Source organism: Dysidea avara, chromosome 15 (assembly GCF_963678975.1).
Source record: "Dysidea avara chromosome 15, odDysAvar1.4, whole genome shotgun sequence".
Taxonomy (NCBI): domain Eukaryota; kingdom Metazoa; phylum Porifera; class Demospongiae; order Dictyoceratida; family Dysideidae; genus Dysidea; species Dysidea avara.
Genome location: NC_089286.1, coordinates 169,496 through 306,265, shown reverse-complemented (window position 1 = coordinate 306,265; position 136,770 = coordinate 169,496). Strand labels below are relative to the sequence as shown.

Below are 136,770 nucleotides of genomic sequence, written 5' to 3'. Positions count from 1 at the left end.
AATCGCGATATTTCGGTGCTGAGTTAGACCGATTCAATGTTACACCGAATTGTTGACAAGTCTGCGTCTGAATCCAGGTGTATCTTCAGGATAGAATCTCTCTGAATATCCAGTAATGTTTTCCTGTGCCCATGCCGACAGACGTATTCTGCTTACACTTGAGTCAGAGTTACTTCTCTGGTCTCACTGTTGTATTCTTGCTCTCTAACCCTAAGGCGAAACCTGCGTCGGTTGTGGTGACGTCCATACTGGTGAACCCAACACTCATTGGTAACCAGGTTCTCCCCATATTACTTCTCACCAGTCCAGATGCAGCAGATTCCACACACAATGCCCATCGTGGTGAAGTGGAATTCTCTCATCGTCATGCCGGATTGCACATCAGATCAAGAGGGATAACCCAGAGGGTGAGCTTAACAATTTGACCACCCTGCCAACTGTCACCACTGGGACATTGGCTATCCCGCCGATCAGATGGGTAGATGGCAACAGGCATTACATTATCCACTTAACAAATAATAATGATCAAATACTGAGATCAGAAATCAATAAATTGTGTACACAATTATCAATTGTCATCAATGTTACAGTCAAACACTACCGTACAGTCTGTAACAACATCATCAACCACTCTTGGTCTGACTATCTCCGGCCCTTGTGGCACCTCAGGGTAGACACACAGGGGTGATTCTTGAACCAATAATCCATCACTTGATCATGTTCATTCACAATCACAAACAACAAATTAACCACATTCAATCACAACAATTGAATCAACACTTCACAACATAACATCACCAACAAATAATGACAGTACAGCCAAACAAGAGAGACTGCTCGCAGCCTCTCTCGACACATTCATTAGTTACACAAGGAACAGATTTCAATCAGAAATCTCACCCATAGTTTTAAATTCCGAGAATGAATTGCCAACCAGTCCCAGGCCCGACTATTACACTACAGTGACATCTCAGAAGCTCCAGTCTCTGACAGTAGCTCTTGGCACACTGGTGCTGACAGCAAGGGCAGTACCATAACTAGAAGGAATAGTAAATCGAAAAAAGGCAGATCCGAACATGCACATGATAAACAGAAATGTGCCAGACCTGATTGCTTCTCTTGTGTCCAGGAGAATGTGTTTAATCTGATTGGCAAACCTCTAAGCAGAGAGCAAATTCTGCTACTGTCCAAGGGACTCTCCTTCATCCTGAGGGCCCCGGAGATCAGTGCTAGAGAATGATCGATCTCGGTAAATTCATACAGAAAGTGAAAATGAAATGTGGCAAATTAACAGTTAAAACGCAGAGGAACATTGAAGGAAGAAAGGTCACAAAACATGTACAGGGTACCCACCAGTTGACTCAGTGTCACTCATGGATTCCACACAATGATACAAGAATTGGCTGACTTAACTGACACACAATTTAACAATAATAAGGGACACCATATTCGCCACAACCTCACAAGAAGGAGAACAATGCCTTCCAAAAGTTCACCAGGGATCACTCGCTTGATTTCAAGAAGGGTGACAAGACCACCTGCATAGTAGTGAAGAACAGAAGAGACTATGTCAGAGAAGGAATGGTCCATCTGTCTGACAATACAACCTACAAGAGATTAGACAGAGATTAAACTCCCAACGTAGATCAGTACGTCAGATACACTTTAGAACAATACAGGAAGGGTGGTCTTGTCGGACCGCATGGTCAGACAGTACCTGCCAAAAACTGAATGTAGAACAGCACTACTGTACTTTCTCACATAGACTCACAAGTCACCGATGACACTGAGACCCATAGTGTCACAGGTGGGCTCTGCTACCAAGAATCTAGCAGCCTTCCTGGATCACTATTTCCAACCGACAGTACAGAATCTACTATCAGATATCTAAGAACCAACACTGATAAGAGACAATTCCACAAAATGCTATTCTTGCACAAGAGAAACTTACTCAAGAGAGGCTACCCCAGGAGTCTCATCAATGAGACTATTAGAAAAGTAAAATTTTCCATGAGAGAGGAGAAGATGAAACCCAAAATTATCAAGAGCAGTAATAATGACAGCACCGTAGACAGACCAACCTTTGTCACTAAGTATTGCTCTAGAGCTGGCAAAGTGTTTCCAGGTGGAGAAAAGCCACTCTCGAAGGCGAGCAAAAGCTCATAGATACCCTAATAGAGCACTTGGAGTGGTCACAAACTGAAATCTACAACAGGTCCAGGAATGATGAGAATGTGGCTACCAAACAATTGATGACTAATGGTCTCACAAAAGATGATGCTCTAGCAAGAGTTAAACAAGATGAACATGATGCAGTGCAAGTGTGGCCGACAATATGTCGGCCAGACTGGCCAATCGCTGAGACAGAGAATAACCGGTCATCTCAAAAAGATCAGAGACCACAGAGAAGTGAACATCATGCACGAACACTTCCGCAAGGGAGCGTGCAGAGGTGAGCAGAACTTGTGCGTGCAGGTACTGCCTGTGCTGAACATTGACGACAATCCCCTGACTGCTGTGGATCAACAGACTGATGTCTGAATATCCACTAGGGCTCAACAGCATTAAGCAGATCCCATCAAGAGACATAACCACTACAGGTGATTTACTAATTACGCATGCACATTATGCGCAGCCGCCATTTAATGCTCAAACACGTGTTTTGACAACAGTGTTGCATTGTTTTCTTGGCTGTCGCGTGTCTGTTGCACCTGTTCTTGGACGATTGTTTCCTTGCATTGGTTTGTGTCGGGGATAAAGGAGGACAACAGTAAGAACAACAACAAGAAGAAACCTGTTAAGAAGAATAATGATACGGAATGGGGTAGTGAAGGGGATGAAGTGAGAAATATTGTCTAGGGCTTTCAGAGCCAGGACATTTTCAGTCAGTCCAGCAGTACCCCTGTCAGCAATAAGAAGAGTAAAGAAAAAGAAAACAGTGGCAGAAGAAAGAGTAGTAAGGTTAGCTCCACCAATCCTTGCACCTTGGTTGAGACCAAATCCTTTGTGGATAAGGTTTGGTCTGCACTTGTACAATGCTACACATGCGGACCTATGTAAAAAGCATGACAAAAGTAACAACTATTAAATATTTAATTACCATATAGCATTTTAAGGGAGACTACTTTGGTATAAAAATACTGCTATTCGGCAGTGCCCACAACATACAGAAAGCTATTCCAGAATAATTGCACTTGGTATGCATACAGCGAGGCTCCTAGCCCTAAAACAATGGATCTAATAATTCTGTGGCTATATCGTTTTCAGTTCTTAATACCCTTCTTAGGTACTAGACTATCTCAAAATAGACACAGACGAAGTAAGCAGCTATAACCTAAACATCTATCTAAGTATTATCCCACTAGGGACTCAGTCGTGGCCTGTCCTGTACCTGGTTAGTCTCGCTCGCCTTTGTCTAAGGTAGCGCGAAACACGCTTCTTCCTGGCTAGCTTCTTTTGTTTCAAACTTCTAGACTTTGCCGCTTTCCAATGCATTCTTAACCAGAAAAAACATCGCCAAAATTAACAACTCCATTTCGCTAAATTAAGTCGCTTAACTATTAGAATAAATAATTATTATAAGTGCTTTCTGTTTGAAAGTAGTTATATTTTTGCTGGTGTGAACGCGTGAAGAATGCAAAGCGGTTTGAAAACAGTTTGGATCGAACCGACTTGATGAAAGCAGTTCAAGTGCGAACACCACTATTGACTTTAGACACTTACAGTGACTTTCCTACACTCATTATTTGTACATTCACAAGCATTTCTTTTAAGGACTTCAGTTGGGTTCTTGGATTAAACTGACAGCAAGCACTTGCATCGTTTAGAGGCACTAGACAGTATTCACCATCTTTTCTTTGCAAAGGTATATTTTGTACGGAGTGTACATTTAGCTGGTCACGGTCAAACAGTGCTTAGCCAGTCGTTAGTTGTGAAGTGTCACCAATAACTCTGGTATCAAATGTGACCAGATTTGAAAAAGGGGGTCTAGCTTCCACACACATACAATTTACCGACTTCAACAATTTATAACTGTAGAAGCTATGGACTTGCAAATTACACAGTTGAGAGTCTACCCAGCTGTAAAATGGGGACTTGATGTTAACTATGAAAGCAGCCCCTTTATCCATGGGTGCCTGGTACAGTAGAATCTCGATTATCCAACCCTCATAAGGCTCATTATCCATACCGTATTATATAATTGTTCTAATACAGTATTTTGTGTATATCTGTATGTTCTATCAGGGTATTTCAACAGAACTCTGTGTATAGATGTATGGGCTTCACTTATCTGAACACTTTTAAGAACAAAGGGGTAACTGGGGAAGCAAATGCCAACTGTCTAAATTTCACACAGTGGGTAAAGGGACTTCAGTGCCTACACCTTCGCCTCTGATGTGGACAGCCTCTACTGGTTACTAGTCCTGCACCAGGAGGATTTGCCTATGCTGACTCCTAGCACCTGAGCAGTGCACAGGTGATCCAGTGTTTCATTGGGTAGGTATGACCACATAAGTGGGAACTAAAGGCTTTGCTTTGCCCTTAAATGTATTGTGTCTATTGAAGCTTTCTTTTCCTCATTGTAGATGGTCACAACTTGCTGCAATGATTGACATAGAACTTTTTCTAGTCCATTGACGAGCCCATTTTCCAGTCCGTTCCATGCTTTAGTTATTGTATTTGTATTGTTTGTTATTGTTGTAATCACTATCTAATCCAAAATAGCCAAGCTGTAAATAAAGTGTGCAGCCCTCAAAAAGGCTATGGTGAAAAAAGATGTGAAATCCAAGGTGGCGGCGAAGAAATGGCTGTGATGGTAGGTTAATGGTAAAAATTTTAACAACGACAATTCAGGTGAATTTTGTGCCAAGACCAAGCGGCACCAAATTCACCTGAATTGTCGTTATTAAAATTTTTACCATTAACCTACCATCACAGCCATTTCTTGGCCGCCACCTTGGATTTCACATCTTTTTTCACCATAGCCTTTTTGAGGGCCGCACACTTTTTTTTACAGCTTGGCTGTTTTGAATTGGATTTCACTTCTTTTTGTATTTGTATACCCCAAAGCTGGCCTATGGCCAGCTTTGGGGCTTTTTTAACCTATCTTTTTCTTTACCATAGAAAGAATAAAAGATGAAGCGGATGCTAAATACTTTAAATATTTCTGTATTTATCAGTAAATGTACAAAGTGTATATATAATACATATATTTATTACAGAACTCTCTGCATGGTGGTTTCTTTGTAACTTAACACTCTACAAGGTGACTTCTTCTAGCTGATCTCTCTACAGGGTGAATTTTTGCAGCAGAACTATCTACAAGGTAACTCTTCTTCTAGCTGATCTCTCTACAGGGTGATTTGTAGCTGAACTATCTACAAGGTAACTTCTCCTAGCTGATCTCTCTACAGGGTGATTTGTTTGTAGCTGAATTCTGTACAGGTGATTTGTTTGCAGCTGAGCTCTTTACAGAATGATTTCTTTGTAGCTGAACTCTCTACAAGGTAACTTCTTCTAGCTGATCTTTCTACAGGGCGATTTGTTTGTAGCTGAATTTTCTACAGGGTGACTTGTTCGCAGCTGAACTCTCTACATGGTGGTTTCTTTGTAGCTGAAATGTCTACAAGGTGAATTCTTCTAGCTGATCATTCTACAGGGTGATTTGTTTGTAGCTGAACTTTCTGCAAGGAAACTTCTTCTAACTGATCTCTGTACAGGGTAAATTGTTTGTAGCTGAACTGTCTACAAGATAACTTCTTCTAGTTGATCTCTCTACAGGGTGATTTGTTTGCAGCTGAATTCTTTACAGGTGATTTGTTTGCAGCTGAGCTCTTTACAGAATGGTTTCTTTGTAGCTGAACTCTCTACAAGATAACTTCTTCTAGCTGATCTTTCTACAGGGTGATTTGCTTGTAGCTGAATTTTCTACAGGGTGACTTGTTTGCAGCTGAACTTTCTACTAGAAAATGATTCCTTAAAAATGTTTTCAATTTCTGATTTATTACAGTTAGTGATTGTGTATGATCAATTATTGGCAAAGAGTTCCATAGTCTAGGTAGGCGAAAAACAATAGTAGTTCATAGCTGCATTGGTATGGGCTGTCTTGTGGTGTAGTTTGATTCTAGAAGATCTAGTAGAACCAGTATTGAAGCTGACATAGTTCAGGATATTGAAAAAAAAGATGTTAGATATTTCATAAATATACATCAATGGCAACAGGTTGGGTTTTGTGTCATATCTCCGTGTTCTTTATCTCGATTCCTTTCAAACCACTAAAAGGCACTCCTACGATGGTTACTCCATCTACATAGCAATTTTCAACTCATTCCATGAAGCGGTTTACCCTGTAGGCGTGACAACAAATCGATCTTGTTTTACTCGAATAATCGGTCATAACTCCTCAACCATTCATCGGATTTGCACCAAATTTGATGCTAGAATTCGCCGTTGGACTCCCTTTCTGTGTGCCAAAGTTCAAAGTAATCGGAGTACATGTTTGCATTTTATAGCAATTTTTGCAAGTGTGCAAAAACACAGAAAAAAATCAAAATTTTGGCAGCTCGTATCTCGGAAATGGCTGGAGCGATTTCCTTCAAATTTGGAATGTAGACTCCCCTGGCTGGCGGGCAACTCTGTAGCAAATTTGGTTCCAATCGGATAAGGGATCACCAAGATACAAAGGTGTGAAAATGACATTTTCTTTCTTCCTGTCAATATACTCACTGTGTGGCACGCCGGCTTCTTGGGCCGTACGACACACTACTGTGTGTCTTGATTGTTATCACTATCATTGCTATCACTATTGTTACTACTTTTCTTGTCACATTATTGTTACCATCACTGCACATACATGAGCGAAGAAGACAGATAAGAGAAAGACCAAAAAGAGAATTGCCAGTAGAAACAGATGATGAAGATGAGTCAAGGAAGAAATCTAGACCGGAAGAAAGGACAGATGACAACCACCCCCAGTTAAATAACCCTAACCCTAAAGAAACACTCAAGAAAGCTGTCACTCGTACCCCAGTGCTGCTTTACTACAATCTGAAAGAAGACATAACTCTACAGTGTGATACGTCTCAATGAGGTCTTGGGGCAGCTCTGATGCAGAAAGTCAGCCAGTAGCTTATGCTTCCCGAGCCCTAACATCAGCTCAGACTCGATATGCCCAGATCAAAAAAGAACTGTTGGCCATTGTATTTGGTTGTGATCATTTCGAGGCATATATCTATGGAAGAGACCGAGTACAGGTGGAGACAGATCATAAGCCACTTGTATCCATTGTTCTAACCCAGCAGGCTCCAGAGGATGTTGCTCAGGATACAAAAGTATAATTTGGATGTGAAATACGAAGAAGGGAAGAAAATGTTTGCAGATACTCTCAATCATGCCTATCTGCCAGCAGTCGATGTATGTGACTTTGCACACAGCTTGGAAGAAGTTGACCATACAGTTTCACTTTCACTCAGTACAGAGCGCCTACAGCAAATTAAACATGCATCACAGGATGCTTCAGCACTACAAAGACTACGTGACACCATTCAGTACGGCTGGCCACAAAGTAAGTCAGGTCTCAGAGTGTTTACATCCCTATTATGACTTCTGTGATGAATTGATTGTACAAGATTAGCTTGTGGTCAAAGGAGACCTAGTAATTATCCCTGCTATTATGTGAAAAGAGATGATGGCTTCAGTACATGCAACCTACATTGGCACAGGATGCATTAGAAGAGCACGAGACAGTATGTTTTGGCCACACATGACCACTGAGCTGAAGGAGTACATTTCCAAGTGTGATGTTTGCTTGACCTACCATGCTTCACCTGGAAAAGAACCCTTGTTGCAGCATGATGTCACGGAGTGGCCATGGTCCAAGGTTGGTGCTGCCTTATGTGAACTGCGTGGTCGCACATAAGTTGTTGTATGTGATTGCTACAGCAATTTTGTTGAGGTTGAAAGCCTCACCAAAACTACAACAGTGGGAGTGATGAGGCCTTGAAAATCATCTCAGGATATGGGGTCCAGATGTTGTGGTATTGGACAACGGGCCGCAGCTTTCCTCAAAGGAGTTTGCCACATTTTGAAGAAACCACTAGAGGCGTACCGATATACTGATATATATCGTATCGGTGACCGATATAGAATTATTTGCTATATCGGTGGAAGCCGATATTGCTGCTAAAAACCGATGCGATACACCGTTATACAACTGAACTATCTTGAGGATACTGTCCAGTGATCAAGCCACATTATAAACCCTAATATTTAGCTAACAAGGGTGGGAAACAGTAGTTATCTTTCTTGTCTAAAAGCAGTACACTACGTGAAGCCATCTAGTGCATGCATTATCGCTGTTTTGTTGTCACAAAGCTTACCAATCATACAACAAACACTTGTAGTGGTGAGCCTTAGGAAACAGCAATAAGATGAATCAAGAGCACAGCATAAAACAACTAGCCATCTCTGAAAGCCATGAAAATGCGGGACTAATCTTGGCAGGGGCATGCTTTAAAAATATTTGTGGGTGCCTTATAGTCTGAGCTGTCAAGAGAGGCCACACCACCATGGGTAACGAAGCATAGCCAATAATCTTAAGACTGTCTTCAGTAGTTAAAATAAAGTTGAACATGGCATATGTGGTTCCTCAAATATAAATAGCTACACTTAGTCATATCGGTATATCGGATCGGTATCGTATCAGTTTTAAAATGTTTCGGATTGGTTTAGTTTTCTTATATCGGTACACCTCTATTGACCACACCACCTATCCTTAATCCAACGGCAATGCTGAGAATGCTGTCAAGATGATCAAAAGATTATTTACAAAGTGCCACAAATCAGGCCAGTCAGAGTATCTAGCACTCTTATACTGGCGCAACACACCAACTGAGGGAATGGGAACCAGCCCAGCTCAGCGGTTTTTTGGGTTGTCGCTGCAAGACACTAATACCAATGTCACAGTCACTTCTCCAACTTTGTTTCCCAACAGATGCAGGTGTACAGGAACACCAACAGCATCAACAAGTGTATTACAATTGTCATGCCAAGACACTAAAGCCTATTGTACCAGGGGAGACAGTGTGAATGTGCTTACCAGGACAAACAACTTGAAGTGCTGGAGTTTATACAGGACTTGTTGGCCTAAGAAGTTATGAAGTTAAGGTTGGAGAGAGTGGCTAAGGCACAATCGTCGCCAACGAATTCATACAAATGTGGACTCTGCCCATAGTGGAATCGCTACCTACGCAGCTATCAACAGACATTGACACCCCAGAAGATAACCCAACACCAAGTGCTTAAGTAGCAACACCTCTACCAGCAGTTGAGTCTATAGTAAGGAGTAGGCTTGGCCCACGAGATAACATCACCCAAAAAACAGCCTCAATTTTCCCTGACGATGATGAGGCAGTATAGTATAGTCAGGCAGATTGGTGTACAATTGCTCATTTAGTGATAAAAGCATGAAATTTGGTTAAGGAACATTTTCAGCTATAGGGCCATAACAGATTTTTCCTTTGATCTCCTAGGCAGCCATTTTTCAAAATGGCCGACAGTATATATTTTAATATCTTAGCATCCAGTCCTCTGATAAACATATTATAGTGTGCATGATGTCACTATGTGGAGTGTGTTTTAATAAGAGTCAGCATGTGGAGCCTGCTGTAACTCTTATTAGTATTGTTGTGGTGATAGCAGACAGTGGACAAAGTGTGAATAGTAAATCCTCAGCAGCCTAGCACAGCCATGCACAGAGGACACAGACTGGAACAAATGTGTAATTTGTGTGCATAAGAGTGAGTGCATTTTAATAAGGGTCACCATGTGGAACTTGCTTTAACTCCTATTAGTTTTGTTGTGGTGATAGCAAAGACAATGAACAAAGTGTATAGAATAGCAAATCCTCAGCAGCCTAGCACAGCCACAGAGAAGGACACAGACTGGAACAAATGTGTAATTTGCCGACAAATAACTGGTGAAATGCTTAAATGCTCAGCAGATTCAAAATGCACCATGGATGGAGTAGAGTATAAGAGCCTTACAGACAACTTATTGGCCTTCAAGAAGATAGAGTGCTTGCCAACAAGTATGTTTCCCTGGCTGAAGGAAGGTCAAGATGTTGAAGAAGCCATAAAGCTAAATGGCATGACACCTGCCAACTGAAGTATAATAAAACCACACTCCAATGAGCTACAAAAAGAAAGGCATCCCCAACAGAACATACCGATGTTCCTCCCAATAAGTACATGCGTCAAAGGTCAATCCCGGATGTAGCAGAACAATGCTTCTGTGGGAAACCGGCAAAATCTTCTGAGTCATTGCATCATGCTTCAACACTTGATCTTGATGCCAATGTGCCTTACAGTCACAAGATGAAAATCTGCTGGCTAAACTGAGTGCAGGTGATCTCATTGCTCTGGTGGTCAAATACTATATTCAGTGCCTTGTTTCTCTGTACAACACAGTCAGGCAAATGCAAACAAAAGGGTCTGTTGAGCAAGGCAGGTGTACCATTGATCACCAGGGCATAGCACTTGCTGAGTTGGTTGCATGTATCGAAGATGCCCGAGCAGACAGTAAAACTGTTCCAATATTCAAGCTGGCAGACCTCATTAGAATGTACTCCACCAGAGTGGAGCAACTGGGAACATGCTTGAGTGACTGTGTGAACTCTGAAAAAACAGGATCCTTGCACACTTCCCAGACTTGCAGGCTCACAAGGAAGGTCGAGATGTCCTTATCTTCAATGAATACGTTGGACCAGATATGAGGAAAGCATGTGAGCATGATGCTGATACTGATGCTATCTACCTTGCACGTGCTGCAAACATTGTTCGTAAAGAGATCTTCAACATGAAAACCAGTTTCACAGGTACCTTTGACAGTCAGTGCCAAATTTATTGATGGCATTGGTATCTATGATTTTGTATGCTCCCAACACCACACCAATTATGCCAGATGGATAGCAGTCTAACTTCGTGACATGGTTGTAGGAACGTGATAATCAATTAAATCACACACACACACACGTGATCCTACTTACAAACATTGCTATGAATACACTATGATTATAATTAGCCTATAATACAATACTAAGATTATCCTACATCTCCCCCCCAACAAGTGTTTGTGGGAGGGTACTGTCACAAACGCTATAAGAAGTTAGTTCCAATCAGGGTCTTCAATAAGTCTTCTGGTAGGATTTTTAGTGCGGGAGGATCTGCGCAGAGGTGGCTGTGATGGCTCAGGTTCTCCTTGCGTTGTAAGTAGTGTTTTGTCTGGGATTGACATTGGAACACGGCGACGAAGAAAGCGGCGATTGCGAACTAACACTCTGCCCCCTTTAGTCTTAATGTAGTAGCGACGTCGTGGGTTGATCTCAGTGACGATACCATAGATGTCCCAAGCTTTACTTTGGGGATTTTGGACAGCAACATGTGATCCAACGATGATGTCAGGCAGTGTGTGGGCATGTTGATTGTAGAATTTAGCAGATGATGCCAGATTATCTTGATGCTGTTGTTCTGCCATTGCAAGAAGACATTGCCACTCTGGGGAAAAGGCACGATGGTGAGCTGGTAGAATGTCTTGCACTGGATGCCCAAATAGTTTTTGTGCAGGAGATAGCCCATCTTTTCTGCTGGGAGTGTTTCTGTACTGCAACAGAGCTCTGCAGTATTTTTCATAATCCAGTGATCTCCCTGTCCAGCAAGTGCATAGTAGCTTCTTCATAGATTTGACTGTAGCTTCAACTTTCCCATTGCTCTGGGGGTAGCGGGGTGAAGAGACAACGTGACGAAAGCCCCATCGACTAGCAAAGTCATTGAATTGTTTCGAGGTAAACTGGGGACCACCATCTGACCATACAACATCTGGGATGGCTGTGCGGCAGAAGGATTGACGGATAGCTACGATTACTTGTTGAGATGTAGTACCATGGTCTAGAGATATCACAGCTGGCCAGTCTGTGAGACAGTCCACAATAACTAAGTATGTGCGCCCTGCATGTGAGCAGAGGTCTACAGCAATTTCTTGGAATGGTCTTGCTGGTTGTGGCTTTTGGATAATAGGCTCTTTAGGGTAGCTTGGAAGATGGTCTTGACATTGTTTACAGGAGAGGATTACATTGTCAATATCGTTGTCTATTCCAGGCCAGTAAACTGAGAGGCGTGCTCTCTGCTTGGTTCTAATTGATCCTTGATGGGACTCATGAAGTTGAGTGAGAATTTCTGAGCACAATTTGGTGGGTATGAGTAAGCGACACCCATATACTATTAAGTTATCATCAATGGTAAGGTGATCCCGGACTGACCAGTACCTCTTACACGAGTCAGGCAATTGTGAACGGTGTGAGGGGAATCCCTCAAGGATAAACTTTCGTAGTTGTTGATATTCGGGATCTTCCTTGGCAGCCTTAAGCAACGTCTCAAGGTGAGGATTGGTTTGAGTAGAGGTGGTGAAGGCCCTAATCTCTGAGATTGACGGTTCTGGTTGATTGAAAGTGTCCACTTCAGCCAACATGTCACAGGGTGATGGTTCTGACACTGGGTGTCTGGACAATGCGTCAGGTGCATTGTTGTTGCTGCCTTTGAGCCATATAGCAGTGAAGTTGTAACCCATTACTCGAGTGCGTAGGCGTTGTAAACGGGGATTTTCGATTTCATCCAGCCTGTGGTTGTTCAAGATAGGAATCAGTGGGTTGTGGTCTGTAACAACTTGGAAGTGCTGCAGTCCAGCTAAGAATAGGTGACATCTCTGAATAGCCCAGCAGACTGCCAGCATTTCTAATTCTATGACAGTGTATCGAGACTCGGTGTCAGAGAGGAAGCGTGAACCGGCTTGTATGAGATTCCATTTACCATCAGGGTTTTGCTGCTGTAATATGAAGCCTAAGCCATGGCGGCTGGCATCTGTGCACAGCTTAGTGGGTTTGTGCAAGTCAAAGAAAGATAGAATTGGTGCAACTGTGAGGTGTTTTTTTGCTGCTTGAAATGCTTGGTCATGAGTGGATGACCAAAGGAAGTCATTTTTTGTGCTCAGGAGGGGTCGGAGTGGAGTAAGCAACGGAGAGATAGTGTTAGTGGAAGCAGACAATTGGTTAGCTAGTCCGAAGAAGGATCAGAGATCAGTGCGGTTGTTTGGTGTGGGAAAACTGGATATAGCTTCAGTGATGGCCTTGTCAATCTGGTAGCCATCACTGGAGATGCGAAAGCCCGCAAAGGTAACAGTGCTCTGGGAGAAGTGGCACTTGTCTGAGTTGAGAGCAATCTGTTTGTCGACACATCTTTGAAGAAATGCTCTGACATGGGCAGCATGTTGTGTGGCATCGCTATCATATATAACAATATCATCAACAATTCTTCGAAATCCACTAAGTCCTGTGAACGCTTCTGCCATGCATCGATCATAATGTTCAGAGATTGATGATATACCGTAAGGGGCCCGAAGGTATTTGAACCTACCAAACAGAGTTATGAAGGTTGTCAAAAGTTGGCTTTGTGCATCTAATGGACACTGATGGTATCCCTTTCTAGCATCTAAGACTGTAAAGAATTTCGCATTGCTTGCGGACATGTCTGCTACAGCCTCTGCTGGGGAGCATGACTGGTATCTTTCTCGTCTTACAAAGCGGTTCAAGTGGGACAAGTCCACACACATACAGATAGAGTCACTGTTTTTTTTGGGTGTTACTACAATGGGGGCACACCAATCTGTTGGTTCAGTAACAGGGGTAATGATGTGCTGTTCCTGTAACAATTCTAGTTCTGCAGCTAACTTATCACGATATGCGAAGGGTATAGATCGGGGAGATGTCACACAAAATGGTTTGGCACCACTTGTCAAGTGGATGTGGAATTGCTCACCATCCATAGCTCTAATAATGCTTTCGAATACTCTGGGGAATTCATTAATTATGGAGTCTTTGGTGAGCATGGAAGTGCCTGCATCAGTGGAGATGATGTTGATAGGTGATTCATCAAGGGTTGTGGTACAGATAGCTTTAGTGGCAGCCGGTGGGTGTGGATAACAGTCTGGTAGTATGCCGAGGTTCTTGCAGGCTTTCCATGATATAAGGATTCCGCAAACATCTGGATAAATGTGTAGGTCATCGGAGAATTCTGTGTTGCCGAGTTTAAGGCAGATGGGCAGTTTTCCTACAGGGTGCATTTCCGTACCATTAGCAGCTTTGGGGACCGTGGTGGATGGCAGGAGGTTATCAATGTGTTCATTCAGATGAGCTAGTATTTCTTCACCAGCTGCAGAGATGTCTGCCCCTGAGTCTGGCAAAACGGTAGCAGCTGTAGTTCCGTTAAGCGAAGAGATATTGAGAGTAATCTTGGGGGCAGGATCAGTGGCAGTCAAGTGACGGATGGTGGAAAGGAGTGACAGGGCATTGGTACCAACTGGTGTTGGTGTGGTATCTGGCTGTGGCAGTTTGCTACGGCAAACCTTAGCAAAATGACCCAATTTGCCACAAATGTTACAAGACAGGCCAAAGGCAGGGCACCGTGAACGACCTCCGAAGTGAGGTTTGTTACCACATCCTGAACAGGTTGGTGGGTGACTGGAGGTTGCCTGGCTGAGTGGCTTCCTGTGGGATGGCGGTGGGTTTTTTAACGCTGCAACTGAGTCATGGTATCCGCTAGACATGCTTGCCCGCTGTCTCTTAGCTGCTTCTTGGGCTTGGCATACCTGCATGGCCCTGTCAAGGGTCAGGTCTTTCTCCTGCAAGAGATCTTCAACTGTGTCCTCGTCGAGGATACCTTCAATGATTTGATCGCGTATGTTTTTGCGTGTACAATCGTTCGAACAAAAGTTACATGTCTTGACCAGTTCGCGAAGCGCTAATACGAAGTCATAGAAGGTCTCTCCAGGCTGTTGACTACGTCTACGAAAGTTTCTACGCTCCACTGACTCATTAATGTGGCAATCTATATATTTTTGATGGCGCTTATGATTGCTGCAACGTCTGCTTTCTCAGTATCAGAAAGGCCAAGATTTTGAACAATGGAGAGAGTTTCTCTGGAAAAACACAGGTTTAGCGCTTGGACTTTCTTATCTGCACTTTCTTCTGACAGTCCCGAAAGACTCATGTACGATTCCCACTGAGCTTGCCATGCAGCAAAGTCTGAACCGCGGTCTATTTGTATGTCTAACTTAGGTAAATCACCTTGTCTGAACACATAGGGCATTCTTGATGGTTGGGTGAACTTGGCAGATCGGTGCTAAGTGGAGAGAGAAAAATGGCGGAAGGAACAGTCACAATGTACGACAAAGTATCACCTTCTGTGGTGCCTCTAACCGGCACCAGGGAACCAGTGGAGTGGTTACAATAACCCGGTAGTGAGTTTGAAGGGCGATGACGACGGTTGCGTTGATGGCTACACGGGTCTGAAAACTGCTCGCAGCGCCATGTAGGAACGTGATAATCAATTAAATCACACACACACGTGATCCTACTTACAAACATTGCTATGAATACACTATGATTATAATTAGCCTATAATACAATACTAAGATTATCCTACAATGGTCACTCTAGCAGAGAAGCATCCTGCTGGGTACCAGGAGTTTTTGAGTGGCAACTTCACAGTAAATAAAACAGGCTGTTGTTTTCCAACGTTGCCATAGACCAAGTCCATGAGCAAAACAATGCTTGTGTTAAGGGTGACGGTGGTGCTGTAGGCCTCACACAAAACCCGCAAGCTTTACGACGATGGATGGTGTCTGGGCCAGAGATGGCTCGTCTAATCATTGAGTTTCAGGCATCAATGGAGAAACCAGAGAAGAAATCAAATCACAAACATCATGAGCAAACACAAAGCATACAGATGGCATTCTTCAATGAGGTGAAGGCTCTCAACAATGTGATTAAAGAAATGGAAAACCATTCATTGATGAAAGCAATGACCTTCTTGTCCTTGATACCAGAGATATTGCTGATCCATCAGTGGCCAACACAATGTGCAACTCCACATGTCACAAATTCAATATCACCCAACCCTAATCCACAGCAAATAGTTGTTGTAGCAGTCATCATCAAAAACATCTAGAACAGGGAGAAAGGGGGGCGTCTTCAACATCCACAACAAGAAGGAAGAATAGACCATCATTCAACGTATGTGAAATTACAACATACTGTTACACTTGCCATGTAATGGGTATTAAATAGAACTTCAAGAGAATAATGATTTAACACTGTTACTGTTGGTATGCATATTCACTTGCACTCTTAATTGGTGCATATACCCCAATTGGTTCTGTTTCATTCCATCTGGGTACAGTATAAGCATGCACATATTGCCTGCTTGCGTTTTGCTAGCAAGGTATGTCAAGTCTCAACACATTAAAGTTCTGTGTTAGCTAGGAGATGCAGCATTTATCTCTTTTTGAACACAATACCTAGCTTTGGAATTACTCTGCTACACTTTAAATTTTTTCCACAAAGGACTGTATGCTGTACTGAATTTAAAAATGAGTTTTTTAGCAGAATACTTCAAAGCTTAAATTACAGTGCTTGTTCCAATTATGTTGGGGAGACTGATCATAGTGTTGTCTAACCACCAAAATGCTTAATATTAATTTGCACATGTATACATTACATTACAAATCCTTCTTATAATTGATTGGGGAACGAATGAGTTGTGCTGATGCTCACTGATTGTTTTATGCTGTAAGGACCTCTTGTGTTGCTCAAACTGTTTAGGATTAACTTTTTGTCATCCGGGCTTATCAAATATCAAGTGCACTTCATCAACATTAGCCTTATAGTGGAGCAAAACAAATTGATTAGAGCAGTTTGGTATATTGTAAAATAGTCTTTGTTTGACGTAGTGGCCAGGTGTTAATTATAAACAAGGCATCAATTATAACAACCATGTCTGTGATGCACTACGACCACTAGACACTATGTCTTCTTGGTTTTCTTGTCCATCGCATGCTAGCTGATCAGTCAAAACATTGGTGGAAGTAAGCTTAGATGCTGCCTTGACTTGAGCTACACATAAATTGACACCGAGATGCATGGCACACTTGTTATTATTTTTTCCAGTTTCTTTCTCCAAAAGATCCAATTTTGTTTGAGTAGATGCCGAATCTGATGTCAGCAACTATTTTGTTAATCTTAAAATCATGATTACTACTATCAGAATAAGCTGTGGCAGTAACACTATCAGTTTTAGCTAACTCAGCCTTAAGAGCAGCTAGTGTAGTCATCTTGGACCAAGTTCAAATAACTTGTGGCATATTCAACCATATCATCCCACTCTTCTTCCATCAATGACAAATCAATCTGCGCATTTTCAAGGGGTGCTAAGAAATATTGGATGGACTCCTTCGCATCAACGTTGAAGCACCAGTTTTCTATCAGTGGAATCCAGAGACAGCCATTAGATTATGGTCCAATGACAAAGTCAGAAGGGTCACCCAAAAAGAAAGGAGGAGACCAAGATGTAGGACAGACCCCCACTCATCAGCCAGCACCACAATGTCTGGTGAAGAATCAGAAGCAGAAGTCTTCTCCCTAGATGAATGGCTACAGTGGGTTTCAGGAGATGTTGAGGAAAATGTATCAGAGGCAGAAGCTGATTTACATGACTCTGAGTCTGATGTGGTTTGTTTATAACATTTATACATGATTACATTGATTGTAGACTCTTTTGTATTTTGTTACTTGTTGTACAATGGTGACGTGTAGCTGCATGGTGGTTTTATAGTAAACTGTTTTTATGTACCCTGTATACATAAATTTGAATCATCATTAAAGAAAAATATGATTGGACTTCACATATTCTTTGCCAGCTTCATATTGTAAAACCTTAACTCCTTGGTACTTCCTGTCTTCAGTAATTCTGGCTAGAACCTTTCTTGCAGTAGGCAGACTTTCAAACTCCATCCCTTTCAACTTGTCAATGTTCTTCTTGGTTTTCATTATTTGTTCAATAGCCCGAACAATGCAAATTCATCTTCCTGAAGTACTTTGCACAAAATGCTTGCTGGTTTAAGAAGATCAGCAAAACAGGCACATCCAAGTAGGACCTTAAAATTCTTCCACTTCTTTACATGGCCACACAACTTTGCTTTGTCAGTGCTTTTAACTTTGGATTTTCAATAAGTGACAAAAGGTGGCTAATGTATGCTCCAAAACAATCAATAATCCGATTCAGTGCGGCTACTTTGTGAGTTATAAATCTCGTGCCACTTGCACGAAGGGGACGTGTACCACCCTCTTTGGGCATTTCTGTAGAATCTAAGCACCCTTTCAATTCAGAAACTATTTCCTCTAATTCTCTACATTTCTTTGGTGATCTTTCGTAGACGTAATAAACTTGCAACAAAAATTCATCGATAAAGCCAAAGAAAGTGCCACTAAGCGCATCCTTTATTGAAAGCTCCAAACGGTGAGCAAGGCACCAAAAACATATTACCCATGGAATTTCCCTCTTTAAAAGTGCTGCCAAGCCATTCTTTTTGCCTAAAGTAACACTTGTGCCATCACAACCTACACCTATTGTTTTAGCTTTCCAGCTGTCTTCAATACCCATGTACTTCATAGCCTTTTCAAAGCACTGATACAAACCTTCTGCAGTGCTAAGAGTTGGTTGCTGCACACAAAAAAAACTTATTAACAACTTGCACCTTACCATCAGCTGTAGCAGCGCTGGACTCCAGATACATTACTAAAAACAGCTCTTCCTCTACATTAGCGACATCTGTGCTCGAGTCAACTTGAAAACTGTAAAATCGGCTTCTGGAAAGTGCTTGCACAAGCTTTTCTTTTTCTTCAAGGACAATAAATTCTACAAAACTACTACACGTATGATCATTTCTGTATGTAGTCCCAACATCCACACCGTGCCGCTCTTGTAGGTCACACAGTGCTTTCATTTTTGTGAATGCTAAGCCCTCCTTAGCAATAAAATACGCAATGTCAAATTTTTCTTTGTTCGTTCGAGTGTTGCTTTGTCCATTGAACAACTTGCAAAGGATTGAACGATAGGAGTACTGCTAATGGCCACTGTTCCCAATGACTTCTTATGGAGCCGCATGGCATGCTTGTGCATTTCACTCTCTGCATGTTCTTTAAAGCTAGAAGTTTTTACATTGACTGAGCCTTCGATATATGCCAAGCGAAAGTTTCTCATCGGTTCCAATCTTTCTTTATACTTACAGCACACGTTACACTTGAGCAGTGAAACAGACTCACCATCGGCATTTGTTTCGAAGTCCAACCATGTAATAGTTTCGAGTGATTTATCATTATCCCGTATCCACTTTTGGACTGTTTTCTTTAGCACTAGACTTATTAGTCGCGGGAGCTAGTGACGAAGAAGGACGCTTACGACTGCCTTGGCTACCCGAGGAGCTGCTCGCCATAGCATATCACGTGCACTATTAATTTAGAACCAGTATAACTGGTTAGTATATTTAGCGCCCTAAGAATTATTTACCTCGACTGCAGCTGAGAATGCAGGAGAAGGATGGGGGGAAGACGCACGATCACGTTGATAGCTGATAAAGGTAAATGTCATAAGTATAAATGTGAATATTCATGCAAAAAGATTGTCCGGATACTTTTTTCCGGATACTTAGTGCTTTACCTGGAAACGTCACAAATTACCCAGAAATCCGCCGATTGCCGAACGTTATTTCGAGCACTACTCTTGTAAACCATCCTTGATGTATAGAGCTCCAGTGAAGTCAACACCTGTATACGTAAACGGGTGAACATCTTGCATTCTTGATTGGGGAAGTGGAGCTGGATCAGGTGCAGGGAAGGGTTTTCCAGTAACCTTCAGAGAAACAACACATTTCCGCAGAAGTGATTTGACATACTGTCTTACAGAAGGTATCCAATATGTTTGTCATAGAGCTGTTATGGTAGCACCAGTACCAGAGTGATACAATGACACATGAATGTCGAGGACGATCAGTTGTGACAGTGGATGCTTACTAGGAAGTAGGTATGGAAATCTTGTTGTCTCATTCAATGGTGCTTTATGAATTCGTCCACCACAACGCAGAAAACCTCTTTTATCAAGGAAGAGACGAAGCTGTTGCACAAGGAGAACCCATGAAGTCTTAGGGTTAATTGAAATTAATTGTAAATTGGTGATCTCCTTCCGGTATGTCACTTGTTGAGTGTTCTTTATCCAGTTCAGCCTTGCCTTGTTCAACTCCTCAGCTTCAAGTGGTCCAACTTGTCTCTGCTCTGAGGAATGTTTCCTCAGGTTGCCTATAAAACGAAAGACAAGTGCAGTTACAGCAAGTACTTTGTGTAGCGTACTGTAATTATTAATAGACATGATGCAGTGTAGTCCAAGGGCTGGTGGAGATGGCTCCTGTGAAACAAATTCAGTTGCTATGGCTGCTGCAATAAACAATGGTGATAAAGGGGATAGCTGAAACACTGGCCATTGGTCTGGTGTGGTGAGCCATGATGTGCCATGCTGCCACAGGGAAGACGACTTCAGCAATTGCAATGTAATTCCTCTTGTCAAAAGATCGGCTGGGTTTCCGAGTGTAGGACAGTATTGCCAGCTAGCAGTGGGAAGTTGTGATTTCATTTCACTAACACGATGGTGTACAAATGCTGGAAGCTGCTTCTCACTTTGATCCCAGTGCAGGACAATTTGGTTATCTGACCAAATGTAAACAGGTGGATCCTGAAGAGACAAGGTATCTAGCACAAAGCGGATCAATCTAGTAGCAATGAGTGTTGCCATGAGCTCTAACTGAGGTAGGGTAAGAAGTTTCAACGGTGCTACTCGTGTCTTTGCCATTATGAATGATACTTGGTCTTGCTAAACAATGAAAACTACAGCTCCGTAGGCTCTTAGATTAACATATCTGCAAAGCAGTGTATGGACGGCTGTGTAATTGAGGATTGAAAATAGCATCTCATCACAGAGAGTTCTGAAGCTGCCTTAAGATCATTTGCAATAATCTTCCACTCAGCATGGAGTTCTTCATTAAGTGACTCATTCCAAGCAATCTTGGACTTCCATAGAGTTTGCATCAGCATCTTCGCCCTAATAACTACTGGAGAGACGAATCCTAATGAGTCAAAAATCTTAGATACATCCTGCAGTACTTCTCTCTTCGTTATCAAATCGTCGTGAGTCAAAATAGAATGTTTCGCTGCTAATGAGATCTTATCTGTGTTTGGATTCCAACGGAGGCCTAGGGTATTGACAGTTGTGCTGTCATCAGAGGTGCCTTCTTGAGAAGCAATAGCTTTGAGCTCAGCACTATTGTAAGCCCAGCTGCATAGATTGAATTTCGCACTTGACATGATGGCTCTAGATTCCTTGTAGTAATGTACAACTTCCTACTTTGTCACACCCCGAGATAACATTGTCTACATAAAGGTTGGTTAGCATATCAAGTGACACAGCAGAGATGTACTGGTTAAGATGGTGTTGCAGGACAGCATTAAGAATAAATGGAGAACTAGTTGCACCAAAGGGTATGACTTTAAATCGGTACACTTAAAACTGACATGAAGGATCTGTTGAGTCTTTCATCCAATAGAAATGAGTGAAATCTCTGTCATCAGGGTGCAGCTGAATGTGTAAAAACGTATTTTCTATATCAGTAGAGATCCCAAAACGGTGAGACCTGAAGCGAAGAAGTATAGCACACAAGTCATTACAACATGGCAGGCCAATCATGAGGCAGTCATTGAGACTGGGGTGGTTGGATGACTGTCAGCAACTGCAGTTAAAGACACTACGAATTGGAGTTGTGGGTGAGTCTTTTTCAACTGAGTGGTGGGGCATGTAGTGGGTCCCAAAGGTATCATCAACTGCATCCACACGTTCAATAAATCCTCTGCTTTCTTGTTCAGCAAGTATCTGATTATACGCCTTGAGTAATGTGGGTGACAGTGTAAGTCGTTTCACTAACTGTTGTGTTCGGTGTTTAACTATGGTTTCATTTGATGGAAGGGTCGGGTGATTTGGCTTCCATGGGAATCTGGCAATGTAAGCACCATCTTCAGCACATGTCACACATGATGAAATATATTGATTCAGAGTATTGTTCATACTGTGTTCCTCAGTCATAAACACCCCAACTGCCTCTAAATTCCAGAAACGCTCTAGATTAGGGACCCGCCGATTATGCTCATAATTTTACCTATTATGCTATGCTGCACTGCTCAAAAATTCACCTATTATGCTTAAATTAATGCTCAATATTTGCCTATTATGCTCGATTATGCTCAATGTTCATGCTTTAGTTCATATGCTTTGCTACTGTATAGAAAGAAAAAATGAGTGGCTGGAACACAAATAATAAATTCTTGCTGCATGTACTACTGAAGAGAAAAGATCGATATACTCTAATAGAACAGTCAGTTTGATGATTGTTCTATTAGAGTTACTGACTGCTCTATTAGAGTATATCGATCTTATTTTGCAATTGTCATTTTTCCAGCAAGAATTTATACTATCGTACAAATATTTAACCTATTATGCTGGCATTATGCTCAATGCTTTTAGGTACCTATTACGCTCAAAATTATGCCAGCATAATCGGCGGGTCCCTACTCTAGATCAAAGTCACTGTAGCTAGAGCCGGCAACCATCAAGACATTGGCAGCAGGTGAGTGAGTAGATACTGGTTGCATTGGACCAGAAAGAAGCATTCCTTCTGCTATTGGAGACTGGCTACAGCTGTCTTAAGAAGACAAACATTGTTTTGGTGAGGAGGAAGAGTCACTGATAATGAGCTAGTGTTGGCTTGATTTGTGGTTGTAGGAGTGATAGGTTGTGGAGGGACAGGTTGTTAGGTGGCTGGTCCTGAATTTGTACTTCCATATTCGGTTTGTTGTGTGACATTTGTTGTTGCAGCATGTTGCGGATTGGTAGGGATTGGTGATTGCTGACCATAAGTACACAAGCTAGTACGGTGTTTTCTTCTACAGTGGTGGCATCTGTGTTTAGAGTTACATGATGATACTTTGTGGTGCCCCAAACAATTAAAGCATAGTCTTTCTTTGCGTACAACGTCAGAACGCTGTTTGGGGTCCTTGATCGTTTCACACAGTGAAGTAGAATGTGGTCCCTTACAAAATGGACATTGCGTTCTCCCTTTGGCTTGGTGTGTTGGCTTGCTTGTACTTGAAAAAAAGGATGCTGTAGGTTGTGATGAGGTGTGGAATTCTGTCTGTCGTGATCCAATCTCTAGAATGTAGAGCTCGTCATGAATGGCAATACGTAGTTCATTGATAGTCCACTCTCTCTTGCCATGGGACCTCTGCTTAATCTTCCCTGGAAGCTTGCCTAGGATTATGGGGACCAATAAACTGCCATAAGTATCTTCTGTCTTGCCTAGTGCTGAAAGGCTTCGGATATGGCTCTCAGTAGCATCATAGAATTCACAAGTACTAGAAAGTGAATTGGTCGGGCCAGGAAGATCAATGAGTGCCTGCATGTGGGCATCTATTTGCTTATAGGGTTGGCCAAAACGGTCCTTTAACAGTTGAACAGAGTCAGCATAACTGGCATTGGTAAGCTGAAATCCAGCTACAACTCTTGATGCTTCTCCCCAAAAGTTGAGCATGTAGGTAGCTCAGTTTCTGTACTCCTACTGTGGATGGTCCAGCTTGGGGACGCGGGTGATACTCTCACGTGTATGTTCAACATGGTGCTCTATGATGGGTGGAGGTGATGTAGCTTGGCTAGAAGTAGTGGTCACTTCTGTTGAAGTTGTAGGGTTCAAACGACTGATTATCCTTTCCTTAGCACTTGATATGGAAGAGGTTGTTTCTTCGGCTTGTAACACTTCAGCTACGATTTCACCATCACCTTTAGTGGCTTCTAGAATCTTTACATCTAACGCTGTAATAAGGTCTTGCTTACGCTGGAGTTGTTCATGTATCTCTCAGAGCAACCACGTTGTCATTGCTGAGGGGTCTGGACTGGATAATAGTTCTTCGGCAGACTGCAAAAGTTTCTTAAAGTGTGTTAGGTAGCCTCGGCTTGAGCATTGCGCTCACTTGAGCTCCACCATGGTGTGTCTTCTGGATCACAGCACCAAAATGTAGCATGTTTATGACAGTATTGGCACATACCTGGTCACAGCACCAAAATTTAGAGTGGTTATGACAGTATTGGCACGTACCTGGTCATAGCCCCAAAATGTAGTCGGCTCATTAGTGGAACTGTAAGAACATAAACTATAAGCTATTCTATAGCACTGCACATGTACTAACACACTCACAATTGTAACACTAGGACACAGTATATATGTATGATTGTGTCTTATTGCACACTATCACGTGAGAGATAAGTGAGTACCTCGTGGCAGATCCATTCCCTACATGGCGCTGCGAGCAGTTACGTTCTAGCGTGGCTAATTGAACCAGTACAACAAGGGGAACAGTCACTGCCTGTCTTTTAACCTCTGGAGTTAATCCCTGGTGCCGGCGAGAGGCACACGTGAAGGTGACGTCATAGCAGCCTTAGTGTTAATTCTCTTTCCGTTACTCCCCTCTAACGGCAGCGAAGATGCCCTACGTGTTCCGGCTAAGTGACCTACCCAAGCTGGACCTCCAAGTAGACCTGGCACAGGCGTGGAAAGCCCAGTGGATGTCCTACTCAACCCTGTCAGGTCTCAGTGGTGAGTCAGCTGCTACCCAGGTACAAGCATTAACTCTATGTTTTTCACGTGAAACACTCACAGTAGTTAATAACCTCGGTCTTAGTGAGGAAGACAGGAATAATGCTGAAGCAGTTATTGCAGCAATCAAACGCCATGTTGATGGGCACATTAATGAGTCTATGGAGCGTCGTCGGCTCCGGCGCAGAGTGCAGCAACCTGGCGAGAGCTTTGATAACTATCTAGTGTCACTGAGAGTGCTTGCTAAAACTTGCAACTTCTGTTCCACTGCATGCTCCCAAAAGAGTATCCGTGACCAGATCATCGAAGGGCTTGTGGATGGTGACACTATTGAACAACTGCTGAGGCAACAAAACCTAACCCTTGACACAACCATTACAATGTGCTGTGCACAAGAAGCAGCGAAAACCCAACGTAAAGACATAACTGACCACTCTGTCCTAGCCATCAGGCAATCTGCAAAATCACAAGTATGGCAGGTTCCACCGCACACTAGCCAGATAATTCCAAAACCTTTCCCAGGATGTGGGTTACAAGAACATCAAGGGGGTAGAGCACAGTGCCGAGCTTTCAAGCAGACATGCCGCTATTGCCTCAAAGTTGGCCATTTTGCTGGGGTTTGCCATGGTCGTCAACAGCACAAGAAACCACCAGCTGCTAGAGCCATCGCAACTGTAGAAGACCCAGACCAGGAGTCTAATGAGATATCACCAGGGCTATCCTGACCACAATCCATTGATCCCCATCCTTAACAATCGGAGATTAGATGAAATCGAAAATCCCAGGCTTCAACGACTCAAGTCTCGCCTAATGGCATACAACTTTACCGCTCAGTGGATCAAGGGAATAGGCAATAACGCACCTGATGCCCTGTCACGCAACCCAGTTTTGGATCCTCAATGGGATGACTCCCTTTGTGAATATGACTGCCAACACCACCCAGAGCCCACAATTCCAGAGATTAGAATCCTTCAATGTGATAAACACGACAGCAATCGGCTGCATAACCTACGTGAAGAAGCCACCAAGGACCCAGAGTACCAACAGTTGCACCACACAATAACCCGGGGCTTCCCAGACCATCGTAATCAGCTGCCAGAGGCTTGTAGACGCTATTGGAACATTAGAGAGCATCTAACCATAGATGATGGGTTCATTGTATATGGATGTCGCTTGTTGATACCAGCATCTATGCGACAAAAGGTGCTAGCCAACCTCCACAAGTCACACCAGGGAGCCGTGCGAACAAAAGAAAGAGCCAGATTATCACTGTATTGGCCTGGAATCGACAACGATATTGACAATGTAGTCTTGTCGTGTAAGAAATGTCAGGATCGCCTCCCATCCAACTGCAAAGAGCCCATCCTGTCTAAACCAAAACCATCCCGACCATTTCAAGAGATTGCTGTAGACTTCGGCAGCTATGGTGGACAGCAATCCCTCATCATGGTTGACTGCCTCACAGACTGGCCAGACATTATCCCCATGTGAAACAACACCTCCACACAGCACTTGGTCCAATCATTGACCCAGTCATTCTGCCACACCGCCGTTCCAGACATAGTGTGGTCAGATGGTGGGCCACATTTAATGATTTTGCCAGTCAGTGGGGATTTGAGCACAAGGCATCGTCACCACATTACCCTCAGAGTAATGGTAAGATTGAGGCCACTGTAAAGTCCATGAAAAAGATCATTGCATCGTCCTGGGGTAACAGATCAGTGAAACTAAATGTTATGTGTCGGGCACTGCTGCAATACCGAAACACACCCATCACGCAAAGATGGACAGTCTCCTGCACAGAAGCTGTACGGTAGACCTATACAGGATACACTACCAGCACACCGACACTCATTTTCACCGTAGTGGCAACGCAGCACCCTTGAAACTGAACAGTTAGCAGAACATACCTTAGCACAGGCAGAGTTATATTACAACAGCCATGTCCAAGAACTCCAAGATATTCAACTGGGTTCCACTGTGGCTCTACAGAACCCTCGGACAAAGCTCTGGGACATTTATGGCACAGTGGTCAATGTTAGTCCTCACCGCAGATACTCAGTGAAGACTCAGAGTGGACGAGTCCTGGTACGTAATAGAAGATTTTTACGACATCGTACACCAGCCTCACTGTGCACATCTGGTAGAAATAACCCGCATCCAGATACTCCACCCTGTCCAGAAGAGATAACAAGATATCCGATTGACAACCAAGACCTCCAAGCTCTACCACCACTGTCACAAGATCCTCAGACACCAACACAGCACCCACAGACCTCACCACAAGAACTTCGTAGATCAGAGCGTACCTGTAAACCACCACAACGCCTGATAGAGGATCCCCAATGGCCATGATATCAGCATGGTTATCCTGTGGACTAAACCATGATTGGTGGGGGGATGTAAGAACATAAACTATGAGCTATTCTATAGCACTGCACATGTACTATATATATGATTGTATCTTGATTATTGCACACCATCACGTGAGAGATAACTGAGTACCTCGTGGCAGATCCGTTCCCTACAGGAATGACCAAATTCTACTCGACAAATGGCGGAGGAGCGATTGGTTTGAGCGCTCTCGATACACGTGTTATAGCCACAATCACAAACTTCAACATACACGTGATACAACAATTACCTAATGACTCCAACTATTTAGTACAACAGTATATATTACCTAAACCTATAGTTCGTTCTCTGTGACAATTTTGAGTTGGATTATGGAGTGCAGTGGTGTCACATTGCAGCAATTTGAATGCTTTGTAGACAATGTACTTCCCCACGACCATGCAATTGATTTGAAAAACTAATTTAATTTCCTTCTAAACAGTTTAATCAAATCGCTGTTCCATACTCTGATACGATTTAAGCTTTAATTACCAATGCACTATTTCTGCTAATTCTCTTTTCCATTGGTGTGTGTGCATATGTGTATGTATATGAACTGAGTGCTTAATTTTTGTGTATTTCAATGTATATTTGTAAAAATTTAGTGCTAATTAAAGTCTATATGACAGAAGCAGCCATCAAGCTGCTTAGGGAACCTGAGATTATGACATCGTAAATTTTGATATAGGCATCTAAGGAGAGGGAACATATGAATTATGAACTACTGGTGAGAGTTAACAAGGGGAAAATTCCTGGGGGATTTTAGTGATGTGGAGACTCCTGAAATTGATAATCAGGGCACTGGTCCATGACCCCTTTTCAAATAAAACTTTAAAACTAGCACACATGGATCCACCTTGATAATTCATGGTCCTATATGTATTAGTGTAGACCTCTTAAATCAGAACACAAACACCTTGACAACACTACAGTATTGTTTAATCTCAAGGCACGCTTTTAGTGCCTCTGGTGGTGACAAGCTGCACACACCATCCACAGAAGTGGAATGGCCATCTAGACAAGTTACAGCAGGGAGACTGCCCCGCGACAGTGGGGGATATATCCACACATAGTCAGTTCCGGATTTACTAAGTCTTTATACTGTCACCCAGCCTGTAGGTCTATGTGGATGGATTCATCAAGTCGGTGAACGATCTGCAGACATTGGTTATTATTTCTATGTGTGGTGATGTTAAGATGTCTAGACAGGCAGTCATTTGTGGAGTTCAGCGGGGTCCCATTACTTGTCCAGAGTTAGTATCCTGGGGATCAATTATTGCAACATCAATATGTTGGACCTGTTTGTCCAGGAGCAAGTCATCTCCACCTAGGTTTCTCTCTCCACTTGTCTGAGAGAGACGAATTACAGCTGGTGAATGATGACGCCGTTGCGTGCTATCTACTGGCAGCTGAGGAGAGCTTGAATGCAAGCTTGAACGAGTCGAGAAGCAAAGGGGTAGAGTGTGAAAGGTTAGTGGGCAGTTAGTTCACGCATATACTGTATTATACTTGGCATGTTAGTGGTATAGGCAAATTTCAGCCATCCCCACCAGTCTTATCATCAACACCGATTGTTGTAAGCCAGAATAATCGTAGACATGAAGATTCCTATACTTTCAGCCAAGCAAGGTTTGCTATTATGCACTTGTTCTTTTTGTATATTAATTGTACTTTAGTTCATTGAACATTAATGAGCATCCAATTGATAATTCTGATGATGAGACGATAAGTGTTTGTCATGAAGATAGACAAAGGTTTGTATATGATGCTTGTGCTCAGCTAAAGCTCTTATAACAGGCTACTCAATATTACGAGCATATTATGCGGAGAATCTTCAGGAAGTGAAACATCTGACAGGTTCTAGTGATATGCATGTTAAGTAACTTACATTTTCATTTCAACAACCTGGTATTAATGATAGTTGTAACAGTGATACGCCTGACAGCACTGATGCCCCTTTCATATGATCACTTTAAACCAGGTTGAACCCACATTCAACCCGGGTTAACGCATTCATATGACCACCATAACCAGTTGAACCCGGGTTGAACCCACAAGTCATAACCGAGTTCAACCCTACAAAGGAGTAGGGTTGAACTCGGGTTAAGCTCAGTTTATGGCTTCAAAAGTGGGTTGCGGTTGAAGTTAACAACTGGTATGTTGAGGTTATTACAGAAGCTATACATGTACACAGATCACTTTTTTTGTAATCTGGTAAGCTGAGTCATTGTACATATTCAAGTAGCTACTGGTAATAAGTACACAGAACAATATTTCATGTTTGGTGGTGTAGATAGTGAACAAAACATGCATAAAAACCATAATCTGGTAATCAGCAGAATTCCATGTTTGGTAGTTTTCATACTGAACAAAACAGATGTAAAATTATATGGTAGCTAGCTAATCAGCACATTGACTAAGAGTTCATGTTTGCTAATGTGTAGATAGTGAACATAAAATTGACCACCACAATTTGGTAATCAGCACATAGTTCATGTTTGATAGTTTAATTTTAAATGGTTTATGGATATGTATCATGTAATGAGACGCAGGGCTATAGTCAACCCTCCATCACTACTAGATACTAGTATGCAACAACCAGCAGGCAGCCCTTCCATATTAGCAGAGGATTCAAGATTTGCGAATATCCCTGACAATCAAATAGGACTTGAGACTGATGATGCAACACAAGTACCAGATGAAGGGCAAACTACACAGAGCCAATCGACACAAGAGGGACTAGACACACAACTGAGCACACAAGAAGGACTAAGCCACAAGAGGGGCTTAGCCAACTAGGCACACAAGAGTGGCTAGGTACACAAGAGGGACTAAGCCAAGCGGCCACACAAGAGTGACTAAGCCAAGTGAACACACAAGAGGGACTAAGCCAAGTGGCCACACAAGAGGGACTAAGCCAAGTGAACACACAAGAGGGAACAAGGGATAATCGCCAAGACACTGAACAAGGTACAAGTCAACCAGTTACTTCTGATAAACAACAGACCAGCAAGGATCAAGACTCAAAGAAACGTAAGCCATCTAAATTAGATAAAGTTGAAAGATCTAACAAAATAATGATGGATAAGTTTTTAGAATCACAGGAGGCAAGCACGAAAAGTTTTATGGAGATGGAGGAGAAAAGGATGAAATGGGAAGAAGAGAGATACAACAGAGAGGAACGGACAGATGAGCGCTTTTTAAATTTTATGAAAGACATGTTTACTATGATGATCCCTCCACAACCAGTACCACCAATGCCTTATAATTACTATTCACCCCCTGCTGATCCATCAGCAATGTATGGAATGATGCCACCACATCAACCCAGTGAAGATGAACATTACAGTGACAATTAATTTTTATTGTATGTACATCTATCAAATGCTACATTAATTGTACGTACAATTAACAATATTATAGTATGTTTAATGAACACAAGGTGTTAAAGAGAACTTATATAGGATTCCTTTCAAAATAATTACATAATGCTTCTCTTATAGAAGTGGCTGATGCAGATGGCCTAGGTCCAGGAGGGACATCTGCCAAGGAAATCTGAGGTAGTATATTCACTGAACTGTCTTCAGTATCTAGCCATTCTTGGTCACAATGATCTCCATTTACTTCACAGAAATTATGCAAAATGCAACAAGCTGTAACTAAGGTAGGTATCTTTCTGATATCACAGTCATTGCGCTTCATCAATGAACGCCATCTACCTTTCAGTCTACCAAAAGCATTTTCTACAACGACACGTGCACGACTTAAACGATAATTGAAAGTTTTCTGCTTCCTTGATAGCCCAGTGTCTGAGAATGGTTTTAAAAGCCAATTTTTTAGTGGGTAAGCAGGATCGCCAAGCATAACCAAAGGAATACTAACACCATTTATTTTTAGTCCAACTTGAGCAGAGTGTGATTTTCAGATTTTCCATATAATCCTGAATTGGCTAGCACTCTAGCATCATGGACACTGCCTGGCCAACCAACACAGAAATCAAGAAACTTGTACACATGATCAACCAAGGCCTGTAGAATTACTGAGTGATATCCTTTTCTATTATAGTAGTCCAGGACGTTTTCTTTAGGGGAAATAATAGGCAAATGTGCTGCATCTATTGCTCCTATGCATTGTGGAAAATTCCACTTTAATTCAAAGCCATCCACATTTGTCCTTAAATCTTGTCCGGATGGAATAGTTATATATTGGGATGAAAGCTGTTCTACTATAACTTGAGTGAATTCATGTAATATTACACATACTGTAGACATTCCAACTCCAAACAAGTGGCTAATTGTCCGATATTCCACATTTGTTCCAAGTCTCCACAGAGCAATGCCTATCTTTATATCAACTGGTAATGATTTCCTCACCACATTGCTTTTCTCAAGGTGAGTGTGCAATATTCGGCATAGGAAATTAAAGGTATGTCTAGTAACTCAAAAGTTTTGCTTCCATTCATGATCAGTCCAGTTCTTAGCTATATCTGGAAAAAATGAATGGATCCTAGGTTTAATCCAAATCTTCCTTTGGTTTAAACATGCTCTTTCCATGTGACTTGATAAAAATGACATAAATCCTGCTTGCTCATCCTGTTGCATAAGCAACAACTGCCTAACCCGTGCTCTTCTTGTGATTCCTCTCGCTAAAATTGCTTTAGCTCGTGCAGAGCGCCTTCTTCGCAGCCAGAGTAAAGCCAAGTACAGTAGCAAAGTAAATTTCAAAAGCATGCTTCACTTTAAGAATATACTAAGTTATGAATCTATTTGCAGCAATGAATAACATTTTAAACTAAATGAGGCCATACTTATAACATCATGAATAATACCAAACTTAATTATCACCAGTGAAGTGATGATTGCATGTGAATAGAACTAGGTTAAAAGTGGATTGAACCCGGGTTAGATAACCTGGGTTGAACTCGGGTTAGATAACCTGGGTTGAACTCACTTTACAAGTCCATGTGAAAAGGGGGTGAGAGTGGCCAACCAGGTAATAGTGTTACGCCTGGCAGTACTGAGAGTACCCAACCAGATGACATACCAACTAGTGAACTGTCAGGTGTGTTTGTGTGATTGTTTTGGTGTAATATAAATTTGTTAGATGTAGGAAGCCGGTGGGTACTGTGTTCCATCAATCTGTTGATGCAGTTAGCAAATGGAAAATGCCAAGAGATAAATTGTGAATTAAGACGTGATGTTTTCTATGAAGTTACTGCAGGCTGTGTCATAATCAAAGGATTCTGCCAAAATGGTCATCAATTTAGCTAGTCTTCCTCAGAGTTTCACACCAACAAGAATCACGCTAAGATTTTTGATAGTAATGTGCTACTAGCATCAGCGGTTGTGTTATCAGGAAACAGCTTTGCAAAGATTAAAATGTTTTTTTGATTTCATGCAGTTGGCCATCCTTTCCGAATCAACTTTCTATAGTTACCAATGCCGATTTATTTGCCCTACAGTCAACAAGTACTATGTATCAGAGCAAGTATGTGTTTGGTATATATGTATATGTAATAGCAATGTGTCGTTTAAACAAATTAGGCAAAGCTCTTTGATAGTTATAAGGCCTAGACTTTGTGATATCCAAAGGCATCAAGGTTGCAGAAATAATCACCGACTCCTCATCTTCTGTTGCCAAGACTTTAGGTAGGTACATATGTCATTGTTTGTAAATATGCTTACTTTTTCAAATAATCACAGAAAGCAAATACCCCACTGCGTACCATTCTCGTAATTTATGGCATAAAGCCAAGCTGAAGAAAGCATTGGCCAAGGTATAAATATTTTTACCTGCCTTCCATAGCAATTTTTTATCCAACAGGCTGGTAAAGTATGCTACATGGGGAAGATCAATGAGTGGTCGGGAAACATTGTAAATCATTTTTGGTTTTGTTGTCGCATACAGTATGGTCTGGTGGACAATGGGCAATGGTGTGCTGTATATGTACGATAGTCCGCTCTTAAAAGTCTCCTAGATTGAAGGCCATAATCAGATTCTTTGTGGGTTCGAAATATAGCAGCTGTCAATTCTGGGATGTATATATATATATTCTTTCTTCATTTTCACAGGTGTCACATCCCACTTCTTAGATTGCTTTCTGTACTTTCGGTGGTATCTTTGTTCTCCTTTGGCAGTTGTAGCGATTTGCCTGTCACAGTGGGCATTGTGATCCAACACAGCCAGCTGTGTCCTAGCCAAGTATGCTTCATCCCTAGAAGTATACACCCCATCCGGACTGGAGTACTTGTCTCTGATGGAGCATGTGGCACACGATGGTACCACTCTCCTGTTGCCCCTTCCTAGATACCCATTTTGCCACAGTATTTATTGACAGTAGGTAGCAAAACGGAAGCCTTCATTACTGAATCCACTAACATATCCATTCGGCCAATAATTGCTACCAACAGATCCCGGTCCAATACCAGGTTTTGGAAGCATGGCTGTAAAGTAACACATGCTTTGGTCTGCAGCATTTGTTTTCATCTGCAGTCGGCATTGCACGGCACTTTCTGCAGATGCACCAACTTGGCACACCATTGACTGGTGGTTGTTGTCCAGGTGGCTCTTGTCCTGGTGGTAACTCAATCATAGCCTTAGCAGACTGTAGTCCACCAGCCCGACTATATGCCTCCATTATCAGCCGGCGGCAGTCATCAATATTCAGTGTGCTAACAAAATCCTACGTAAGTTTTCAATTATTTAGATCAATTCTGTAGTGTAAAAATTACCTGTAGACTATGCAGCTGGGCTTCTTGAGAAGCAGCAAGAGGGTTATCTTCAGCTGGGGCCAGGGGTTGCATTACAGTATAATACCGCATACATTTACAACAACGTAGCTTACTTGATTCTTGCACGGATTTTTCTTTGTACCGCATTTGCACTTCTCACTACAAAGCAGGCCTGTCTTCTTACAGGGACAATTATGCCTCTGGCACGTAGATTTACAGTTACAATATGCCCTGTCTATATCGGGAGAGGAGCCCCTCCATGGTGAACTACCCTGAACATAGCACAAAACATTCTTCTAAGTACAGTACACAATTGATGTTACCGTTTCAGCTCGTGGGAATAGTTGCCTTGGATGGCAACGCTTGAGGTCAACATCAAGCTCAACACTACACGCCATGTTTAATGTTTAGATGAGCTAACAATACACGTGTACCCTCAACACTCGGTATAAGTGCCTGCGCCTTGTACTATAGTACAAGGCGTAAGATTGTGGATTTGGCCTGCTAAGCTAAGTTGCATGGGGCACACAAGCTCATCTCTACAACTATATAACTCTGTATTAGACTTTAGAGCATATGTACAACACTATATAGTCTTTGGTATGCTGTGGAGTGCTGGTCTAATCCTTCGCACGTGCACTTATAAATGGACAAGCGCTAAAAGGATCGACGCCTGGGTCTGGAAGCAAAGACTGCAGTAAAAACAGCGTTAAGTATGAAAAATAACTTGTTATATAAATGTAAAAATGCTTTTTGAAAATGCCCGTGTCTGCATCTGACTGTATCCGCCTTTTCCAACTACCCCAATGGGTAACAGCTATAGGGGATTGATGTTGTTGCATACACTTTAAAAAATTTTTAGTCGTAGTTTATGTTTGTAGCATGCACTTTTAAAAGATTCTTAGGCTTGGTACGAACAGGTTGAATATATTTTTGTCCTTTAGTATTTGGGATTTATGAGTGCGCACGCACGCACGCACGCACACCTTTTGATTCCACTCTACTGATGCGTTGAAGTGTGCTTAGGCTGTTCTTGCTGTGTTCTATGTAAACAACAACTTCGTTTAATGAAAATTATTCTGGAGATCTAATCATTTTGTTACCATGGCAATCCATATATAAAGAATTTATCGCATTAAAATATCAGAAGTGGGCCAGCCCTCATGGTGCTGGGAGCAAGTTTTTTTTTGTGTGCATGAGTGCACCCAGGCATCCTAGCATTTTATCCTGTCCTGGTGGTTATCCTTGGGTTTTAGACCTCTCCGACATGTAGGAACTAAAGATATATGTCCAACAGTAACGTAAATCATTAATTTGATGTAATGGAAACCACTTCCGACATGTCGGAACAATAAACAAATAGTTCATTTAGGCCTCTCTGCAATTTAAAAATTAATTGCAGGTAAAAAATTTTTTTCAATAACTATAGTTCATGTTGGAATCAGTCCACCAATTAACAAAACAAACTACCTCCGAGATGTCTGAACAATAAACCTTCATAATTCCAACATGTCAGATTATAGTCTACCTTTAGCTGTTTGACCAATTCCTACATGTCCGACATGTTGGAAATGGTTTGTTTTAAGACAAGTTATTTTCTCCTTGGACATCTTGTAAAAAAAATTATTTCCAACATGTCGGATAATAGTTTTAGACCACTCTGACATGTAGGAATCAACTAAAGCTTGATGTTCAACAGTAATATAATCTTATCTCTTATCCAACATGTTGGAATCAGTCTAAATATCAAATCAAACTACCCTGTCACATGTCGGAAAAATACACAATACTCACCACTTAAATTCCAACATGTCGGAAAATGGTTGGATGTCAAGAAGTAAAGGACAGTACAACCTCCATTATCCAAACACCTCTGTGCCAGCTCTAGCAGCTGGATCTGCAATTTGCACAATTCCATTGATAAAGATCAAGATACTCTAATAGAGCAGTCAGTAATTCTAATAGAACAGTCTAAACATAATCTATACACAATACACTTCAACAAAATCTTAAAAGTGGTGAATTATAATGTCAGTTGTGATATACAAGGGAATATGAGCAGGATTGTTAAGATGCAAGACATTATGACTGAGATAGCTGGGAAAAATTACTATCTTATGTATTCTCATAAAACACATTGAACCTATGTCGAAGTGACGAGGACCTCAGCACAAGCCAGTGATGACACCGCATCATTCCACAATATTCACCTGAATCCTACTACAGTGAAAGGCGCAGAGTTAAATGTGCCATCAGAAGAAATCATCCCTATAGAGATAATCACCAATATTTATCAACCTTTCTTAGACGCCACTGCTGTTGACCAACATCTTCAAGCTTTACTGTGCGAAGAACTCATACCTCAAAACATTTTGATATTTGCACAGATTTTACATAAGTTGGCACGTCCCCTGACAACAAAGATCCAATTCAATGATTGGTTGTTTGGGTCTATCAGAGCGATTTTACAACCAAAGGGTTATGTTGTAGAAAGCAATAAAGAAAGTGGTAGTAATGTAGATGAGAGGTTAAACGAATATTGGAAATCACGTCCTGATTGCCTAGTTTACCACTCAGAAACATTTAGCAGAGACATCTCATCTTTCACCATAACCGTGACTAATGATGTTGAAGAAAATGAAGTGACTGATGATGAAGAGAAGGAAGATATTGTGACTACTCAAAATGTTTATGGAAAGTACATTGGAAAGTCATGGCATGGCTACTGAGTCATCAACGCCTTACACTGTCAGCTAAAAGAAATGGGACACAAAGGAGGACAAAGGTGAGTCTATGATGTGTGTACTGTGGTATGCCAAAAGCGTCCACATTGCCTATCCAGGCTGTTTTGTCCTACCTCAGCTTCTCTACCTCCCCCTATGTACATATGTCCGTATAACTTGTTCGTATTAGGTAACGTGCCATGGTATGTTGCATGTGCTCAAGTTTGCATGTTAACTATGAAGTTTTAACTTAATAACATGTATATATATATATATTCTTATATAGAGAATTAATGGAGTACTATTCAGCACAAATGTTTGACTGGAAAAAGTGGAATTTCACTTGTTCGAGAGATACATATACATCAAATCTTAAATGCTATTATTTCTTTGATTGAGCAGAGATGCCATGACAAAGCAACACTGATGATTGTGGTGCCTTTGTATGTACATATGCACGATTCTCACTGGAGTTATCTGAAGTAAGTTGTTCTATATTTTATGACAATAAATGCACATAATTATACTCATATATAATTCACTTACAACTTCCACAGCAGTTCCTATCCTTTTATAATGAAAAGGGGAAATTTTTTCCATGCATGTGCACGTGCAATCCATTAACTCATGTATTAAGAGTTTACAGTCTTCCCAGCAACAGTCTTATATTTGCTGAGTTCATTATAATTATATATATTTATTGTGACCAGATTTTGACAAAACCAGGCTTCCACACATAAGGTACAGAAAATCCCCAAATTAAATTACATCACAATGTCTGTTCAAATCAAAGTAAAAGAAATGCATTAGGTTACGCACACTAATTCATTTAAAGGCCATGCAGTATACTGTCCAACAGTAAGATAGTCATCTTCAAATGGTCCTTTAATTTTTGGAGGCATTCTAGGCTTTATCACCTCTAGAAGAATCTTTCTACAGTTAACTGGAACTTTGTGTCCATGCAGTACATCACTGTCCACAAGGTGTGCGATACCCACGCACTCCTTTCCTTTCAAAAGTCGTACTCTTTTCCCTGAAACAGAAAAGAATACAGATTATTACCTTGGTATACAGAATAACAAATTGCTATGACTATGATATCATAACCATTATTTGCTTGACCCTACATTGAGACAAATTCAACATGGGAAGTGGCTACCAATGGCAACCCACCACTCTTGACAGGTGTCATAGTTAAATGCAAACAAAATATGTAACTGGCTCTGCAAAAACCAGGGTTACGGCTGTTGACAGGAAGTTAATTTTTGCTACAAACACAAAGCTACATGAATACACTATCAAGTTTCACTGCCGCAATCAGCTAGAATTGAGTAGTCTGCTTTTGCTGGCTGTTTCTTCCAAGGCCACTGGCAATCCGTACTGATGGTCTAGGCCCACAATGGAGCTCTTGTCTGAGTAGACAGCTGTGTGTGGCTGTATGGCTCTGTGAGGTTGGTTAGAGGGTTCCACTGTAATTTTGTTTTCAATTTAGTCAGTTTTGAGCCCTGTGTGGCCCACAACTAGGCCTATTTCACTCCTTGAGCTTGCCTTATACTACCACGGCAGGGCCAAGCTTGGTAAAAAAAACTATCTAAGATAAGAAATTAGCATAAAATGAGTGAAAACTTGGTTCACATAGCTTCACCTATTGGCAAGCTATAACACTCTGAATAAGTAAAACCGGTACGGGTATCTCAATACTTGTAAATAAGCTATAAGACCGACTTCTGCAGATCCAGTCACATATAACGTACTAAAAACAAAAAATTAATGTGCAAAAAGGTAGGTTTCCAGTCACATAGCTATTGAAATTATATGTACTCACCTGATTGGCTACTGCTGACAGGTTGGCCAGTATTGACAGGTCTCACTGCTTCACAAATTCTAACAAATAATATTTTAATGAAACGACGTTGACTTGACTAACCTGGTAGGCCACTGTTGACAGGTAGGCCACTGTTGATAGGTTGACTACTGTTGACAAGTCTCACTGCTTCACAAATACAAACAAATAATATTTTAATGAAACGACGTTGACTTGACTAACCTGGTAGGCCACTGTTGACAGTTTGATCACTGTCGACAGGTTGACTACTGTTGACAGGTTGACCCCTGTTGACAGGTCTCACTGCTTCACAAACAAATAATATTTTAATGAAACTGCATTGACTTGGACTAACTTGATAGACCCCTGTTGACAGGTTGGCTACTAAATATTATTTGTTTGTATTTGTGAAGCAGTAAGACCTGTCAAAAGTAGCAGGTGTTACTGCTTCACAAATACAAACAAATAATACTTTAATGAAACGATGTTGACTCGACTAACCTGGTAGACCCCTGTTGACAGGTCTCACTGCTTCACAAATACAAGCAAATATTATTTTACCGAAACGACGTTGACTTAACTAACTTGGTAAGCTACTGTTGACAGGTTGACCACTGTTGACTACTGTTGGCAGGTCTCACTGCTTCACAAATATGAACAAATAATATTTTAATGTAACGACGTTGACTTGACTAACCTGGTAGGCCACTGTTGACAGGTTTACCACTGTTGACAGGTTGACTACTGTTGACAGGTCTCACTACTTCACAAATACAAACAAATAATATTTTAATGAAACGACGTTAACTTGACTAACCTGGTAGGCCACTGTTGACAGGTTGACCACTGTTGACAGGTTGACTACTGTTGACAGGTCTCACTACTTCACAAATACAAACAAATAATATTTTAATGAAATGACGTTGACTTGACTAACCTGGTAGGCCACTGTTGACAGGTTGACCACTGTTGACTGTTCTCACAGCTATACATACGTATACATGTAATTTATGTTTGTTAGCATTCACATCCTGCACACATGCATGCACACTACTGTAATTGTCTCAAACAGTGGCACAGACATTCATTTCTTACAAGTTACAGGTATGTCCACCCATATCAGTGGTCTGGGTGAAAACATTATAGCAAAGATAAGAAGATGCAAGCAACAAATTCTCTTCTACCAGACGAGACCAGGTGTTTAATTGAAACTGGCCACTATGTGAGGTTACGTATATATAATACCTCTTAATCTTAGACGATGCCTGTTGTTCAATATTTGGACTAAAGTGTCCTTGCCATATCTGTTTGGAGTCAACAGTTCAACTCCAGGTGGCAATCCCTCCATTATCAGGTCACCATATTCTTCTACCCTCTTATATGGAAACTTGACTGTTGGCGTGTTAACAAAAGTTCCTAAAACACTTAACTGCATGAATAATCCAAATATTATACTGTAGACAATCATATGCATGTATGCAGTGGATAGGTAGTTGAATTATTAAATATGTTCTCATTGAGTGATACGTAGTTACACCTAATTCTAAGTAAAACGATATCTGCACACATGATACGTAATCTCGTACTGTAGAGATGATTGAACAACTCCTGGACCTCCTCCCTCAAAATCTCCTTCTTGCTTTTAGCATAATTTAATTGTGGGGCTGTAAAACAGCACATGTAAATATATTCCATATACATACAGAAGTGCGTACCAGAATTAGCAGCAATATAGCCTACAAATGAAAACGGGATGTGAGAATCCGATTCCAACAGAAACCTTCAGCCAGTTTCAGACCCCATCAATTACGTATATAAATGCACATGTTAAATATCCATACAAATTGTAGTAGATAAATAAAATTAAAAGTTTATACAATGTAGTTTAGACCATTAGTTTGTTGCATCATTAATATTTCTGTGTACATGGTACATAATATTTTAAAGACATCATATACCCAGATGATGGTTAACATGTTAAGAAAACAAGACAAGAAGATTTCAAAGTATCAAATTGCTTTGGCGGAAAGGTTTCATCCTGTCATAATCAGACAATTGTTTTGGGTCATATTGGTGTTATTTTTTGTCGTCAGCAAACCTAGATATTACATGTACCTCACTACGGCAATGGGCTGTTTCATCAGCTACATAACTCTCCTTGGAACATTTTTTTCTTCTTTTTTCTGGACTGGTTCCAACATCTCGGACGTATTGCAGTACAAGTAATAATAACCAGTAATCCTAAATCACTAAACTATAGTATGTACGCGTTGAGCTGGATCCTCAAAAACATTTAATAACTCAGGGATAGAATTACATAAGCACTTGAAATTGGACTCATTTGCAGTATTTGACCCGCTAAAAATATTTTAAAATCATTTTATTTGAAATTTTGGTAACAGAATTATAACCAATCAAAGTTTCCCCATACATTTCCTATGGGGAAGACATAAAAGTGTACAGTCTGTTACGGGCCTTTCCAGATCTTGTAATTATAAAAATCTGTCAGTTCAATTCCCAGTTACCACTGTTGATCAAATGGTTTGTTGCTTCACACAACAGGGGAAGATTACGGGTGCTTAGACTTTCACCTGTGGGAAATGGCACATTCAGCAGTCTGGTTGCTGCTCCTACCCAAGAAGCACCTTTTGTACAGCACCTAAGTAGTGCACAGCCACGTATCCCCAGGGGCGTAGCTAGCCAGAAGGTGATGGAGGGGCAGGCATGCCCCCACGAAACACTCAAAATCATTCATGATCGCAAAAAAGGCTAATGACCCAATGGTGGGCTAGCCAACATACGGTGTTGTATTATTACAGCTGAAATAACTAGCTACGTAACTATTTCAGTACTGACTGCTTCCAATCGAGGTAGCTATATTCGTCGAGCATCATCGCACGTGCCACAACTGTACTGCAACAAATTCATCCACAGTCCCGTAGAGCTAATACTTTAGTGCAAATACAGGTTACTTTTCGTTAGCCACAGCCTGTGCTGCAGTCCTAGCATACTGCTGACAGGATGACGTATTCACTCACTTCACTCGGCAAAATTCAAAAGCCATGCATTACACGAAATCCCACCTGTCTTGCTAGCAGAACTTGTAAGTTTGACTGATCCACCTGACTGACTGACTGACAAAGTAAAAACAGACTGCACTGCCGTACGTACAAAGGTCCAGTGTGATCGACTCGATAAAATAAACTTGGTACATTTATTTAGCTAACACTTTATCATCTCGTAGGCAGTAGGTTCGTAGCATCATTTGGTCTCCTTTGTCACTTGTGAGTTGTGACTCCTGCCGCAGAGAAGCGGGTCACTCTTTTAGATTCAAAAATGTTCTATCACGCGAGTAATCTAGGCTAAATATAGAAGTATGTCTCTAATATTTTCGTTCGATGGATTCACGAGCGAGTCTAATGTTGTGTGCGCGCATTCACTAGCAACCCCTGGTGATACCGCGTAGTAGTGTACATAATTTACAGTCATTTTCGTGTCAGTTTAATACTGGTAAACTTGTGACGAAGGTTTTAAAAAAAATCATTTAGTGATAGGGGGGCAAATTCCCCCCCCTTAGCTACACCTCTGCATATCCCATGGATAGTCGACTGGGTTAAAGACCTTTGTTTTGTGTGTGTGTAGTGTGTGTGTGTGTGTGTGTGTATGTGTGTGTGTGTGTGTGCGTGCGTGCATGCATTTGTCTGTGCCTTAAGTGACAATCCAGCACTATATATTATTAATTGGGATCTTGGTAAATAAATCTCAAGTCTTACACACAAGTTTATACATCAAGGTGGGACTATACAGATCACTAAGTCAACTTATATACATGTTTACAAACAGTAGAGTAAATTAAACCAGCTTTACCTGGAGATACGTACCTGAGTATCACTTAACTGTCACAGCAAAAATAGTAAGAATGTATTATGAACATGTACACACATGCATACACACAACCACATCCAAAAAGACACAGTTAATAGCATGCAACCAGTGCTAAAATGCTTGTACTTAACAGTAGTACGTACGTAGGAAGGACTTGAGTATTTTCGAGAACTAAAGGTGAGCAAAGACTATAAATGAGGCAGCAACAAAGCTCAGCTGCATTAAATATTATTTTGCTTCGATCCATTGTTAAACTACTGATGTAACCACTGGGTGGAAAATTTCCCCACTAGAGACCACAACACAGCAGCTTCAGGCTGATATAAAGCTGAGCAAGCTTGTATATGAGTTTCTACGTAGCTAGAGCAAAAAACAGCAACTTGCAACTGGCATAACTGGGAATTCTAGGAACTTTCATAACAATGGAATGACTTAACTAATGAAGTAGTGCTGGCAAAAACAACATTGACTTTTAAACGCTACTTAGATCAGTATTGGAGAGAAACTGGACATGGACACTGTCAAAGGCCTTTGGCCTAGTAATCAAGTACTGTCAAAGGCCTTTGGCCTAGTAATCAAGTTTGTATTTAAATTGTCCACCAAATAATAATAATAAGTTGATGTTGTGACCAGGTGCCACTGTGCAGCTCTTTCTGAACTTAATCACCATTCACCAATGCTATACTTATTGTACAAGGTTTTTAACCTGTAATTTTACATACTGTAAAAGACAGCTAAGATATGCATAAAGCTTCACTGTAATTTAGTATTTCGTATTTCCCTAAATATGTTTCTAAGTGTTGCTAAGGAAGCATAATTGTAATAAACCGTTGTAAACACTTTACACACAGAAGTATCTTCTTAACTGTTTAATAGTTTGTCTATAAACACAGTGGCATTGATTTTGTCTTTGTCTATTTTATACCTCAAAATAAAGAAGTTTGAGCATTAAACATGGAATCGTTTGAGAGGAATTGAAGCAATTTTTAGGAAAAAAAATTGGTTTTAATCTAAAGCTTATTTCAATATCTGATTTTCTTTGAAGTGTTGGGAAGCATTATTAACATGCATAAATTTGTATAGGACCCTACAAAAGAAAATGTTGTATAATTATAAGAGTGCAAAAGCGGAGAGTATTTTAGACAGAGGTTTTTACATTGAAAGCGACAACATCAAGTCTAACTTTAGGCAGACACACTTAAAAAGGTAGGCCTCAAGTTGGACAAAGACTTATGGTTAGGTCCCAAGTTATACAGAGGCACCTAAAGTACAAGTCTAAAGTTAGGCACACAAACCTAAAGATAGGCCTCAAGTTGGACACAGAGACTTATGGTTAGGTCCCAAGTTATACAGAGGCACCTAAAGTACAAGTCCAAAGTTAGGCACACAACCTAGAGATAGGCCTCAAGTTGGACACATAGACTTATGGTTAGGTTCCACTTTATACAGAGGCACCTACAGTACAAGTCCAAAGTTAGGCACATAAACCTAAAGGTAGGTCGAAGTCAGACCCAGAGACTTATGGTTAGGTCCCAAGTTATACAGAGGCACCTAAAGTACAAGTCCAAATTTAGGCACAAAAACCTAAAGGTAGGTCAAAGTCAGACACAGAGACTTATGATTAGGTCCCAAGTTAGACAGAGGCACCTAAAGTACAAGTCCAAAGTTAGGCACAAAAACCTAAAGGTAGGTCAAAGTCAGACACAGAGACTTATGATTAGGTCCAAAGTTAGGCACACAAACCTACAGAGAACGATTAGGTCCCAATACGTGGGAGTATTCCTTTTGCGTGGGAGTTTTTATTTTCAGTATCAACTATTGAATGCTCGCATGCGAAAAGGCCCTTGCTGGAACTACCTCTGAAATTTAGATTTCTATCATCAAGCTCCTGGCATGCACCATGTTAAATTAAAATAATAGTCCTAGAAGCAGTATTGCAAAACAATTTATAGCATCATAACCTATCATTCATCTCTCAGAGAAGGATCTACTAAGGAAACATGAGCCCCATTTAATTCATTTTCTTGGGAGATTGAGATACGGTACTATGACAGAGCAGTCAGCTATACCCTAATACAACAGTCCATAGCACCATTCACTTTACTAAATGTGACCCAACAACAGTACATTGTTGTTGTGTCAGCTATAAAAACAATGCAGGTAAGAACCACAGCCTACCACTAACCTTGATTGATCAGACATTTGTCAGACCAAACAAGGAAATGGGCAACAATTTTGCTAATTGACCGGATTTTAGTTGATGGCCGACCGCTATAATCACCCCTGCAGTACAGTACCGACATGGTCATAGGGTAAGGTAGACTCATACAATGATCATGCACCAGCTGGTGACCCTAGACCCCTGCTGCCGATAGTTTTTTGTTACAATTGGAATCCCACTTTGAAAAATCCTGACTATGCCCCTGGGTATAATTACAAGGTGATACCCTTGGCAGAGCAGGATTTATGAAAAGCCAAACTTGGATCTTTAAGACTTTTGTTTTTGCAGACCAGGTCAATTTCGAGTTGAACATTTTTGACAAACGTTTAACACAAATCAACTCACTCATGATAATTGACTTTAAAAATTGACGCAATATCTCAGAGGCATATATTTTGCAAACTTTACGCTACATATGTGGTATGCTACTACAGACTACTTACAGATCGATATACTCTAATAGAACAGTCAATTAAAAACTCTAATAGAACATCGTCAAATTTAAATAAGATCTCCGTGATTGTTTGTACAGGTTCCACTGACTCTGAAAGATAACTTGCTGTTTTGTTATAGTTCTCGAGCTGTTTGTTATTATAATGGCTCATTATAGCCACCGATTATTCTCATAATTCCGTCGTGAATGACCAATTATTCTAAAGCTATCCTCGTAAATGTCCTATTATTCCAGAATAATTCTGCCAAAATTGATGACCTATTATTCTCAAAATTATGCTGGCACATTAGGCGCAGGCCTACTTATACATTCTCTTCTATATTATGTGAGCTCTCCATACAGTACAACTTCAATTCTTTTATTAGTTTCTTCTGTTTCAATACCGAGTTTAAAACATTATCAATATGACTAGTAATGCTTTATAGGAAGAAGGACCAGGATGGATAATGTGTTTAGTACTAAAAGTAAGCCATGCAATATACTTGCACAAAAATCATCAAGATAATCTAACAGAGCAGTCAACGAGGAATCTATGCATGTAACTATTATACATAGAGTTCTGCAAAATCGTAGCTCTTTTCACTGTATACTACAGATCTGTCCCTGATTTATTTTTCTTAAAGTAAACGAAAAGGCATAATTAATTTTTAGTATGAGTAAGGATCAAAATAACAAGAAGATCAATACATACAGTGCCATTGAGTTCATACATTTTAATCTCTGCTACACACACACACACACACACACACACACACACACACACACACACACACACACACACACACACACACACACACACACACACACACACACACACAATTTTTGGTGGGTGCGTGCCTGGTTTAGCTAGGGGGTTTAGCTAGGGAATACACAGAATTATAATATATATTTACCCAATATCCACAACTAATTGGCTAAACGAATCAACTACCGTACACAGCAAAACTTTAAAGGGATTGTGGTCGTGCAGCCAACCGTGCATGTTTCCCTTACTGTGTGTCAATTATGCTATTCAGTGGAAGTTGTAATTGCATGAGTACCTTTATTTACCTAAGCATAGTCAACTTGCTTGCCAATTAACAACCAATGAATTAAGACCCAATCGTGTGGTCCAAACTGGTATTTAAATTATTCATAAGATAATAAATACCAATAGTTATTATATAGAATGGGGAATATCTAACTGTTACACATACAATATTTCAGTAGTGTACACTCAGGCTTGCCCCACAATACTGTGAGCATCTGTCTAACAACTTTTACCTAATCAAAGTGGTTGTTGATTGGCATTGATAGAGTAGGGAATACTTATGCCACAACAGATACTATGTATAAATTTCTCTTTGACAGTCTGCACTAACACCTACCATGCCAATAAAGAATGGAAGCCATGACCTGCCATAGTGATAGGTATCTTGGAGGGTATTGACAGTTAGCCTAAAGGCTATTTTATTAACTCTTGGTAATGAAAAACTCTCCTAAAGAATCCTTCCTGTTAAGGACACCCTATGATATATCTCTTCAGACACAACTTCTGTGTACACCTTGACTAATGATAAGGAGAACCTAGATGGTAAAATTTTGATCAAAACCAATTAGTCCAAGGGTGTTCATCGCATAGCCAGTAAAAACAGAAATACTCCTTTAAACCAGACATACCTTGCTTGCATTTTTCAATTGTTTCATCAATACTTTGGGGTATAAATTTTAGCCGTTTAGCCTTGGGGTCATCCTCAGTCTCTCTTGGATTTCCATTGTGGGGAAACGTTGGAGTAGTTTGGATTGGTGTTGGAGTCCTATCAACTAGTGGCTGTCTTGGGATAGAAGAAAATGTTCTGGGGTTTGGCCATTAAGGTCAGTTAATGGATATCTTGGTGTAGATGGTAGGGTTGTCCACACCTCAACAAAATCTTCAGCTGAAATAACTCTAAATTTCTTTGATGCCAAGGTCTTGTCCATCTCAAAGCTCTTTAGACTTAGCAACAATTTTCCATTTTCACACTTGAACTACAAAAAAAAACAAGTAGCTATGGTTACTGATACAAGCATTGGTTATAGAGAAATCGCTTAGTAACTACCGGACCAGAACCACATAATGTAGAATAATACTACTGAACCTACCACAATTGCTTCATAGTCGTTGTTGTATTTCTGTTTGTCTGCAACCGCAACGATTTTACCCAGGCTACTGGAAGCGTTAGGCTTTTTTATTGGGACTCCATTGTCATATTTCAGAACGTATCCTGTGCCCTCTTCACCTATATGCCATTTTCTTGGCGGTGTCATCTTGTTCTACCTTTTACCAACCGTTAAGCACGTGGTGTTTGAGGGATAGGTGGTAGATTTCACCTCGGATTTCACAGGAATATGGTTCCGCCATATGGTTGTATGCTCTCGGCGCGCCATTATAAGATTATAAGCGCCTGCTAGGAAATTTATCAGAAAATAACTGTAGTTCCGAAGACAGAAGAAGTACGCAGAAACATTTATTCAGTGCATGTACAAGTGTACCAGACCTCTCAATGGTTGCTTATGCATCAGTATCACATCCCTTTATGGGAACATTGTACATTATTTTTGGCCAGGTAAGGGAGACCAGCCACGGTCAGGGGTCTTCTAACATTGGTACTTCTTAATACCTGTTTGGATGTTTACGTCATGTGCTGCATTGTTGCAGGAGTTGCAGAGTTGAGCGTGGTCATAAAATTTGAAGGTTACCTTCTTTACTAGAAGTCCAGCTGCTCAGCTAACATCCTATGAACATGACTATAGCATCTCCTGATTAGGTCGTGGAAAGAGCAGGAAATATGCAATGTTTATGTGTGTGTGTGCGTGCGTGTAATGTAGTGTAGTGTGTTTGTGTGTATTTGTGTGTGTGTGGGGGGGGCAGCACAGCCAAGTGGTCAGAACACTGGCCTGTTAATTGAAAGGTTGCAGGTTTGATGTCCAGTTAGCCCAGGTTGCTGTTGTTGTTGTTTTCTTTGAGCAAGAAACTTTACTCACATTGCTCCGGTCTACCCAGCTGTTAAATGGAGACCTGGTGAGCTGGTGTCAACTGGGGAAGCAGCCCACCCAGCTGTAACATCAATGGGTACCTGGTATTAACTGGGGAAGGAAGTGTCTACTACTGTTCATGTCTCACTAATGGATGGGGTTCAGGTGGGACTTTGGGTGCCCACACCATCATCCATGAGCATGGTACAGCTCTCCTGCGGGAAATTAGCCATCCCCTACCCTTAGGAGGACGTTCTAGCACGGCTCATAGTGCCTGTCTAGTGCACAGGCAGCCCAGCTCAGCTAGGTCGGCGTGACCGCCCTGACGGCAGCTAGAGACTTTGCTTTTGCTTTGCTTTATGTGTAGTGTAGTGTGTGTGTGTGTGTGTGTGGGTGCTTATTGTGTGTGTAGTGTAATCTCTGCGTGTGTGTGTGTGTGCGCGTGCGTGTGTGTGTGTTTGTGGTGTTGGTGTCTACTTTTATGCACTATTAATCATGGTACTTTTTGTTACAGCAGGACAACAACAAAACTCAGATTGTTTTCTATTGTAACACTACTTTTGTAAATGGATTATATTGCCAGTTGTGTTGTGTTGTATTTGAGTACCGTATGCTTTTTTAAATTGTCATTTCAAAATGATGGAAATGTGAAATCATAATATAATCTATGTAGTTAAGATCCTGCATTTTGTAGAGCTGCAGCATAAAGGGAAAAAGGGAGGTTAATAGCTAACTGTACTCAAAGATGTTTGGTGCCTTCATAACCTCTTGGTCTCATTCTGCTCTTAAAACTCACTGTGTGTGCATCCTGCAGATATCCTATGCAACTGATGCAGTGGCGGTTTCAAACTTACAAACAAGTTGATGTGATATTGTCACACTGAGTTAGCTGGTTGCTATTAGATACCAAATTTATCGACCAGCACTTGGAACATTGTCACATTCAGTTGACTTGTACTAGCTACCTGGTTGCTATTAGATACCAAATTTATCGACCAGCACTTGGAACATTGTCACATTCAGTTGACTTGTACTAGCTACCTGATTGTTATTAGATACCAAATTTGTGACTGGATCTACGAAAACCGTTCTTATCGCCCAAGACAGGAAGTTTGATTTTTTCACACAAACACAAAGCTTAATGAATGCACTATCAAGTTTCACTGCCACAGTCCACCAGAGTAAAGTGGTCTGCTTTTGCTGGCTGCTTTTCTAGAGCACAGTGGCGAGCCGTACAAGTGGTCTGGGGTCTTGATGGAGCCCTGGCCAACCAGGAGATGGCTGTGTGTGGCTGTACAGCTCTGTGGTGTTGGACAATGACCTGTGCTGTAAATTTCCTTTCATTTTAGCCGGTTCTGAGCCCTGAATGGCCTATAACTTGGCCTAATTCATCCCAGCACGTCTCTTTTCAATTTTTGAACACTATCTTGCCCGCCTTCCAGGGCCCCCGCCTCCCACCCTTCTGGAGCTCGCCTGATACAGACGACCTCGGTTTAAAAACTATCTAAAATGGCGGGAAACTTAGCTGTTGACTACTTCTTCAGTGGATGATCAGGAAGGTAAGAAATTGTTGTGAAACGTGTGAAAATTTGGTATGTGTAGCTACCACCATTGGCCAGCTACAACACACAGAATATTTAAAACCGACGTTTCTCGATACTTTTAAATGGGCGATAAGACCGGTTTTCCCAGAGACAGTCACATTTATCGACCAACACTTGGAACATTGTCACATTCAGTTGACTTGTACTAGCTACCAGGTTGCTATTAGATACCAAATTTATCAACCAGCACTTGGAATATTATCACATTGTACTAGCTACCTGGTTGCTATTAGATACCAAATTTATCGACCAGCAATTGGAACATCATCACATACAGTTGACTTGTACTAGCTACCTGGTTGCTATTAGATACCAAATTTATCGACCATCACTTGGAACATTGTCACATTCAGTTGACTTGTACTAGCTACCTGATTGCTATTAGATACCAAATTTATCGACCAGCACTTGGAACATTGTCACATTCAGTTGACTTGTACTAGCTACCAGGTTGCTATTAGATACCAAATTTATCGACCAGCACTTGGAACATTTTCACATTCTACTAGCTAGCTGGTTGCTATTATTAGTTACCAAATTTATCGACCAGCACTTGGAACATTGTCACATTCAGTTGACTTGTACTAGCTACCTGGTTGCTATTAGATACCAAATTTATCGACCAGCACTTGGAACATTGTCACATTCAGTTGACTTGCACTAGCTACCTGGTTGCTATTAGATAGCAAATTTATAGACCAGTTCATGGAACATTGTCACATTCAGTTGACTTTTACTAGCTACCTGGTTGCTATTAGATACCAAATTTATCGACCAGTTCATGGAACATTGTCACATTCAGGTGACTTGTAATAGCTACCTGGTTGTATAGATATTAAATGTTTTAAGGTACTAAAGCAACCAGCAAATTTTTGTGGTCATGACATGGTGCAGGTATGCATACCTTTGTAGCAATCCACATTCAGTACATTAATCGACCATAGGTTGCTTCATTGATAACAGTGTGGGCACATAAAGTGCTTATTAAAATCATCAGTTGAGCAAACTAATCTTACATCCTACAATTATGATGTCCTCTCAACTTCCCATTGACTTGGACTACACTACATAGTACATACACAATAACTGGTTAATACTATCAAAAGCAACAGTAGCAATTCAGTATTATGGTAATGCACTGCATTTCGTGTATGTGTAGTTCCTTTCACAATAATCATCGCTGCCATCATAGAATTCTGACAACACAGAAAACAATGGATCTAATTCTCATAAGTTTTCGTCACTATAGAAAAAATAACTGCAGTAAGGAAAGTTTCAAGGTACAAAGTGATGCTTGTTATTGTTATTATCTACTTTACCAGTTTGGCACTGGAGGGTGTACACAGAAGGCAGAGCCTGTTCGAGGTGTTTACCCATAGCCTAGGAGCCTAAGCGAAAATCTTTGAGCTAAATATCCTAAAGTGAAACGGGACAAATACCTAGAAGGGGTGAAAAAAAAGCCAACCCCATCGTGACTTGATCCGCAGGCCACCCAGATTCCGGCCGAGCGCCACGCTCGGAGCCAACTTTGGGGAGGCCACCTAAGTAGGGAAATGTTGTTGTTATTATCTACTTTACCAGTTAGGCACTGGAGGGTGTACACAGAAGGCAGAGCCTGTTCGAGGTGTTTACCCATAGCCTAGGAGCCTATGCTTGATATTTGTATTGTGCATGTGCACACTAGGGCCAAACAAATTTGGTAGAACTTGTCTCTCGTTCGGACATTTGATTGCTGCTTTTCATAATTCAATTGTTGTAGGTGTGGGGGAGATGTGCCACAATGTGCACGTGATTTTCAGGTATGTTAATGTTCAATATGATAGATGATTGCTTGACTGTGGTTAAGTGAATTTCTCGAGGAAGCCAATCGCGAATATTTTATATAGTGGCATTGGTGCTTTTAGTACTACTGAAAATGTGCATGTGAAACCACTCTATGGAAATGATTTGTGGGCAAAGGTACTCTCGCATTACATTAGAAAAAGCGTTGCAAGTGGGTCACTACTGCTGACCCACATGACCCGAATAGTAATCTGGATATGACCCAGATGTGACCCAGATTAATTAATGCAGAGGCTGGTGTCAGGAGCCAAATTTTAAAGGACCATGCACAGCTCTCCAGCATAGCACCATCTGCAGCTAATAGCATGGATATTAAACACTACTGCATAGTATATAATATTGATACCAGAAGATAAAAGATGGATAAGTGCTTTGATAAGTGAGTGTGGCTCCATGTCAGCCAATATACAGCTAAAGTTACCCAGTTTAATACCTACAAACAGAAACACGACAAGTGGGCGTGGTTCCATGCAGAGTAGCATGTTATCCTTAAAAGTGGGCGTGGCTCTACGTACATCCAGGAATAACAAAATGCAGCGTAAATATGTAAATTAAATTTTGATCGCACGGTATCTCATCTGGGTCAGACCCAGATATCTAATAAAGCTGATATGACCCACTTGACCTGTACAAAATGCGACCCAAGTGACCAGCATAATCTGGATGGCCTGACCCACTTACAACGCTGATTAGAAACATGGAAGTTACTGTTTTGAATGTCAAATTTCTAATTACAGTTCAAGTTCTAAACTAAATTTCTACAATTCCATCCACCTCAATTCAATTACACACTGATTACATTTACAAGTGAAGGACTCCTTGTGAAATCATGTACACAATACTCAGGTTGAGGTCTGTAGCTACATCATAATGAAACTATGGCGAATCAAAGGCGAGCAAGGGCGATTGTCTAAAGTTTTCAACTAAGTAATTCCAAATATTCGTTACACTTGACAACAATCTGAATTCTTAGTTATATATATATATACCTCCACTCAAACTATCCAAAACTAATCTGGAGGTTCTGCCAAAGCAATTCAATCAAATCTAACTGCGAAAAGTGTCTTGTACAAGAATCGGGTAGAGCCGTCTCTCCAGCGCCTAACTGGTAAAGCAGGGTAAAGTAGATTAAAAAAAACTTAATTTTACTCGATCATATAACTTTTTGCTTGTCAAATTTTGTAAGGGCGTATTAATCGCTTGATTCAATGTATTATAACCTCTTGATCGTTTGATGTGATTTTGATCGTAGCATGACTACCTCTTGTCGTTGATGATGACAGAGAAGTGGTATTAATAAGAATACCCGTATACGTGATTTACCACGCTACTCGAGGCGAATGGCGGGACCGGACGTTGGAGCTGGTGTTGGGGTCTTGTTTCTGAGTAGCAGTAGTGACAGTGATGATGACGGTGAAGGAGGTCTCCAAATCAGTGGAAGCAGCGTAGCTTTCTCGAAGGATTTCGTGTTTTTAAGCAGCAATTCTGAGTCTTCTGATGAAGATGGTACTGTACATGTGCCGGTATTTTTGTCATCGTCGTCCGAAGAAGATACTGTCCTGGCTAATCTTGAACAAGATTTGATTGAGCAAGATTTGAATTCTCGTCTGCAGTCAAGTGCTACTTTTCCTCAGATAAGTTCAGGTATGATTTTTTTGAATAAACTTAGGTATTTACTGTATGCTGCGTTTTAGAATCGGATTCTGAAAGCGAATCAGATGATTTCGAACATGATGATTTTACTCACCAAGAATTGGAACAGGAAGATGATTAAATGTACAAGTCTGTAGTGAATTTTGCAGTGCAGTGCTGTTTAATCTGGTGTAACTCATAATAAGCCTCGCATGCAAATGCTATTATTATTGTTGATAATTATCCCATTTACCACTACAAATGGCATATTTGCTCAGTAACCATTCCTCATGTTAAAGTTAGGCTTCCATCATTTTTGTTTCAGCTAATGTACAGTAGTGGACAAAAAAAAGTTCACGTTTGTTTTCTGTTTCGTTTCATTGAACGGAATGGAAACGTTTGCAAAAGCCACAAAATTTGGACAAACAAATTGCATCATTTGTGGGTTCATAAACAACATTCCAACCACACAGGCCATTGTATCTCGGTGATTATTACATTGTCCTGAGGGGTTGTTTATCCACTGAAGAATCCTAGCACTGCATGTATTACCTATACTTGTGTGTTTATCTAGTGAAACATTGCTGCTAGTAAAACGTTGGTCACAGTGCATTTTAACAAGTAGAATTTTACCAGGGCACTAGCCCAAGTGTAGATACGCCTCTGGTTATAAGTACCAAGTCATTTTATCGTGAATTCTGCATAGATTTATATTTAAAATGGTTAAAAGTGCATTGTTGTGCGCAAGCCGCTATACTGCTGTTATTCAGCTTATTCAACTACAATCTAATGCATGGTCAGCATATGCTATACATGACTTCATTTACATTTCACCACCATTGTAAGAGTTAGTGTCGATCCAATCTCCATTGCTAAATTTTTATGTGTGATGATATCTGGGATGATGTCTTATCGAAGTTTGACAATCTCTCTGACTGTTTGGAATGTTTCAATTTAATTATTAATGGGTTGCTATATAAACTGGTACCTCTTAAGAATTTGAGAGTTCGTCAGCGGGATTGCCCTTGGCTATCGAATGCTTCTCTTACTAAGGCGCGTCGTCTGCGTGATATTGCTCATAGGAAAGCCTTGAAATCTGGCTCTCTGTCGGACTGGTCATCATATAAATCTCTTCGTAATAGGGTGAATTCCATGCTGCGGTCTGCCAAGGCTAAATATTTTGAAAATCTATCATCTTCACTTAAGAGTACTCCTACCAAGTTTTGGAGACATTTTCGATCATTGTCAAGGAGCTGCAAGCCTTCAAATGGTATACAACTTTCTGTTTCTGCAGATGTGTTCAATGAGTACTTTCTTTCAATTCCACACAAAACAATTGCTAACGTGACTGGTAGTGTGCCAGCTTGTGAGTTTCTAGAAAAATTTCTGGAGAATAAGTCTGTGCCTCAGATGCGGTTCTCTTGTGTTGATGTTGGGACGGTGTCATCTGTTGTTACTAACCTAAATGTTCATAAAGCTACTGGAGCTGATGGGGTCTCTGCTCGGTTTGTTAAAGCTTCTCCTTTTATGGTGAGGGTGATTACTGTGTTGATTAATCGATGTATTGAAAGCTCCACTGTTCCCAATCAGTGGAAGCAGGCTATTGTGACCCCAGTGCCTAAGGTGAAGCACTGTACTAGTATGTCTCACTTTCGTCCAATTTCTGTGTTGCCTACTTTATCTAAGATACTTGAGCGTATCCTGTATGATCAAATGGTTTCACATCTGTACAAGTACAATCTACTGACACCTCATCAGTCAGGATTTCGTTCTGGTTATTCCACTCATGATGTGCTGCTGTATGTAACAGATAAATGGATTAGGGCTATTGATAGAGGTGAATACACTGGAGCTGTGTTTTTGGATCTGGCTAAGGCCTTTGATACTGTTGATCATGCGATTCTGTGCTCTAAGTTGCAGTGTTATGGTTTTCACGGAGCGTCTTATGCCCTGTTATGTGACTATCTGTTAAATCGACAACAACGTCTGGTGTTTAATGGTAACACATCAGACTGGGGCACTGTTACAATTGGTGTGCCCCAAAGATCTGTTTTAGGTCCATTGCTTTTTGCTTTATACATCAATGATTTGCCATCTGTCGTTGATTACTCTACTATGGACCTGTACGCTGATGATGCTGAGTTACATTATAGCCATTCAGACTTGGGTGTTGTGGAAGCACAAGTTCAATCTGATTTGGACAAGGTAGCTCGGTGGATCAGTAGTTCTCATTTATGTCTTAATGTTGTGAAGTCAACTGCCATGCTCATTGGAAGTCGGCAAAGAATTTCGGGCAAAAGTTTTAATGTCTCAATTGGGGGTATGGCTTTAAGCCAAGTTGACTCTGTTCGATATTTGGGTGTTATAATTGATCCCACATTATCGTGGTCCTTACATATCACTAATATAGCCTCTAGAGCTAGATCAAGACTCTCATCAATCTTTCGGTATGGAACTTTGACACCTGCAGTGCTATGTTTGCTTTATTCAGCTTTTGTCCTACCATTGTTTGATTACTGCGATGTTGTGTGGTGCCCCACCACCGCTAAGTTTACTGCACTGATTGAAAGAACTCACTCTAAGTTTATGAAAAAATTGCCAGCATTGTACCAGAGCAAGTTTTCCTTTACTTTGGTGGAACGTCGTAAGTTTCATACAGCTATACAGATCTTTAAATCTATTCACCAGAAGCTACCTTCGTATCTCCACAATATATTTCACTATTCCAGAGACATCACAGGTCATATTGGTCGAAACATTAATAGACTCTTTGTTCCTAGAGTAAACAACAATTATGGGAAAAGAAGTTTTTATTACAGGGGAGCTATGATATGGAACAGTTTACCATCAACTGTTACTGAAGCAACCAACTTATCTAAATTTGTACGGTTATATCATGATAAATTTAGTTGATTGTATCTGTGTAGTTTTGTGTACTGTTCTTTGTATACCCTTTTGTGTTGTATGTTTATGTATGTATGTATGTATGTATGTATGTATGTATATATGTATTTGTGTATGTATGTATGTATGCTTGTTTCGCAGGGCTCCACTGAAAATCAGTGTTTTTCACTGAGTGGAATCCCTGTTTAAATATTACAATTACAATTACAATTACAATCATTTTTGTAACACATCAGCTTTGATTGATCTCGACAATTATAGTAGTAAGCTTCAGAATTTCTGTATAGTTGATCTATCATATATCTTGGGGCTTGATTCAATCTGCAATGAAAAGTACCAATATTACTTATATTTGCACTGGATATCACCCTTGCATGATTAGGAATTTCAAAATGATTGCTCAGAGCTACTTGTGGAAAGTTAGCTGATGATACTGATTGTGCTGGTCATATCGTGAAGTGATAAAGCTTTCTGGCAGGAGAACTAACGATTGTTTGAGTAGTAGCTTAGTCTTGTGGTATCCCACCCCCAAAACAATAATCGGGTAATATAAGGTAAGCAAGTTCCTTAAAGTTCATTAAGCAAGTTCCTTTTTCATGCCCACCACAATTTAAATATTCTAGTATACAAGCAAGTAGAAGGCAATTAATAATTTAATTAATTAATTAACTTTTATTAGTACTTTTGTACTATATTTTAGGGGGTGGTTACCTGGAAGTAATTTTGTCCCCAGCCACCCATGTTCTCGATCATGCGAAGGTTGTCTGGTGACATTGGCCCTGGTCATCTAACATGACCTCAGTGTACAGTTATGCTTAAGATCAATTAACCAGCTGCTAGACAGAATATTTGGAAAATCTTGCTGGTATGACCAATGGGCACCTTTTTACACCTTATGCATGAGAACCTTCTTAATAAATCCCTTTCACCGTTGAATTTCCCGATGGGCTATACCGTCCACAACTAATCACACTATACTAGCTTCTCTGTACGCTAAACTACTTAGATACCATACCTCTGAGTGATCCCTATAGACTAAAGAACTTGACTATATTGTTTTTGTTTACGTGAATAAAACCACAAAGTAATTACACCACAACAATCGAAAAATACGGCAAAAGCAGCTAAATAACTAGTCTTACAAACAAAGTTGCTACAGTTAAATATTACAATCCATTCAACTATTCTAAACAGTCTGTTTACACAGCGATGGTTTTCTTGGCTGGTTTCTTCGAGATTTGGAACAAATCTCGTATCGCTCATGCATATACACACACGGGTCAATCACACACACTTCTGAAAAACAGCCGACTGTCATCCTTGGCTGTGTTAAAAATTCTAAAAAAATCCAGTGAACTTCAAAACAAGGATAACAACTCAAGGATCAATAAAACTTGGCAGTTCTGGCACCAAAACTTTAACCGGGTTACGTAACAAACCTGCAATAATGTGTGAAGTATCCGGTTATCCCAGAAACGGGACTTCTGTGGGCGTGCTGATTTCAGGGTAATCGCATCGTACTGTGAAATGCACAGCACGATTAGAATTGTACTCAGCGCGTGTTTTATAGTATCGAACTGGATAAATCCGGTTGTGGCGGTGAAAGGGTTAAAAGTCGACTTGAAATAGAAATCACATCCATAAACAACAAGTTTTTCAAGGGTGCACTTTATTAATGTGGGCCAAAAAGTTTGATGTCACCAGGCAACTTTCTTGTGATAAAGTGCGTGGGCAGCTGGGGAAGTGGTGGTTTGCAGGTGAAGCCATAACATTTCGCTGCAAAAAAAATTGTCATATGATTAGTGTTTACATAGCAATTATAGTGGCAGTTGTACAGGCCTTGACTTAAGCTGTTCCGCAATATATTATTGTTTGTTTTAGTGGGAGTTTAGTGAGTTCATGACTTGAATTTTTTTTAATCTGTAATGGTCAGGGTAACTGCCACTTTATAGAGCATACACTGCAGTGAACATAAGACCAGTTCTAAAAATAAGGTTCAGAAATTGGTCTGCCGTTTTTGGAAAATAGAAACTTTTCCATGGGCTATTAATGGTTTCCCCATTAGTAAATTTGTCCGAACAAAATGAAGTTTGTTCGGCCGAATGCTGAAATTGGTTGGAAAATGGCCAATGGTTGACTGCTATTTCTAGCACTGCAAAACCCAGTAATAACATTTTGTTGTTGTAACACAGATGCTGAAGCTAATAGTGATGAATCTTTAAGGGATGTTGATGATGACGAAACGTTAAGAAATATAATTGCTGATACAGAAGAAGATGAAGATAGAAGGATGATTGGCGATGTTTTAGTGCAACAATGCACATGTGGTGGAGACTGTTTGTTTAAATTGACAGGTTGTACTGTTGCTAGTGCCCACAAATCCGTTATGTCGTTGTCGCAAAATGAAAAGAGGGAGTGGCTCAGAGAGACGATAGCTGATAATAGTTGTTTTGAGAATGATAGGCTTTTGACAAAATTCTATATTGGAGGCACTGAAGTTTGTAAGGATGCATTTAGCAAAGTGTTTAAAGTCGCCCCCAAAACGATAAAACGTGCCAGCAAGCTGGTAGCTTCTGGTAAGCCAGCAGACCATGGAAACAAAGGGCAAAGAAGAGCATGCAGAAAGGCAGACTCTGTTATCGCATGGATGCGCCAATGTTTCAACCTCATTGGGGATCACATGCCTCACAAGAATCAACTTCATCTACCGAGCTGGGAAACTAAAAGGCGTACTATCAACAGTACAAATCTGACATGGAGGCACAAGCTAATCAGGAAGACAACATCGTTTCTAGGAGCACATTTTACAGGTTTTGGAAGACTAAATTTAAAGAAGTGGTGATCCCTGAGGTTTGTTTCTCACATATGATGTAGACCATGTGTTTTTAGTATTATTTCATTCAGGAGAATAGATATAAAATGTGATATCTGTGTAAAAATCAAGATAGAAAAGAGGAATGTACGTTCCAAAGAGAAGAAGGCAAAATTGGACAAGTTACTGGAAGATCATCGTGCAAGAGCTGCGTAAGTGTTGATATATTGTTTTTTTGTTATCGAATTTTTTTTTCTCATCACAAAGCAACTGTTTATCCGATTATTGGTGTAACACTATTAGAATTTGACTAGCTTTATGTTTGACCTACAAAGTATTGTACGAAATGTGATTGGCTTATGCGGCTTCAAAATTAGCCACAAACATAATTCTCTTATGGCCTAAGTTGGCTGTTTTTGACTCGTAATGCCGATGTGTTTGATCAGATGTACAGGACTCAATCCAGGCTATTATGGAGGGAGGGGGCAAAGTAAGGTTTCTATGGGGTCCGAACAACAGTAGTATTTGAAAGTGATGTGTTGTTGGTGACAAGTATTGTAGTACGGGCAATGTGTTTTGGCTGTGCTGTACCAACTATTTTTGGTAAGCAAGATTCTCTAATAGAACAGTCACTTAAGACCAACATGCTTAAGGTGGTGCTGAACAGTCTAGCGCTAAGCTACTTTGGTTCCAACCATTTCTTACCTTGTAGAACAATTCTACAGTAAGTTTCCTTTTTAATCGTAACAGCATGGAAAGTAGTGAAAGTGCGCACCATTAAATAATAACATTAAGTAACATTGCCATAGAGGGCGATTCGCAAAAATTTTAACCATACTATTGTAGAGATATGCTTACCTGATGTCTCTACCAAATTTTGATGGTATGTCTATAACAATTATTCATAATTTATGAGAAACCTACAATGCTTATCATCATATGAACACATTTTGTTTAGGAGAGAGAGGGACCGTTATTATTCTCATAGAAGTAAAGCAAGATCCAATCCAGAGAAATGTGTCACCATTATTATTGATGGTAAGTGCAGTAGCATAACATAGCAATTATATACATTTTGTGATGCAAGCACCAAATTTGAAGGCAAACGAATCTGGATATTGAAAAGCGATAAAGAACAGCGACTAGTTGTATCGCAACATTACATTCCACCCTTTGTCCATCATATTTAATTAGGTCTAGACCACATGAGCATACATGGACTTACCATTGAATTACCAATAAGCCAGCATTTAAATAGAGCGAATAGGATCAAGTGGCAACAAGTTATGAATTGCTTTCTAGAGGTATACTAGTGCTTAAAAAATTATTAATTTTGGAAGTAGGGTGTAGCGATAAGAAAAATGGAAACAAGCAGTCAAACAAGTGATATGTATAGTGCCAGCTATTCACCATATAGCTATGTGAAAATTCCTACTTTGACATTGAAGTAGGGATTTTCTCATTTAGCTATATGGTGAATAGCTGGTATCACTTGTTTGGCTGCTTGTTTCCATTTTTTTATCGCTAGAACCCTACTTCCAATTTTAGAATTGATAATATTTTAATCACTAGCTTCGTAACTTTTTTGATATAGTATATAGATGATGGTATATTAATAAATACCTTGGCTCTGACTGCTCTATTAGAGTATCTTGATCTAGCTGCCTATTTCGCATGCAGACATGCAGAGTATCTCAAAATTGGAGTCATCCAGGCTTGTTGACCCTTGTTTTCTGCAATCAAATACAGCTAAGAAATTAGTAATGGGCGTGGTCAGCACACCAGATCGTTGGAAATGAGCACGTTCAATAGCTGATTGAGGGGTGTGGCAGCGTGTTATAATTTTCACTTGCATGCTTGTTTTAACTTTAGCTAGCCACTAGACTGTTCTAGGCATCCATTTCTTCTTACAGTACTTAAGATGTTATTCTAGTGTCCAATACGGCTGCTCTATGGAAAGTGTCGATATTTAGCATCAAAGCCTTCATATGATTTCCTTGACTGAAGAAGAAAGGCAATCCGTAATAAGATAAAAGGAAAGGCAAAGTGCAGAAGGCAGACACTCATCAGAACCTGAAAAGGCACATGCCACCAGTGAGTTTAATATTGTGGCAAAAAATGGTGGTGGTGCGCTGCTTTGTTTGGCTTCTACCCTTGCGACTGTGGTCAGGCAAGCTGGTAACACTATTGATACTATTGCTCAGGCCTAGCTGTTGGGCCTGCAGCCCTCAGGCTTGGGTGTGCATATCAGACAAATCACTCAGGCCCATGATACAACTATTCAATAAGGATACTAGGATTCCGTTTCTAGTTGATATCCTTCACGGATGTATCACAGTATGGAAGACTGCTGTGCTGTAAGCATTTTCTAACACATAGCGTCATGGTTGGCCACTTTGTGTTATCAAAATTGTGTACTTTATCAAATTAGGTGATTGTATTACATAACGTACAAATAATGTTTTTTTTTTCAAAACCACTACATTAGGTATGGACCAGTCAAAGAGTAATCTTCCAAATACAAAATTAATTGCCAAATCGACTTCCAATCTCTGGAAGTTAAGAATGCACATTACTGGGTTGCTTGTCCATACACAGTCAGCTTATGGCAAACTTGCTTACGGATTTGTTGATCTATTGCTCTGGCCACATGACTGTAATCTCGTGATGACGCTGCTTGTCAAGACGTTATTCAATTTTAAAAAGAATCGTCCTTTACCTCAACGTTTATATATTCAAGTGGATAACACAGCAAAGGAAAATAAGAATCGTTTCTTCTTGTCATTCTGTGCAGCATTAGTGGAGCTGAAGATATTTCGCAAGGTAAATGTCAATAATTTTTTCTTGATATTACTAGATATGCTGTATACTTGTACAATATGCCACTCGCTTACCTTTTATGTTGTCACTTCAGTTGTATTCTCTTTGTTTAATTGCTTTCTCTTAGGTGAAAGTGAACTTCTTGGTGGTAGGTCATACTCATGAGGACATTGACCAACTGTTCTGTAAGATAGCAGAAGAAATCAATGCTCGTGGATGTGAATCATTGTCTGGTAAAGTTTTGTGTTTGTGTGTGGGCATGTTGCGCGAGTGCGCTATTAGCCATGGACATGACTAAAATACGGAACAGAATGGAAAACTGAATGGTCAATGAAATAAGAGGAACTACTTGTAAACAAGTATTTGCCATAATAATCCACTGTGCAGCAGCTACATGGAGTAATAACAGCCTGAATCAACCCCTCAAGCATATTATCGCAGCTTTCTCGAACGGATATTAAGCACTGCGCTTAAAACACTCAACTTTGTATTCAATTAAAAGCGCATTATTCCCATTTTGCCCAGTTCGTGTTAACAAGGCAAGAGACAAGCTGAGATTTTGTGTTCCGGTTAATTGCTGCAATCAGTTTGGTATATGTTCTTCAGTTTAAGGCGATGGTACTCTTATTTGCTGCAATTAAACTGAACACAAAATCTCAGCTTGTCTTCTCTTGTCTTGTTTACAACTGGGAAAAATGTGAATAATGTGCTTTTAATTGAATACAAAGTTGAGTGTTTTAAGTGAGGTGCTTAATATCCGCTCGAGAAAGCTGTGATAATGTGCTTGATGGGTTGATTCTGGCTGTTATTATTCCTTCTAGCTGCTGCACAGTGGATTACCGTATGGCTCCAAATTTTCGTAGCATAAAAATTTCGTAAAACTTGTCATTTTTGTGTAAACAAAATTTTCGTAAAAAATATTTTCGTAACAGCTGACCTATCCATCTAATTTTTTTTTTAAAATAATGCAAAATTCGTGATGCGCAATGGCCGATAACTGCCCAATCAATTTTCAGTTGCAGCTCTTCGCTTGTAGTTGTACATCGTTCCACATTGCATGGAAGCTACGTTGCAGCACGACGTGTTGCAAGGGTACCAATTCCACCCAAACACAGCATCACTCGCGATGTTTACAAAACTCGCGAAAGGGGCGTGGCATGCAGTTTGCTCACGAGTTTTAAGAATTTCGAGTGAAACGCCTGCAACGTCAATTAATTCGTGAGTTGCTTAAACACTCGTGAGTACTCGCAGCGGTGACGGTGCGTTATAGGGTCTAGTTAGGACGAGTTAGGACAGTACCGCGTAGCACCAAAGGGCATTTATATCCGTATGGCGCTGGGCTATATTAATTTTATAATTGCATTGCAGCACTTAAGACTGCTGTCCATCAGCAATACCAGGACGAATGGATATCTACATTTGCGTTTGGAGCTTATGAGAGCTAGTCCGGAACTTTCGATAGCGATGCAGTACCCCGGCAAAAGACGCAATAAAAATAGCGCTGAGAAGACCTGCAGAGGACGCTTCGTCTTGCTTCATGCAAATATTGATCAACAAGAAAATTTCGTAATAAAAATTTTCGTAACAGAGCCCTTATTATGAAAAATTTATGCTGCGAAAATTTGGGGCCATACGGTATATGGCAAGTACTTGTTTACAAGTAGTTCCTCTCATTCCGTTGACTGTTCCGTTTTCCATTTCGTTCCGTGTTTTAGTCATGTCCATTAGCCATAGATGATATGTGACCCACTTGAGTGAAAACCCGACTTATTTGTATCTTTCTAGAAATTCTTTTTATTGATTTTATATTCTCTATCTCAATAACAGGGTTATGCAAACAAGTTGGGTTTTTGGCTCAGTGGGTCACATATATACTATGTATATTCAGAATTGGAGAGGGGAGCAATACATTATGGGAGTCTCTTTAACCAGGAGTGCACCCACGGCAGTGGACACGCGCCTGGTTTACTGAAATTGTTTTCCAAAAAGTGCACTTTGTGGTAAAACCAGCTAGTATAAACACAAATAAATACTGTATTAAACTCACAGACAGGTAAGCTTACTGTGTGGTGTACACTGCATGCCAGCTCGAAATACAAGTGAAGCCAGTTACTCGGTATGGCGAGAACAATGTTCCTAGTATGTTTTATGCATGTTGTATAGACTGAAAACCAACAGTAGAGGCCTTGTGGCCTACTAGAAATGTTGTATCCCTTCAAGCAGACGGGGCGTGTTCCTCTAGTATGTAAACGGAAGATAGCTATGGCTAGTAATGAAATTGAATGACACTGCAGGTGTTTACTGCCTGGGCGCCTGGTTATTCGAAGTAGCTCAACATCCAACTTGTCGACCAGTGCAATATTTGTTGAGTGTACCTGTTAAATTATCACTCTTTTTGTTATAAAGTGGTAGCAGAAAAGACGCAATCCAAGACTGTTCATTATATCAGACTAAAACTTAGGCATTACACTCCTTCATTACTACAGATAACAGAAATTCAATAAATGAAATTCAATAAATATGTAAAGACCTCTGTTAGTTGCTCATATGTATAGTGACTACTAAGTGTGTAGGTATGTGTGTGCCATGTGCATGTCGCAAGTTGTGATGATCATCCGTTATTTTTATGCTTTCTCTATGTACAGAACTTTTAGCTCGGATTGCATCCAGCAGCACTCCCCATCCAGAGGCTAACATTGTATCGGAAGTTTGGGACTACAAAAAATGACTTGAGCCCCATCAAGCTAAAATGCAGGGGCATAGTAAATATCATATTTTCCATTTTATGCTTAATTCCGCGCAAAAACCTGTTATGCACTACAAACGATACAGCAGCTCTCCATGGGAACCCGAGGGTGCAGGACTAGAAATACTTAAGGTATGAACTTCCACAACACTTTAGTAGGTTTCCATAAGGATGTGTTGAAACTTAATTATCATGTACATGCTTAATTGGCTAATCTTTTTTTCCCCAGGGATGCCCTGATCCTACTGTAATACCACCACTTGTAGACCCATCCACACGGCTACTTGATTTAGATCGTCTGAATGCTGATCTCCAGAAGTACAGGCCGTTTATTACTCCACGAGCATGGGAGTCATGGGAGGACTTCATAGAAAAATCTGTCTATTTGGATACAAGCAAGAGTGATGCATTTTGGGAATTAGCAGCACTTGTTCATGCTCAGAAGTCTAATAACAATCTACTGTCTGCATAATTTTGGCAGGAACATTACAGGTCATATATTGTAGCATCTCATCACACGCAAGGATTCCACAAATACTCAGCAGGCTAGAAATCATGTAAGATCATTTGAGTGTTTAGGGATTTTTGATATACTGTACCAGAATAAACAAGGTAAAGTAATCCAGATCACATAGTAATCATAAAGGGTATAAATCATTCATGAAGAATGGCGCTCCGCACTTTCTGTTAGAATTTCCGTGAACAGTGCTTCGTGTTGTCCCTGGTGGATAAATAACTTTGCTCTGATTATACAGTTCAAATCAGTATGTTAGAAGGATTTTTTCTTAGGCCTTTTCTGCTTCCCATACATACAATAGGTTATAGTCTGTAAATACCAATCAAATAAATATAAGGCTGTAGCACACCGCAACTACAGTTGCTGGGCACTAACTGCAAAGAACTGCATTACAATTTTGTTTTGTTAATGCTTTATACTTTGGTATGATTAATGGTGGAACATACGTATATTGGTATGATTGATGGTGGAACATACGTATATACGAAGACAGTTTATTGCAATTTATCAGGTTTACACTGTCAAATTTGAATGTAAAATTTGAACTTTGAATGTAATGTGTGTTGGAGAATTTGATGGTGGGCAATTTGACCTTTGATTTGACTACCCCTCCTGATCCAAGTACCGTATTTATAAACACCACAGCCACTATTACCTAAGTCCCTAAAATCGATGCGGCGGCTATTCGAAAATTGACCACTACTCGATGTTGGAGTATTTTAATCACTCAGCCTGCTCAAACAGTGGAGTATTTTAATCACTCAGTCTAATCCCCACCCTTCCCCTTTCACTGCCCCAGGGGAGATAGTGAGACCAACAATTGATAAATGCACTGTAAGAGCCTTGGCTGGCTACTGTAAGGCCAATCCAAGAAAATTCATTGTTTCCCATTTCCCGCCCGCATGGTGGTTCATTATTTGCCCAGTAATTGCATTGTAGTTGCACTCAGGCACTGTAAAGCTGTTCATAAATTTCAAAAAGTAGCAAAGATAGCCCAAACTTGCATAATAAATAATGAATAATGAACCACCCGCATGTATTCTTGAGATTAATGAAATGGGAAGCAATGAATTTTCTTGGAGTGGCCTAAAATAGCATTTCTTAGAGTGGCCTTATCAGTAGCTACAAAGTAAATGTATGCATTTTATGCACAAGTGAACAAACCTCGGTAATGACTAATCCAGAGGACACGCACCTAGAACTGTAGAATAAAACCCACTCTCGAACCGTGGCTGATCTATGGTTTTGATCACACGTACTACACACCTGGGTGTATTTAAACATTCATCGCCGTATTTCCAATTGAGAATTACGTGGCACATGTGACGGTAGATATCCCTGTCACATGGGCCAATATAGAACGGTATATATCCCGTAAACTTTAAGCGAAGTGGGTGGACTGTTACAATAGTCAGTTTAAATCAGGTGACTTTATTATTCAGTGGTCCAGTTTGTAACAGCACGCCAGCCGCCAGAGGAATCAGGGCAAGAAGAATCCGAGGAAGAATCGCAGCTTAACAGTTCACTTTATTGAGGGCTAATTTGGAAGGCAACAATATACATTTAAATGCCCTATTTATACAACAAAACATGTAGTGACCTCAATGACGTGTCATGTAGTGATACAAATAACAAAATAAAAATCAGGTGATAACAGTCAGTCAGTCAGGTGAGTGTCACTCCATTCAGCTTCTCTATCACACTCCTCCCTCCTTCTTTAGTATCACACAGCTCTGTTGAGACATCTTCCCAGTATGGTAATCTGGAGATAGCATCTGCGTTAGCATTATCAGTACCCTTCCTATGTTGCACTTGGAAGATATATGGCTGTAATGCCAGACTCCACCTCATCAGTTTACTATTGTGATTCTTGAATTTTGTGAGCCAATGATCTGTCTGAATCACAAACTCTCTGCCCAGCAAGTAAACTTCAAAAGCTTCAATACCCAATTTGACAGCCAAACACTCCTTCTCAACTGTCGAGAACCGCTGCTCTCTAGGTAGAAGCTTCTTGCTAAAGAAGGATACTGGGTGATCATGTCCCTGATCATCCTGCTGGCTCAGGACAGCTCCAACCCCTACTTCGGAGGCATCTGTCTAAAATTAAAGATTTAGTGAAGTCTGCATTTTTCAAAACAGCAGATGACAACATTATTTCCTTTAGCTTACTAAAGGCCTTGCTACCTTCATCATCTAAACTCACATGTTCCGAAACTGACTTTCTGGTTAGGTTGGTGAGAGGTGTAGCAATAGTGGCATAGTGAGGAATAAAACGTTTATAGTAGCCAGTTAATCCAAGGAAGGATCGCACTTGCTTCTTGGTTGTCAGAAGCGGAAACTGGGCTATTGCTTGAAGCTTGCCCCTCTCTGGCTTCACCACTCCATTCCCCACCACATGCCCTAAATACTTACACTCTGTCATAGCCAACTGGCACTTAGAAAGTTTAGCTCTCAAACCCAATGACTGAAGACGCTTCAACACTGCCTGGAGGTGTTCCAGGTGATCTTCCCAAGAACTGCTAAACACAATGAGGTCGTCGAGGTAGGCACTGGCAAACTTGTTCATTCCTCTAATAACATGATCCATCATGCGTTGGAATGTAGCCGGTGCCCCATACAGACCGAATGGCATCATATGGAACTGATATAACCCCTGGGGTGTGATAAAAGCAGTCTTGGGACGATCCTCTACAGCAACTGGCACCTGCCAATATCCCTTCGCCAGATCTAGAGTGGATATGTATGTTCTGTAATCCACGCACAGCCGGATGGTGTTGTCCTTCTTCTTAACAACCACAACTGGTGAGGCCCATTCACTGCTACAGGGCTCAATAATGCCCTCAGCCAGCATCGTCTCTACTTCCTTTTCTACAGCTTCTCTATACACATGTGGCAACCGGTATGGCTGCTGACTGACTGGAGTATCTCCTCTAATGTGAATGTGGTGTTGACAGACTGAAGTCCGTCCACATTTACCACTCATCACCATCTTAAACTTCGCCAGCAAGTCATACAACTGCCTCAACTGTTGCTTAGACAGCTGGTCACTTACAATGGGAGCATCACTATCCTCACACTTCCATGTGGGCATGAACTCCTCTTCCATGTCCATTTGTTCAATTGACCAAAAACTTGTAGCTACTGGTGGATACCACTTCTTCAGCATATTTACATGAAATACATTCTTCCTCTTCCTCTTATTTGGCATCAACACCTCATAATTCACCTTACCTACCCTGCGTAGTATGCGATATGGCCCTTGCCACTGAGCTAACAACTTATTACTACTAGTAGGTAACAACACAAGTACCTCCTCATCTGGCTGTAGCTCTCTCTGCCTAGCTGTCTGATCATACCACTTCTTCTACTGCCCCTGTGCTGCTCTAACATTCTCTTCCACCAGCTCAGTCATCTCCTCCAACCGTTCACGTACTAAGAGAATATGTGACACAACACTCTCATCACTCTTCTTGTCGGCTTCCCACACTTCTTTAAGCACATCGAGTGGACCTCTAACTTCTCTTCCACCTAGAAGCTCAAATGGGGAGAATCCTGTTGTGTCCTGGGGAACCTCACGATAAGCGAACAAAATGTAAGGAAGCAGCCTGTCCCAGTCTCGTCCCTCCTTATTAACAAGCTTCCTCAAGAGCGACTTCAGGGTTTTATTGAACCTCTCTACCAATCCGTCAGTCTGCGGATGGTAAGGAGATGTATGGATCTGGTGTATCCGCAAGAGGTTGTACAAGTCCTTAAGAAGTTGCGACATGAAGTTGGTGCCTTGATCCGACAGAATCTCTCTTGGAATGCCCACACGAGCAAATAACTGGATCAGGTGCTCTGCCACTGTACCTGCATCAATGGAACGAAGAGGCATGGCCTCTGGATACCTTGTAGCATAGTCGCACACTACCAATATATACTGGTTACCTCTTCTACTGCGGGGCAGAGGACCAACAATGTCCAAAGCTATACGCTCAAAAGGCTCCTTCATTATTGGTAGAGGTATTAGAGGTACTCTCCGATGGCTTCCCTTTGCAGTACGCTGACATTCAGGGCATCGGCGACAGTAGTCTGCCACATCACGGAATAGAGCTGGCCAAAAGAACCGTCTACTGATTCTCTTAACAGTCTTGTCTCTACCAAGGTGACCTGCTAGTGGGATAGTGTGAGCCAACTTACACACTATCTGGTGGAACTGCTCTGGTAAAACCAGTTGTTCTACAGCTTCCCCTGGTTTTTTCTTCGGGGTCCACACATGATACAGCAGACCATCTTGCTCAACAAACTGCTTAGGGCTTCTTCCCCTCATATCCCGAATGCCCGGAACCTCATCCTGCAGCTTACGCACCTCCTGTTTAGACTGATTCACATTGGGGATATCTTCTTGAAGCCTCTTAAGACATGCCCATTCATACCGGTCCTTCCTCTTGTCTGATCGTGACTTCTTTGATCTTACAGCCCTATCATCAACAAACATGTCATCACCAAAATCAAACTCACTTGACAACACAGACTGCTCGTTGCTATCCACACTAGGAGAAACACTCATTTGCTCCTCTGGTTGTCCCGTGGCTACCTGAGGTTCCTGTACAGGCTCTACACTACTGGAAGAATCAGTTGACTCCCCTTGCTCTAACTGGGCTGCTTGTGCTAGGGCCTGACGCCTAGTAACCACCATGAGGGCCTGTCCACCATCATTGGCTCTCAACAAATTCAACAGCTCAGGAACATCTGTCCCCAACAACACGGACTGTGGTAAAGTCTCTGATACCGCAGCCTCCACTGACACAGCCTGTCCATGCACTTCCAACTCCACATTGGCAAGAGGATACACCACAGTATCCCCGTGAGCACACTGGACTGTAACAGCCTCACCCTGTCTCAGCTTCTCGTCACTGACAAGGTCACTATGGACTAAGGTCCTAGAACAACCAGTATCTAATACAATATCAGATACCAACTGACCTTCCACCATACCCTCACACCTACTCAAAATCTTACTCTTAGAGAGGATTTGTAAGGACTCCTTGCCCCACAATAAAATGAGCCACTTGGGCATTGCCTTGACGTATGCCCCCTACCTCCACAATTGTAACATACTAAGGGTTTGTCCTCCCGTTTCTTCCTCTCTCCCTTTACAGCAGTCTCTCCCTTCGTAGCATCCTCCCCTTTTGAGGACACTCCTGTTGCCACCTTCGTAGGGCAGTCTCTCGCCAGATGACCAGGTTGCTTACAGGTAAAACATGTCCTTTGGCTGCTTTTCTTTGGCTCCATACCAGGAACCCAAAGATCCCGCTTCCTGGCTTGTCTGTAGTCCTCAGCTAGTCGACCAGCTTCCTCACTAGTCCGCGGTTTCCTCTCCTTGACCCATACTTTAATCTCCTTAGGCAGGACCTCCACAAATTGCTCCTTCACCAACTCATCGACCACTGCCTGGCGATCTGCACGTCCCTTCAGCCACTTTTCTGCCAGATCCTGGATACGGATAACAAGCTCCACAGGAGTTTCATTCTCCTTTGGCCTCACATCACGGAATTGTCGTCGGTAGGTCTCTTCATTGATGTCGTAACGACGAAAAATGGCTGCTTTCACTCTGTCATAGTCCTTTGCGTCGTGGTCGCTCATTGCAGCATAAGCCAATCGTGCCTTCCCAGTAAGTTGAGGGGCTAGAATTGCTGCCTGCTTGTCTCTGTCCACGCCATGGGCTTCCACAGCTCTCTCGAAGGTGGTGAGAAAAGCTTCGATGTCATCATTCTCAGCCAGTTTCGTAAGCTTTAGCGACTCTGGTCCCACCTCTACACGACGCGGTCTTCCCTTGGTTAGCCCTCGAACTAATTCTTCATAGTGCCTCCTGCTGGTTTCCTGTTCAAGGCGTCTCTCTTCGTCATATTGGCGACGTTCCTCTAGTTGTGCCTTCTCGAAGAGTTCTCGTTCTTCCCTACGGTTCTCCTCTTGTCTGCGGGATTCCTCCATCCAGGCCTTCAGTAGCTCTGCTACTTCTGAAATTGCTGGTTCCGTCTCAGGTTGGTAGCTCCTCCCCGAGCGCAGCATACGCGAGCTAGCTAGCAAGCTTAGTAGCCGTAGAACAAATCGACCACTCCTGTCACCAAGTGTAACAGCACCCCAGCCGCCAGAGGAATCAGGGCAAGAAGAATCCGAGGAAGAATCGCAGCTTAACAGTTCACTTTATTGAGGGCTAATTTGGAAGGTAACAATATACATTTAAATGCCCTATTTATACAACAAAACATGTAGTGACCTCAATGACGTGTCATGTAGTGATACAAATAACAAAATAAAAATCAGGTGATAACAGTCAGTCAGTCAGGTGAGTATCACTCCATTCAGCTTCTCTATCACACAGTTGAATAGGTTTCATTGTATAGTTGAATATTAGAAGCATTGTGCAATCACAAATGCCATAAAATATCAGTAAAGCAAACAGGCATAACGCAGAATGTGATCAAAGGAATCAAATGAAACTTGGTATTTAACTTTGACTCATGATGCACTGTCTTTGTGCCTATTTTGAAGAAATTTGAAAAGAGTGGGTTAACATTTTAATTTCTTTGATAATTTAGCATGGAATCACCAAAATACTAGAATTTCCTGAGTTAATATCCTAATTTGCCCAATGCTGACGGAGGTCTAGCAGGTGGTTTTGAGTAGTCCATAGTATGGAGAAATATTTTGTGACATAAAATAAACTATAGACCATATTGCAAGGTTCAGCCAAAAAAGCCACTTATTCTACCGGATATCACCACTAGATTCACTTTAACTTCAAGAAGACTTAAATAATTTAAACTTTTGGAGTACCCACTGGAATCTTCTATTCGGTCTATCAAAAATCTTTCTGCCATCTTTTAAAAGGAAATCTCCAACATCTTACAATATCGGCACCTCCCAGATTTCTTGTGTTGATACATACAAAGATCTAAGAATTATGTTATCAAGCGACTTATCATGGGATGCTCACTATTAGTGTTGCACCGATATCCAAATTAGCCGATTATTCCGATAACCGATATTAAGCAACAGAATTAGCCGATACCGATAACCGATCCGATATACACTAATAACACTGACACTCATCCTCATCATTATTAAATGGCTCATATTAGTGATATAACCATTGATATACAGCTCATTCTAGGCTAAAATGTAAAGTTAGATGTATACCACAAGTAAAAGTTACTCATGGTAAACAGGTTTTAAGTACATTTTACTACTGCTATACAGTTGAGACAAGTGGCTGGCACTACATAGAAACCTAAAAACCTCAGTTTACTGTTGGGCATGGCCTAAACCCTGACAGTTTATTATGGGCATGGCTTGTAGTCACCGCTAAACCATTAACACATAACTTGATTAAAATGCCAAATAACTTATGTCTAGCCTCCCCCACATCATTATACTACACAGCGCAGTGGAGATTAACATCGGCCTTGATTTAATCAAAACCGATTAATCGGCTAGTAGCCAATATCGGCCCGATACCGATTATTGAACCGATTATCGGTGCAACACTACTCACTATAACCACATTATCTCCAAATCCTATCAGGTACTTGGACTTCTAAGAAGATCTTTCTCCCTACAAAGTTATGTACAAGCCAAATCTCGACTATATACCTCTCTTGTTAGATCCCAGTTTTTCTACTGTTCAGTCATCTGGAAACCCCACCCAATTAAGTACATTCAGCAACTGGAACGTGAGGCGTGCAACTAAATACATTCTAAATGATTACTCTACTGACTACAAGTCTCGTCTTATTAAACTCCATATGCTACCCCTGATGTACATTCTTGATGTAAAAGATGTGATGTTCTTTCTTAAAAATCTCCACCACCTCCACAATGGGTTTGACATCAATAATTTCATTAAATTTGCAACTGGTCACACACTGGAAACAAGCTGCTCCAAACAACATCACCTGACAATTCCACTAGTAACTTCTATTTTAACTGGCTGCCGCGCATCTGGAATGCCCTTCCTACCAGGACAACCCACTCAAGATAAAGGCAAAACTTTTAGATTATCTGTGGAATCATTTCACTGCCAATTTCACCTCCAACAACACCTGCTCTTTTTCATTTCTATGTCCATGCTCAAAGTGTTCAAAGATCCCTCACCAACCTAACTTCAACTCCCTTTAACTGTTAATTTCCCCCCTTTAAGTAATCAAGTAAATAAACTTTGTAGCTAATCACTACTACAATTTAGCTTCTGGCCACTGACGCTGCCGCGCATCTGGAATGCCCTTCCTACCAGGACAACCCACTCAAGATAAAGGCAAAACTTTTAGATTATCTGTGGAATCATTTCACTGCCAATTTCACCTCCAACAACACCTGCTCTTTTTCATTTCTATGTCCATGCTCAAAGTGTTCAAAGATCCCTCACCAACCTAACTTCAACTCCCTTTAACTGTTAATTTCCCCCCTTTAAGTAATCAAGTAAATAAACTTTGTAGCTAATCACTACTACAATTTAGCTTCTGGCCACTGACACAGGATGTCGGTGGACCATCAGTGTGCTGCCACGTGTCCCAATTCTATCTGCAACTTGTATGTATGTATATGTACACTGTAAAGTTCATTATTATTATTATAAATTTTTTTGAGGTACAAAGTATGCAGTATGTAAACAGGTGTGACTGTGTGGTTTTAGCACAGGTAGTGTGACGTGGAAGCAAGTAGTTCGGGCCTGTCGTAAGCATTCTTCATTGTTAGCAGTGTGTGCTAGTAAGAAACTTTCAGTGTCGAGGACTAACTGTCCATGGCAGATTAGAAGTGGATATAACCAAGAGTTCATGAACTCTTGATATAACTACAAGACAATTAGCTACAAGTCACTCAACATGCACTAGCTATCATGTGGTTAGACTTCAAAATGGATGGTGGTAGTATTCCTCTAGCTACTCAGATGCAAAATTTGCTGTAAATTCAAAGATACAATGAGAAACTTTCATATGGTGTACTGTCAAGCTATGGTCTAATGACAAGATTAGCACAGTATGAGGAATTGGAAAAAGAGAGAACCAGGCTATGGCATGATCACCTGCAGTTCCACCTGCTTCTACCTCAACAAGTACACAGAAAAATTGGAATTTTAAGCTAGAGTAGGGACCATAGCACATCAATAAAAAGTACTGAAACGAGCTGGAGTAGTGCACGATATTAAATCACAATAAGAACTGTTATATACCTACTGTGCATTTCCATTATGGTATCTTATACACAGTAGTGATATAACACTTATTATTATGCAAGTGGATCCCACCTTCAATTTTAGTGAGTTTAATGTAACGCCAATCACTTAAAAGGAAGTTACAAAGATTTATTGTGCTAGTAGCAACATGATTTTAAAATATGCTGCTTGTGATTGGCTGACTGGACCTTTAGCTACTTAAATGCCTCCATTATTATTTTAATGTTCAAATACAATCCTACAGCATTTTGTTCTTGTGTAGTCATGTACATACTATAAAAATTGTTTGTGTATCCTACTGAATCACTTGTGTATGTTTGCTGCTATGTAGGTGGGGAAATTCCTCCCCCAGCAAGTGATAGTGATCACCAAGATAATGATAATTCAATAGAAAACAGTGTATGTTCTGAATATAATAATGAAGTGTGTGTATGCACATGCATCTGTATGTAGTGTGGTATAATATTATTCAACACTTAATCCGACAACTGAATGTGTTACAGTACAATACTCCCATCAGCACCTTGACGTATTATTCTGAAATACATCAAGATGAAATTAGTATTACACTTGTTTGTCAAGGTTCCTTGACAAAATCTGTATTACTAATTTGATTGGCTATAACCTTATGATGTGATTCTATTGGAAGCTGATGTCCGACTTGACAACTAGTGTTGCCATAGTGATGGACACCACAAGGCATAGCAATAATATGGTTGCTTAGCAATGGTTGCTATGTAACAGTTGCTAAGTACAGTTGATCTCTTTTGCAAGTGGTTATTCTAATTTTGTTGCTTGGCAACAGTTGCTATGGTTGTCAGATTAATTTGCAATAGGACGGTCGTCTTGCGGTATTTGGGATTAATCGTTCTCGCATTGTAAACAGGAAGGAAATAGTGCTCGGCTTTGCCTCGCACTATTTCACCCCTTCCCGTTTACAATGCTTGCACTATTAATCCCAAATACCACAATCAACCGTCCTATTACATATACTAATAGACCCTACATGTTTGATCACATGTGTCACTGTTGCTGTTTATAATATAGTGCATTTACATGTACACTCCAGAGCTGGGCACAGTATGGTACAGTAACGCACGTTACATTAGATTTTGCTGGTGTAAGCAGGTATTGTTCCCAGCTGAAGTATATTTATATACATTGCTGGGGCCCTGCACATTCAACCATGATGGATTGGTATGGTATGCTATGACACAACAGGTTACTATGGATGCTCATGCAGTCTGATTCAGAGCTACAGAGTACCTGCTGCTTAGGCAGACATGAAAGGTACAAGAGCAGCTGCCAATTACTGGCTAATGTCACAACTAAGTTAATTGTCTTGCTATTGTAATGCATAAAGCAAGCCAATATCTATCCCCATTCAAGTAGTAACTGCTGATACCTTTCCTCCAAAGGTTTGTAGTGAACGTGCAAATTGAGCACGAAAAAAAGAAGCTGTATTTTACTGGCAGATTCCATCTTGTGATATGCTGGAATGGATCATGTGTGCTAAGGTGCACTTTCAGGACTTCTTCAGTCCTGTTTTATTTATTTCTTGCTACTGTAAACACTTGCCAGAATCATATCATACTGTCAACAACCATGTACCAACCATGTCCAGTGCCTCCATAGACCACACAGTACTTTCTAAAGATCCAAGTAACGACAAACACTTTTGACTGTCCAGGGATGAACATAGTGCTGGCTGGTTGTTCTAGGAAGTACCCTCAGTCTAAGTAACAATAATATCCATGGATACTTTTGACTATCCAGGGATGCACAATTTACTGGCTGGTAGGACGGACTAGAGGGTACCCTCTGTCTGAGTATCCTTGGAATCCATGGATACTTAGACGATCCATGGATGAACAAGTACTGGTTAGTAGGATCAGACGGTACTTTGTACATCCCTGGTTGCTCTCACTTACCCTGTCTAGCAATGTCTACACTATCCGTATTCATTTCATTTGTGGCATTCATAAAAGTACTTTACAATGCTGTACTGTGCATACTGTGCTGTACTGCACAGCTGCTAATGTAAATGCACTATTAGTACATCTAAATCAACTAATGTGTAACCTGCATTGTTGTTTGCATTGCATTGTACAGCACATACGTATTACATGATATGATTTATATTGCAGGATGATTCTGAAACTGATGAAGAAGATCTACTGGATGGGATGCACAACTACTGGGAACAAAGGGCAGATAATCTTCAAAGGCCAGGTGAACTTCAAAGGCCGACAACACCTAGTGATCTTCAGAGGGAAGCACAACCTTTAAATCCTACACCAAAGATCGTTGAGGTATTTCTGATGTTTCTTGCCTTGTGGCAATTCCTCTTTAATATTTCAAACAAGGCTATGAACATGCTAATCAAATTTTTTCACATCTTCATTTCTGTACTGGCTAATGTTGTTCAGAACAATCAGCTTAGACAATTACAGAATCATTTTCCAACTTCTCATGCTCAAATATACAAGTTGCTTGGACTAGATGATGCATTTACTGAGTATGTAGTATGTCCAACATGCAATTTATTATATTACTACGATGACTGTATTGAGACCACATTGGGACATAAGCACTCTAAAAGGTGTGTGTTTGTTAATTTTCCTGATCACCCTCACAGAAACCAAAGAGAACCTTGCAACACAATATTGCTCACAGACAAACTTAATATCAACAATGAATTGGTTTTTGTCCCTATAAAGACATACCCTTATTGCTCATTTAAAGAATCGTTAGCTAGACTCGTGTACCAGCAAGACTTCTTGAAGTGTGAAGAGTGGAGAAGTCGTATAGGGACAATTCCTGATAATGTAATGGCCGATGTGTATGATGCCCAAGTGTGGAGAGATTTCATGAGTGACCGCTATGACAAATTTTTACAATATCCTGGCAGCCTTTTGCTTTCTTTAAATTGTGATTGGTTCCTGCCCTTTAGCAATACCCAGTATTCAGTTGGTGCCTTATATTTAGCTGTTCTTAATTTACCTAGGAAAGAACGGTATAAGATTGAGAATATCATATTAGTGGGTGTTATCCCAGGTCCAAAGGAGCCTAAGCAGACCTTAAACCCATTAATAGCTCCATTTGTTGAGGAATTGCTATGTGCTTATGATGGATGGCAGCTACCTATCAGTGACAGCAACATTGGAGAAACGACAGTTTGTATCCGTGCATGCCTTGCCAGTATTGTGTGTGATATTCCAACTATGAGGAAAATCTGTGGTTTTCTTAGCCATGCTGCAAAACTGGGATGCTCAAAATGCCTTAAGCAATTCACTAAAGATAGTTTTACAGATAAAACAGACTATTCAGGCTTTGATCTTGCGTCATGGACACCTAGGACACTACTCGACCACAAAGCACATTGCGAAGAACTGAACAACTGTACAACAAAGTCTGATTTGGAAAATAAAGAGTCAGATTATGGCTGTAGATACTCTCTTTTACTTGATCTCCCAAATTTTGACCCCATTAGGTTTGGAGTTATTGACTTCATGCACAACATGCTGTTGGGAATGCCTAAACACATCTTCTATTAGGCGTTATTGAAACCCCATCGTCATCATCATTGTGCCTATATATGCATAATATGTACTAAGTCGCAATACAAAATATCGATCTCCATCACATACTACTAATTTAATTATCAAACAATTAAAGATACTAATATAAATCTTATACATGGTTTACTTAGACTCAAGCAAAAGGATGTATGCGTATGGTATAGCATAGCACAAAATTCTGGAAGTGTGTTGAGTTGACACGTCGGGACATCTGTATAGGTAACACTTATAAATGTTTGCAGTAATACCAGAGCTCAAAATAACATTCAGCAGTCGCACTTTTCAGTACAAATACAGAGCAAAGAGTCCTTTGATCTGCAACTACTGCCAGGCATTTGAATACAATAGCATGACTTTCGACAAGTTTGTGCAGCTGGAACTGCTTATAGTCAACATAGGAACAAGGTGTGAGCTACAAAAAGAGCCTTGACAAAAACGACACGCCTCAAGATTGCAAAGTGCAGAACAACTTTCGGTATCTGCAAGACAAAATCCATTTTGGTTTAGTTACCACAGGCCATTTTTTTTGTTATTTTGAGCATTGTAAACTCCGTGCATAAATAGACATAACAACAATCCATATCATAGAAAGCGAGGGCATCCCCCCCAAATAATTGTAATACGGAAATTTTAATGTTATACTTTGTTTTAAGCTATCCTAGTACAAAATAATGTTTCACCATCAATGATACTAATGTTATAGATGTATGTAGTTCAGAGTACATGAATGTATGATGTAGCATGTCTTTACTTCATATTACATGACATTAAGCTTGGCTAATTGTGCATTATTTAGAATTGTAAATGAGTGAATCTAAATTGAAGGCATTCAGTTTCAATTGGGAGGAGCAAGAGGTAGTGTACGCATTATGATCTAAAACATGCATGTGGTGTTTGGTAAAATATGGGCTGAGTTGTTTCCTATAATTTACTCCATGCACAGAGAAAATGTTTTGCAATTGTTTGGCACAACAACTGTCAAAAATAAAACTTGTGTGGGTCCAAAGTATCATTTGCAGAGAGGAATTTCGTATCTTGGGTGCTTGAAGGCTTGAGAGATAATCAACATAACTTGGGGATTGCAGCTCTTTTTAAAGTCACTGACTGTTCTAGACCTTTGTACATGGCACTTCTAGATCCTTGTACAAAGCATGGCTGTGAAGAATCTAGCCATGCAAGACTAGTCAAGTGTCATATGTACACTGCTATGATCTGGTGAGGGCTAAATCAATCATGCAGTCTGGTCATTCCATTGTCACTTTAATCAAAATGTAAGCTACAGGCTGTATGTAAATAATTTCTGCAAATCTTACCCATTATGTTCATTATTGTCTTCGTGATCTCCACCAACATGATCATTATTACTACAAAATCAAATAAATAGAAGCAATGGCACTTTGTACCCAAGCTGCAAACAAAAATTGCTCCAGATTCTCATAACGATTAAAATGCAAAGCTAAGCGAACAGTGATTGAAAAGAACACTGGAATGAAATATTCTGTCTTTCAATGAACTGCCCTATTTTGATGCTCCACAGATGTGCATAGTTGATCCTATACAACCTACTTTGGGACATCCATGAATGTAATGGAAACAAGGAAATTAACTGAAGTGCTGTCAGCCAATGACTGGAATTATATAACAACGTGTAGACAGATTTGTTACGCTGAATGGTATAGAACATACACCATCTATAACAGTTAGTGGTGTTGGTGGATTTACAACTGAACTGGACTATCTTTTTTTCCACTGTATATGTTAAACAAGAGTGTTACCATGTATGTTGGCTGCACTGTGTTAAAGCAGATTGCACCAGGGAAAAATGGAAATATAATTAAGATTTACATCCACAGTGAACACACCTGGCCTCAAAAGACAGAATACTTTATAGTAAGCTATACCACTATAAAGCATATGTGCTATGCATGTTTAGCAATACAATAGCCTGAAATAAATAATATATGTGATACCCTGTAGGGTGACTCCAACAGACACAAAATCAGCTAGTGTTGAGGATACCACTGACATACCCATTCAGTTAAAAAAGCAGCAAACATTTGACAAACACACTTTATTTATTATTATGCTATAGATACAGGTAACAAACAAACTAGATGTGGCAAATGTGATGGCTACATCAGAAATGACTGTGACAGTTACTATTTGGTCAACAATTGATCATGTCTCCACTGTTTGGAGCATGTGGGACAATACAACTGAATGTCTCCACTGTTTGGAGCCTGTGGGACAAGCCTTATTTTACTGTATAATAACCCTAAGGGATCTAGACAGTTTATCTATAAACCGGACCCAGAACAGTGCTCCTCTAGAAGCAGCAACTGAACAGTAATGATAACAACAACATATATAATATGAATGATGGATGCAAGGAAGACTCACTCGTAATACAGAGCAGCCAGCAGGCCGCAGCTGACAAGTTGACATCCAGACCTAAACATGAAGGGAACAGTAGTATTTGGGTTGCTATGGTGACGAGTCAAGGATGCTTTTTCTAAAGCACCCATGAAAGTATTTGCGTATGAAGGCATGGTACGAGTTTCCATTGCCGTGTCATATAATTGTTTACATTGTTTGTTGTTAAATTCAAAGTAAGCTCTGAATGTCATCTGTGAACATTGGCATTCCCTTCAAGAGGACACCACCGTCGGTCATTTCTTTCCAAACCCACCCCTTATGGCATACAGCATGAATGCTAACCTTCACAAAAAGTTGTATGAGCAAAACTTCCCCCTTCCGGTTCCACAGAAGTTGTTTCACCCACTGTGCCACATAAATATCTATTGTACAAGTTGGAATGGTATGGCATTTGAGGAAATATTAAAACTGGATCTCCTCATTTTTGAATAGTGGGACACAGTGTGTTGTTTTAGATGGTGTTCACTCGCCTAGATGTCCAGTCCTGTCAGGTGTTCCCAGGGCACAGTCCTTGATTTACCAGAAACTATATAATACACGGATACATTGAAAAATGAAGTAGGGATCTAAGCGATAAAAAGTAGTGAAACAAGAGATGAACAATGGTAGCTATTACAGCATAGCGTTTGGGGTAAGTTTTTCCCTGTCCATTTGCAAGTCTGTTTTCCAGTCCGTTCCGTGCTTTAGTTACATCCAATTTGGCAGGTTTGAAAGTTGCAAAAATGACAAAAAGTAGGTTTATCAAAATCTGCCACAATGGTTCAGGAAAATATCTCAAGTATGTACTAAAGTACATGAAAAAGAATTTGTTAAGTACATGCATGTACACAAACTTTCAAGCTATCCAAGTATTATGTCATGAATGCAATGGCTAAAAGAAAATAAAACCAATAGTGAGCTTACCAGATAGTTCAATTACCTTCTCCGCCATTCTTTGTCTTAGCTCATAAATCTGCTTCATTTCTTCAGGCAATGCCTCATTTAATAGCAAGGATTCTGCAAACTGAAAATAATGAATTTCATATCTGTTTACGATATCAACTGTATACAATAACTAATGTGTTGTGCATGAAGAGCTATACGTGCTATTATACACTAGTATGCACAACAAAACGGAGTTGAACTTGGCACTTACTCTCTTGAAATATCCTTCTGCTTAAAGTGCAACTTGGTTTTAACCTTCCATTTATACAATGTTTTGTACTTTTCTGATAAAAAACCTGGTTCAGCTGATGTTGCCATAATTTACTTTACATAATATCAGTAGTAAAAGCTAACACAAGTAGTTTGAATCGTGCCAATAGAAACACTGTGACATCATTTTTGTGTACACCAATATAATGCAGGTGCAATTGACTGTAACCCTGCAAGCTGTATGCCGTTTGATACCCATCTCTCTCTTCTACCAGTATATCTAGAACTCACATGTTATAAAGTGTAAAGTGCTAATAATAAATACTTTAGGTTTAAGGAAGAAAGTCCATCCCTCCTGGAGGAAGACTGAGTGTGGCCCCGACTAGACATTGGGTGACCTGCAGTTCGAATCCTGGGGTTAGAGGGATTTTTTTTCCTTACTTTGGCCCCTTTTCTGTTACACCTTTTCAGTTAGTAAGTGAAGTCATTAGGTCTAAGTCCCTGAAATTAGGTTAGGTAATCCTAAGGCTGCAGCACATGTTGCTGTCAGACCTTCAGTGCTGGTCACTGTAAAGTGCTAATAACAATAATAATAATAAAGCAAAGGGAAAACGGGTCTTCTCCATATCGCCATGGCACTGAAAGATGGGCGCCGCCATCTTATCAATCAACCTGATGATATCATGCTATTTATTTTTAGAATCCTTATCACGTGGAAAATGGACTAATTAGAAATAAAACCACCTAGCAGGCAAATATCAAGCTTTAAACAGGTATGATTGTTCTGTATAATATGTTATTTTATATTGCCAAATGCCATAACTTTCCCAAGCTTCTTCCTATCGCTTCATGGAAAAACACCATTAGTCTGCTGATCAATTTGGTAGCGATTTCAGCTTCGTAGCCCTTAGAACAAAGGAGTTATGGGTCCATTTATAAAGGGCACCTGTTTTGGCAATATATTAGCCATTGGATAGTAAAGGGTATATTAGCCAATGGATAATAAAAAAACCCTTTATAGTAGAGTGGCATAGTGCAATAGTTGTGCACTTTGTGATACAATTATTAATTTTTCCATATAAATTGTACTACTTATGACAGAGCCATTGCATATTTGACTTATGGTGACCTTTACAGTCATTTTGTATCGAAAATTGATTGTTTCTGTCTTTATCTCCCTGAGGCATCATTTTGCACAGTTTCAAATTAAAGGTGCTGCTAAAACAAACTACTATGAATTACTCACCCATTAGTCGTTTACACCCCAAGGGCAAAGAATTAAATGACTTACAAAAATGATCATAACTTTGTAGTGGGAGTTAGTAAAATGCGGAATAAGCAAAACTTATCTTTTGCAGATTGTACCAATATAATCTGCAATGATGAGTAATCTATATAGTCTATAGTAATTGTACTTCATTTACCTTAACAGGGCCGTAGGAATCGGTCCGGTTTGTCCGGCCATGGCCGGACCACTTTGCAACCCTACAATAATTGTGTTGTTTGAATTCGTAATTTCAATTATTTTGATGCATTTCGATAAATACGACAGCTGAAAATGGCAACGTTATTCTCCTGGTTTTCAAAGTCAAGTTCTGCGTCTACTTCATCCTCTTCATCATCATCTACAGTATCTTCACCATCGTCATCATTGGTGCCATCATCCAAGCAAGACAATTCTTCCCCATCACAGCTCGCCACGTCCCTCGTATCACAGCGTCACACTGACAGTCTCAACTATCCACAAATACTTGATGCTCCTCACTAGCCTCGTTCATTCCATTTTCCACGTCGTTCGTTTGGAAGTGAAAAGGTGGTTAAGCGGGGATTTAATGCAAGTTGGTTCGACAGCCATACGTGGCTGCACCATGATGAAAGTAAAGATTTAGCGTTTTGTTACCTTTGCATGAAGGCAGTAAGGAAGAACACGTTAAATCTTAGTAGGTGTGCAGACAAGGCCTTTATATCTACAGGGTTTTCTAATTGGAAAGATGCCAAAGTAGCTAGCCTTTAGAAATCACGAACGAACTAAATGCCATAAAGAAGCTGTTCACACTGTAGTAGCCCTACCCAAAGATTGTGCTGAGTTGCTTTCCTCGCAGCATGCAAAGAGAAAGCTAATAATAGGCAAATGATGCTTAAGTTATTTTTCTGCATTGCGCAGAATTAAGAGTTACCTTAGGTCAACAATGTCTCAAGTAGGATTCAATTTCCTATAAATAATGGTACTACATGTACACAAAGAACTAACTGACCAGTTGCATCTCATTGAAGTAGCTAACGAGTTTGTTAACAACAAATCTACTGAACCCAGATTAAGTATATATCTTTGGGAAATTTACTGAGAGAGATACTGTAGGTGTAAGTGTTTGCCTTAATTGTGGAAAAGTCTTGAGTTGCAGTATCTGTTGTAAATAGACTTATATGATGCATAATAGCTATAGCTGCAGTCGTGACTTTCATGCTTATTTTGTTGTGACATGTAGTGTGTATAATTATATGGATCAGTTTTGTAATTGATTTTCACCCTGTATTATTATGTAACTAGCATTTCTCATCATTTCAGTTGTAACACTATTATTACATTATAAGTACATCATGATCATGACCATCACCAAATCATTTTCAATGTGCATGTGTTACAATTATATGCCAAATAATGTGGCATACATAAAATATAAAATAATAAAAAAATCATGGTACAGTATAGTCTAAGTGTCAAAAACTAGTCAGAAAATGCACCAGATTCCATCTCAGAGTGCTAATGTTTTAATTTTTTTCTGGGGGGGCATGCCCCCAGACCCCCCTAGCAGCTCCATGCTTCGCATGTCGGTTGTGTGCTTTACACAACTGTGACCAGCTGCTAGCTATCTCACAGAAAATTGGCCAGACCACTTCAACATACCTTGCTACGGCCCTGCTTAATTGTAACAGCTCTGAATTGCACACCACAGCAATGGATAAACAGCAGCTGGTTGAGCTTTAAATAGGATGAGCACACAGCCAATCATCCTAGAATGATCGACCTACATTCACTAAACTTACTGTATATACTTCTTTACTGATATTGCTACAAAGCGCTAAAGCTTAGCTCTATTCTTAGGTCAAACTAGCTGACCGTAAATTATTCTCCACGAATATCACACTTTCCCCATCATACTATTCCCTTGTTAATTTGTTCACAGATAACAATGTCATATTGCCTCAATATCTCAGGATTCTGTCTGAGACGTTTGAGCAATCCAACAAGTCTCTTTAGTGAAAGATGATAATTGTCTGGCAATGGGGCATGCGAGTCCTTCCAGGATAAGGAATCTTCTTACCTATCACCATTGAATCGAATATTATTTTCTAATTCATCATACACTGTGGCCTCATTTTGCTGGATTCCTAGGGATTCATGATCCCAGAACACCTTCAGTTTGCAATCAAAATCATGATCACTGTCTTGAGATACATGCAAATCAACGGCCATTGAATGGCTTATGACAAGATTATGTTCTGGCATGATATTCCTTCTACCGGTCCTGTGAGTACCCAACCTAATTTTGTCTGGATTGCCATGGGTCCACCATTGTCTCCTCTAACAACTAGAGTTGTACCGATATGGGTTTTTGGTATGTACCGATATCCGATATGGATACCACCAAAAGAAGCCGATAAGTCGATTCAATATTTGCATTACAAACAAAAGTCATAGATAATCTATGCATTTACCTACTCTACAACAACATGTAGATGTATTCATTGCTCACTCTATGCCTGTGGTGATAGTGGCTTGGGTTTCTATTGTGCAATCCAGACAATTAGGCACCCACAAATATTTCTATGCATACTCCCATGCTCCACAGCCAACACACTTCATTGTGGAACGACATTATGGTTTCGCTTTAGGCAGACGAAACACCTTCTAGCCTTCCTCAAAATCTGCTTTCGCTGGGATACGTCAGTCACCACTTGTCAAGAATTTGAAGAATGTAATTGTTTACAGTAGCAACATTTCGGTGCATTGGATTCACCAGAAAACAAGGATGTTGCAATTGGGGGGTTACATCCTAGTAGCTTGGTTTGAAAGGGTGAAAGCTGTTTCCCTCACATCTATTTCTCGTTCTAGGACCCTCATCAAGTTATCAAGCTCCCATTGGTCATCATGTGCCTCACGGCTAATTATTAGTTGCAACTCTGAAGGCAACTTGTCTCCCTTAACCAAGATCAGATACATCAAGTTGCGAGTCACAGCCTAACTCAAGCAGTAGCAGTAGCTTAATTGCTACAGACACAGTTAACAGCTTCCAAAATCAGTGAGGCAGCTGCAGTCTTACCTGATGACAAACACAAAGAAGGCTCTCAAGGTGATCCTGTTAAATGTTTATTCTGATTCTCCCACTGTTTATTCATCCAGCGATACTGACTCACATTTTCAGTAGTGCCTTCCTGCAATTCCTCTATGATTGTAGGAGGAAACAGTGAAAACATTGATATTTACAATATTTATAAAGTACAAACAAAGAGAAAATCCTGATGTTAGTACTCAAAACTTTCAAGTTTATGTAACTCTTTCTTGTGGCCTATCCTTAGAACTGTATATACAGTTGCATTTAAAATGGATTGGTAAATTCAGACATTCTCAGCCATACCAGAATGTCAAAGAATGTGTGATGTTGCTGTGTATTGGATGATGGTGTCATTCCATTATCTAAATAAAGCATTTCATTTAGTGTTTCCTACACAAGTGTACAAAAGTGACATTGCCTTGTTATGCTTATTACACATACCTTTTTCAGCAGTGCATGTGGGAACTCCTGATCAAGGTGGTTCTTGTTGAATATGTGGTAGGGATGAATTACTTTGGCTTTGCTCAGTTTGCAGAGGCAACTTTTCAGTCTACTTCCAGCTCTACAGAGGTAAGTGGTAGAGTTTGTTTAAGAAAGGTGTGATACACAAGAGATCAATCACTTGACCTTACACGGTCACCTTGATCAATTTTTACTCACATTGCCTAAAATTGCAACTAGACTCAAACTCCATTGAGCTTTTCACTACCTACCTCATATGCAGCTTTCAATGCTTTATTACCTAAGGCCAGTGAAGCCAGAACAGCTTCATTGTTAAGTAGAAAGTGATAGTCCTGAAAGTTACTTACAAATCACCTCCTTTTCTTCAGAAACAGCAAAATCCTTGATAGCAAAAACCTTGATAGCAAAAAGGAGAAAATCGCATTGAGAGCCTACAGGTTGAAAGCTAAACCTATTGCTGTAAAGAGGTTTCTTTGTCATAAAGTCAGCTAATCTATTAAAACCATAGTTGACCGTTTTCCAGATGTTGGAGAAACAATAGAATCATATGTATCTGATTGTAATAGAGCCTTAAGGTGAGACAAAAAGCAACTTATGGATGCATACAACAGTATTTGGAAGAAAAGTACAATCACAAGTTTTCATACGGCACTATTGTACAGTTGTGTGTTGCCAGAAACAAACGTCATAGGTCAGCTAAGTATTACAAAAGTGTTGCTTAAGTCACTACTCGTTGAGGACACAAGGGATTTGAATTAAAATATAATTCTGACAAACACTGAATTAAAATATAATCCTGCCTTGTACCAGAATCCGAATTTAATTGAATATACTGATGGATCTGATATATGTAACATCAATCGTGATGATGCTAGTGGCTTTCGATGGGACACACTAACAACCCACTGCAAGCACAGCACTCCAGTAGTTAGTGGCCATGATACCCTGACCACATACACTGATTATGTCAACTGCTATCCTTCTTTGTTACAAACAACTTCATACAACTTTATATGCACAAAAACTACAAGTGAGGTATGTGTGGTAAAAGCACCAAAAGTGTTTCCTAAGAATCCAGCTCAGCATTTTGCTGATTTAGAAATGCTATGGTTACGGTATACTGGAAATTTAGCAAATTGGAAGCCATATGAAAAGAAGCCATATGGTCACCACAAAAATTCATTTTGTTGCATCACGTAATTACATTTACGTAATAATAATATGGCTACGCTGTGTGTTACAACGTGTGGCTTTGTAATAAGAAGCAATTAGTTGTTTAGTAAGTAACAGTAAAGAAGACAATTGAAGGGCCCAGTGGAAAAAGGGGACATGTGCCATTTTTTAACTTTTGTGAAAAACTGGTTCAAAGTTTGCACTTTACTTTTTCGCTATTTTTGTATTTTATCTATTGATTTCCTTACTGTATTTGTACCTCATGGAGTTTATACATAAACAACATGTAAAATTACTTGTACTATTCATTTTAACACCACACATGCTTATAGATTAATCATCTACTTCAGAGTCTGTAACGTCACTATCTTGAGAATCCAAGTCCATATAAAACTGCCTATGTTCAGCAGGTAGGAACGGGATCATTCGCTTCAAATTTTCAACTTTTTTCTTTTGATTTGATGGCCAGTGGGATACTTTAAAGGTAAGTTGGCATCATATGATGGCTGTAGCTTCTTCCTTCCCTTCAGTAGTTGGAACCTGTAAGTTCTGCATGAGGTTGAATGTTATTAACTGATGATTTGTTGCATGCTTTGTAGCATTTTGACTAATAAACTAAAAATGTACAAAAATGGCACATGTTCCTCTTTTTCCACTGCACCCTTCAATTATATACAAGTGAGTAGAACAGTGACAGAGCTTTGTTTAAGAGGATTCGTGTCATTCGCGCAAAAAAATTGCGGTAAGGATAATTTATGGTTTTAGTATGGTATCCTAAACGGCGAGTAGAGCACTTCTGCGTCAGTTTTCTTTAGTATGCTAGTGAGTAAGACCTCTGTACTAGTGCTGGCTTGTGTAATAAATGTAGGCGTAACCAGTGGTGTAAAGAAATGGCTTCTGTTGCTGTAGCAAATAGCACACGCGATGTCTCACAACTTCGCGGATGCCTTGACATTTTAATGGTTAATAGTGCCATTGTGTTACAAGCTATCTAGCCTTCTTTGTTACTGGTTACTAACTAGTACCTCATACTAGCATACAGAGTTGCGATAGTGGCGTAACTCAAGTTCCCTTTATCACTATCTGACGCCAAATCATTATTTTGAAGACGCAACTATCTCACAGCATAGCTCAACATATAAAGACCCCACGTACCTGAATTTATAGTTGCAAGTAGAGGATACTTTGCTCTTTCATGTACAATCTAAGTTTAGCGTGTAACTTGTAGGGTCTTTGTGCCATAATTGTAGTTTGTGGAGAATGCGTATAATAAAAATTTGAATGACATCCGGTATACCGTAACCTTAAATGATGTTCCTGAACTCCAATGTATATGAGTTGATCAGGAAAGTGACGATTGACCTAGACAAGATGAGGTGAAATTTTGGTGGACTAACAGGCATTGTAAGTCTCGAAAAGTAATGACACTGATTGACAGTCATTCTAATTGGTCAGGTTACCTTAATAGAGTTGAACTACAGAATGGGTGCAGAATAGTGTAGTGTGAAGCTAGTTGCTGTGTTACTCGCAGTTATTACCAATAGCCAGTTAGTTAACACAATAAATAGCAGAATGATAAATAGTAAGTACAACACACAATATATATAGAGACAACCATACAACTACACATGATATCATACATCATTACAGTATAAGTCAATTATAGCTAGCTAATACATTACACTTAGAAGGTTACATACAAAGTATGTGTGTGCATGTTGTTCAGTATTGGATCATAGCTAATTTCAATAATAGCTAACCGGATTATTCAATCATATCACATAAGTGAGGGGGCACCGCTCTCGCCTAAATAAGTGTGAATAGACGAGTCCGAACTCTGTTTCGTGTGTTCGTATGTTGAAATCTACATTGTGTTGAATTAGTAGAGTCACAAACCCCAGATCCGTGCCCACTCTCTTGCTAGAATGTTTTGATGATGGAATTGTGTTCTAGAGACCTTTTCTAAAGAATTTAGCTCCCAGGTCCCTCCCAGAAATGTCGGCAATTTTTGCCAGAGGGCAGAATTTAAAATGACCACACTGCAGCATGTCACTTATTCCTTGATTCTAGCCAGCTTCCACGTCCTGCGTGGTAAAATTTTTCTTTAACTATAACAACCTCACCAATTGTTGGCTGTCTAGATATTTGCGATTGAGATCCTTTGTGATGAAGAGGCAGTGTTTCTCTTATACCGCGTTTACACTACATCAGAAACTGGGCCAGCACGGCTCAAAACTGGGCCAGCACGGCTCAAAACTGGGCCAGCCCGGTTGCAACTCACCGTGTAAACATAACTGTACTGAGCCGAGACGTGTCAGCCCAGCACGCTTCCATTACTTGGGCCAGCACGGTTTGGTACGGGCTACTTCACAGGTATAAACATAACCGTGCCTTATAACCGGACTATACATGTGCAGTTTACGTGCTCAATCTGGGAAAGTCAAGAGGAACGATGGCGCAATGGAGTGATAAGGAAACAGCAAAGTTGATCGAAATATGGGGAGAACAGGCGATACAAGAGCAGCTTGAAGGGTGTAAGCGTAACCGCGATGTATATGATAAAATCTCGAGGGAAATGCAGAAGGCTGGTTACACGAGGACTGGTCAGCAATGCTGTGAGAAGATAAAGAAGTTGAAGGTAGACTACAAGAAAGTAAAGGACGGAAACAAGGAGACAGGAAACAACAGGAAAACTTGTAAGTGTTACGAAGAAATGAACCAGGTGATGGGTAGCAAGCCAGCCATTTGTCCTCCTGTGCTACGTGATACTCTTGAAGAAGACCCCGGTACGGAAGCACCCCAGAGTAGTGATAATGATAGTGAAGGCTTGAACACTAGTAGTAGTACTGCTGACAGGCAACACGATAACAGAGAAAACACTGACAGCAAGTGTGATGATGATGTTAAAGTTATTGTGGAGAGAAAGCCATTGGTACCAAAGAAAAGGTCTAGAGATGAAAAAATAGAGAAAGCAATGGAGAAATTTGTGAAAGGAATATCCACAGGTCATTGAAGGAATCTCAATGAATTTCACACACATTGTGGAGAATGCAACATGCAATGATTACATTAGGAATATTGTTAATTGCCATGTCATTTTGTTTTTGCAGTCGTCGCCACCTAGCCTTCAGACGGCCAAAAGCATTCTCACTCACTATGCGTGCTCTAGACAGTCTGTAGTTAAAATTTCTTTGGGCAGTGGACAGAGCCGTGTTGTGGGGAAACGGTTTCATTAGCCAGGTTGACAGTGGATATGCTGAGTCTCCAACAAGGAAAACTGGTATTTCTTGGCTCAAAACAGTTAGTGTATTTCCTTGAAGTAGCTCACCTGAAGTAGCCTTACGATAGAGTGCTGAGTTTGCCAATACTCGTGCATCATGCACACTTCCTGGCCAACCACAGTACACATTACGAAATAAATAGTTGTGATCAACAACTCCTTGAACAATAATTGAGTACCACCCCTTTCTGTTGTAATAATCAGTGTGGCTCATAGCTGGAGCTCTCACAGGTATGTGGGTACTGTCTATTGCCCCAGCACATTGTACAAATCCCCACTTCTGCCTAAAGCCAGTGATCACCTCCTTGAGATCATCACCTTTAGGAAAAGTGATGTATTGAGACATCAATGTTGTGACTATAGCTGAACAGGTATCATGAACATTGACACACACTGTGCATCTGGCAATTCCAAATAAATGGCCAATGGTACGGTACTCACCACAGGTGGCTAAGCACCATAATGTAATTGCCACTCTATGCTCAGTGCAGATGGCTTTACGAAACTTGGTATCCTGTTGTTTAATGAAAGGCTTAAGGCTATCACAGATGTATGTAAAAGTTTCTTTGCTAACATGAAAGTTCTCTATCCAGTCTTTTGCAGTGAAGGTCCTGAGCACAATCTGTTCCCACCAGTGACATGATCTAATGATGTAACATGTACAGTTAATTGTAGCTGACTACAAACCATACAATATACTCAACTAATGGAATTTCATGCATGTATATAGCTAAGATACCCTAGACTTAATTGTAGGAGTATGCTACCTAGCAATAACAGCTACAGGTTACTGAGGTGTTGATTAGTTTCAGTTAAAGCCACGTAGCCCCACCCCTCCCAGTTAGGCATTCTACGCGCTAAACTGTAAACAACTAACCTGGGTAAAGACCATATGCTTCTTGGCGAACGTATAGTAAGGGTGTTCAATCCTTTCTCTTCTGCCTACAACTTCACTTTGTGATGTATCAGGTAGGGATGAATCAATAGTGCAGTGCTGCAATACCAGCGCCACTCGTAGATCACTGCACGTGTTGGCCATCTTGCCACAGTACTTGTAAATTCAGTAAACAAGAAATTCATTATCCGTGCACAGCATGGTTATGGCTGCGTAATGTAAACAAGGGCCAGCTCCGTTTTCGTCACAGTTTCTTTAATCACCTCGCACAACCGTGCCTAGTGTAAATGCGGTATTAGTGACAATAAATAGTCATTTCTCCATATTTCCCAAAATTTTCTAACTGCTTTTGATTTCTCTTCCAGTAATCTAAACTCAATGGCGGAATCTTTCTTAGGTTGATAGTCAGTGTCACCAAACCCCTCTACCTCACACAGCAATATTGCATCTAAATTTCCTGACAAAAAATGAGCAGGTGTCAACGTGAATCCGGATGGGAAATCAACATAAGTAAGTGGGCGGGTGTTGATAATTGCTTCCACCTCCACCAGTACTGTTAACAACTTGGCCCAAAGAAGTCCCTTGCGACCAATTGTTTTACCAGGCCAACCAATCGCTCATAAAACCCACCCTGCCATGGGGCTAAGGCTGTTGTAAACTTCCAAATTATCCCTTCATATGATCATGCATGGGCAGCTTTTAAACAACACACAGTGGCCTTAGATCAGAAAATGCGTGACCAAATTAATTGTCAGATTGACTATGCAGCTGATAACCCATATGCCTTAGAGATCAGATATCACCCCAAATGCTGGCTGAAATATGTGCGCAACTACCAGAGAACGAGTGAGGATAATGAGCTTCCATACTTGCATAATGTTACTCTTCGTGAAGCTTAAACTATTTTTTTGACCACATTAGGATAGTTGTGTTTGAGGAACATGAGCTAAGGTCACTTCAGAGTCTTCTTCAAGACTATGGCTGCATTATTTCTCGATATGGTTTCCCTACATCTGAGGTGAAGTCATCATACATCAGACCAGTGAGTTAAGAGCAGAATTGGATTCTTTTCATGCCCTCAGAAAAATCTCAGTGAGTTAGTTTATGATACATCTAATAGTGGCTCATATGTTGAAGCAGCCCTTTTGTCTATTGGTGTTAGCAATCAGCAGTTGCTGCACAATATGGCCGAACGTCTCAGGAAAGATATTAACTCAACTAAAGTCATCCCATGGCCACCAAAAGTTGAGGAGCTAGAGAAGAAGAGCTACCACCTCTTGTAGTAAAGCTGTTATTAGCTTTACAAGGGAAGAAGCTGGATTTATCTCCAAGCACAATTGCACTCACCTCCCTTATCACCCATTATGTCAAAACGTCCCACCATAACTGCCATCAATGCCACAATAACACTACATGGTATCACTTGCAGCAAGGAACTTGTTGATTCTTTCTACAAGCTGGGAATGGGGATCAGCTATGCAAATGTGGAATCATCATTACTGGGGCAATACACATGTACACCAAGGACCTAATAAAATAATAATAATGGGACACATGATTTGGTTAATTATTAGTTTATGCCTCAAGATCAAAGAGAAGCCATTTCTGGTGCATTTGAGTTGGCAAACCAGCCAATCAGATGATAGTTGGTAGAAAATTAGCTTCCATAATTGCACCTATGACTTCACTTTTTTTACTGTCCTACTAACAAGATAACCACACCCAGTTACTATCAGCCACACCCCTAACCTAACCTGCAGAATGAGGTAAAGGCTCTTCACTAAAACTAGTCATCCAATTGAGTTCTACAGCTCGAGCGGATTTGTCACAATAATGTGATGTAGTTGTCAAGTAAATTGCACACCTTGTGACATACATAGCGACATAATCACCACGGTGACAATGCGAGATGACGGTAGCTGACTGTGATGACAACTTTGCCATCATCTGAGCCAGTAACCTCTACAAAACGTCTGACCTCAACAAGTTATGGAATCCCTATGTTACCATCAGTCTGAATAAGGAAAACAACTCCACTTTCTGAAGGGATAGACATCATGAGCATTAAAGCACTATAGTAACCACATTCTTCCAGGCAGTCACTTCACCCGGGACGTGCAACAGCTGCTGCCCCACTAGAGTCATGAGGCGGTCTGCCCCAAGGCTAAAGAACTGTCACACTAGGGGAACCCCAGCTGTGACATCAACGTTACCTTGATTACCCGTGTTGATGGTAACAACCAGTTTGCTCTCACACAATATGCACAGCTACTATTGTACGTACAGGAAAGGAACTCGGCCGTGGTGTCTACCGTACACGTAAAAGAGTTTCGAGGTGGAAAACTTTCGTAGATTCCATATATCACCTTCTGCTACAAAACTTTTCCTCCGAACCATTTAGTTGCATCACACTTATTTTGTATGTTACGAAACTTTTCCTCCGGATCTTGCTATATCTACTGATCTACAAAAGTTTTCCACCTCGAAACTTTTAGATGTGGTAGAAGATTCTCCATGGCAAACACACGGGTAGGGTATGTAGCAAGGGAGAGTCAGATATCTTGGTCAAGCATCACGATCCTGCAGATCTGTACGTACCATCAACACTTTCACAACTCCTTGTTGAGATGGCTTGGAGAGCAGATGAGGCTCAGCAACAACACACCTGTACCAGTGGGTGATGTACTGAATTTATTTGCACACACTGTAACCACAGAGTTACATCAGGATCACTTGTCTAATTAATGCCACCTTTCATCTTTATTATTATTATAATTGTAAATGCACTACAGGATAAAACAATTAGAAACACATAATGTATAGAATATCTACTGCAGCACTTTAAAAATATAGTTCTGATTAAGTGTGTAGTGTGTGTGCTTTGGTGGGGCATCGCACCATGGAAACATTTATCACGATATTAACAGAAATGTATTACATAAAAAAGGAATATAAATGTGTTACTTGTACTTTTGCAAAGTACATAGCGATATCCAACAAGAAACAAATCAGCTGGAAGAAACAAGGGTGTCAGTAATAATATTACTTTTAAAAGTGACACCCCAATGCTTACTAAGCGCACAACAGAAAACCATGTAACATTCAGTGCTAATTTGCATTCCACCTAACAATTGATGAGTATCTGTATAGTACATGTTAGTTAAAGTGGGGCCTCAGAGGCAAGGAGGTTTCCATACTGAATCACAACTTCACCCAAGCTATAAGTTAAAGACCAAAAAAAAAAAAAAGGTCATGACCTGCTCACAATATTAGCTACCCCTCACCAACCATATCTCCCTATCTACACTGCTCCTCTGAAGAATACTGTGACTGTTCTATTAGAGTATACATATATAGCAGTAGTACCTCATAGGGCTATGTTAGTTCAGGTCTGAGATTCAGTACCTTATTTGTCACATTATCTGCATGGTTTGAGGGATGAAACGGTGACTCATTACAACATCTATTTTTTGACACCCATCCCATGACCACATTGTGTTTGTGCAACCTGATATGAAAGGTATCTGGTTTCTAAATTGTAAGGCCTTGTTATCTTAGTAACAGCCAGAGACACTTATCCTATGCTTAGAACAGTTCATACGCTACTTATAACGACTATGAGTTACTTGGCTACTTCTACTCCAGCAATTCCACGACGATAATGATTGGTAGTCCTTCTTTTGCTGACAATTGTTACCAGAACACATAATTACACCGTAAAAGTGGAGTATCAGTCTCTTCATGCTGAAATCGTTTGGTTTGGTAGAGATACAAAATCACCCGGTATGGCCATTTTCTCTTCCGCAATCCTTTTACGCATGTGCAGTTTGTTGAATGTGTGCGTGGAGCGTGGTGATGTGTGTTTGTGTATATGTGTACAATTTATGCAACTTTGATATGCACTGTATATCTAGAGTATCTAAGCCAAGTATCTAGTAACCATAGGTGGACTGTTCAGGTCTCAATTGATCATGGAACTGAAAGCTATACAATATCCTCAACACAGCTTAGGGCGTACAGTTAGCTAGGTATTGAAGTTGACATGGAGGCTTATATTTGGGTTATTATTTTATGGCACTTTTTTCAGTTTTGACATGTCTGTAATATGCTAATTATTAGTATATGGTCAAACAGTTATAGTAACATAGCAACAATCAATTGAATTGAAACACGTAGTCAGCAGTTTATGCAATCACAACATATTTGTGATATGTCAATTATCAGATTCTCTTTTGGTTTTGTGCACTTGTGGCAGTGCTTTAACTAGTATATAGGTCGCAATTTGTGTATGCAATGTCCTTGTAGAGTTTATTGTGTATACAAGTGCGTGCATTGTAAAAGTACTAGTGATGCCACAATATATCATATGTCTCAATAATTGCAATACTAACATTTCATGATGGTAGCGACAAGACAATAGACATGATGATAGTGATAAGACAACTGTTATAAGCATAAATAAAACTTGTCTTGCATGACTATAATGATACAAGGTTCAAGGGTAGTATTGACATATTTGAATGTGTGGTTATGGACAGTGATACCAACAGTTATAAATGTGAAAAAATGTGAAATAACCACATTTAGTAGCTCATATAAGCTGAATTCTGTGGGACACTTGGTAAATTCACATTTCTCGGTTGTGAAATCCCAATTAAGTTTAATTAACCTACTATGGTCAAAGGCACTCACCAGTACCACCACACCAAATACAGTAACCCGTTCCACAAGATATCCACCTCTTAAAGCATCCATTGTTATCGATGCTGCCACCGCCGACATATTCAACTATTGGATAAATTGTTGTGTCATCAATTTTAATCTCAGCAACCATGGCAGCAAGATTACAGGCAAGTAGAGCCGGAAACACCATACAACACACTAGTTCCTTGACATGTGACCGATCTCTTTTAATTACCAAATCGGCCTTACTTGTAGAATATTCATTGATATCAAGTGGATAGAGTTCACTGCCCAGATCTTGAAGATTGCAAGTTTGTCTCTGTACTATAAAATAAAGCTTTTGTCAAGTGTCTTGAATATGTAGTCATATAGCCATTTATTGAATGGAGTTTCACAATCAATTGTTAGTTGGTTAGCACTAATTTTGTCTATGGATCGCAATAAACACGCTTCAATTTGGTCACGACTACATGTTTCAGAGACAGTGAGTCATCTCATAGCCTCTATAAGCATTTGTTTAGTGATTTCAGTAGACTACCTTCTGTCCAAGAATTTTTTTAAATCCTCCTCTTTCAAAAACGAATTATGGTATCGTTTGAGGTATTGTGGGATGCCTTCAATACCAACATTGGGGAAAAAGGTACTGAACGGTTCACTGGTTATACTGTTCTCCTTTTTGTTGAGGTATCTGATGCCCTTTTGTATACCACTTTTCTTTCCTGGATTACCTAAGTGCAGTGAGTGTCGTCTAAGTACAGTCTTTATTTATTTATTAATGCTTTACAGCACAAGTGCTGAAGGTCTGTAGGACACCTGGTCCTACAGCCTGCTCAAAGACTTTAGCTACATTAGGTGTGTTCGAAAAGTTGGAGAAGGGAGAAAAAATACTAGGTAGCCTTGAACCTGCAGCCATCCGATTTACGCTCGAATGCTTACAGGTGTCTACCAGGTGGTCAAGATGTTTGATCGGATTTACATATATTTCCTTGTTTCAGGAAAGTCATGGAAAGACGATCATTCAAAGCCCTCTAACTTTCCATATATTTACATTGCACAGTAAACATAATTAAAGTTGTAAAATTTTTAATGTATGCAATGGAAGCTATTTAGCTAAGAATTTAATACTGGTGAATGTGTGCACCACTGAGTGAGGCTGACTATGGCTACAACTCGCGAACTAGACTGCTAGACGTCAAGCTGCATGCCAACGATTACTGGAACAGGATGCTCTGCATGGCCACTGTGACTTAGATCTAGTCTACCTATTTGGCTATTATCACCAGGTAGTCTAGTTGAAGTCGTTATCGCTATCGCAGAGTATGTGGCAGAGTAACTTTATAATATCCGCACTTGCAATAGCGCTTTATTGCGCTAATACTTCTTGGAAATATTCGTTTATTATAGTTTACGGAAGTTGTAAAATTTGGCAAAGAAGAAGTGGATGACGGTGACAGCGGTAGTTTACAGCTAGGCAGTAAGCACTCAGATTTAACCCTGACGTAGCGTGATGGCGGCGCGCACAAATGGAGGAGAAAGATTGCAGCCTTCCGACCCGAACACCCGGACCCGAAATCCTTCCATGGCCTTCAGACTATTGTGGCACCGCTGTCACCTCTGTTTCCTGAGTTTCAGTACCGCTGTGCCGCCTTTTGACACCCAAGTACAATAGAGGTAGGATTTCCACTACAAAATAAGATGATACCTCAGCCTTTTTCATTGTTTCTGATGACTTTCACACAGGCTGACCTTAAGATAAAACAATCAAGTACTAATATATTATTAAACTGTCTATTTCTTTCAATATCAGTGCAGTTTTAACTGTAAATACCCAAAAAGTGGTCACGTGGCCAACAATCCCATGCAGCTATAGAGGATGTGCTATTACACTGCAAGATATAGAAGTCTTCATTATAAGGCAAGAAAATACACTAAAATTAATAATTATAATTGTGACTTCGGTCACCCTACAATACAGTGATTTTCTAATAAGCTTCCCAATTTAACTATAATGATATTTTTTGTCACGTGACCACTTTTAGTATGTTTTTGTGTGTTAAACTTATGCTGATACTAAATGCTACAAGCAATCCAATAATAAATTAGCACTTGTTTGCTTTATCTTAAAGGTCAGTCTGTGTGAAAATCACCAGAAACAACAAAAGGAATCACCTTCCTATTTTGGGTTGGAAACCCTAATAGAGGTAAGCAGTAGTTTGCCTTTGTTTGTTGTAGTTGAGTTTACTGTAGCAACACCTCGAGCAACACGGATCGCGAGACTTATAAACTAGGAGATAACTGCAGTTTTAGCAAATGAATGAGGGTTATGTTTGGGGTAAGTTGTGTGTATGAAACTGCACGTACTCCTTTGCATTTCTTTTAGAGATGAGATACAATTTAAGACAAAGAATGAGCTAACCGCATGATAACTTTTAAAGTTTCAGGTTATATTAGTGGTAATAATTAATGTGATTATTGGTTGTTAGTGTGGATTGTATGTAAAGAAGTGTGACTCCTCTAAGTATAACTTTGTGTATCTGTATCCTCTAATCCAATTCTTGATCCAAAAACCTGTATTGGATGCTAGTGTGGAACGTGTGTCTCCTCTAAGTGTAAATGATATGGTACTTTGTGTATCTGTATCCTGTAATCCAATTCTTGATCAAAAATCTGTAATAACACATACCAATGTAATAATACATGTAATGACACATACCCATGGCTCAAGTGTATTATCAACTTTACTGGTTAGGCACTGGAGGGTGAACACAGAAGGTAGAGCTTGTATGAGGTCCTTACGACCAACCAGACTATTTTTATAGAAATATAGTGTATTTGTTCTGCTTGACCTTGGCATTATTAGAAGTTTAGGACAGCATAATTGTTTGACATTTCTGATGCTGATGTATAGTTTTGCTTAGTATTCACCGTGCTGTAACACGCAGCTTGATTGCTTGTGGGTACAATGACATGAAAATAGCAGCTATCTGTACTATACTCCATCCAACAAAACATTTGCAAGGTGGCTTCAAAATCTGAGCCTTTGATGCACATCATTGTTTACTACACATCAGATAAGTGTATCCCTGTTGCCATCAGCCTACACAAAAACGTAGCACTACTGTGGTCCAGTGTTAAAGAGGTACGTAATTTAGGCTGCTTTTGTGTAGTACTACTGTATGCAGTTCCTAATTCACCACTTCGTACAGCTGTAAAATATTTTGTACTGGTATTGTGATGTGTTTTTGTATTACCAACAGTAGTTCATATGCGTATCTTCTTTTCATTAGCATTCTCTACATCGGATCATTCAGCATGATTATTCAGGTATTGATCCCTGCCCAGGACAAGCTGTTATGGAATCTAGATCGATTATTTCCTGGTGAGTTTCTTGAATGATACAGCCATCTTTTTGATCTTTCCTTAACACTTAAAGGCTAGGAAAGGTCATTTTTCCAAACAGTAAATGTGAGGAAATGTCACATTATTTTACCCTCGTCCCACCCTTACAGTCTGTATTAATTGGTTTAAATACTTCCTATATGGCTACTTATGAATTACGAACTGGTATTTGTTAGTTTCCCAATATGGGATCAAGACACACGGTAGTGTGTCGTGCGGCCCAAGAAGCCGGCGCGCCACACCGTGAGTATATTTACAGGAAGAAAGAAAATGTCATTTTCACACTTTTGTATCGGTGATAGCTTACCCGATTGAGACCAAATTTGCTGCAGAGTTGCCGGCCAGCTAGGGGAGTCTACATTCCAAACTTGAAGGAAATCACTCAAGCCACTTCCAAGATATAAACGGCCAAAGTTTCGTTTTTTTTCTTTGTCTTTTCGCACACTTGCAAAAATTGATATAAAACGCAAACGCGTGCTCCGATCGCCTTGAACTTTGGCACGCAGAAAGGGAGTCCAAAGGCGAATCCTAGCATCAAATTTGGTGCAAATCCGATGAATGGTTCAGGAGTTATGCGCGTAAAACAAGATCGATTTATTGTCACGCCTACAGGATAAACCGCTTCATGGAATGAGTTGAAAATTGCTATGCAGATGGAGTAACCATCGTAGGAGTGCCTTTTGGTGGTTTGAAAGGAATCGAGATTAAGACCCAACCTGTGTCACAATTACGCGATCGATTTTTAGTAATAAAAAAGTATTAGTTTTTATGCCTACTAGGCAAACCGCTAAGAGCAATGAGCTGAAAATCGGTGTATAGCTGGAATAATCTTCATAGAAAGTCCTTGCAGTAGTATAGAAGAATTGGATTACAAACCACTGAGTTATGATTCGAAAGCCAACTCGTGTATATAGCAAATGCGAGATCGAGATACTCTAATAGAACAGTCACCCTAATAGAGCATTCAGCTAATTTATTTACTCCATTATAGAATTCTATTACATTACAAGTTATTCTGTAGGGACTTCAGCTGCAAACAGTTAATCTTATAGACAGTTCAGCAAGAAGCAAGTCACCCTGTGGAGAGTTAAGCTACAATTATATCACTGTAGAGATTCAGAACATTACAAGTCACAGTGAAGAGAGTTCAGCTATAAACAAGTCATGCACCCTGTAGAGAGTTCACCTACAATTAAATTACTCTCTAGAGAATTCCGCTACACACAAGTCACTGTCCAGAGAGTTCAGCTACAAACAAATTACCCTGTAGAGAGATCAGCTACAGAGTTCAGCTACAAACAAATCAACTTGTAGAGAGATCAGCTAGAAACAAATCAACCTGCAGAGAGATCAGCTACAAACAAATCAGCTTGTAGAGAGATCAGTTACACACAAATCAACCTGTAGAGAGATAAGCTAGAAACAAATCACCCTGTAGAGAGTTCAGCTAAAACAAATCAACCTGCAGAGAGATCAGCTACAAACAAATCACCTTATAGACAGTTCAGCTACAAACAAATTACCCTGTAGAGAGATCGACTACAAACAAATCAACTTGCAGAGAGATCAGCTACACACAAATCAACTTGTAGAGAGATCAGCTAGAAACAAATCACCCTGTAGAGAGTTCAGCTACAAACAAATCAACCTGCAGAGAGATCGGCTACAAACTAATCACCTTATAGACAGTTCAGCTACAAATACATTACCCTGTAGAGAGATCGACTACAAACAAATCAACTTGCAGAGAGATCAGCTACACACAAATCAACTTGTAGAGAGATCAGCTAGAAACAAATCACCCTGTAGAGACTTCAGCTACAACAAATCAACCTGCAGAGAGATGAGCTACAAACAAATCACCCTGTGGAGATCAGCTAGAAACTAGACACAATGCAAGGAGTTCAGCTACAAGCAAATCACCCTGTAGAGATTTAAGCTGCAAACAAATCACCCTGTAGAGAGGTCAGCTAGAAACTAGACACAACGTAAAGAGTTCAGCTAGAAGAGGTCACCTTATAGAGAGTTCAGCTACAAAGAAACCATCATGTAGAGAGTTCAGCTGCAAACAAATCACTGTGTATAGAGGTCAGCTAGAAAAAGTCACCTTGTAGAGAGTTCAGCTACAAAGAAACCGTCATGTAGAGAGTTCAGCCTCAAACAAATTACCATGTAGAGAATTCAACAACAAACAAATCGCCCTGTAGAGGGATCAGCTAGAAGAAGTTACCTTGTAGAGAGTTCAGCTACAAAGAAACTATCATGTAGAGAGTTCAGCTACAAAGAAAGCACCATGTAGAGAGTTTAGCTGCAAACAAATCACTCGTAGAGAGTTCAGGTAGAAACAAATCACCCTGTAGTGAGATCAGCTAGAAGAGGTCACCTTGGAGAGAGTTCAGCTACAAAGAAATCACCACTAGGCATGAAGCTATTATGCTCCAAAAATTGAGCATTATGCTTTTGAGCAGTGCTCAAAAAATCACCTATTATGCTTTTGAGAATTGCCCATTATTCCCAAAATTATGCCACCATAATTGGCTAATAATGCCAGTTTATTGCTGTATCAGACCATTTTCATTGATGTTTAGGCTTCAAATAGTCTTGAATTCTTTAGCTGGTTACTGTATTAGAGAATTTCATTTCAATATGACTGCTTTATTAGAGTAAATAATATTCAATGACTGTTCTATTAGAGTTTCTGACTGCTCTATTAGAGTATCTCGATCTTTTTTAACGGAATTGTGCAATCTGCAGATTTTCCTACTGTTAAAGCTTTATAATCACCTCAAAATGCTAGCATAATTCCTGATTTCCACACATACCTACTATGCCCGAAATTATGCCAGCATAATCGCCGCATCCCTAATCACCACCTAAAGAGTTCAGCTGCAAACAAATCACCCTGTAGAGGGATCAGCTAGAAGAAGTCACCTTGTAGAGAGTTCAGCTACAAAGAAACCATCATGTAGAGAGTTCAGCTACAAAGAAATCACCCTGTAGAGAGTTTAGCTAGAAGAAGTCACCTTGTAGAGAGTTCAGCTAAAAAGAAACCATCATGTAGAGAGTTCAGTTACAAAGAAACCACCATGGATGTAGAGAGTTTAGCTGCAAACAAATAACCTGTAGAGAGTTCAGCTAGAAACAAATCACCCTGTAGAGAAATCAGCTAGAAGAGGTCACCTTGTAGAGAGTTCAGCTACAAAGAAACCATCATGTAGAGAGTTCAGTTACAAAGAAACCACCATGGATGTAGAGAGTTTAGCTGCAAACAAATAACCTGTAGAGAGTTTAGCTAGAAACAAATCACCCTGTAGAGAAATCAGCTAGAAGAGGTCACCTTGTAGAGAGTTCAGCTACAAAGAAACCATCATGTAGAGAGTTCAGCTATAAAGAAAGCACCATGTAGAGAGTTTAGCTGCAAATAAATCACCTGTAGAGAGTTCAGCTAGAAACAAATCATCCTGTAGAGAAATGATCTAGAAGAGGTCATCTTGTAGAGAGTTCAACTACAAAGAAACCATCCCGTATATAGTTCAGCTATATTTTAAGTCACCCAGTAGAGAGATCAGCTGCTAAAAAATATCCTTTGGGGAATAATGGGAATGTAATAAATATATGTATATAATTTGTATAATTACTAATAAAATCAAAAATAATTGAAGTATTAAAAACCTTCTATAAGTTCTTTTCTTCTTCCTGTGGTAAATAAAAAAACACATGGGTTAAAAAAGCCCCAAAGCCAGCCTATGGCTGGCTTTGCAGTATACAAATACAAAAAGAAGTGATATCTACTCAAAAACAGCCAAGCTGTAAAAAAAGGTGCGGCCCCCAAAAAGGCCATGGTGAAAAAAGATGTGAAATCCAAGGTGGCGGCCAAGAAATGGCTGTGACGGTAGGTTAATGGTAAAAATTTTAATAACGACAATTCAGGTGAATTTGATGCCAAGACCGTCTTTTTTTTTCACATTGGCCTTTTTCGGGGGCCGCACCTTTTTTTACAGCTTGGCTGTTTTTGATTAGATATATATATATATATAACCTAACTTGGGTTTATAAATTCCATGTCAGTAATTTTATAATCCATTATGGCTACTTATAAATTACAAACTGGTATTTATTAGTTTCCAATGTTGTATTGTATAATCTAATTTAGGTTTGTACATTCATCTGGGTAATTTTATAAATCCAATATTGTTACTTATGAATTACAAACTAGTTTTCCAATGTTGCATTATATAACCTGACTTGGGTTTGTAAATTCCATGTTGGTAATTATAAATCCAACCATTAATTTTGTGAGTTTTGCAATGTATGATTGTAAAACCCAACTAGTATTGAACTGGTATTTGTGAGTTTTCCATTGTCGCATAGTTTGATTTCATAAATTCCCTATTGGTGATTTGATAAACCAATATAAATATGCATGGATAAATATATAAGTATGCAAGTCGTAGTACTCAGCATTTGCAAACACTTTTACATAAGAAGCAACATGATAGTAATAACTAAATACTGTAAGTCCTCTAAAAATTTGGCATATTTTTAAATCAATAATTTTCATCTCGCCGAATTTCGGCCTATAATTAGATAGTAATCACCACTAATTTTAGTTGATCGACCACTTGTCACAGTATAATTGGTATCGTTGATATTAAGGCTAGATAACTCTGACGTTCCTGTCACTATCAGCATCCATCGCAAAAATAGCAAACGTGCCAAATTTTTTTATTACAGAAGTTATTTCACTGTTAGAATACGGGTGCCGAATAAATAGAGGGGCCGAATTTTTAGAGAATTTACGGTAGCTAAAATGGTTAAAGTATACAGTGTCCTATAAGTAATTACATTGTTCCAACCTTCTTAATGTCCTCACGTCTTATTTTAGCAAGACTAACATTTTCCTTTATGATCACAATTCCTTTCTTCACAATGGCATTTGCAATAGGGATAAGCATGTTCTTTTTATCCAGAGAGGCAATCCCTTTTACCTTTAGTGTAGTGGCTGCTGCTTGTAGCTGACCTCTGCTTACATCCTTTAAAAAGTGTACACGAAATGCACTCAATATGATGATTTCTGCTCCCTTAATTGTCAGCTGATCTGTAAATATATACAATTCACCATGACACTAATACACAAGTGAATAAAACTGGTTCTGAGTGTAATGTAAACATTATGGGTATGTATATATACACACCTGAGAAACAATACAAGTGTAATGGGTGAGTAATATCAAAACCATCATAATGTTTAAAATCACTGTATTAGAACCTAATGCATGGCTAGACGTTTGATACATGCATATAGTCATTAGTACATAATTATGCATCTTGAGTGCACTGCATGTATAATGTGTGTGCGCAATCTATTGTGTAGTTTGTGTAGGTACAGCATACATGTGTGTGTGTGTGTATAGTGTGTAGTGCGTGAGTGTATAGTGAGTGTACATAAAAGTGTGTGAGTGTGTGTATTTCACAAGCACACATGCAAATAGATGCAAACTTACTGGGTTCAGGGGAAAGATCACTACCACGTTCATTTCTTTCATCATCAGAGTTATCAACTAATTTAATACAATTTCATATTATTTTTATGCACTTTAGAGGTAATTACAGTAAAACTTATCAGTCAGTCACCTTTGGGTCAAGATTCTTTGGGTTTAGACAAAGTATAAATTCTTCACCTGGGTTAGTATTTATAGGTGGCCACTAAGAGAGGTTTCACTGTAATACACATATATCTACACCGTTGAAATAGGAAATGACTCTTCTATTAGAGTATTTTTGTATAGAGTACCAGAATTTGTTTTTTCATTGTAAAATAATCTTCATATGCAAAATTTGTACAAAAATTTCTTGCACGAACAAGATTGAACTACTCTAATAGAGCAGTCATTCACATAAATCATACGAAAATATTTTTACACAAATTTTTATCGTGAAAATTTTGCACAAAAATAAAGTGAATTACGGTATTTCAGAGTTCTGTATATAAATTGTATGGGTTTAAAATTCACTTATCTGAACACTTTTACCATTGCTTGAGGTAATAATGGTTAAGATAACTGAGGGTTCACTGCATGTCTTAGTAATTACAACTGTATAGTTGATGCTATTACTTTTAGGGGGTAGCACACGCCTTTTGTTTACTTCATCATAGTCATCCCCTGAGCTCTCACTATGATCATTATCTGTATAAAACATTACAATAACACCAGATATATATATATATATATATATACATATATAAGCTTGAAGAGTGCACATAAGCTGGATGGCACTGAAATTCCTCCCAAAATACAATGAATACCGGCATGGCAATGGCATATTAAGTCCTACTAGTATTTTTGGTTGTATTCTTACTTTGTTTACTTTCCAACACAAGAAAAACAGCAACCAATCACTGCTGCTGCTTTTCCTTCAATGCTATAAATTTTCACTTGTACATGTTAGTACCTAGGTGTAAAAATATTCTAACAGTCAGAACTACTGACTGACTACACCATAGGCGTAAGAAGCAGGGGGAGGGAGGGTTGGGGCAAGTAGTTTCCCAATAATTTGGCTAGCTACTTCAAGTTATCTCTTAAGCACTCATTCAACTATCTACCTACCACCAACATTTCAGATTGCTTTTTATAAATCACCATTAATTAGTCATGATCATCAATCCATCAAGCATTTATTAAGCTGTCTACCTGCAGACCCAACTCCTCAGCAATACTTTAGAGTGACAATCATGATAAACGTCTCAAATTAATTATCGTATTAAGCAATGTTCACTGATATTGTTTGTAGTGGATATTTACAAGTAAGTATCCACTGTTGGCATGATGCTTTACTGATAAAATTACAATGAAATTCAATCTCAGAGCATCAATTTTAAATTTTTTTCTAGGGGGCGTCCCTAGGTCTCCTGCATGTCTCCTACGTGCTTTGTATCCTCAGTTACTTAGTCAAACAATTCATTTTATCCTTAGCCCCCCAACCATGAGGTGCTTGCTATGCCTATGACTCTAAAAAAAACAGTTATTCAACTGCAGTAGAAGCTGTTTTCAAATCTGTACACACTGTAAATAGTATGAGTATGTTTGGTTGTATGTATACTGAACTAGTATATAATATCTATACTATTTTAAGAAACTCACTTCTAGGAGGAGATTCAGAATTGCGATCCAAGCTCTGATCAGAGCCACCAGCTATAATGCAAAACAACATATGTATTGAATATTGATTAAAGAGCCAGGAAGTAGCGTGATATACAGTGGCTGTATTATTGGTTCTATTAAATTCAAGCAAGGAAATACAACCTAACTTACAATTAGAGAGCTTCTATCAGCTGCTTATTGTGAGCATGAACATAGTAACAATTTATGTGCATTTACACATTGCTGTTTATGTATGGCATCAGTTTTTAATGCAACATTAAAATTTATCAAACAGTACAGTAGTAATTTTAAAGTAGGGATTGTCCCAAAAGTGGTGTGCGGCACCAAAATTTTTTGCCTTTAATTATCCTAGAGATATCTTATGCAACAAAACCCACCCTTCAGAATTATATTAGCCCATCTAATATCAAATACAGCATTAAAAACAAGAAAACTATTACAGGTCAGTCTGATGGATATAAATATATTTTTAAATTGCTTAAATTCAAAATTTCTCTTCACAGCATGTTGCCTGCCTGTCTCCCTGCCAGTCGGCCAACCAGCCAGCCAGCGAACCTACCTGCCAGCCAACCTATCTACCTGTCAGCCAGCCTGCCTCACTGACCACGGTCGCAAAGACGGATACCAAATTAGGCTGTTTTTCTTCTTCATGCAATGAAACCATATCGAGGAGTTACTTTTTCTTATCAACACTTTCCTCAAGCAGCATAAATATACAAGAACTAAACAAATTAGTATATAAAAATTTTTAAAGTGGAGTAGGTATCCAAGTGATAAAGAGTACTTGAACAAGAGATGAATGATGGTATTACAGCATAGCTCTGTGAGAAAATTCCTACTTTGGCATTGAGCAAAATAATTGTTATAACATGACATTGTCATTGTAGTGATCTTCTCACTGAGCTATACTGTAATACTATCCTACATATATTATCTTGTTTCATTACTTTTTATCACTTGGATTTCTACTTCATTTTTAAATTAACAATTTTTAAAACACTGGTATATAATAATTATACAAGTACAAACATTTATTTAACTACCTTTGACTTTGTCTTCATCGCTTATCGTAACCTGCTCATTCCTTTTAATCGGTTTCTAAAAAAGCAGCAATGCATCAAATCATTCATCAAGATAAGAGTTTGCTAGCAATATACTTGGTTTTTATATGTACCTTAATTCCACACAATGGTTCCGTTAGCTTCACAACATGATTATCTGCACAAGTGATAAACAAATTACATTCCATTGACTTTTAGAAATACATTACCTTTCTTTTCTCTGTCTTTTTCTTCTTTTTTCTCAGTCTTCACTTTCTTTCTTTCAGGTGGCTACACATGAATATTATTATATATGCAACAACAACTAATATACAGTACATACAAACATTCAGCTACTGTAGTATGTGAGCAGTGGCCATGAAATTTCTATTTACTGGGAATTTGAATTTCAACAAAAAGTACTGTTATAAGAAGGTTGTACTATTTCAAATTGGAAACTCAGAAACTGTCCAGGTTAAATATACCGAGTCCTTTATAAGGAGGGTCCACTGCTAAGGAAGCCGGGTTCCACTGAGTACTTCATGCACAATTCTGTCTGTCAATAGCTACCACTTACATTTTCATAGTCTTTTCCTCTCTTAATGGCTCTTCTTTGCTCATTGAGTGTTGCCCTAATGTGCTGACAAATTGCATCAGCTCCAAAGCCAAGTTTTGGAATGCTATGCTTCTTAGTTAGTTTTTCCACTAACTCTTCAAGGTCTTCTTCCTCAGTGCTGCCAGGTTTAAAGCAAGGGATAGTGTTACTGGGCCACCTTTGCTTGCTACTCCAGCCACTTCTTTTCTCCTAAGGATATTAGAGATTGTTGTATAGCTATCCATGCAAGTAAATTAATCTAAAGTATACAACTATGCATTGAAGCTTAGACACCATAGTACTATATGCAAATACTGACCTAAACAAATACAACTTTCTGTCTCCTTCTTCTAAACCCTTGATTTCATCTTGGGTAAGTTTTCTTGGTTTGTTTGGTGACCAAATACAGTTGTCATTGGCTCCTCTTTAGGTGCTGTTTGTTGGCATAAAAGCATTTTAAGGCTGACTTGTGTTTTGATGGTGTTAAAGCCACTGGCTTTCATCTCCTCAACTGAACCATGATTGGCCAAGTGAATGAGAGTCTTGCCATCTATTTCTTCAGCTGCAGCAACAAAGACATGCTCAACTAACTATCCATCAAGAAAATGTACAGTAAGTTCATGTTTGTGGTTAAATTTAAGTTCAAATTAGCTATACACAAGCGGGGCATCTCGATAAAGTGGAATGAAATGGAATGGTAGATTGTAATGGAGTGGTGGAATGTAATGATCCATTCAAAAATTTCACCTAGTAGCTGTTTATAAAGACCATGCTAATTTAATTCCTAAATGCATACATAGTTGGCCCTACATAGGAAAATTTTATTAAAATGCCATAGGCCACCTCTGTACCATTAATTTGTAGTTTAACATATCACTTGCGTGGGTGTCTGGATTTACAGTGGAATGGAATGGTGGACTGAAATTATGGAGTGGACTGGAATGGATCAGAAGGAATGGTGGAAAGGAATGATACAAGAAAATTTCACCTAGTGATTACCTCTTTATATGTACGACCACCTCAAGACAAAGACCATGCACCTCTTTATAACAGCCATGCTAATTTAATGCCTATTCTTATTCTTTACAGTGTCCAGCACTGAAGGTCTGACAGCAACATGTGCTGCAGCCTTAGGATTATCCTAACCTAACAGGAACTGGAGACTTAATGATTACTTAACTTAGCTAACAATAAAGTGAAACAGAAAAGGGCCAAAGAAAGGAAAAAAATCCCTCCTACTCCAGGATTCGAACTGCAGGCCACCCAATGTCTAGTTGAGCGCCACACTCAGTCTCCTCCAGGAGGGATGGATGTTCTTCCTTTAAACCTAAGTATGTATTCTTATTAGTACTTTACAGTGTCCAGCACTGAAGGTCTGATAGCAACATGTGCTGCAGCCTTTGGATTATCCTAACCTAACAGAAACTGAATGATTAAAACTGTTTCGTTGTCTCTATAGGAAGGTCTTAAATTCTATGAGAACTCCACACTTACATGTTAGCTGTATACTGGCAAGCTGCTATAACCTTAAATTTCTATATGTAAATAAAACCAACTATAATGCGTATGCTGTACAAAAAGAAGCTCCAAGGCTTTTAATCACAAGAAAAATGTAGCTAGTTATTTCCGTATAGCTTCTTATCGTTCTGATATATGATGTTCATGTATCACTCCAGTAAACATTGATTCACTGGATCTGCAAAAAAATGTCTAATAACCTTTCCAAGTGCACAAGTTTTGTTTACCTCTCATGCAGTTGACAATTAGCTATCAACATTAAATTTTTCTGTGCATGGTGTTTGTGATAAACAGAATGGATATAGAGTGAAACCCAAACTTCCTATGTGGTATTCAATACTGAAATTCCATAAACAATATTTTCTGAGGTGTTGATAAACAGAATGGGTTGTAAGACCCCAGCATGTGTAATATCTTTATAGGACAGCTAATTAATCTCAGTTAATTTTGGCCTTGGCGCGTGTAGCTACATAGCTAACTTTAAGGCAAAATTGAAATATACTAGTTTTGCATATTAAAATTTTGCCTACTAGCTATATGGCATGCAGAACACTGTGAAAATCATTAAACATACAAATGCGCAGGTGGAATACTTTTACCAACAAAAAAGTGGGCATTGGGGCAACTAGTTACACACTGATAATATACGAACAATATTATAATTATGCAACAGACGATGCTCACCTTGGCAGCATTCCCTGGTGCATTCGGAGAACCCATTCTCCTTCAGCCATTCCTCCACTTTCTCCGCGTTTGCATCAGAAGTCAGCGAGTGATAGCGTTGCTGTTCTGCCATTCTGTTCAGGCACATATACTGAGAGTTATTTAGCGTCGTGGACACACGCGTACGGAAAACTAACGTCTAGTCACCAGCACTCACTGTGAGCATTAAGTTGCTCAATTACGTAAGACATTAAAGTTATTCAATCACGTAACAGTATATTAACTGCACTACTTCGCGTGCGAATTTGTTTCTGCGAAGGAAAAGAAGCGCTAGCCTTAATATCCTGAGTCCGAGGTCGGGGTCTACTTTGTTCGCCCTTGTATGTATGATGGATTCGTGGAACAGACGTGATGTTATGTGCTGCAAATGTGCAGCACTCAGTTATCTTCATGTCCACTGTCCATGCCGTAAATGTAAAGGAAAGCTGTTTCTAGGTCTGTGTAACATTGACATTGGAAGAACTCAACAATACTTTCAGCGGCGTGCCATAACTCAGCAGACAATTTAAGCAGTGAAGGGAACACGTTGGGTTAGCTACGTCATGTATACGTGCGGCTTAATTTTTTTTTGTCAGGAAACATCCATGCAACTTGTGGGGCACTTAGCTAGCTAGTATATTAGTTTAAAAAGACCATCATAGCCCCATCATAGCTCCAGTGGTGGGTAGATAAAGTCTTTTAGGGTGCCACTTATTATTACTGTTGATGTGAATTTGGCAATTTAGTTCGGCTAGCTATAGCTACTTTTGCATGTCTGAATTTGCTATATAGCTATAAACTTATTCGTTACTAGGTGATGCCACTACAGAAAGCAGTAATGCAGGTGAAGTTGAACTCTAGGAGCAGGTAGATCGTAGGATGGATACTGGTAATGTGCCAGTTGCAGTGGATAATGTTTGTGAACATGAAAATCCATTTGACAATGCATCCATGGCCACCTCTGATCACAATGAAAGTGACTCCAGGAATGATGTATGTATAGTTGCTGGCAATGACAATATGAATCCACATGATTGCGTTGATAGTGATGTTGTGCTGGCAGTACTTAGGGCATTTAGCCTTGCAGAAGAAATGGGTGCCTCACAGAAGAATTTAATGGATATTGTAAATTTTGGGCGAGACTTGCATTGTCAGGGAGACATAGACAGAATCAATAGATGGCCAAAGAATTACTCTGCTTGTCTACAAGTTTTACGTAATGCTGGCTACAGAGATCCAATAACATACCATGTGTGTTTGAGTGAAACACACCCCAATTTGTGGTGCTCATTGCAGCATCCCATGACACAGTGCCAATATTGTGGTCAGCAAGCATCGATCACATATTATTATTTACAATTAAGTGATAAGGTCAGTAGGTGGTGTTCAAGCATAGAATTTTGCTTCAAAATGACTGCACACTTGAGGGATCGTGCCACATGGATGAACAGTCCTAGTTTATCAAGTTCCAGTAACCAGTGTCTTAATGAGATATGGCAGCAGGTGAAATTATCACATTTGTCTTAATGTAGTATATGTATGTACAAGTTGAGCTGACTTATGAGAAAACAGCTAAAAATAAACAGTATTTTTTTCCCAAGGGGAATAGCATTAAATTTCATCTATCTAGGTTATTACTGATGACAGTAAAAAGTGAAAAGCAGACATGTGTGATTTACAAGTTTGGAAAGAGATGTAACAGACTACAGTATGTACTTTTATGACTTCCTTATTGGAAATGTATGGGGAACTTTGCTTGGGTATAAGTGCAGACATCTTAATGAAAAAAATTGAAATATTTTCAGGAGGTTAAGTATTACTACAAATGAGCTAAAGTTCAGTTACCCATCCCTGAGCTATTAAATTTTTTTGAAGATTCAGCTCAACACGTACATACTATAATATGTATATAAGCTAAAATAATATGTGACCAGATTTTACAGAACTGATCCAAATCGCACATCAGGCAAAATCAAACTAACACCACCAGTGGATAGCTACACCATCGTACTACAAGTTTTGACCCTCAGCATAACTCAAACTACACGAGGCTGGTTTTTACACACGTCTTTTCTGGGTGGTGTGGAGTGCTCAAATGGCGGTTTCAGGCCTTGTGAAGGACCTGGCTTGGCAAGAGTCAGTGGCTTACTGGTGGACAGCCTTATAATGTTGGCCAGACGTGTTCTCTGTTGATTTTGCTACATATCAGCCACTAAGGAGCCAGCACAGCCCTGTAATCTCGTGTCTGGACTCCAATCGTGGTCTGCCTCCATTTTGAGGTCTAACTTTTGCCCTCCCCACCACCCCCCAGCCTCCACCCCTTTGTGAGCACTCGTGATACTACTTCGCTCGTCCAACTGCTCAGATTTTCTATCTTATTTGGCGGGAAACTGTACAAGCAGCTACAAGTACTGGAAGTGGCTTGAAAGGTAACAGATTGATGCATCTTTTGTGTAACTTTCATACGCGTGCTTGCTATCCTTGGAGAGTTATGCTGGCTTCAATTCTTTAAAACCGTTTATCTCGGAACTTCCAATGTGCGATTTGGATCGTTTTTCCAAAATCCAGTCACATATATAGCTACACACATAGTAACATCCATTTATAGGATTCGTAATATTTGTGAGAGGTTTTTACATGTGCATGTTGTATAGTGTATAGTTCACTGTGTATACTATAATATTTAGACTGCATGCCATGTTGATTGTAATTTATTATTGATGGCTCTTTGTACATTATACACATATAGGTTTGCAGAATTGAGTTGGTTCTGGGATCCTCATCAGCAATGGTTGCTACCATTTCGATGCACTACCTGCAAATCTGTTATAAGTGTAGAGTTTATGTCAATCCTTTCTAGTTCAAGGTGTAGATACTGTTGATTTAGAATGTCCCCATTGTTACCATGAAGTTCACCAAACACTACAATTTGCATCTGGAGATCCACGTAATATTGCTCTGATTGGACACTGGGATGGATGGCAGCCATTTTCTACTTCGCTGAAGCACAGTTGTGGTATGAATTTATTGTTTAATGTTTTAAAGTCATTGCTCTGACTTGAACAGGGTCCTTTGAACTACAAATTGCCACAATGAGCAAGCTTGATCGGAGTAGCATTGAAGAAGTATATGTCTCTGGTTTTGTGCCAAGCTACACTTTACCAAATAAGATGCCCTGGTCAATTGACCTTCAGTCTCTGTTTTTCTCGCTGCTGGTTTTCTCTCTGACGTAGTTGAGAATTGTTCGGGAGTTTGGGATTGAGCTGTTGTGGAATTACAGACACTGTTGTTCTCAGCTTGCGGTCCATGAGCAGCTCTGCTGGACTTAAGTCATTCTCCAATGGTGTGGATCTATAAGCCAACATGGCCATGTACATATCACCATTCTGCATTTTGCTTCTCTTAAGGATGTCTTGGATAGTTCTTACTGCTCGTTCAGCTGCTCCATTAGATTGAGGATATTTAGGGCTGCTGGTGATGTGTGAAAACTCATACTGGTTGGCAAATTCTGCAAACTGTTCAGATGAATACTGCGGTCCGTTGTCAGACATTACAGTTTCAGGTATTCCATGTTGTGAAAAGATACTCTTGAGATGGCTGATGACATTTGTTGAGGTGGTTGATGACAATTTGGCAATTTCTATGAAACGAGAGTAGTAATCCACAACGAGTAAGTACTGTGATTTCTGCCATTCAAAAAGGTCAGTGGCTACTTTCTGCCATGGTCGGACTGGTAGCTTGCTTGGAATAAGAGGCTCTGTTTTCGTTGCTCGGTATTGGCAACAGGCTGGACAGTTGAAAACTTTCTCTTCTAAAGCTTTGGCAATGTTAGGCCACCACATTGAGTGCTGGGCTCGTCTTCGACAGTTTGATAAGCCTTGATGACCTGCATGTAGTTTCTCGATCATGTTTGAACATAGCTTTGAAGGAATAACAATACGATTTCCTCGTAGCAGTAGTCCATGAACAATGTTTTGTTCAAACTTGACTGCTGCATATGGCTTCAACTGTGTTTTTCAACTTTGCATTCTCTGGCCACCCATTCTGACAAAACAATTTGACTTGTTGACAAATAGGATCTTCTTGTTGTGCTGTTTGAATTTCGATCAGTCTTTTCTCAGTAGCTGGTAAGTGATCAATTACTAAATTGACGTAGGCTGAAACATCATGTTGAAGCTGTTCTGAATGAGGGTCAGGATTGCAAACTGGTGCTCTTGACAATGTGTCAGCAGTGCATAATTCTTAGCCAGCTACATGCAAAATTGAGTATTGAAATCTCATAAGGCGTAATCGGAAACGTTGAACTCGGAGAGGCATCTCATCCAGGCTCTTTGTTGAAAGTAGAGGTACCAGAGGCTGATGGTCAGTTTCAACATGGAAGTGTATCCCAATGAGATAGTCTTGGAACCTCTCACATGCCCATGTTATGGCCAAGGCTTCTTTCTCAATTTGGGCATACCTTTGCTCTGTCTCTGTGAGTGCTCTCGAGATATACGCCACAGGTCGCAGATCTCCATTTGTCGCTGTCGTAGGACTGCCCCCAATCCATAAGCAGATGCATCAGCTGAAACGGTAGTCTCTAGTGATGTGTCATAAAGGGCTAGAACTTTACTGGAGCTTAAGAGAGTTTTCAGTCTTTTGAAAGCTTGTTTTTGGGGTGTATCCCATTTCCAATGGTTCTTAGTACTCAAAAGCTCTCTCAGGGGCTTGGTCTCCTCAGCAAGATTTGGTGCAAATTTGCTTAGCTAATTGATCATTCCAAGGAATCTTCTAAGCTCACTCACATTGTAGGAGGTTTCAGACCTTGTATAGCTCGGATCTTGTCTGGATCAGCTTTTACTCCAGTTTTGTCACTAGTTGTCCAAGGAATTTGATACTGGTTGTATTGAAAACACACTTCTCCTTGTTTAGTGTTAAGCCAGCTTCACTGAGTTTCTGCAGAACTGTCAATAGACGTTGGTCATGTTCAGACTGGGTTGAGCCGTAGACAAGTACATCATCAATAAGACAAACGGCTCCCTCTGTGTTTGCCAGAATTTCATTCATTCGCCTTTGAAAATGTTCAGGGGCTGAAGTTATTCCAAACGGCAGTCTGTTGAATTTATATCTACCGAAGGGTGTGATAAAAGTAGTCAGTTTGGATGACTCTGTGTCCATCTCTATTTGCCAAAATCCAGAGTTGGCATCTAACTTTGAAAAGTGCTTTGCACCTCCAAGTTGGGCAAATGTAGTTTCTACAGAAGGTAAAACATGTCGCTCTCGACACACATTAGCATTTAATTTTGTCAAATCAACACAAATCCTCACCTTTCCACTTGGTTTTGAAACCACTACCATGCCGGCACACCAGTCTGTCGGCTCAGTTACCTCTGTAATCACCCCCATCTTTACCATACGCTCAATCTCTAGCTTCATCTTTGGAAGCAGTGGCACTGCAACTCGTTGTGGCACTGAAAGAGCATAAGGGGCTGCTCCTGCTAGCTTTATCTTGTAACTGTCTTTAAGCCTTCCTAAGCCAGTGAACAGGGTTGGGAATTTCCTGATGATGTCATCTAGTTTAATTCCATTCAAGAATGTCAGCAGTTGCAGGGCTTCAATTGCTGGTTTGCCCAGTAGTGGAGTATGCAGGCTACGGATAACGTAAATGTCCTGTGTGGTTCGTACAGAGTTTCTCTGGAGTTGCCCGGTGAATTGCCCACAAACATCTAAAGCTTCTCGACTTGGACCACTCAACTGTTTATTGCAAGTAGACAATGGCCCATCTGTGTCTTTATTGTAGTCAGCCTCTGAGACAACAGTGACATCTGCTCCAGTGTCTATCTTAAAGGTAATAGCCCGCTTGTTGAGATTCACTGATGTCACCCATGGAGTATGAACAGCATCTATGGCTTCAGTGTCTGCATGAACTGCTCCCATATAGTCCTCATCAGAGTCTTCTTGAACCTCTCGGATTCCTTTGGGTGCTGCCTTGCTTCTACAGAGTTTTTGGAAGTGTCCCTTCTTCTTACATCTGTGGCAGAGTTGATTGATCTCGTGCTGGACATTGCATTCTGCTGTGAGGTGCTTGACCACATCTGGTAACAGATGGCTGTGTGGGGGGTGTCTGTCTTGGCTTCAGTGATTGTTTGTTTTGCTGTCCATGGCGCTGGAAGGGTTTGCGGTTGACTGCTCCTACATCCATTGTGTCGTCTAAACGAAGAGTTGTTTGCTGCAGTTTTATAGCTTCGCTTTCTCTGACAAGCTTTGTTGCCTTGTCTAGACTGAGTTCAGCATCCATCTGGAGCTTCTGGGACAGCTTGGCGTCTCGGATTCCAACCACGATCCGGTCGCGTACCACTTGGCTCTGTCATATATGACTTCCCAAAATGGTTGTTGAACTTGCCGATAACCATTAAGTATTTCTTGGCGTCTTCTTCAGATAAAGCAAATGATTTGAGAATGTCCTCAGAACGATCTCCCATGGAATAGATCAGCGTACTGATTTGTGTCTCTTCTGATTTCCCAGACAAGCCTGATGCTTCACAAAAGCGTTCAAATCGACGGAGCCAGCTCTCCCACTGCTCGGACTTGAAGGTGAAGGACTGTAGCACTGGGATCTGATATACTGCCATAGCGAATCACTTCTGACACCATGCAATGTTTATAACTCACACAGGATAATAATAGCAACTCATAGTAACACAACCAGTGGCGGACAAGAAACATCACTTGATGTCCCATCAGGATTAGTACGTCGGACTGTCTCTCCATGTGATGCCCCTTCATGAAAGGTTGATAGAAAATAGACAAATCTTCGATCATACCATGCTGCTGCAAGGAGTGGACCATTTGATAGGTAATTATAGTATCCCCTATCTTCCGTTGTCCTTCTAATTATTGACTTAGGAAACCCTGTTCTGTTTGTTCGAGCTGTCCCACAAGCGTTGTTCTGATCTTCATACAGGGCCATGTACAGACGAGGGCTGGTATAATAATTGATTTATACCTTAGTTGTCACCTATTCATATCTATGTGAAATCACTTACACTTTCATCTCTATCATTGTGATCACTAATACTTCCTGTCCTACTGATGGCTTCACTTTGTTCGCTGGAAGCATCATCAAACTGTTCTTCATCAACCCTCTCTTCAGTAGTATGATCGTTCATGTCTTCAGTAGAAGGATTGTCCCTGTCTTCAATATCATCTCTGTCCTCATTCAGGTCGCCAGCAGCATCCCAAGCGTCTGCCACTGGTTCGAGTACAGCTTCAGCCTCCAATTCGCTTCGACGGAGAACAGGCTCGCCCAAGTAGGCATATATCTCTTCTCCTTCATTATCGTCGCTCTCATCACTGCAGAATCCATCATCAAGAAGAGTATCGAGAACGTCTGTTACGGAAAGTCGGGATGCCATTATGTCATTTACGCGCAAAATGCGAATCGCTTTGCGGGAAGGACCATTTATCCTAGTAACCAAAGGGGTGTGGTCGTACAAATCTTAGCACACGTGCGTCAGCCCTTATGGAGCTGCTTTATGGTTAAACTAGCGTGCTTTGCCAAATCATGTGGATTTCTAAATCCATGCCGCCATATGGTGGCTATCGCCGTTAATGGGTTAATCTCAGGTTTGCACAAGACACACAAATATACATGTGCATTATGTATATCATGTTTATTATATAATTATAGGTTTTCCATGCCAAATCTATCACTGAAGCTATGAATAAGTACAGGGCTGTTACTGAGCCAATTTTAGTAGGTGGCAAGAAACAAGTACTTATCAATTCATCTGATATTTGTGTGGAGGGAATTGAACCATCTTCTTTTAGCACACATATGGAAATCCATTAAATCATCTTGTGAACAACAAACATAATGTTATGAGTTGATTTACAAGAACATTGATTAATTTCAAATTCATACATATTGTAATAATTTTGTGCTAAAGTTGCACCATGACAAACTGGAAATACATTATTTCTCAGTTGGATACTATCAAAGTACCATGCACTTGTAATAAGTTAAATACCATGATAGTAATTTGTATTTTCCAAACTGGACACGCATTATTTCCCACTTGAATATTCTCAAAATACCAGTCGTAATTAATTCCATGATATTAATTCATATTTTCCAAACTGGAAATGCATCATTCCCACTTGGATCACTGCTTGAAGTTTCTTAGTTTACTAGAGTAGTATATCTCCAGTATATGGAACAGTTAATTGATTGGCATTTTAGTAGTTTTTCAGTAAACCCGCATTCACTGATGTTTTACTGAGAGTTTAAGACTTAGTAAAACGATTATGTTCCATATACTTAAAGTTACTGACATTTCAGTGTAACTGAGTACAACTACAGTAAAGCAGCTTAACAAATTAGTAAACTAAGAACCTTCAAGCAGTGGATATTCTCAAAATACTATTATTTATGCTAAATACCATTATGGTAATTAATTTGTATTTTCCAAATTGGAAAAACATTATTTTACACTTGATGTTAAATACCAAGATGGTAATTTTTCCGGAAATGCATTATTTCCCAGTTTGATATTCTCAAAATACCAGTTGTTATATTTAAGCTAAATACCATGGCGTCAATTTGTATTTTCCAAACTGGAAATACAACTTGAATATTCTCAAAATACCAGTCATGATATTTATGTTAAATACCATGATGGTAATTTGTATTTTCCAAACTGTAAATACATTATTTCCCAATTGGATATTCTAAAAATACCATGCAGTCTTGATATTTATGCTAAATACCATGGCGGCAATTTGTATTTTCCAAACTGGAAATACCAGTCGTAATATTTATGTTAAACACCATGGTGGTAATTTATGACTTCCAAACTGGAAATACATTATTTCCCACTTGGATATTCTCAATATACCAGTCGTAATATTTATGCTAAATACCATGGCGGTAATTTGTATTTTCCAAACTGGAAATACATTATTTCCCAGTTTGATATTCTCAATATACCAGTCGTAATATTTATGTTAAATACCATGGCAGTAATTTATGACTTCCAAACTGGAAATACATTATTTCCCACTTGAAAATACCAGTTGTAATACCATACCTGTTTCTCTGCCCATACAAAAGTCTCAATAGTAGCAGTGAAATTTATCCCGTATTTCACTGGTAGCAGTGAAAAAGTTGTAATTGCAATTTCATTGGCTAGAATTTATGTTAACAATTAGTGTTGACACGTGTTTAGTACATAGTGACAAATTGCGTATATAGCAACGCTAATGCACAGCATGCGTATATGCAGCGAGTATGGTATTAACTGGGAATAGCATGGGTAGCAGTGAAATTTGGGATAAATATCACGAGTGTTGTATTGGAAATGGGGATAAATTTCACGAGGCGAAGCCGAGTGAAATTTACCATTTCCAATACAACAAGAGTGGTATTTATCCCAAATTTCACTGCTACCCATGCTATTACTAGTACTAATATTTATGTTAAACACCATGATGGTAATTTATGACTTCCAAACTGGAAATACTTTATTTCCCAGTAGGATATTCTCAATATACCAGTTGTAATATTTATGCTAAATATCATGGCGATAATTTGTATTTTCCAAACTGGAATCCCAGTTTGATATTCTCAAAATACCAGTTGTAATATATCATCATTTGGTTGTGACTCATTTTTGTGCTTGTGGTATCTCTCAAGGCTCAGATCATAATATTGTTTTTCTTCGACAATATCATAAACTTGACAGTGATTTGCTCGATAAAGTTTTTCTAGATGATTCCTGGTTCATTGTATTTGCTGTTAATGATATTAATGTCTGTACCGAAGCCTTTACTATTGTGATGCAACATGTTTTGGATATACTAGTACCACTTCGTAGATTGAGGGTGAAACGCATTAGTTCTCCTTGGAACCATTCTCCAGAGATAGCTTCAGCTATGGAGACAAAGGGATTGGCTGCATCGTCAAGCAATAAAGTTTGGTGATCCGGGTGTTTGGTCTAACTATAGACGTTGTCGTAACAAAGTTACTGCTATGACTCACTCAGCTAAACAACAATATTTATCTAACCTGGGGTCGAATTTAAAGCATGACTCTTCCAAGTTTTGGAAGCATTTTAGCCATTTGTCTTCTCATCAGAGAAGTCATTACCAGACTAATTCGGATTTTACTAGTGAACACAGGAAAACAGCGTCAGGTAAACGCTACCGTTTGTGTGACCGTGACTCGCTGTCAACTCCATTGAAACGGACACGTACGTGGAAACCGTGCATTCGATTCGTGTCATGACCGTTTGCACTGTCGTGGGACTAATTAACAACGGGCTGTAGCGTTTCACTGGCCGTTTGCTCATCATTCTACGTTCGCTCTGATCCGTAACTGCGTCCGCTACTCTCCGTCATGGCGCGACGGTCTGTGCTCTCGCCTGCTGTTTTCCCCGCCCCTTATATCCCTATCCTGTATGGCGGACGAACGAAATCCTAGTTTTACAAAATCAATTAATTTTAATGCAGTGTGAAACAGATTAATAGCTGGCTAGACAGTATATCATTTGTCAACTTGACTGTAGAATATTGTCAGCCACCTGTTGAGGTCCTATCCGTCAGTACTTAAAAGTAACAACTTGACTAGGAACAGATAGAATACATTTATTGACTGGTTAACACAAATGTAAATAAAGCTCACCATTTGTCAGCCGCTTGTTGAGATCCCATCTGGAAGTACTTCAAAGTGTCATCAACTTGACTAGGTATTAACAGATAGAATACATTAATGACTGGTTAAAACAAATGTAAATAATTCTCACCATTTGCCAGCCGCCTGTTGAGGTCCTATCTGGAAGTACTTCAAAGTGTCATCAACTTGACTAGGTATTAACAGATAGAATACATTTATTGACTGGTTAATACAATTGTTCACAATTTGTCAGTCACTTTTTGACGTCCCATCTGGAAGTACTTCATAGTGTCATCAACTTGACTACGTATTAACAGATAGAATACATTTATTGACTGGTTAGTACAAATGTAAATAATTCTCACCATTTGTCAGCCGCTTGTTGAGGTCCCATCTGGAAGTACTTCAAAGTGTCATCAACTTTGCTATGTTATAACTCACCATTTGTCAGCTGCCTGTTGAGGTCCCATCTGGAAGTACTTCAAAGTGTCATCAACTTGACTATGCATGAACAGATAGAATACATTAACTGGTTGATGCAAATCTAAATAATGCTCACCATTTGTCAGCCGCCTGTTGAGGTCCCATCTGGAAGTACTTCATAGTGTCATCAACTTGACTAGGTATTAAAAGATAGAATACATTTATTGACTGGTTAATACAAATGTAAATAATGCTCACCATTTGTCGCCCACCTGTTGAGGTGTCTTCACTCACTATTTCATAGTGTCAACTTGAAGAGGCATTAACAGAAAGATCACATTCTAGTACAGAACAGCCTAAAAATGCAACTTTACATTTGTAGCTGTAGCCAAGCACACAAAATGAAGATTTTTAAAAATCTCAACGAAAGAAAAAGTGTGCAAAGATTTTTTTAGAAATGATTCATTGCAGCTAGCTTGAAGTTTAATCCTAAAGATTTATGTCAGCAGTCATAAGTTAACAGTTCAGAAGGTGCTCCCATTCTTCCTATTCTTCAGAATCAGACTGGAGACTACCATACTCTTGACTCAAAGTTGGAATATCACAAGCACTGTAAAGAGTGATAACACAAAACACATTAAAACTAATGTGGCTTACTTGTCCTGGTTAGCAGAATGGGTGCTTCTTTGGGAAGGAATACCGCTTGCACTAGGGTACTGTTCGTTGGATCTTTAAGCAATGCTCATTTATATAAGTTTATTCAGGGTACAATTACCTCATAGTTGTGGGTACACTTATAGGGGATGATATATTTGCCACATTCCTTGAGTTTGGCAAGGTTCTCCTGATAGGTTGCTGCTGACATGCAGATCTAAACATACAAAATTTAATGCCAAATTCTCACCCGAGTGGTCCTGGAAGATGTTGGGGTTGTCTGGCAACCCCTCTTTATGGCCCATGATGGAGCACCAGGCACAGGTGGTAAGGAAGAGGGTGCTCCATTAATTCTTGGTTTAGCCGTGAACTTGCCACTAACAAAATCGGCAGTTTTAACCGGCTGTCCAGCAGTGCTTTTAAACATTGTTAAGCCAAATCCCAACACCATGCAGTAATGCTAACAGAAATTATGACTGAATGTAGATGAGGTAGTTGTATTTTCAGAATAGCCGCTGTACAAATTGATCTCCTGATCCTAGTGCTAATTCCATCACAATAGGCTAAACTTTAGTGATCCATTCCCTGGAAATTCTAGACAATTCAGAATTTGTGCAAGCAAAACCTTTTTTTGTTAAGAAGCTTACATAATGCACCTAAGATTTGTATCCTGCAGTACTCACACTACGAGATTACAGGGGCATTCACCATTTAAATCCTCTCCCCCCCAGGTGTGGGGCACTAGCACTCAAAAACATTTTATTTTCCTTGCTGAGCCTAATGGCATTAATGGTTCTGTGTTGGTTCTCTGGAATTGGCAGCTTGATGTTGGGAGAGGAAGCAATTAGGTGTTTGCCTATGCAATTTGTTACACATAGAGTGTTTGCATATTCATGGTAACGTAATCGACACCATATTCTTGTAACAAGTGGGAAATTCTATCAGCTAAACTTGGACAGGAACTAGGTGTAGGTGACAGGAAAATATATTTGGATACAAGGAGTAGGATATCCATAGTGTATCCCAATAGGGTTGGTACAATAACATGGCGTCGATTACGTTACCATGGATATGCAAATGCTTTATCCACACTCTACCTGCCTGTGCTGGGTTCAACACTGATAGGTGCATAATATCTTTACGAAATGCTACAAATCTAACACTGTTACGTTTACCTTTCCATGTCGATGCTTTCTTTTTGGAGAATTACAAAGAGGTATCTTGTCATTCACCCTTTCACCGGTTGGAAAACGTTCGGGATCATAAACTAAAGAATAATATTGGTGAACTAATAAAATCGATTAGTGAATACTATAAAAGTTAACCATTTAGAAGTTCCAGATCCTCACACGAGAATTCAGTCCGTTCGCACATTTAACGCGAGCGTTCTCCAACGCAGTCACGTGCATGTGATAGAGGCTTTAATTAAAAACAAATAGTGCACGTGTTGACGGCGTGGTTGACGGTTACAGCTGTTTGTTTAGTAATCCGTTGAGGTATCGACATGAGTAATTCAGGAGGAAGACCCAAAGAAAATCCAGTAAATCAAATTTTGTCGTTACTTTCCGAGCAAAATCAAGCAACGATTGGAATCAACCAGCAGTTAGAGATCCTGGCAGCCTCATCAGCAAAAACTACTAAAGAGTTAGAAGAACTGACGAAAGAGGTAAACATTGATCTAGCTAGTCTCGTGTAGCCAGACTGTATTTTGTGTGTTTTGTCTCCATAGGTGTCTACACTGAAGGAAGCAGTGGAAACTTTAAAGGATGAAAAAGAGCAGGAAAATAAGGAACCACCTAAAAAGAGGGCAAAGTTGCCAAGAGATCTGAGTAAGTGTAGTTCATAGTTTTGCACTTGACTCTTCTTTCTCTATTGTGTAGACCTTAATTAAAGAGATACATGATACCCTGGATGTGAAATTTGAAGGATCACTAAAGTTAGTGATAGTGTAAACCTATACAATACTTGAAGGTCATATACTTACCACTAGGTTTAAAGATTCTCACAACCTTGAAGTTTGCCAGCTGATAAAAGAGCAGGTTGAAAGTGACCAAGAAGCTGCTGGGACTAGTTCTTCCAAACCAATCTACACTGACCACCTGATTAGCCGTATGTTTGTATTTCCTTGTTAAGTGATGTACAGGATTCTACATAGACACAAGTATAATATTATGGTTGTGTCTATGTGAAAAAAACTGGGCATTGGGAAATGTTATGTACCTGTAGAATTATATGTATGCATTGGAACAATATACATAATCACTACTATGTGTTTTTATAGGTGCTCTTTATAGATATTGGGAGTCACGGAGGCGAACTTTTAATGATAGCCAGCCTGATCGTGCAGAGGCTGTGGACCAGAATAAAAAGAACTCGAAGAGAAAATCATATCAAAGCCGAGTATGTTATCACACTGTTCATACAGTATACTACTATTGAGTATGGCTCGTAATAGGTAAAAATTTTGTCACTTGGGACCAGTGACAAGGCTAAAGTTACCTTTTACATCAACTTAGTAGTATTAGCTAGGTATAATAAAGGCAATTTATCACAGAAATGAGGTTCTTATGGGTGCATAAGTGCTACATAAGAGTACTAGCATCTCTTATATAGCAAGCTGAATTTTTGTTTTATATGCATAAGTTAAAATGCCTAATAGCATCCATATAATGACCTTAATAAGTTACATTAGAACCTGAGGTGATGATTTACTTCTTTGTTCGTGTTCCACTAATTGCCAAATATTTATTTTATACTTGTTATAAGATTAAATGAATGGTGCTTATTAGTTGTATGAACGAAGAGAACGAGCTCTTCTCACTGAAAAGGAGAGAAGTCACTGGGGCTCGATAGATTTTCGGTACATGACAGAGGAGGAGACTGATGATGAGGGAGAAACTGTAATTCGCCATCCTCTACAGTGGTGTTCAAATGGTATATAGTAATTTTTTTGTTCATAATGTATGATTTGTCAACAGGAAGAAACGACAACAATTTTGCTTACGTCTACCACATCGTAAACATATGCACAGATGCACTTATCATTAGGGCTATAGGAACAAAAAAAAATTTGATCTGTCCGTGAGCAGGTGGCGTTATATAGTATTTGAGTATTACTTATCTGAGTATTGGCTTAAAACTTCCACATAGTCTTTGTAGCATGTGTAATAGCTTGTTTGTATTATACTGGTCATGTCATTTGAGACTGTTTGTGTTTGTGATGTAATATCTCATTCTGGCGACTGTGTGTGTATTAAACTGGTCATGTCGTTTGAGAGTGTTTCTGATATATAATATCTCATTCTGGCGACCATGTGTATTATACTGGTCATGTCGTTTGCGAGTAGAAATTAGGACATGTGCATGTAGCAATAAAAAAAGTTTGCTGCATCAAAATGTTTTTCACCAGACAGGGGCGGGCAGGTCCAGCCTAAGGGGTATATAGAATTAACAAATTAACCCCAAGTAGTGAGATTTTCACTCAGAATTTTAAAACGAGTGTACATCCATGTGAACAACACATACTTAGCCTGCATGTGTTGCCTGTCAATTGCAGAGGGAAATAGTCAGGGATTGGTACAACATATAAGAGAACCAAATATGCCCGGTGGTGGAGCTTTTCCTCTTGCAAATGGTCTAATACTCTTGTAGCCCTATACTGAGGGTGGCCAAAGAGCTTATAGGCGTATTCAATTGTACATAATTATTGATTTTTGAACTACTCTTACCTGGAAAGCCACAATCAAATATATCAGCCTCATCTGGAAGGTTGACATCATTGTCCTCAGGATTCCAAGTCTCTTCAGTCCTTTTCTCGCCTTGTTCATCGTCTATCTGGCCACGCGTGCTACTCCAACGTTGCGATTCAACGTCGTAATACAATCGCCGATGACGATAATAAGTAGATTTGGGTAGCCTAATATCACAGTGAGGGCAGTATTTATAATAGTCCGGCGAGTTGCTCCTACTCTTGTTCATTGTCGCAAACCAGCTGACAGAACGTCAGAGTAACGGTTTACGTTTCCGAGCACGTGAGCGCAATCACGGGTACTTTACGGAAACCGCCTGGTAGTTTTCCGTTAGCGTCCGTTCAGCCCCCCCACCACGGTTTTCCGTGGATACCGTATCTTCGACCGGGTTTTTTTTATATCTTTCTGAAGAGCACAATTCCATACAGTTATGAGTTTGAAAAAGGAGACAAACTTTATGCCATCTCTAATGTACGTATTTAAATGTACACTGTGCACATATACACACGTACCTCATATGTGCTTTCAGAAAAATTTCTTTTTCTATAACCAAAACACCAGTAGTTAATTCTACGATGTATGGTTACATAGATCAAAATTACTTACTGGTTTTTTCAAGTCTACAACTTCAGTATAACTGAAGTTGTAGACTTGAAAAACACATGCAGTTGTACTTTGAAAAACACATGAAAAACACTTCCGTTAGCGTCCGTTCAGCCCCCCCACCACGGTTTTCCGTGGATACCGTATCTTTGACCGCGTTTTCTGTGGAAGATATCAATGAACATTTTCTTTCTGTCGCCCAGAAAACTGTTAGTGCATTACCATCTTCCCATACATCCCCTACCTCATATATTTCCATAAACACTGATGTGTCACCACTTAAATTATCTGAAGTGGATGTTCAGGAGGTTGTTGAGTGTATTTCTCATCTGGATAGTCATAAGGCGGTGGGGTTTGATGGAATTCCAGCAAAGTTTGTTAAGGCCTCACCTTTGTGCATGGCTGTGCTTTTGACTAAGTTAATTAATAAGAGTATTTTCTTCAGCTGTCTTTCCGGATTGTTGGAAATCTGCTGTTGTAACGCCAATTCCAAAATCACGCAATAGTTCATCGTTGTCTAACTCTCGTCCCATTTCAGTTTTACCAATCTTCTCCAAGGTATTGGAAAGAATTGTGTCTAATCAGATGATTGATCATTTCAACAAGTATGATCTGTTCTCACAAACACAGTCTGGCTTTCGTTGTGGACATTCAACTCAGGATGTTCTTCTGCATGTTTCCAATTCTTTGTCTGGTGCTATCGATCATGGGGAATATGTAGGCGCTGTATTTTTGGACCTAGCTAAGGCTTTTGATTGTGTAGACCATTCTATTCTGTTGCAGAAGTTGGGTTGTTATGGCTTTGGTGATAGTACTCACTCATGGTTAAGGAGTTATCTGAATAATAGAACACAGCGAGTTGCATTTCAAGGTTGTTTGTCATCTAGTGGGCCTATTAAAGTTGGAGTTCCCCCGGGGTTCAATCCTAGGGCCCTTACTTTTTTCTATTTATGTCAATGACTTGCCAAGTGTTATTTCTTTGTCTGACATTAAAATGTATGCAGATGATACGGAGCTTCACTTTAGCCATGGTGACCTTTCTGTTCAAGCAGATGTAGAGAATGTTTCCACTTGGCTGGTTGTTAATAGATTCAAATTGAACGTAATTAAATCATTATGTATGCTCATTGGTTCCTGCCAGAGAACTGGAGGGCTGAATCTCACAATAATGTTGGATGGTGCTATCTTGAAGCAAGTTTGTTCTACTAAGTATTTGGGTGTATATTTTGATCGGCATCTCACTTGGTAGGTTCATGTGGATTATGTTCTTGGTAGAGTAGAGTCTTTGGCGTACAGGGGTACGGCCATATGGAACAGATTACCTAAAGCACTATACAGTGCTAAAACTGAATGGTTTTAAAACATTATTTTGTACAATGTAATTCTGTTTTGTTGTGCATGTATGTACTTATATTGTATTGTATTTTTTTTGTTGTGCTCTCAGAGCATAGCTGAAAAACAGCCTTCTTTGGCTGACGCTATTTTCCCTGATTAAATATCATTAAAAAAATTACAGGTAGTTTCACTTTGAAAATGGTAAATTCAACCCAACAGCTGAGATTTCTATTTCCTAAGTGGGTGTACAGTTGTAGCTAGTTTAATAATGTGTAGAATTACCAAAACTCCAAGGAGTATGAGACACAATTACCGGGTTGGTATTTTACATTATCCAAAATGGAAGCAATCTATGAAACAATTCCAACTTGGGAAAATTTAAATTTCCCAAGTTGGAAAATTTTGAGGTTGGGAATAGATCATATCCCAATCTAATTCCAAATTGGTATCTAATAATTTTTTCCTGTGTGGCCACGCGAGACTATAGTCCCTCTAATGTAGTTAACAATTTCATTGTCCAAAACTGTACATGTGTGATACTAATTAACTCGTATTCCTGTCTGGAAAACATAGCATTAGATTAGAACATAGTTTATAGCGTTTGTATGGGCAGTATGGCCTGTACACACACTGCTGATCACACCTCCACCCTGTTCTACTGATGACAGAGAACTGTTGATAGGTGATATGAGGTCAAGGTCACCCCCACCCCCACACCATCAATCTGTTTATACACAAAAGCGTCAACACAGGAAAACCCAAACCAATGTGCATTAACTAGAGAATAGACGCAAAATACAAAATATAAATGTAGGATTACCACTTAAGTTTCTTACATGGCGGTTCTTCATTGACTGGTAATGCGAACTGGGCCGTAGAGCTCCTAGTCACAATAAAGTCCAGTTATATCTACCGTACTTAATGTGTGTCGTTGATTCCATAGTGCAATCTTGCCACACGTAACGTTAAGTGCCTAAAATAACTACTTGTGCACGCCTGATCAGAGGAGGGTGGAAGCATAGATAATAGACACCTATCTATGGTGGCAGCGCTTTCAGTGCCGTTAAAATAAATTTTACTTGTTCCAAAACGTGTGATGTAGCTGTTTTGTTTAGAAAGTACGTGCCTGAAGCAAAAAAACTAATGTTTTATCCATTTCGCCTAGAAAATCAGGTGCTTTTACAGGCCTAAACACATTTTCTTACTCCTTACACTAAGTGCAATCTAAATATCTAGCGATCTCCAGCGAACCCCACCATTAGCTGATTTTGTATTGCGACTATTGAAATTCACTTGACATTCCAAAAAAAGTACTGTATGCAATTAAGGTAATATTTTCAAGTAGCGCCTAAAGGTCTTCCACCCTCCTCAGTCTGAGTTGTCATCTTTATGTGACACTATGTCAGGAGATCAGATAAGTACTATCTATGGTGAACCAGTGGGATGTGGTGCCTCGTGTGGTGCTTCATTTATGTATTATTTCTTATGCAGCCAAGCAGCTCTGCCCGGTCCACAAGAGTCTCCAGGCGACATAGACATACTGAAAGTGAAGTAGACAAGCCCAGACCGAAGAAAAAGAATGAGTACGATACGTTTAATGCTGCATTGATATTACATTGTCTATAGTGTGACAGAGAGAAAAACGGTTGGCCACGCGAGTCCAAGGGGTCCAACACTTCGGAAAGGGTGTACGTTTCCAGATTTCTACCTTGATTTCTGATTTCCAGGTTGATTTCTGCTGATTTCTGCCCACGCAAGCTATAGCACAGCAATAATAGTGTTCAATACTACATACTCTAACCCCGTCTTTATTTATTGGAACAACTATTTTAAAAAACTCCTTATAACGAGACAAAACGAACCTCAAAACTATAAATGATTCTAATGTTATTCACTATTGGGGGATGTGATCTATTTTTGTTTGAGCCAAGGTAGAATATTTGGACTATTAGTTCCAACACCTAAACATAGACGGGATAAATACAGTCAGTATTTGTGTATAAATTATGCTGTGTAGTTTATGGAAAATATTCTCCAATTTACAGAGAAACACGGGGGTAAAGGCTTGATTTCTGATTTCTACTGCAGGGAGTGTACAAGATTTCACAAAGTGTCGGACCTCTCGCGCGAGACTACTGCAGTACATTTTCTAGTCTGGCGTGGCCGACCGTTTTGCTCTGTTTAACACTTTTGTGGGTGGAATGCAATTAAAGGTGCTCGCTGATATTTGAAGCCGTTTAAGTGCCAGCCCAGAAACCACATGCGGCTATTGCATCATACTTGACATTACCACGCATACTTGCATTAATCGGCCGTGTTTTGCGCCAGAGAACACAAGGAAGAGCAGCATGTTATTTTGCTGTAAAGTCGCTAAAGTTAGTGTCCGCAACTGAGAAATCAACTTTTACAAATCGATCCCCCCTACCATTGTGGGATGTTCATCATAGCATACCATTACTACATCCACCATGTAACTGAATGCATGATTGTTGTCTTCACAGAAATATAGAATTTTATATATCACGAGATGTAAAAATTATTTTTAAAATTTCGTGCTCCACACAAATGACCGGATGAAACTTGCTACTTAGCCAGAGCTTATCTAGAGTTGTCGTAGTTAAAAAGTACACACAGCAATAAGCAAATGTTTTGTTTGATTTCCAGCACAGGGCTGCTTTATTTCAAAATTCACAAAATAAAGTATGAATTTTCAAATTTAAGCAGCCCTACCAGCCAAGACAAGTAAAGCCAACTATTCTTTACAGCATTTTGATAAGGTTGGGTGCATAGTCTATTCTTTTAGTCTGGAAAGGATCTGAGACTTCTCACCATCTGGGTGACAAACGTCAAAATTTTTGTACTCCATTTCACAGGATTCTGTAAATGTCAACGATGAAACCCCTTCCAGCACTTTTGATGCTGCACTGATCACCTAATTTTGTTAAGAATGATGATACAAGTTGGAACAGCAGTAGCAGTTGTTGTTTCTTTGTTTTCTAGCAGCTCCTCCTAGCTCAATTCAAAAATGAAAATTTCATGCTTTATTCAGTTTATTTTGGGTGTAGCTAATCACTGGACTGGACTACTGGACTGACATATTTTTGGTTTTTACACATACTGAGATTGGTTTTATTGAGTCTAGCTAGCCAAGGGTCTTCAAAAAACTTGCAGCCTGCTACAGGAGTAAGCAAAAACTGACTTCTCACTGCTTGTTATGTTCTACAGCATTTATACACTTCTTAGTATTGTGTTTTGGAGATTGTAATACCTAGCAGTAGCTAACCAAAAATCATTTTACTATATTTGTGCTCCCTATCTTACACTGTATCCTTGAACTAAATAGCTCAGACCCCTGGGACACAACCTATCCTTCCTAAGATAATCTATTGTAGCTAAATTTGTTCCTACATGTAATATACAAACTCATTGACAACTGTAGAGTTTTTTCTGCTATCATGATTAGTTCTTACATATGCTGGTTGGCGTACTATAATATGTGACCAAATTTATTAGCATTGTACAAGCTTGCTACTATCTCCAATTGGTTAACATTAACTAGCATATTCTCTGTAGCATACTGATAAGTAGTATAGGTATATGTACTGTAGAAGAACATAATATATAGAAGTGAAATCACTAGAAGTTAGTTTTTGCTTACTCCCACTCCTCATACTCATCATTTTAGTAGCAGACTGCAAGTTTCTGTAGGCCCTTGGCTAGCAGGAATCAATAAAACCAACCTCAGAATGTGTAAAAACCAAAAATATGTCAGTCCAGTAGTCCAGTCAGGTGAAGTCAGTTTTGGACGATTCAGCTGCCTCCAGTAGTCTAGAGCTTTGAACGACACGTGGAGAATATCGATGAAATAATAACTGTCAACCACGTATTGGCACCAACTGTTCAGGGACATCTTTTGCCATTGTTCCAGTCTGTCTTTGATTGGTATTGTGGCTGCAAAGGCATTGGAAAAGGCTAGAAGGCACAATATAATTCCCAAATAAGGCAGAAAAAAATTGACGCTTGTCACCCAGACGGTGAGAAGCCTCAGATCCTTTCCATACTTACAGCATAGATAGACGATGCATCCAACCTTATCACAATACTGTGAAGAATATGTGGCTTTTCTTGTCTTGGTTGGTAGGGCAACTAGAATTCGAAAGTTCGTGTCTCATTTGTAATTTTAAAAGAAAGCAACCCTGTGCTGCAAAAGTAGATCATTTGCTTACTGCTGTGTGTACTTTTTAACTATAACAACTCTAGGTAAGATCTGGCTAGGTAGCAAGTTTTAGCTGGTCCTCTGTGTGGAGCATGAAAATTTTAAAATAAATTTTGCATCTCGTGACTTACTAAAATGGATATTTCTGTGAAAACAACAATCATGATTCGGTTTCATGGTGGATCTAGCAATGGTGTACTACAATGAACATCCCACATTGGTCGGGGGATCGATTTGTAAAAGCTGATTTTTTCGGTTTGCACACCCTACTGAAATGTTAGCAAATAGTTTAAGAGTTACCTCGAATGAATTAGTCTAGAAGTAAGTATTATTTAAGGCGAAAAGTGTGAACACACCTTTAGCTTGTAGCCAACGTTCGTGCCTAGTGGTGCTTATGTAGGGGACGATGTAACCAGCTGGAATCACAAGGTGTTACAAGCTGCTGACGATGGTATGGTGTGCCTAACGTTAAAAGAGTGACTAGGAGACTCCAGGCATGGCAAGAAGATGTTCCTGTATGTGAAGAAGAGAAAATGGAACTTACTTGTGTTTAGAACAGCATTTATGACATGTTATTTTGAAAAGTTAGTGATTGTGGTTAAAAGGAATTTATGTGGTAAATAAAATAAAACTAGTTTTTGAGTGATAGCCGTATGAGCTTCAAATTTTGCATGGAGATAGGCAGATAAATTCTCTACAGGACTATAAATTTTTTTGTCCATAGCACTATGGCTTCGCGAGTAATGGCGATTGAAACGCAAGAGTTTGGTTAATGAAACACACTTTCAGTGCGTACTTATAATCGTAGTAAGCTATGGATTAATAGGTGTGTGAGTTGTAACCTTACAATGTTATGTAAATGGATATATTAATGAATCAGTCGAGAGAAGGAACCTTAGGCAATGTACACAGCAGCATGGCGAGTCGTTTGACGGTTTCCTCATAGCGTTACGAGAACTAGTAAACACGTGCAACTATTGTTCTGACGCGTGCACCCAGAAACAGATTCGGGACCAGATAATTGAAGGGTTACTGGATGGAGACACCATAGAAGACCTCCTTCAAGAAGCAGACCTCACACTACCTAAGGCAATCAGTATGTCAGGCACGTGAAGCGGCCAAGAAACAGCGCGGAAACTTAACGACACACCCCTGGGAATCGGTCGCTGCCCTGCAAAGGTGACATGATGGCGGATTTTGCAACCCACACCCCACCTGTCCTGGATGTGGAGCCAAATCACACCCAACAGGATGCAGCCAGTGCCCAGCATTCACCCAAACATGCACCACTGCCATAAGGTTGGCCATTTTGCCAAGGTCTGCCGTAGTAAAGGTGCTCGCCAGCTGCATCCCCAACCAAATACAATGCTCGCCAGCTGCATCCCCAACCAAATACAATGGGGGCACTCACAGCCATCACAGCTGATAAGCCACTATTATCTGGTGTCCACCATGACATATTCACCGATCCAGCACCGACAATCACTGTCCAAATCTACTCTACCAATGGCTCAAACACTATGGAGGTGCTTCCTGACTCTGGGGCTGACATATCAGCAGCTGGCACTAAGGCCTTGTGCAACCTCAACGAACACGTTGACAACCTGCTACCATCCAGCATTGTTCCTAGAGCTGCCAATGGCACTTAAATGCACCCTATCGGATGACTTCCTGTCACGTTTAATCTTGAAAACAGGACCTATCAGGCAGACCTGCACATCTTCACAGGAATCAACGACATCATGTCATAGAAAGCCTGCAAAGCACTTGGGATTCTGCCACCGTATTACCCACAACCACCACCCTAGACACAACCCAGCGTCAAAGCTTTACCATTACACTCCAACACAACTTTCCTAGTAGACCAACAGATTCCAATCACACAAGAGCAAATGATGAAACAATTTCCAACGGTGTTTGATGGAACCATCAAAATACTGGAAGGTGAGCAATTCCACATCCATCTCACCAACAATGCAAAACCATTCCCCGTCAGCACACCACGAACCATCCCCTTTGCGTACCGTGAGAAACTGAAAGCTGAACTAGAACTCCTACAGAAACAAAACATCATTGCCCAATCACCAAAGCTATTGAATGGTGCGCACCAATCGTCGTAACCTCCAAGAAAAATTCAGACAGCATCCGCATGTGCGTGGATCTCTCCCATTTGAATTACTATGTGAAACGCGAGCTATATCAATCCGCTACACCAGCAGAAGCCGTCGCCGACATCTCCACAACTAAATTCTTCACCATCCTAGATGCCATGAAAGGTTACATCAATGCCCTCTAGACCCGGAAAGCTAACTGTTAACAACTTTCATCACCCCGCATGGCAGATTTAAATACCTACGTGCCCCTTACGGAATATCATCGATATCCGAACATTACAATCTCCGCATGGCGGATGCTTTTACAGGCCTATCAGGATTTCGTCGCATCGTAGATGACATAATCACGACATTGTACAACATGCCAACCACGTCAGAGCATTCTTACAACGATGTGCAGACATGAACATCACTCTAAACATGGACAAATGTAAATTCTGTCAAACTGAAGTCTCTTTCGCTGATTCTGCCTATCCCCTGAAGGATACCAGGTGGATTCATCCATCACAGATGCCATCGACAACTTTTCAACACCAGGTAATCGCTCTAATCTGCGCTCTTTCTTTGGTTTGGCAAATCAGCTCTCCACATGCAACAACTCTATGGCATGTTGCTTACACCTTGCTTAGCGCCAAAAATGATTTTTTCTGGACACCACACCATGACGATGCCTTCACGAAGGCCAAGGGTTCCCTCACTACCGCGCCAACGTTGTCTTTCTTCGATCTGAACAAGCCCACACGGCTGTGTACCGACGCGAGCAGACAAGGCCTGGGATTTATCCTCCAACAGAGGTCGAAAGATGGCACCTGGACCCTCATCCAGGCAGTATCTCGTTTCCTCTCAGATGCTGAATCACGATACGCCACAAGAGAGCTAGAAATGCTAGCTGTGCTGGGCCACCCTAAAATGCAAGATCTTCCTATCAGGACTACAGCATTTTACAGTGATCACAGACCACAATCCCCTGCTTCCAATCCTCAATTCGTATCACCTGGATGAGGTTGAAATTCTTAGATTACAACGACTTAAAACCAGGCTCATGGCCTATAATTTCACCGCTGAGTGGTGCAAGGGCAGCAAGAACAAAGCCCCAGATGCCCTCTCGTGTAGTCCAGCATCTGACCCACTATCAACAGAAATGGTCGCAGAAGTCGATGCCTTCAATAATCAGGAGATGTCCATTGCAGAGCTATGGGCGCACACCAGTGACAACACAGTGAACACACCCTTAAACCACCTTTGCAAAGCAGCAGAACAAGATGAAGAGTACCAGATGCTCAAAGGGTTTATCCTCAATGGATTTCCTACCCATCGCCATCAACTACCAGAACCATGTAGGAAGTACTGGAATGTCAGGCAGCATCTCAAGTTGGATGACAACCTCATTGTCAACAGATGCCGTCTACTGACACCCACACAAATGCGGAAAGAACTGCTATCACAACTACATGAATCACACCAAGGGTCAGTACCCAAAGTGGCAGAGTTTTTATTCGCAACTGATGCTTTATAAAATGACGTGCTCCCTTGTCCATCCCTGTTAGCCTCAATCAACCAGTACTTCCTGCTGAACTACCACCACAGCAATCACCAGAAGAACTACAACATTCACCAGAGGAACTCTCACCACAATCACCAGATGAACCCCGCCGCTCTACACGTGTCATATACCCCACCTGAAGGCTAATTGAGGACCCTGCCTGGAAATGACATAGACTGTACACCCATGCCACTCAATGAGGGGAGGGGGAGATGTAGGAAACAGACATATATGTGACCCAGTCTGACAAAACTGGGCTTATCGCCTATTTAAAAGTATCGAGAAATGCCGATTTTAAGTATTTAGTGTGTTTCAGCTCACCGATGGTTGAAGCTAGGTGTACCAAATTTTCACACGTTTTACACCAATTCCTTACCTTCCAGAGCATCCACTGTGCAGGTAGCCAACCACTAAGTTTCCCGCCATTTTAGATAGTTTTTAAACCGAGGTTGACTGTATCAGGCGAGCTGTAAATTGGGTGGGAGACAGAAGGCATGCTGTGGTCCCTGGAAGGCAGGCAAGATGGTGTTCAAAAATTGAAAAGGAATGAATTAGGCCAAGTTTTGAGCCATTGAGGTCTCAAAATTGACTAAAATGGAAGGAAATTCACAGCAGAGGTAGTTATTCAGCACCACAGAGCTGTACAGCCACATACAGTAATTCCCAGGCTGACCACAGTTCCATTAAGGCCTCACACCACACGTACGGATCGCCACTGGGCTCGGGAAAAGCAGCTAGCAAAACCAGACCACTCAAGTCTAGCTGATTTTAAATGTGGAATTAGATAGTTTATTCATGTAGCTGTGTGTCCTGAGTGAAAAATCGAATCTGCCGACATGGGCGATAAGACCGGTTTTCTCAGACTGGGTCACATATGTGCATGTATATTTAGGTAGTATGAGGTGTTTTATGTATGTAATTAGGTCATAAGTAATTCCCATTAATGCCTTGTACAGATCGCGTGATTGGGATTCTACTATACCACACACGTCTCACCACAAAAATCTATTTATGGTATCACGTGATTAGTCCTTATGTAATAATTAAGATGGTTGTAGCACGTGCTAAGGCCCATGGCCTTGTAGTAAGAAGAAATTCATTACTGTTTTACGTGAGAGAGACCTCTGTATTAGTGTAAGTAT

At 40.1% G+C, this 136,770-nt stretch overlaps 9 protein-coding genes and 1 long non-coding RNA gene across 10 annotated transcripts; 5 read left to right on the top strand and 5 right to left on the bottom strand.

Moving 5' to 3' along the window:
- Positions 1 to 19,865: 19,865 nt before the first annotated feature.
- Positions 19,866 to 20,783, bottom strand: LOC136245910 (uncharacterized). The gene has a single exon (XM_066037363.1). The coding sequence runs from the start codon at positions 20,781 to 20,783 to the stop codon at positions 19,866 to 19,868; it is 918 nt and encodes a 305-aa protein (XP_065893435.1).
- Positions 20,784 to 22,791: 2,008 nt separating this feature from the next.
- On the bottom strand, positions 22,792 to 23,568 carry LOC136245902 (uncharacterized). The gene has a single exon (XM_066037357.1). It carries the CDS (start codon positions 23,566 to 23,568, stop codon positions 22,792 to 22,794), a length of 777 nt encoding a protein of 258 aa, XP_065893429.1.
- Positions 23,569 to 24,515: 947 nt separating this feature from the next.
- Positions 24,516 to 25,352, top strand: LOC136245901 (uncharacterized). Its single transcript, XM_066037356.1, has one exon. It carries the CDS (start codon positions 24,516 to 24,518, stop codon positions 25,350 to 25,352), a length of 837 nt encoding a protein of 278 aa, XP_065893428.1.
- An 85-nt stretch (positions 25,353 to 25,437) lies between these two features.
- LOC136245900 (uncharacterized) lies at positions 25,438 to 26,982 on the top strand. Its single transcript, XM_066037355.1, has 3 exons — positions 25,438 to 26,114; positions 26,186 to 26,435; positions 26,494 to 26,982. The coding sequence occupies exons 1-3, from the start codon at positions 25,438 to 25,440 to the stop codon at positions 26,980 to 26,982; spliced, it is 1,416 nt and encodes a 471-aa protein (XP_065893427.1).
- Positions 26,983 to 37,233: 10,251 nt separating this feature from the next.
- Positions 37,234 to 38,710, bottom strand: LOC136246123 (uncharacterized). The gene is made up of 5 exons (XR_010696250.1): positions 38,656 to 38,710; positions 38,523 to 38,606; positions 38,403 to 38,468; positions 38,301 to 38,359; positions 37,234 to 37,508 (listed from the first exon to the last, which is right to left on the bottom strand). It is a non-coding gene; the product is annotated as an uncharacterized lncRNA (long non-coding RNA).
- A 30,375-nt stretch (positions 38,711 to 69,085) lies between these two features.
- On the bottom strand, positions 69,086 to 69,715 carry LOC136246115 (uncharacterized). Its single transcript, XM_066037582.1, has 2 exons — positions 69,232 to 69,715; positions 69,086 to 69,182 (listed from the first exon to the last, which is right to left on the bottom strand). The coding sequence occupies exons 1-2, from the start codon at positions 69,704 to 69,706 to the stop codon at positions 69,097 to 69,099; spliced, it is 561 nt and encodes a 186-aa protein (XP_065893654.1). The 5' UTR covers positions 69,707 to 69,715; the 3' UTR covers positions 69,086 to 69,096.
- A 4,405-nt stretch (positions 69,716 to 74,120) lies between these two features.
- On the top strand, positions 74,121 to 77,502 carry LOC136245899 (uncharacterized). Its single transcript, XM_066037354.1, has 2 exons — positions 74,121 to 74,344; positions 76,093 to 77,502. The coding sequence occupies exon 2, from the start codon at positions 76,132 to 76,134 to the stop codon at positions 77,500 to 77,502; it is 1,371 nt and encodes a 456-aa protein (XP_065893426.1). The 5' UTR covers positions 74,121 to 74,344; positions 76,093 to 76,131.
- An 11,995-nt stretch (positions 77,503 to 89,497) lies between these two features.
- Positions 89,498 to 90,078, top strand: LOC136245898 (myb/SANT-like DNA-binding domain-containing protein 7). The gene has a single exon (XM_066037352.1). It carries the CDS (start codon positions 89,518 to 89,520, stop codon positions 90,076 to 90,078), a length of 561 nt encoding a protein of 186 aa, XP_065893424.1. The 5' UTR covers positions 89,498 to 89,517.
- A 7-nt stretch (positions 90,079 to 90,085) lies between these two features.
- LOC136245897 (uncharacterized) lies at positions 90,086 to 91,384 on the bottom strand. Its single transcript, XM_066037351.1, has 3 exons — positions 91,223 to 91,384; positions 90,787 to 90,967; positions 90,086 to 90,708 (listed from the first exon to the last, which is right to left on the bottom strand). The coding sequence occupies exons 1-3, from the start codon at positions 91,382 to 91,384 to the stop codon at positions 90,086 to 90,088; spliced, it is 966 nt and encodes a 321-aa protein (XP_065893423.1).
- A 32,570-nt stretch (positions 91,385 to 123,954) lies between these two features.
- On the top strand, positions 123,955 to 125,088 carry LOC136245895 (uncharacterized; the record flags this gene model as incomplete). The annotated part of the gene is made up of 5 exons (XM_066037350.1): positions 123,955 to 124,004; positions 124,059 to 124,177; positions 124,350 to 124,468; positions 124,858 to 124,968; positions 125,047 to 125,088. Coding segments are annotated over 5 exons (441 nt in total), but the record flags the coding sequence as incomplete, so codon positions are not given.
- Positions 125,089 to 136,770: the final 11,682 nt, after the last annotated feature.

Bases quoted from the DNA above. Each gene is read 5' to 3' on its own strand.
- LOC136245899 (XM_066037354.1), top strand. From the start codon at position 76,132: ATGCACAACTACTGGGAACAAAGGGCAGATAATCTTCAAAGGCCAGGT.
- LOC136246115 (XM_066037582.1), bottom strand. From the start codon at position 69,706: ATGGTGGAAGGTCAGTTGGTATCTGATATTGTATTAGATACTGGTTGT. The intron at 69,183-69,231 runs GTGAGTTTGATT...TAGGGCTGTAAG, and splicing joins CGAGCAGTCTGTGTTGTCAA to ATCAAAGAAGTCACGATCAG.
- LOC136245897 (XM_066037351.1), bottom strand. From the start codon at position 91,384: ATGGCCAACACGTGCAGTGATCTACGAGTGGCGCTGGTATTGCAGCAC. The intron at 90,968-91,222 runs GTTAGTTGTTTA...TGGTGGGAACAG, and splicing joins AGCATATGGTCTTTACCCAG to ATTGTGCTCAGGACCTTCAC. The intron at 90,709-90,786 runs GTGAGTACCGTA...ATACCTGTTCAG, and splicing joins ATGGTGCTTAGCCACCTGTG to CTATAGTCACAACATTGATG.
- LOC136245901 (XM_066037356.1), top strand. From the start codon at position 24,516: ATGCCCTACGTGTTCCGGCTAAGTGACCTACCCAAGCTGGACCTCCAA.
- LOC136245902 (XM_066037357.1), bottom strand. From the start codon at position 23,568: ATGCTCAACTTTTGGGGAGAAGCATCAAGAGTTGTAGCTGGATTTCAG.
- LOC136245898 (XM_066037352.1), top strand. From the start codon at position 89,518: ATGGCGCAATGGAGTGATAAGGAAACAGCAAAGTTGATCGAAATATGG.
- LOC136245910 (XM_066037363.1), bottom strand. From the start codon at position 20,783: ATGGCAAAGACACGAGTAGCACCGTTGAAACTTCTTACCCTACCTCAG.
- LOC136245900 (XM_066037355.1), top strand. From the start codon at position 25,438: ATGGCATACAACTTTACCGCTCAGTGGATCAAGGGAATAGGCAATAAC. The intron at 26,115-26,185 runs GTGAAACAACAC...CCGCCGTTCCAG, and splicing joins TGGCCAGACATTATCCCCAT to ACATAGTGTGGTCAGATGGT. The intron at 26,436-26,493 runs GTACGGTAGACC...TTTTCACCGTAG, and splicing joins CAGTCTCCTGCACAGAAGCT to TGGCAACGCAGCACCCTTGA.